The sequence below is a fragment of the Pelmatolapia mariae genome, linkage group LG16_19 (genome assembly GCF_036321145.2).
Source record: "Pelmatolapia mariae isolate MD_Pm_ZW linkage group LG16_19, Pm_UMD_F_2, whole genome shotgun sequence".
NCBI classification, from domain to species: domain Eukaryota; kingdom Metazoa; phylum Chordata; class Actinopteri; order Cichliformes; family Cichlidae; genus Pelmatolapia; species Pelmatolapia mariae.
The window spans coordinates 17,756,526-17,900,704 of NC_086241.1; the positions used below are offsets into that span (position 1 = coordinate 17,756,526).

General features: G+C 38.1%; 3 protein-coding genes across 4 annotated transcripts in view; 2 read left to right on the forward strand and 1 right to left on the reverse strand.

The window, feature by feature from the left end:
* The first annotated feature begins 20,014 nt into the window (after positions 1–20,014).
* On the forward strand, positions 20,015–24,059 carry dct (dopachrome tautomerase). The gene is made up of 8 exons (XM_063498155.1): positions 20,015–20,507; positions 20,817–21,116; positions 21,504–21,604; positions 22,106–22,272; positions 22,407–22,586; positions 22,682–22,817; positions 22,915–23,116; positions 23,670–24,059. The coding sequence occupies exons 1-8, from the start codon at positions 20,222–20,224 to the stop codon at positions 23,843–23,845; spliced, it is 1,548 nt and encodes a 515-aa protein (XP_063354225.1). The 5' UTR covers positions 20,015–20,221; the 3' UTR covers positions 23,846–24,059.
* A 1,127-nt stretch (positions 24,060–25,186) lies between these two features.
* gpc6b (glypican 6b) lies at positions 25,187–104,023 on the reverse strand. 2 transcript variants are annotated; one of them, XM_063498152.1, is made up of 10 exons: positions 103,574–104,023; positions 84,591–84,749; positions 73,285–73,676; positions 68,710–68,875; positions 52,840–52,970; positions 52,030–52,173; positions 51,016–51,045; positions 28,792–28,928; positions 27,598–27,773; positions 25,187–26,754 (listed from the first exon to the last, which is right to left on the reverse strand). In XM_063498152.1, exons 1-10 carry the CDS (start codon positions 103,722–103,724, stop codon positions 26,546–26,548), a joined length of 1,695 nt encoding a protein of 564 aa, XP_063354222.1. In that variant the 5' UTR covers positions 103,725–104,023; the 3' UTR covers positions 25,187–26,545. The 2 variants fall into 2 exon arrangements, with proteins under 2 accessions (XP_063354222.1, XP_063354223.1); XM_063498153.1 differs by lacking the exon at positions 51,016–51,045.
* Positions 104,024–140,197: 36,174 nt separating this feature from the next.
* Positions 140,198–144,179, forward strand: part of LOC134645014 (FAST kinase domain-containing protein 5, mitochondrial) — a 4,038-nt gene continuing 56 nt past the window's right edge. The window contains exons 1-2 of the mRNA XM_063498238.1: positions 140,198–140,303; positions 140,802–144,179. The exon at positions 140,802–144,179 is cut by the window's right edge and continues 56 nt beyond it. Of these exons, the coding sequence (XP_063354308.1) occupies positions 140,814–143,234 (2,421 nt within the window). The 5' untranslated portion in view covers positions 140,198–140,303; positions 140,802–140,813 and the 3' untranslated portion in view covers positions 143,235–144,179. The remainder of the gene's footprint in view (positions 140,304–140,801) is intronic.

Here is a 144,179-nt window from a genome sequence, read left to right on the forward strand (position 1 = left end):
TCTGACTAAGAGGGGAACTCAATGGGAAAGGTGGAGATATAACTATGGAACAAAAGTGGGAGAAAACTTTTTTTCTCCCCCTATAAAATGTTGATTCTCTTGCAGGAAAACCAGGAGAAATAAAATCAGATTCTGGCGATATAATAAATAGTTGGAATGATTTGGGGATGATTAAAAGTCTAAATACTTGGATATATAACCAAGCTAAACTGACAGACTTATTAGGGGTAATTATTCCAGGTTCTCTTGACTTTTGATCCTTATCCTTAGTTTTGTAATTGCAATTAAGAGCGATCCTTTTTTTCAGTAGGTGAACTTTTCTCATTACACTTTTTCTTTGTCTGAAAAAAAAGTTAAATCTGGCCACAGAAAGAGCTGCATGATAAGCATATGATGTAATCAAAATGTAAAAAAATAAAAAACATTTGAAGGTGCTAATCATTGTGAGCAACTGTTAAAAAACACTGGGGGGATTCAAAGGGTTGTTCAGATTAAATAAAGATTAAATAACTCTTTTATCTAAACCGAAAGTAGTGCAGTAGCAGCCCTCCGTCAGGTACAGTGCCTTTTGTTGGAATCAAGGGAGTGAGGCATAGAAAGCATTTATGTCTATTTGATTTATCTGAAGTGTGTACATGAGATAAGGACTTCTCTTTCTAAAGAGCAGGGTGTAAATTAATTTTAGACTTTATTGATGTCTGTTAAACTCTGAGCAAAACTGGCAGTAGGGATCTGACATGAGAAGTGCTTTTAGCTAAAGTGTTATTCATAGAAAATAATAGTCCAATATTCAGAGAACACTCAAAAAATTAATAAAATATTTTAAAGTCAACCAAATTAAAGAGACTTCTTTTTTATTTAAGCTGTGACTAGTTAAAGAATATTTTTAATAGGAAAAAAAATGGCTGAAATTAATGTTTTCACTGAAAAAAAAAATCCAGAGAATACATGCCTTGGTATTTTACTCTAGATATTGACAGTCAATACAAAGGTTTCTACATAAGATTTAAAGCCATGGCTGCCTTGTGTTTTCATAAGCCCCCGCCTGATGCCCTGATATCATTATGTCTTAGTGTTAAACCCTTTATGTGCCTGTAAGACATTTGTAGAAGTGAGATTAGGCAAATTAACATACATATGTATCACCAGTTCAGCCATGTTGACCTTAGAGGGATCTACAATGGTTTCCTCATCTCTAATTCGCCAAGGGCTGCCCCACAAGCAAGTGGATTATCACCTGGCTTCAATGGCCTGAGATGGATCATTTTAGTATTTCTTCTGACATGAATAATACATCAATATCATCTGTTTGAGGATATTTTCTCAATTTGTTTGCAGGAGTGTGCTTCTTGCTCACCTGGTTGTCATAGCATGTGTGTAATGCTGGGAGATATACAGCCAGTGCTGGCTTCTCCGCGAGGAACCTCAAAGAGTCTGATCACTGAGTTCTCCATCTCATTTTAGGCAAATCAAAGTGTGAAAAGTCTCTCCTGAAGCAATATCTCCATCATCAGGCTGGGTCAAGAATGTTTATGGAGGCTGTGTGCCATATTACCTGTAATCTCCAGAGTATGAACTGCTGTATTTCTTACTTCTCTATGCTCCCAGGAGGGGGAAAAAAATGCCAAAATTATCTTGCATTGCACCTTTTCCGCAACACTTCAACATGGCAAATCAAAGCCTCAAAACCATACATGTCACTGTGCCCAAGGTCACCAAGAGAAATGAGAAATCTCTGTGTACTGTACAGTCCATCCCTATAAACATGGCACACAGCCTCTGAAGTCTGACTCTGCCTTTAAGAAGTCCAAGTTTGTTTAATAGTACATAATGCAATAAGTAGATGGACCCGTGCTGGAGTTCAGAGAGGGGATGCTTGAATTAGGTTGGGGGCAAATGGGTGCATGCGGGAGGGGTGCTGGTTGAGGTGATCGTGAGTTTTGCAGGTGAGATGAGTAACCTGCACTTACAGTCTGTACAGTCTTTAGCAGCAAAATCGTAACCCCACTTTATTTATTTCGGTTTGTTGGCATACATTTTAGTGCATCTTTTACATCGGTAAATTTTTATAATTGGAGAATCTTGAAAATAAAACTTGAACGCTTTTCTGTATGAAAACATTCCCGCCTCATATTGACAGAATGAAATAAAATAAAAATTGTGATCCTGCAGATTATTTAACTCTAATATTTCGAGGCTTTGTAACAGCTCAAACAAATTCATTTGCTTAATGCACAAATTTTATATATGAAGAATTTATTTCAGGAAATAAAAAGTTAGTTGTATTCAGGGTCCTCAAATAACTCAAATAATATTGTTTATTGTAAAGGGTTTCCATATGTTCTGTGTCGGCTCTCCTTTTGCACCGCTACTCTTCTCAAACCTTAAATGTGTGTAAATGCAAAAATAGTCCGTGTTATATTTTAATCTTGATTGTATAAGGAGTCTGCCACTGAGTCAAGCATGAGAACATAATAAATGAATTAGAGTAAGTAGATGACTATAGAGGAGCACACTTTTAACAATAAATTGTCAAAACTGTACAAAATTAAAGAAATATTTTAGATGTATTATATCACACAAAGGTAAAAATGTTGTATTGACATTTATTTCTTCATGGCCCATACAACATGTGAATTATTTTACATTTTTTTGTGTAAAACATGTGCTTTAACGCCAATTCTTATTCTGCTGCCTTCATGAAATATGCAGTTTGCGGTACAAGGATGAGTTATCATCTAACACCCTTCTCCAGTTAGCATTTGATTTTTTTTAAATGTGAAAGGAAAGGGAAAAATATATATGGGAAAATTAGATTTTGTCATTTTTTTGAAATATAAAATAAAATATGAAGGATCCAGCATAAAAAAAGCTAAACACAAAGAATACCATGTCTTTTAAGACTGTAAATATAAGAATAAAATAAATGCACAATGAATAGATATTTCCCTCATCCCCTCTACTCCCACCCAGCTACCCAAATCCCTTAATAATTATTAGGTGAAACCTTCATTTTCAAATAGTCTGTAGACAGAGAACTGTGTTGTGCACCAGCTTGTAAAGGCAAACAAGAGTGTCCACTTTATCCGGGGTTAATTCCAAAACAGAGAGAAACATTCAAAGCGAAACAGACCTTCCTCTTAGCATTTTGTCTGACTCTAAAGCTCCCACTGCTGACTAAAGGAACTCATTGCACTAATGACTTTTTAACCATGCTGAGCATGAGGAGGAACATTATTTCAGAAATCATGTTCAGGCATTACATAGGGTGGTATGCAAACATAAAATCTGAGAATACTGTACACAGGTATAAAATTGAGAGAGAGAAAAAAGAATTGCATATGTTTACGTCGATAAAGTAACAATTTTGAGAAGATTTAACTTTATATAAAGATCGTATAGCTTCAAGGTAGTCACTGAAATCATTAAGTTAATAGGCCAAAACATGAGGCATAGGATTATTCTATGAATCCATCAATAAATTAGAATAATGTCAGCGAGCAGCCTTAACAAATGTTCTTTAAACTGACATGACATTTTTTGTTCCATTTCCAAATGACCGCTGGCTGAGATTGCTGGGTCTCGTATTAATTCTCAGGTTTTCAAGGAAAAATATATCTATCTTAAGTAGAAATAATGAAGTTGAAGAGCTGATGCCCCGAGGAGCAGTCACAAAGAATTATATCTTTCTATAACACAGGACACAGGCAAAAGATAAGTACCTGTCAGTTGGCATACTCTCTTCTACATGTGCCTATCAATAAAAGAGATTATTTTTCCCAGTTATTACAACAAAGATCTGGGGGGCTCGAAGATTGCACCTTTAATGAGAAGGAATGATTTCCTCCTGCACACTCACAACCACACTTGAAGTGAGTGAGCTGTAATGCCATCACCCCCCCCCCCCCCCCCCCCCCCCCGATTTTACAAGAACTTATTAAAATGAAATATTGCCAACATTAATGCACAGGGATTATTTATTACATTTTAACAGGATTATGGTGTGCAAAGCTTGATTTGGGATTCATACCCTGCATTGTGATATCATGGTTTAGCAGTCAAATTGTGCAGACTTGTTGTAATTAACAGTGGCAAAATAGATCATTGCCAAATGATATGTCGCTCCGTGAACTAATCTTTGTGTACTGAAATGTCGGGAACCTGAAGAGTGCATTTGCTGGACGAGGACTGGGATTTTGGCTTTTGGCTTATGCTACTTTTCTCCTACTTTTCTCTCAGAAAGACATTGTCCTAAACTCCATTACTCTCATAGCTGTTTATTTTTTGTATTGAATTTTATAGTGTCAGGTGCAGCGCTTTATTTAATAGACTTGACACTGATCTCATGACTGTGGCTGTCAGATTGTTTTTTCCGCACTCAGTTTCACAGCGAGCCATGGTGTAATGCGCTGGAACAACTTTATGGATGCCTTAGTAATGACGATATAAAGAACGCTAGTGTACGCACCTTGATGACAGTAAAGCAATAATTTGTTTGGGCACCTTATCATATTCGGCAGAAAATCCAACACATGCAAAACGCGTCTTTAATCTCGAAAACATGGCCGGTTCATGAAATGTGCTATTAGTTATGCTGATGAAGGAGCATGACTTCATACCTTAATTGTGAAGTAATGTGAAGGTCCTCAGAACAAATCTATTATGTATGGTCCTACCAGACATCACATGCAGGGGTCCTTCAGACATCCCATACTCTTTAGCCACACCATCACGCTGTGCCTAGTCAAATTGTGTTGTGGAAATTTTCTATGTTCTTTGTTACAGCAAAAGGGTTACATTGAAGGTAATGGCTTTTGAACGTAGTATTTATACCGGCTTTGTTTGCTTGTGTGTGGGAAGAAAAGGGATCTATAAAAGGATGTGAATGGGGAAAGCAATCAAAAGTCTGGCCTTCACTTTCGCTGTGCTGCTAACAAAGATGATACAAGGCTAGGAGCTGCTGAAGTACCTGCATATAGAGGGACATCTCTCTCTCTCTTTTGAGCCACTGAGAGGTGCTCCTCTCTAAAGATGTCTCTGTTTTTTTAATCCACATGTAAGATGTATAGAGTTTTACTCAAAGTAAATAGCTCCCTCACCTGCTAATAGCCATTAACATTTTAAAGTAAATACACAGCCAGTCCCACAACATCCATGCAACTCTGCAACTTCCAGCATGCTAATTCAAGCACACTAAAGTTATTTGTATGAAAAATAAAATGGGTCAAGTGGAACAGTGCCCTTTGACAGTCCTTTTCAACATAGAAAGAAGCCTTGGAATTATTCCCTTCCACATATAAACTCTCACAGGAGACACGAATGAACTTGAATGTCTAAAACCAAACCTCTACTTTGATATTGATGCAGACAGGTGTAAAAATATACATAGCGAACACAGAGCAATAATAAGAGATTTATGTATGTAGGGCGCAAAAGAAATGCCGAGCCGATGCCTGGTGCTGTCAGGTTCATTTTCCTGTTGCGTCATTCACCATGCCAGTGCACAGTGAAGCCAAATATGGCAGAATCCTCCACTCCTCGTACCACGTGCCTCAGGATCTCTTGTCAGGCAAACAGATGTCTGAGCAATATGAATTGTTGGATGTTTGTGTGCGCATGTAAGAAATGAGTAAACAAGTTGAAATATTTCCCCCTTAATTTGATGCACAATGCTTCCTGACAGCTAATTCATTTCATGCAGATTCAAGACCCAGTGTCATATGTCAGGTCCTTTCTGCTCAGATAAATATGTGAGCTTGTAGCAAGTAGCTACTAATGCTATATAACAAAATGAGGCAGGCATTGCTGTTTAACCTGTAATATTATCAGTTCATTCTGACCCTATCTAACCTTTTACCTATACAGTCAATACACAGAGAGGTGATAAAAGACCATGGGTGAATGGAGTGTGTGTAATGTTGCAGCCAGCAGCGATTACAGAGGTAACACGAAGACTTGGAAGCAACACTAAGACAAGGCTTTCTACGCGTACTAAATTGCTGGACAGCTCCAGGGCTGACATTTAAAACATAACATCACCAAACAAAAACACATTAAAAGAGAAAAGCTGAGCAGGGGGCTTTGAGGAAAACCTGAAATTCAAGTTTTGGCGAAGGCAACTGACCCAAATTTCCTGGCCCTTCTTTTCCTTAACATGCTTCTGCAAGCCTGGGCCCTGGGGTGACGTATCCCTTACACAGGGATTGCCAGTGCATTTACATAGCATGGTTAATGAGAGATCAACACCAGGAAAGCGCCTTGAATATAAAGCTTTCTTGTAAAAATAATGAGCGAGCGATTGATCCATACTCAAACAAGCCGGTTTGCTGAGTTAATACCAAAGGCAGATTATAGCCAGTGCCAAAAGTGCCCTGGCGTGCGACGCCTTTTGCTTAGAGGGTCCCCAAACTTGTCATCACATTAGCACATGGTCAAGGAGTACATCCTACCACTCTCATAATCTGCTTTCCTGCACAATTAGCCTTCTATAATAAGGCGGCTGTCTGACAGCCAGTAGGGAGAAAAGAGGGAAATCACTGAGTTTTACATAGGACGGATGGATCATTTACAGCCACTGAAATATAGACTCTGAGGTGATTCTCTTTCTAAGTCATCAGTGGTCCTCACACCGAGTCTAAACATTATGGAAACATGGAGGCTTGCTCTTCTTTATTGTGCCAAGCATCTATTACACTTTGATGAAGCCAAACAAAGGAGGGCAAGGGAGGGGGTTGAGAGAAATAAAGAGGGAGTAAGTGAAAGAGAGAGAGAGCACCCGTGGCCAGGGCAGATGTGTTTTAGCCCAAATTCTGAGAGAATCAGATGCTGAAGAGGGTGGAATGGTAGGGAATGGCAAGTTTTCTGAATAAAATAATAGATAATTTCAGTCTGACAAAGGCGAGGAAACTATGGGCAAAAGAACAAAATAGCAGGAAGGGATGGAGAAGGGAAGGGGCTTGAAAAGAATAAGAAGAATTCAGTGCTGCTGCTTGCAAGGGAAAAGAAAAAAAAAACATTGATGACACCCGGTTCCATTCTTCCGCTCTCCCCTTTCTCTGCTCCTCGCCTCGCAGCACGGCGGGCTAAGCTGGGAGCTGTAATGTCATTAAATTGCAAATGCTTTTTTTTCATTTCCGACACACACTGTTTACTTATCTGGCAAAAACATATGTTGGAAGGAATCCGTTAAATTCTGCCCATTGCCTTGGGTGAAAGTGCAATAGAAACGGGCCCACTGAGCTCCTTCTGTCGTCTCCTTTTAGCACTTTGCCTTATCTACAAGGCTGCTTAGCAGCAAACTGGCGAGTTCAATGAAAAATGAAGATACAGAGCAAGATTAGGGAAGAACAGTGAGGGGAGAAATGCTTGGAGAGAGGGTCATCCCATTGCAAATGATTTCACTCCTCTCCATCTGCATAAATGACTATTTTTAAGGCATCTCCAGCGTCTGTATATTTTTCTCACTCTGCCACACATTTAATTTCACGCCCCGTGTTCTGAATATGCTTAAATGCATATCTCTGATGCACCTTTAAGCCAGAGGAAAGAGGATGGGGGGGTGAGTGGGGAGGGTACGAAAGCAAAATTAAAGATAAAATGGTGTGATTTGCACTACAAGTCTATTACTTTATGGCATTTACATATAGTTTACCTCTGCAATTCCAAGATTTTTTTTTCTACCACCTTCCTATCAGTATTTGGGCATGTATAAATATGTATAAATCTTTGTTGAGAAAAAATAGAATTCCTCGAACTGCACTGGAAAGTTTGAAGGGTGCACTTTTTTGCTTTAACTTCTTCTCTTGCTCCCATGAGACTGTCAGCATATCTGCTGGGGGTGTTCTCTACCGGCTTGCCCCAACAAAGGCGCAGGCTTCAAGCACTTTGTGCCCCATGATCCCCAGATACTCCTCCCCTCGGTGAAATGAGTGGGGAGAGCGAGGTTCCAGGGTCAGGACTTGGCCATGGCTTTAGAGCTCGGGCCTGCCAGAGCCGGATGATGTGAGGAGCTGCATCCTTGTCAAACAAGTGGCTGAACAGCTTGGTTAAAGCACAACATCAACTCCCAGTATGTCATGTAGATTGTCATAGATGATATTTCCACACAGTCGCAGACTCCCACACAGGTCTCACATAATGACACAATGAATAGTACCTACATGTGTGCCACTGTTGTGCCATCAAGTGGATGTGTTGTTCTACCACTATGGCTAGGAAGTTTGAGCTGTGAGTAGAAAGCCCACCCCTGACAGCAGAGAAGACGAAGGCTGTGGATTGGCCTGGGAATGAAAAGGAGAGAGAGAGAGGCTATTCAGAGCACGATTCCTTTCCCTCATTGTCTGCCCGCTTAGATTTGAATACGCTCACTCAAAGAAGATGAGAAAAATGCTTCAGCCTCTTGCATTGTTGGCTTTCTCTCTCTTCTTTCTATTTGCAATTAAATGCATTTCAAATGGAACAACTGTACAGAAAGCATTTCTGATAAAAAAGGAATTCCATTGCCTTTAACCTCCTTTGTAATGGCTTTGCAATTTTTTAGTACTCTTATTATGAGAATTGCACAATCAAAAACATATCTTTGAATAGAAAACGCCACACAAGTAGGAAGTATTGCTTCATTGAAAATTAAATTGCATTTAAAAATCATTTTCAGTCTTCTGTGTTCCTCAGTTCTTAAGCCAATCTTAGTGTTTCTGTTTTGCTGCTTTGTGTGTAACATTGTGCCTTGACAGGACCCTTGTGTCCTGTGCAGTATCATACATAGTGGTCCTAAGCATGGGATGAGATCAGTCAATTAGAATTAATGTCATCTGGTCATTTACAGCTAAACACCCTCCGTGTGCATTGTGTTTGCTTTGTGTGCAAAGCATCAACTGCAAAACCAATCTCATCCTCCAGACATGAATTTTTGAAGGATTTGAACGCTGTAAATAACTCCAAACCCTCTCTTACGAGGTTTACCCCTGGAGCACTTTGTAACTTATCAGGGCTGCCTTGTGCCTCCTCTAATGCTTGCATTATGCTCAAATGTAAATCGGTAAGCTGCCAGAGAGGTGGGCGGGAATCACTGAAGAAAGAATCACTGAAGGGTCTAGCCAATATTCTGATTGGGGCATAGCAAAATAAACAGTATAGTTTTGTTTTTTTAGAAGCTATTTGAACAAAAATATATCACACTACTCTCTTATGTTCACAAACAATTGCTCCTCAGTGTTACACACCACCAGAGATTTTAGCTTAAGTAATAAAACGTGAGAGTCGTGTCTTTGACACCACATCGAGCAAAGTTTGGAGAGTTGTAGGCTTTCTTCTGCACAATGCCAACTCCAGGATAAAAGAAAACTCTAATATATTCTGAGTGAATGATGCCCAGGGGTCTGTTTTGTATTTCTAATTTCCATCTCTAATAGTACAAGAGACTGATTAGTAATTAGGACAGACCCATTTAAATGCATGTAATGAGCATTATATATTTCCCATATACTATGCACTTGCTACTGATGAAAATTGAATAGTATCTTCATCAATTTGAACGCATGTTGACCTTTAATGGCAATTAATCTACGACACAGCTCTTCATGCTGCTTGCCCTTGAATTGGCTTTATAATGTAATGAGTATATCACTGGAATCTCCCAAATAATGGACCTGAAGCATGCTTTGAAGCCTAACTATTAATCTTATTTTCCAGTGAATCATTTGATCAGTTTGCTAGAGAAGTGGGTTATACAAGTACAAACTAGTGCAGAGGGGTATGTGGCCCCTAGATATTAATTTGGAGATGGATAGCAGTCTTAAAGAGGATTAAAACTCTATACAGGCTACTCATTTCACATGACTGCATACCTCCCAATCCACTGTATATACTGTCAGTCACTGCTTGGCATGGTTGAGATTTGAAATGGTGACAGTTAAAGTACAAAGATGTCCAATCCTAGACTATTTCATGGCATATTTGGTGGAGCATCCCGAAGAAATGCAAACTGTTAGGACCGGTCGTTCCAGTGATCCAAGGCCACCACATACAGCAACACTGCCCCCATGCTATTGTCTACAGACACTGCATCCACCTCATCTTTTTTTCCCTCATTCTTATATGCACTGTCAGTATGAATATAAAGATGAAATACCACCAAATGCCAGATACCACAAGGGCTGATATTTGCACTGCATCTTTGCAATTTTTAGGCATTTGTGATCAATCGCAGACAAAAAACAAAAAATTGTACTTGAGATAGTAGAAAAAAAATATTATGTGTCGATGATATTCTTTAAGAATGTGAAGATGAAGCTCATAGAAATGTAAAAACAAGATTTTATTTAAAGTAAACATATGTGATTCAGTCATAGGGTGCATTTTTGCCAAATTCTTAAGAACTAAACTTAACATACCAGTACTAAAATGTTATCATAAAAGATAGGAGTTTTATCTCAATATAAGAAAAAAAGAGATATGAGTAAAGATTTAACTTGAAATGAACCTCAGAGAGCATTTCATTTCTTAAGTGACCATAATTTTAATTTAGTTCAGTTTTTGTTTTCATAAGAATTAAATTTGCATTTGTGAAAGAGATGTCTGAGCCACAGCAAGGGTTACATGATTTCTTTTCTGCTCTCTTTGAGTTTTCATGTTTGTGTGCATTTGTACAGAGTGTGGGCTCATTTAAAAGACTAATATGAATATGGAGGAGAAATCCAAAAAGACTGTAGAAAGGGTTGTTGAGAGACGCCTCACGTTACGTAAAGCATAAAACAATAAAAAACTTTGAGTTGTTTTTCACCAGTTTCTAGGAGCCGTCCTCAGGCATCATGGAGTATTAAGCAGACGTTGAACTCGAGAGAAGAGTTGAAACCTGCGTAGGAAAAGACAATTGAGCGTCATTAGGTGCAAATCACTGTTTCTTTCTTGTCATGTTCTCCTCAAAATCTTCTTCTCACAGGATGAATATATCTTGTTGGAGAGCTGATACCTACTGTTGAAGTATCTGAAAACACTGATCAAAGGTTGAGTTTTATTTTGTAAATTATTAAGCTCTGCTGTAATTTGATATAAAATAATCTTAAAAATTTTTGAGCTGAATGTGATTATATGCACTGCCTTGTTTTTCCATGGCTCTCTGGCACCATCCTGTGTTTCAGCAGGAATAATGTATTCCTGTTGATGTACACATTTTTAAGAAGATAAATGATTTCAAAGTAATAACTTGGTCAAAAAACAGGAATATAATATTAAGTTTGCTATAAGAACTCATCACTTTATACATACTTGGGTATCAGAGTTAATTTTAAATCAGGGTTAGTCTGATGGTTGGTTCAGATCAGTATTACTGGAATTTTTCTCATTATGTTATTTTAACCTCATAAGACCTGAACTCTTCCACCGCATGCATTTTTAATTTCTCTTTGATATTTGGGCATATTGGGGCCCAATGAATGTAAAAACAAAGAATTACCAGATTTTTTTTTTTACCTTATTTTTGTTTTTATGAAAAATCAGAGCCACATATGAGGATATTCGTTTAAAATTTTGATAGAACAGTAGCAGTATAATGTCCTCGTAAGTGGATATCAGGCCCTTGTAGAGCAAAATTGAGTATTTTGGTCTAAATAACCCAAAATGTGATGTCCACATATGTGGATGCCAGGTCCTAGGAGGTTAAATATGTGACTGAAATGAAATTATACTATAATGGTCATAGCGCATGTAAGTATCTATGTTCCCTATCACATTGGCATCTCTGTGCAGGGGGGTTTGCTAGTATATATAAATATAATAAATGTGCTAAAAATTAAACAAATAAATCATGTTTTGTTTTTCAAAAATAATTTACTTATGTAATTTATATCTTAGTATAATTTTATCTTGGCTACCTATTTTTGAATTTGCTGGCTGCTGCTTTCTATGTAGAGTCTGCATCTTCTCTATAAGCTTGTATGAGCGCTCTCTGGGCACTCCAGCTTCTTCACACTATTCAAAGACATGTATATTAGGTTGACTGGTTATCCTAAATTATCTGTATGTTAGTATGACTGACTGTCTTTCTGTGTTAGCTTCGTGTTTGACTTGATCAGGGTGTACCCCACGTCTTGTTCCTATGACAGCTGGGTATTACTATGTATTTCTTTAAGTATTTTTTCTGTTATTTTGTGATCTTCATTCCACTACTAATTTTATAATAATAATGTGCCTGATTGTTAGCTTTTATATAAAGTTTTTCCCATCATGTGAATTTCATAAGAATCTCTCAATTAAGAGGGGAGAACAGACTCTTCTTAACCTTAATTATTACATGGACTTTAACTGCCAGCTGTCACATGAAAGGCCACAGCTATAGTGCATTAGGAGTGTGGGTCAGATTTATTTTATATGTTGGTTTCACTCAATATACAGCAGCAGATCTCTGCCTCTAGATAAAGGTACTTTAAAGAAGTTTGGGGGTAGAACACATTAATATGATGTGCGATAATAGTCTGTATTGTGGGAGCATGGTGGCATGGTGGTTATCACTGTTGCCCCACAGCAAAAGGTTGCTGCATTCAAATCCACTTTTTGGCTGAAGCAGACTGGGGTGTTTGTGGATTACTTGTACACAAACACCCCACAGTCCAAAAACATACGGTTGTAGAGTTAGGTCAAGTGATGATTGTAAATTGCTCATGAGTGTGAATGTGAGTGCAAATGATTGTCAGTCTTTCCTTGTTTGCTGTGTAACGGCTGGCAACTAGTCCGTGGTGTACGCTACCTCTCACCCTATGGCAGCTGCGACAGGCTCCAACACTCCCAACAAACTTGAATCAGATATTATTATCATACACTTAAAGCTTTATTTCAGAATTTGAAGAAATTAAGAATGTGATTTGATTAGCTGGCTGAAAGAAGATATGACGATGATATAGATGATACTATGACCTGTATTACCTTAATGCCAGGCTCACACTGTGCGATTTTTTCAGTCGCGCGATTCAGCTCCTGCTCAAACTGTACGATTGACTCGCAGGGGTTAGAAGTTCACAGGTCACGATGCAGGGTCTCACACTATACGGCCCGATGCTCTGATGCGACCTGAGTGCTCACACTGTGCGTCCATAAAATGAAGGTTATAACAGAAAATCTGTCGCTCCCTCTCTGTCTTTCACTCACATAGACACGCACACCACCACCATCAACTTTGCTAAATTGCTAATTAAAAACATTGATCAGGCAGCTGTGATTGAGCAGCAATGTAAATCCAACTATTTTCACGGTTGTTGTGGTCGTGATAATTTTGTGAGGCCACATCGAAAAGGCTCGGGTGAGCTTGCCATAGTTCTACAAGTTGTGCCTCCATCGCTTGTGTCCAGATCACACGCTGCACTCCCGTGCTGCGCCGTCTTTTTCGCTGACATTTGTGTTTGCGCGTGCGCAGTGCGAGAAGCTGCGGTGACACCCTCACGACGGTCGCGAGGATTTCAAACAGGTTTGAAATCCTCACGACCAAGCGATTGATGATCGGGAGCTGGTCGTGAGGTGTTAATCGCCTCTCGTTACCCCACGTATACTACACGATGCACGACGCACGATGAAGGCCAAAATCGGGCCGATCGCCAAAACGGTCGCACGACTCAAAAATCGGCTCAAAATGGGCCAAAAATCGCACAGTGTGAGCCCGGCATAAAGTGAACCCCAGATAGTTTTTCATCTGTAAAACATTGAGTATAATTTTAATTGATTTATAGAAATGTCATATTTGTTAGGTTTCACATCTGAGTCACAGCAAGGGTTACATGATCGTTTATTTTCTGCTCTCTTTGAGTTTTCATGTTTGTGTGCATTTGTACAGAGTGTGGGCTCATTTAAAAGACTGATATGAATATGGAGGAGAAATCCAAAAAGACTGAAGAAAGGGTTGTTGAGAGACGCCTCACGTTACGTAAAACATAAAACAATGAAAAACTTTTGAATGAGTTGTTTTTCACCAGTTTCTAGGATCCTGAGCCGTCCTCTCTGTAAATCTAACTGAAGAGGCCTCAATTTAACATCTAATAGGCCTTCTATTGTGTTGTCAGCACATATTCCTATGACGCATGTCCAAAGTGGCACGGTGATAAGAAAATAGTGCTGGATTTCTGCATCCACATGCTAACAATTAGTTAGTTTCAGCTCCATGTGTAATTATCTTGGATTGATACTTGACAGAATGGATACATTTGTCCTGGTGTGTTTTGAAGATCCATCATGGAGTATTAAGCAGACGTTGAACCTGAGAGAAGAGTTGAAACCTGCGTAGGAAAAGACAATTGAGGGTCATTAGATGCAAATCAGGTTTCCTTTCTTGTCATGTTCTCCTCAAAATCTTCTTCTCACAGGAGGAATATATCTTGTTGGAGTGCTGATACCTACTGTTGAAGTATCTGAAAACACTGATCAAAGGTTGAGTTTTCTTTTGTAAATATCAATTATTAAGCTCCATTCTCATTTGAAATAAAATGTCCGTTCATTCTCAAAATTAGTGCTAGATGGCAATATGGTCACTTGCTTGTTTTTCTCTCTGGCCCCATCCTGTTTTTGCTGTGGGACTAATGTATTTTGTTGATATACACATTTTGAAGAAGGTAAATTATTTTAAATCAAGTAACCAGAAATATAATAATAAGTTTGTTATAAGAACTCAACACTTTGCAAATAATTGGGTATCAGATCAGGGTCAGTCTGACAGCTGGTTCAAATCAGTATTACTGGAATTGGTCTCATCATGTCATTTTAAATAAGTTACTGAAATGAAATTACACCCTAATGCTGGTAGTGTATGTATGTATATAATGCATGCTCCCTATCTCCCACCTTAGCTCAAGCAAACTCTACACACAGCCTTTCTGTATAGAGTTTGCATGTTCTCCCCATGCCTATGAAGGCTCTTTCTGACTACTCTGGCTTCGTCCCATGGTCCAAAGACATGCAGTTAGTGGGGTTAGGCTAAATGGTGATTCCAAATTGCCCATAGAGAGAACAATTCAGAATCAGTGAGTACGAATGGCTTTCTGTCTTTCTGTGTTTGCTCTGTAGTGGACTGCTGACCTGTCCAGTATGTACCCAGCCTCTCACCCTTTGGCAGCTGGGATAGGCTTCAGGCCTCCCACAACATATGATTGGATAAACAGAAGTAAATGCAACACTCTATATTACAAAATATTATATCACATATAAATCTTCAATTCAGTATTTGAAAACTGAAAACATTGCAATTTGTTTGTCATTAGACTTGATAACTGTAATAACATATCATAAGATGTGGAGTTGATAGATGATTATATGGCCTGTATTATTTAAACTTCACCCCCAACTGATCGCTGCAGACAGCTGCCTCTCCATGAGCCTGCTTCTGGAGGAGGTTTCTACCTTTTAAAAGGGAGCTTTTCCTTCCCACTGTTGTCCTGGTGTGTTTTGAAGATCCATCATGGAGTATTAAGCAGACGTTGAACCTGAGAGAAGAGTTGAAACCTGTGTAGGAAAAGACAGTTGAGGGTCATTAGATGCAAATCACTGTTTCTTTCTTGTCACGTTCTCCTCAAAATCTTCTTCTCACAGGATGAATATATCTTGTTGGAGAGCTGATACCTACTGTTGAAGTATCTGAAAACACTGATCAAAGGTTGAGTTTTCTTTTGCACATATCTAATAAGTTTGCTGTAAGAACTCAACACTTTGCAGATAATTGGGTATCAGAGTTCATTTTAAATCAGGGTCAGTTTGATGGCTGGTTTAAATCAATAATGTATTCTATAAACTCTGCACCACTTAAGTTTAAATCAGAATAAAATAAACGAAATAAAATGTCTTAGGACTAGACAATTCACTCATGTCTTTTTAGGTTAACAGGTAACTGTAAATTTGGGAATAGACTACGAATAACTGTCTTTATCTCTGTGTTTTATGTAACCTATTGTGGGAGTGCACCCTGCCTGTCACCCAATGACAGACGGAATAGGCTCCAGCCCCTCTGCCACCATGATTAAATGGTTTAAAAAAGGATTGATGGATGAATGTAATTCATAAAATTCAGTTGGCAGACACTGTAATGTTAATAAGCCACCATTATCTGCTTTTAACTTAGGCCTAAAGCTATTTTCCATAACATATCAGTATGCATAAATGAATAAATCATAATTACATATTGTATAATTTTATAGCTTATAAAATTGTATATTCGATCATTTATATAACTATATATTGACTCTGAAATGTTGAAATTAAAGGAAAAAAATGTACTGTGACTTCAGGCTTTTAAAGCCACGTGTCAACACAATTTTAAACGAATGTTTGAGGGTTTGTGGGTCACCCACTGACAGGGTCCACTGAGACCAAATTAAGTGGATGCTCACCAGCTTTGACAGAAAGGGGGATTTGGTTTAGGTCACTCTGCTTTTCCATTTTTTAAAAAGACAAAGAACCTAAAAACAATCTACCAAATACAAATATTTGTAGCTGATCTTGTTACCAGAAATTAAGCAGTGTCATGCTTTTAAAGGTAATTGCACAAGCTGATGAATGACCTTATTTTAGATTCAATATATGACCTGCACAGACCTACTCACTCAGCGTCTCCATTAGTCGTGCTGTTTGTTGCCCAATGAAGTAATGATTCTAAAACATTGTCTTTATTGTGACTCTCTTTAGCAAACCTCTGTTTTCCTTTATCTGACTTTCTGTGCTTCCAACTCAATCAGCTGACCCAGGTTGTTCATGCTTACAGATAAACCAAACACATTTTGCTACAGCCTCTTCGAGCCATTCATTTCATTGGTGTCAAACTTCAGAACCGTTTCTTTCTCTGTTGCTCTCTGATCGCTGCAAACCAAATCCACGTCTCCACCTCTTTCCCTGAATTGTTATCAGAAGCAGGATGCTTCAACTATGACTCATGAGAAGTCCTGCACCACATCAAATCCATGTGCAGCTATCGCTCTACATCCCTTTACCAACACCCCCACTACCACCACCGAGGGATGTAAAGTCCTTCTAGAGCTCCGCTCCTTATAACATTTATCTTTATACTCCATTATATGGATGATGCCATGTTAGGATTTACTTGCAAAAGACTCCTCCCATAAGTTTTCCTAATTTGCACACTATGTTTAACAAATTAATTAAATACATTTAATTTACTTACTTTTTAAGGATGTTTTATTTTAGTCTTTTCTAACTAAAAGTGATTTGTTTGTGTTCACTTCTGTTTTCCCCCCACGTCTCTAATTTTGTTTGCTTAACCATTACAACATGTTTTTCTTGTTAATGTTTGATTGATCGTATCTTGTCTGTGATGCGATTTACATTTCTTTATTGGTTTGTGTGAGATATCACGCCATTCAGTGGCAACAGATCTCATTTAGTACACATGACAAGCCATGACTGTGATGAACCACAATCAAACGGCCTGTGAGTCTGCATCTGCACAACTAGGTACACTTATTTACTGAAACTGATGTGAAATAATTTAAACAGAGAAATTCCAGGGAGTTCTGCTCCTTAATCCTTTTGACTGCAGTGAACCTCACATGGCCTGTTGCATAAAGAAAGCAGTGGTCACACATGACTTTTCTCATGGAGCCGCGATTACATTTGCTTTATGAATCTTGTGTTTATTTTTACTTTACCTCTGTTAAGCTATTTTCAGTTTTCAGTTCATTTCTATTCATATAGCACTGAATCATAACAACAGCTAAAGTTGTTAAGTTAAATATACTGTGACTTGGATACTTACTGACTTTTCTTTATGAATGTCATCCCATTATGAAAAGGGGGGAATTGTATGACTGAGCTGCACTTAAAACAGGTTTTCTTTGTGTTCAAATTATGGCTATTTGAAATTTTGTGTTGGTTAATGGGTTTTGAGCACAGTCTATTATGTTATGATGAAAAATGCTAATGAAATAAAAGCAAGCACATGTTATTCTTGTTGCATGTAACACAACTGGTACAGACCGTGGGCCTAACATTAAAAAGGCCTGGGTTATAGCACACAGTTTTTATCAATTTCATTTACATTTACTGTTAATGATATCTCATTTTTAACTTTCTTTGTCCTATGTTTGAGTTTTACTATCGGTAAAGGAAGTCTTTCCCAGTAGGGGAAAACTGACTATTCATGACATTAATTAGTACATGTACATAGGCTCTCATCAGCCGCATGGAAGGCCACTGCTGGAAGTAATAGTATGGGTCTGTTAAATGTAAGGATTAGTGGTTTCACTCAGAAAGTTGTTCTAGTTGTTCTGCATTTGAAAACAGGCTGGGTAAAACACATTTATTTCTTAAGGGCAGTGAGAAACAAACTGTATCAAAACTCAAACCCACAAAGAGAAAGAACTCATACTTTTCAGTCACAAGTAAAACCGCGTGTGTGGTTAGTGACAAATTGAATCTTCTTTAAGTGTTGAAAATAAACAAAGTTTATTAGTTTACTATTATTTGTTTTTCATTTGTATCCCAGAAGACGGTGCGACCCATTCTTAAAACTCCAGGAATTTCGTTGCACAATGACAATAAAGGGCTATTCTGTTCTATTTCATTCAGCACTGATTGCTAATAATACAATTTGTTACATGTAATCCAGTGAAATCTAAACAGCATCATTAACACCACTCTTTAAAAGTCTTTTGGACACAGTAGAGTTATTCAGCTATTATCAGAAGGAGTTGTTCTGTCTTCAGAGAGGACTTTCAAGGAACTCTTGAAAGGAAACTTTGACCGCTACTGTTATGATAATATCTTGATCAGATTACCATCCCTGCTGACACAGTACACATCATGTAACTTCTCCAAAAAAAAGTTTTGCCACCGATTAAATAGAGATATGGTGATGATGGTGTGATGGTCTGGGGCTGCTCTAGTGCTTCAGGACTTGGAGGACTCGACTGAATCTTGAAGTTTGCTCTCTATCAGAATATAATGAAGGAGAATGCTCCCAAAGCTTGGGTTGGCCAGCAGAACAATGATCCAAAAGACACCAGCAAGTCCACCTCTGAATGGATAAAAAAAAAACCCAAAATGAATGCTTTGGAGTGGCCTAGTCAAAGTCTGGACTTGAATCAGAATATGATATTTTGGCATGGCCTTAAACAGACCGCTCATACCCAAAAAGCTCCCAGTCTGCCTGAATTAAAACAATTTGGCGAAAAAGAGTGGGACAAAAGTCCTCCACAGCGATGTGAAATATGCATTGCCAGTTATCACAAATACTTGATTGCAGTTGTTACTACTAAGGGTGGCACAACCAGGTATTAAGTTTAGGCAGCAATTAATGTCCCTGCATTTTGATTGTAGGGTTTTCTGCCGTGTGTATTTAAAATATCATAGTTCTTCTGCCACTGGTTATGTGATATCAAACATGCACAAATTTGCAACCCTGCAAAAGGATAAGTGGAAGTGAATGGATGGATGGATGGATATCAAACATTTTCCAGTAGTTTCATACTGACATGTGCCATTATGCTCTTTATTTGTTAGGAATCACACAGACAGTGACACTGTATGAATAGTGTGTGAAAGATAAAAGAGTTCTTTGAAACAACGTCGTAATACTTCTACTGCTGTTCTTCCTGCAAATCACATGGATAACAAAAGACGTCAGCTGAGACCTGGGGTGAAAATGTGGAGAGCAAAAAGCTCAAAACCAACCTGTACTAACAAGCTCCAAAACTTTCAGAAAACGTCTGGCAGGATTAAAGTGATTAGTCTCTTATTTAGATTTACTAGGCATGCAGTCAGGGAACTGATTTGAAAACTATTTTTGTTCTGTTTGGATAGCTGAATATGACTCAACCACAGCTAACAAATAAAAATCACAATGGAGTCCTTTGGCACAAAGTCTCTATACATTGCCTTAATAGTTCCTTCAGGCAGTTCCTTGGTTAATTCATCCGGATCTTAGTGTGGCTCACAGCTCTGCTGTCAGGTGATCATCACAAGACCAGTGGCTTAATCCTCCTCTACAAAAGCAAGAACAGAAATCAGAGCCTTTCTTAATGTGCATGGAGGCAACTGGAACACAACATGATTTAGCTGCAGGAGTTGTTTCTGTAGATATTAAACCTATCACTGAATCTAATTCAAAGATACACAGCAAGGAACCGTAGCAGAGTGAGATTCCACACTCTTCTGGGGTAACTAATTGAGCGTATTACAGCTGAGATTTGATCTACAAACTGATTTGTCACTGCTGACTGAAAGAAACAGGTGATATATCATGATTGCTCTGGGTCTTGGTCTTCTTTGTTTACTCTTTGGCCCTGACCTGTCAGAGGCTCAGTTTCCTCGAGTGTGCTGCACAGTGGAGGGGATTTTGTCCAAGCAGTGCTGCCCTGCTCTGGGCTCAGACCCTGCCAATGTGTGTGGCTCACTGTCGGGAAGAGGAAGCTGCACTGCTGTTCGAGTCGACACCAAACCCTGGGGAGGACCGTACAGACTAAGGAATGTTGATGACAGAGAGAGGTGGCCGACCAAATTCTTCAATCAGACTTGCAGATGTACTGGTGGGTGCTGACCAGCTAATTTAGATAAATAAGAAAAGTTAAATCCATAAATGGTTAAAGTAGACTTAGATTTAACTAGGTAAAGGGTTGTGTTAAACCTCGTCTGTCGTCTGCTTTTTATTTAAGGAGACCTTCTGTTGAGATTCTTAGCAGTAGTAACTGTTTCTATCTTTTGAATTTAAACTGCATTTTTAGGTTTTATTATTTTGTTGTACAGTGTTTTGTGACTACATGTCTGTGAAAAGGACTTTATAAATAAACTTTACTTACTTGCACGATTTGACAATTAATTTGCTCTTTATATTGCAGGTAATTTTGCAGGTTATGATTGCGGCCAGTGCAAGTTTGGCTGGGCCGGACCAAACTGTGACCAGAGGAAAGCTCCCGTCGTGCGGAAGAATATCCACTCCTTGACCCCTGAAGAGCTCCAAGAGTTCCTGGACGTTCTGGAACTGGCCAAGAGCAGCATCCACCCAGACTACGTCATCGCCACGCAGCACTGGCTCGGACTCCTCGGACCAAATGGAACAGAGCCACAGATTGCCAACATCTCCGTTTATGACTTCTTTGTCTGGCAGCATTACTACTCTGTTAGAGACACTCTTCTTGGTAAACCATCATGGTCGTATTTACACAAAACCACTACAACTATTAAATGTGTGGCTTTTTTTTTTCAGGAATATAACAATAATAGAAATATGTGTTAGAATTGATCAAATAAGACAAATACTATACCTACATAGCAGATTCCCCCCCTTTTTTAATGAAGTTTTATGAAGCCTGACAAATTCCAAATATAGACCTTTTTTACTGTAACTACAAACATTCTGTAACATATAAACTGATAAGAGGAATGCTTTTACTTAACTTTTTGTTTTACGTTCTCATATGTTTGTTATAAAATTCATATTTTTAGGCATTAGATATAGTGTTTATTAAGCTCAGAACTGTTGTGATACTAAAGAGGAGCTAATGAAACAATTCATTTTCCTCCAGGTCCAGGTCGTCCCTTCAAAGCCATTGATTTCTCACACAAAGGGCCAGCATTCATTACTTGGCACAGGTATCACCTCCTGAGTTTGGAAAGAGAACTCCAGGTATTTGGAATTTTGTATTATTTTTGTATTTTTTAAACATCTCTTAAAATATTATATTTTCATTTTTTTGTGGTGGAGAGTAGAGGAGTGTATCCTTTGCACAACAATTTGCATTTTTTTTTATTTGGGCTCATCAGATTTTTAAATTGCGTGCACAATTCTTGTTTAAATTCACTGATGAAACATAAATGACCTGTCAAAGAGACATCTGTTTAAAGCTCAGATTAATGCATGTTATATTCAATAAGCTTACTGATGACTAACATTTTGGTGAAAAACTGACAGACAAATCATTCTTACAATATTTCCCAAAGACATTTTAAACTTCTCATGCATTAAAAAAAGACAGACTTAAACAATAAAAAAATGGTATACCTAAAAATTATATATATAAAATATAAACGAGAGAGAGTTGGCCCTATAAAACATTCCTAAAGAGCCATGTTGCTGATTTAGCAATACTTTTTCATACAAACATGAGTGTTTCTTTTTCTTCTGCAGAGACTTACTGGCAATGAGAATTTTGCAATCCCATATTGGAACTTTGCCACAGGGCAGAGTGAGTGTGATGTGTGTACTGACACTCTGCTGGGAGGCAGAAACCCAGACAACCCCTTCCTCATCAGTAACCAGTCCAGGTTCTCCAGATGGGGGGTGGTGTGTAACAGGTTAGCAGAAAATACTGATTGGAGGGAAACAATTGTCAGTAATTGTATTAAAAATGTGTAACCAATTAACGAATGTTAATGGTACATGTTGGTGAAACATTTAAATTCTTTACGTGTATCTAATTTATTTCCAGTCTCGACGACTACAATCGTCTCGTGACCCTTTGTAATGGAACCAGTGAAGGTTTCATACAGAGAGGGATGATCCGGCAAGGCAACAGGACTCTGCCTACAATGACTGACGTCAGAAGCTGTCTTGGAATTCGGGACTTTGACAGCCCTCCCTATTTCACCAACTCCTCCTTTAGCTTTAGGTAAAAGTGGAGTGTTTACCATTGTTAATGATGTTAAATTTATGCCACCTCTTTCACAGAATAAATAAATTAATGCTGCTGTTTGTACTTCACAGAAATGCTCTCGAAGGGTACGACAAACCAGATGGAGAACTGGACGAAACTGTTGACAACCTTCACAATCTTGTCCACTCAATGCTCAATGGAACCAGCTCGTTGGCTCACTCTGCAGCCAATGACCCCATCTTTCTGGTGAAAACCTAATTCAATGGTTTCCTCTGATAAAAAATCTCTGACACACTTTGTTTTCATTTTAATAAAAATGAAATTTGTCATTTGTACCTCGCAGGTGCTCCATGCTTTCACTGATGCCATTTTTGATGAATGGATGAGAAGGTTTGTCCCATCCAATGCCACTTTCCCAGATGAGATGGCCCCCATTGGACACAACAGAGACTACAACATGGTTCCCTTCTTCCCTTCCATTACTAATGAGGAAGTGTATGTTCCATCTGAGCAGCTGGGATATTCTTATGCCATTTCCCTGGATGGTGAGCAAATAGTGAAAGAATAACTTTGATCGGTGGGACAGGTGGACATTTTTGGAAAATTGATGTCATTTCTTACTGGTGAGAGTAAAGATTGATTTCACTCAAGTGTGTACAGTGTGCATGAAGCAAAGAGTTAGCCTGGGTTTGCATGAAGAGTAGACATACCTAACCCATACAATTATTAAAGAAAAAAAATAAACAGAATTTTCTAAATTAGACTACCAACATGATCTGTTCAAGTCTGAAAATGACAGATTATGGTTTTAATGGATAGTTTTTGTGGCAAAATTTCTCAATTAAATATACCCCACAGACACGTGTGGCATTTCAGTGAACACTAATAAAACAGGGCAACATTGCATGTTTCAAAACAAATATCAACTCACTGCTGACCACTTTCAAATCACTGGCGCTGGCTCATGGACATAAAAAAAAAACCCTCTTTTTGTTATGTTGGAACAAATATCTTATTTACAGATTTCATTCATATTCAATGATCCTGCTACTGCAAAGGTTTCAGCAAACATCTCCATCTCCTGTTTCATCTATACAGATGCAGATGGAGGACCGGCTGTTTTTGTGCTGGGCTCCACTCTGGGAGGAATCTTCATCGGTCTCCTGGTGCTTCTCCTTATCTTTGTGCTCTACCTGCGTCAGCGGAGAAACAGAGGCTTTGAACCTCTGATAAAAGCAGATTTCACAAATAGAAAGTACACAGAAGAAGCCTAGATTTCACCTGTTGTTCTGAAATGCGCTTGAGTGCTCAAACATACCTCATAGTAATGGAGCACCCTGTCTGCAGTCACGACTGTGAAGAAGAGCAGAATAATAATCTTGTCTTTGAATAGCATGTTGTGTTTTAGCTGTTACATCTAATTTCATGTTAGCAAATGATTCACACGATTGTTCTACCAAGAACCTCACATTCTTAAATCAGTCTTTAATTAAATGCATTTCTACTTTAACCAGTTTGAGCTTGATTTACCATCTCAATCATCAATATATATAAAACATATATGATTACAAATTATTTTTGGGTTTTTTTTAAATAAGAATTTATTCTCAAGAACAGCAATAAAACAAAAATGCAATCATCTTAATTGCACCAGAAAACAGTAAGGCATATTTGCTCAACTAGTTCTTCACACCTCAGTTTGAAATGATTTTAAAACCCCATAGAAACCTTTCCTCATTAGTTTTGAAATCATACAGCAATGCATTAATTTTGAAAAACAAGCAAAGAGATAACAACATAAAAAACCCAAACTGAGCATTTTTTGGAGTCATAATTTGTCTGACCATACATCCATTTTCAATATTTTATTGCAAAAATATTAAAAGTTCAGTGATACAAAACAATAAAAAGGGCATTTTATGAGATCAAAATTTAGAATAATGGGTCATTTTAAATGAAACTTTGACATATTTCCTCTATATTCTTGAAATAAATGTGGGTTAAAAAAAAGTGACTCGTATGAAATAAAGAAAAAGCTCAACAAATATTCAGTGATATGCTGCAAAGGACTTAATACAGGCTAATTCCTTGGAAATGTAAGCTTAGCAGGCCTGTTGGTTATGAACCTGTCGGGCTCTCAGAGAACAGTGGACGTACATACAGGCTGGTTTTGTCCGCCCCCCTCAGAACGGCCAGGCCTCTCACATTCTCCGTAAGTACGCTCTAGTGAGGCGCTTCACTGAAGCATTCAGCTCTGTCCAGTCTCCACAGATTCTCATTTCACAGGTGACTGTGGTCGGCTTCAAGCCTGTCTGTGCTGCAGACACAACCATTCAAGCTTTCCAGATAAATTTAGAGACCCTTTCTTTACATTTCCAGTAACCACTATGTGCTGTTGCTGCTTCCTCTCCTAATATTTCCATAACCTTTTGCAACTGTGCTGATATACATCTATATATATATATATATATAATTTTCTTTCTTTTTTTTAAATTTGTAATTTCCACTTGTTAATACTGTCACAAAGTACTTTAGTTTTGGTCCTACAGTGTTCATTTACACACAGAATATGCTTTGGTTACTGAACCTTAAAAATAAGAGGAAAAACAACATTTACAGAATTAATGAATCATCTCAAAATCCTGTAAATATTTCTAGAGTATTTTTTGAAAATGCTAAAAGCCCCAATTACTGTAAATTAACATCAAGGTTAGAGCAGCACAAGAACTGATAGCAATCATCTTTGAGTGCAAAATGGTAAATGTCCATTTACACAGTTAAAGAAGATAATCCTGCTTTTCAGTGACTTCACATGGCCTCCTCTGTGCTGTGAGAAGAACACTTGTATGCAGCACTTAAACACCTCTTTTACATTTGTATTTGATTAGTTTTAGGCACTATTCCTTTACTGACAAGTTTGCATTTTTACATTTTAGTGGTTGCATGAGACCCATTGTGGAACCCTTAACTTACTAATTATATTATCACAATATTTGACATGGTATAAATATATTTTATACCAGGACATGCACACCACAACGCTGCAGAGGCAGCATCTACCTTGACAGCATAACCCATATATTAGCGGCACCTTCTCTAAATGTGAGTAACTGCTCCATAATAAATCTGTCCAGGCTATCTACTCTTGAAGCCAAAGAATCCAGTTTGATATGAGAATATTTTTGCACATAATGAATTTGCTGCAAGGCAAATTAGTATATAAAATGTCAATCTTAACCCTAACAGTGACTTTAAGCACAAGGCAGCTGCTGAAAGGTTTTTAAGAGAATAGCTAAAAGCTGTGCAGATGCATAACCAACCCATGACATAGTTTAACTACAATCTTGCCATATGACACAGTTAAAATGATTGAGAAACACAATTTAGAAGCTGCATTTGATCTAAAAATAAACATGACAGCATTATGTTTTGATAAATACTTTTGCTTCTCATCAGAAATGAATAATTGGCACATAAGTTCATGACAATGGAATAAGGTGTCAGTTAAAACCACGTTCCATTCAGATCAAATCAAAGGATCCTTTGCTTTAAAAAAATAATACATGTATAAAATGACCACATTCTCAACATTTTTTCCAACACACAATAAACTATTTTTTTTGCAATAAAAAAAAATCAAAACAATCAAAGTGCGTGTTATATTTTTCCACATTAAGACCTACAATAATACCTTTATTAAAATCTCAGAAGCAGAGTTAGTAGGGGCGGCATCGCTGTTAGATGGTGAAGTGATGCCAAAACATATCAAGTCTAAGGATGGCACTGCACAATCTTTGGGAAAGTGGGAACTCATGATGCTTGACTGCTCTCTTTTTCAGAGCAGACTCCTCTTGCCTTGAAGCTGGCAGTCTGAATGCTGTCTGCTCCAATCTGCCTGAATACAAAAACTGCAAAAAAAGGGAAAAAAAGGAAAAAAAAAACCTGCTGTCCATGTTTAGCCTGTTCCTCTAGCATTATCTCCACTGTCGCTGAAGTGCCAAGGCTGAAAGGGCCAGCATGGTTGGCAGTGCTACAGACGGTGCACAGAGCGGGGCAGAGTTATCCACAGGCCCGCTCCGGTCGGCTCTCACCACGGGGATTTCAGTCGCAGCGGTACCGTCCATGTATGTGGGACATACCTCTGTGCAGCCGCTGCCACTGCCTGAGCCACTGCCTTCATCGCCTGCAATACCGTAACACAAGCCAGAATGAGCACAGCACTGCAATAGCAGTGTAACATTGCTCAAAATCTCCAGCAGACACTGTGGAACTTTCTCATGTATAAATTAAAGGGTTTAAATATCACATGATTATCACCCACCTGGTGGGAAATGTGTCATTCTCTGTTTTCCTTTAGTCTCTTAAATTGTCTTCATTTTATGGCCAGCACGTTGTATCATAAACTCAGTGTTGTTCAGATATGCTAATGTATACACACTACACATATGCTCAACAGTAAATAATAAACAGACACTGCCTGGTTAACACAGTCAAGCATTCAGCTTCAAATATATTTCTCATCAACTTATGGGAGACTTAAAACAATTCTTAAATTAGACTCAATGCTAAACTTTTATTCATTAAGTAGACATTAAGTAAAAATCTGCAAAGATGTTTAAAAAAATGTGTCTGTCTATTTCTACTGCCCCCAAGTGGCTAAAATGAACTTAGCAGTGTGTATTTACTTGTGATTCTTTACTTTTTGTTTATTAGTATAATTGTGTCATTTGTACAGTTAAACAGAACGTGGTTTTGCACACTCAGTGTGACGTCTCAAAATTTCATAAACCTGGCGGAAGATAAGGATTTTTTGTTGTTGTTTTTGTTTATTATCATTATCATCATCATTATTATTATTATTATTATTATTATTATTATTATCATTATACAATTTTTGTTATTTGCACCTTTAGTTCTGCTTGCAGTTTTACTGACGCTGATCACCTTTGCCTTAGGGTTAGGCAGACAGCTTATTAGTAGTGAGTTGTTCTATTTGTGTGTATGACAGAAGTGGCAAATGGCTTACTTGAGTCTTGAAAGTAGATATCATTGCCATTGTAGGCATTTTTCAGCTTGTTAGTCATCACCCTCAGAGCCATGATCTGCTGACGGATGAGTGTGTCTGGGCGTGTGATGTCAACACCCACTTCAGGGTTATTCACCTGGTTGGTAAGGCCATCCTTTTGGACCTCAGGAAAGTACCTTCATGGAAAAAGAAAAGAGAAAAAACAGCTTTCATTCATACTGTTTTTTACTAAACAAAAAAAACCTTTACTTTGTTTAGTTGTTATAGACTGCTTTCTCTGAAATCTCATCAGAAGCATTCACTCAACAAAAACAGAGACAGGCTAAACATGGTCAAATTCCATAAATGTTTTGAGTCATGAGTCCAGTACAGCACTTGGGAATTGCTCTTTGAGGTAACAACAATGTTGGAAAAATGAACATTTGACCCAGTCGTGTAGGGTAATGTTCTGACATTCTTTTGACATATTTCTCTCGGGAAAACGTGTCAGCTGAATGCACTCCTGTTCGATAAATAAGCGGCAGGTCGTCATGTGATGGAATTCCACAGATCATCTGACACAGCAGCATTTGTTCTCCATAAGTCCAGATCACTCTGGAAAATACACACGTCTGAAATTTTGCTAAGGTGAAAGAGGCAACATTTCACTTCTTTAATTGATATTGTTGTTTCTACCACAGAAACTAGCATTGAATGTCAATTAAAACATTTAAAGAAGTTTAAAATATTCAAAATCATATAGTTGATATAATGATTAAAAGCAAAAATCGATTTCTCAGTTAGATCAGTAACAGCCGGGGGATCTGGAGCCCTAATGCAAATGTTAGTTTTTTAAAATGAAACCAAAATAACAGATGGAGCTAGATGCTGGTTGAACATTTAAAAACAAAAGAAGAAGAAGAAAAACACAATTTCACAAATATGCCACCAAATTCAAAAAGCATGGAAGCAAATTATATTTTACACGAGATGAATTAAAACCACATAGAAAAGGTTTTTTTATAATGTTTAAGACAACAGCTTACTTTTAGTTCAAATCAAAACGCATGCTAAGCTCTTGCAGAGCAGGTGAAAGCACATAATCTGATTTTCAATTCTAGGCTTAGACTTCTTAATATGAAGCAGGTTGAACAGACTTTGGACTTCTACCCTTTTGTGTTAGCTGGCATTAGCTTCGGGCTCTGTTGCCCTTACCTGCCCTTGGTGTGTCCGTTCCAGCACTCCTCTTCGCTGGCATTTCCAGCGGTCACTCTGTCTTCTACACACATCGCCTCAGGCAGGTTGGACCAAAATTTCTTGAAGTCCTTTAGTTTCTCTTTTATGTCAACCACCTACACAAGGACAGGGGTCATTGTGAGATAGGAAAAAAGCCTCCTGTATAAGTACATGAAGTCTGATTTCCAATCAAGGATGATACATATCATAAATACAGTTTCAGGGATGTTATTGATGTTTTATATGCTTACAATGTAACATTAATACAGAAAAATCAGTTTCACTTCAGTTCCTCACATCACAGCCCCAAATATCAAACAAAATATGTGTCCAGCAGTACCTACAAGAATAGATGGTCATAAATATTTACTGAATTTTACATTTTATTGCACATTAATATGGAGTTTATTAACAGCTATAAGCTATTTAGTATGTTTCAAAACAGTCTTTTTTGTATCTAAAAACTCTGCACAGTTAATGTAATAAAAAAATAGCAGCTAAAGAGAAAATGTCTACAAAGTCAAACTGATTGAAGTAATTACACAAATTGAAGTGAATAAGGCATCATGTCTCCTAATATATGTATGACATATGAAAAAGACAATGTGTTGTTTTTCTAAAAAGTACATGACAGTTCTCTCAAATGCTCCTATTTCTTATTTCTATAGCATCAAATCATAACAACAATGTTGTTATGATTTATATTGTAGGTAAAGGTGGTTTATATTGTAAGGTAAAGCTCCTATAATATTACCATTACTGACAGTCATGATTAGTCATTAAAAAGCCAAATCACACAGTGTTACTAATGACAGTATGTGGTTGTAAAATCATTTGAGAGAAAATACAAACACTAAATTAAACTAAGACATTTCTGACACACAGTGGATGAGAAATGGCAGGTTGAAAACTTGCATTTGAGTGAAATGAATAAAGCTTACTGTTACTCTGGATGCTCGTGTGAAAAAGGTAGAGAAGCATTTCACTTTTGCTCACTAAGACACCTTAACAAGCTGATTATAAACCTCAGGAAGACATCTTCGCACTTGAACTCGTACCAAACGATTTGGGTTTAATTTTTCCTTCTCTGTTGACTATCAAATGTTTGCATCATGGAAAGTAAGACTATGCAGGCTTGCAGCAATCATTTCAAACTGAATGCCAGACATAAATGCTCCTTTGCATCCCAGCCATGTGACAAAGTCAGATATCGTTTTCTGACTTGAGCCTGTTGAACTCCAATCTTTCATCAAACACACAGAATTTGACATATTTCACTGAAGCTGAGGGAAAGCCTGATAGCAGCAGGTTGGCCCCATTATCTTTTTCCGTCTGACTTGCTGTTGGCTTACGTGAAATTGTAGTGAACCTGAGCAGAACATGAAAGGTGCTGTACTGACTGTGTGACGCTGCTGTAGGCCTTGACACTGCTTTTGATGTGTTAATCCTGTCACACTGATGCCAAAGCACTTGAGCAGCTCTGATACTGCCCAGAGGGTCGAGGCTACACTCAATACAAGAGATTGACTGGCAATGTTTGACTAAACCTCATACATTAAGTTAAGTCTAACAAGTGAGATTCACAGTTTTCCTCAGGATCTGCTGGCAAAAAACAGAACCTGTGGAAAAAGTGGGAACTGAACTAGGAATGACACATTTTTGATATGAAAATATTCGATTAAGTATTGCGTGGCCATTATTTCATGTGGATGCAAGTGAAAAGGTATTGCAAGCAGCAGCTAATTTATTATCCTATTTGAAACAGAATTTAAAAAATCTGCAAGCTTCATGAACTGACCCCCCCCCCCTCCCCCCTCCCCCCGTTAAGCCTGTTAAGTTTGCAAGAGGGAAAGGTTTGCAAACTTAACACAATTATAAACAAGCCTCTGAGAAAAGTCTGCCTCTCGTCTAACTGCACGTTGCCTATGAACAAATACTATCACTCCAACAAATAACCCTCGAATGCAACCAACTGCAAAGGCCACTAGATGGCAGTATGTCTTTGAGATCTGGTGAGATGAAAGTGAGTAGACGAAAAATCCAGGGAGGAAATGAAAGTGACAAAATAACCTTGCAAATTGAAACTAATTATGTTTGCTAATGAAGCTTCTTTAACATCAAAGTTCAGCTCCATGTGGCCAAACATAGATGGAAGACATGACATCCAAACAGATGTCAGCAGAAAGCCTAATGGAAGACAAAATTACACACACAAAAAAACGCACACACAGACACATACACACAAAAGACGTCTACGGTGTAGAAGAAACGCATGTCCCCATGGTATGTGAGGAAGCAGAGCGGAGATATGTGATTCTTTTTATAATCTGCTACCTATTACTGACAGCACTGACATTCTCATTAAAATCACAATGAAGATCACAGACACAGCACCTCCCCGGCGCCTCACATCAGGATATTACATAGCATTTGTTTTCAGTGACATCCTAACAAATGACTATTATCATGCTATGTGATAGCTGCTCCAATTCCTAATGACACTAAAGGTGGCATTAGTGTGAGATATCTACAATCTATAATAAGGGCTGATGAGGGAGTTGATAGAAGCATTTACTCAATAGAAGTGCAAGCTGTATTCATTTTTAGATTATTATTCAGTCCCAGGACTTCAATAACTTCTAAATTTAAGGACCATATAAAACGCCGACAACACAAGGACCTTAAGATATTAGAAGTGCTGCTAAAAAGACTTATCTCCAAACGCTGCTAACTGTACAGATGTTTTCCACTGAATGATCTCTTCTGAATAATTTCTAAATGGTTTAAATATGACAGATCAGCGCAGAAACGTAGCTTTTGATTTTCATTAAAAAATGTTTTAAATAATTATTTAAATAAACAGAGCTAAATGAGCCATTTGAAAACCCAATAAACCATCTTCTCCTACAATGATATATTTGCTATGTATTCTATAATTTTAAATATACAGTGTATATACTGTCTGCACTGAAATAAAAAGTAGTATATATAGATATATAGGCATACATTTCCTATTCTTTATATGCACTATAAAGGTCTTTGAGGCTAATCCTGCAGGGATGTATGTAGCCTTGCTCTTGTCCTGTTTTATGCATCATATCATCTATATTATATATTACTTACAGGTACAGGTATGTTTCTTTAACAACTGTAACAGTTTATTAATTCAAATATTGAATTAAGATAAATCCTTTAACTTTGGCAAAAGAAAAGTAAATGTGAACTATACAGCAGTGTTATTATTAATGTAGTAAAGCTTATTATTATATACCGGTAACAGCTGACATGACAGCTTATATATTTGGAATATATAAATACGTTGTGCATAATAAATGCATAATACATTTAATGCATATTGTTTCTTGTTGATGAATTCCATGAATGGCACAAAACCAAACAGGTGTTACTTGGTCCCTCACTCTCTGAGTACTTCCCAACTTCCCAGCTGTGCATGTGGCATTTATCCTCTCCCCCGCTGGTTACTCAGGAGATGTAAATGCATGTAGTTTAACTTTTAAAAGAGGCTTATGAATTTCTTACAGCAACTGGGCACTGGGAAGTTACAAATGTTTCCCAAGCAGGAGTTTATTTGCTGAGCACAATTTAAAGCGGCTGATTAATCTACGTTTGGTGCACGAACGGGTACTTGCGACCGCAGGATGCAGTATATATACATCCACAACAAATGGGCCCTGTTTATTGCTCTTAAGATACATGTTGCCCAGTGCAATTGTATGGTGAGATAATATGTCTTAATTAAAATAGAAACAAACAAACAAAAAATACAATGGAGCTACATTGCACAAGTGAATAAGCTAAATCAGGATTTGGCTTCAAGATCAATATTCATAACCTTTTTGTAGGTTATGATCTGTTTATGAATATGATGACAATAATAAAGTAAAGAGCATCACCAGGTTTATCTTTTAAACATCTTCTCCTTAGCTTAAACAAAAAAATATATAATTATATTTACCTTGAAGCTTAATCATGTATGCAGCACCACTGCAGCACCACTGTCAACTCTCCACTTCCCTCCTCAGACATATTTTTTTCTTCTTTTACCCCATTGCCCTGTTTCCTGTCATGAACCATATATTTCTTCACTGCGCTGTTCTCTCTCTCTGCCTACTCGCTGTGACTCTGCAAGGTCCCAACTCTTTTTGGTCTTTTTCTGTCTTGCTTTAGTTCTAAATGTAAGGGAAAGTTTCATGGCTAGCTGACCCGTGATCTTACAACAGAGCTCCCATTCAAAGGAGATTTGTGGGTAAAGCCTCTGGTGTCTTCCGACTTTGATATACAGAATAAGCTCAGTCTTCTCTATCCTTTCTGTATTGAATCACTTTATCCAAGCTTTCATTGTAATTATTTTGAATTTTAACGAGCACTGTGTGTGTGTGTGTGTGTGTGTGTGTGTGTGCAATGCAGTTAGATCATGCATTTATTTAATTGTCCAGTTCTTTTTTGTCTCTTTATGGCTCTTATTTCCACAAGAAAAGGTAAGCAGAGATTTTTTTTAACAGCACCAAACCACAGAAAATAAATTCAGCAACAGCAATGGAAAGTAGCCTGTAATGTATTACAGCTCACACAGCTTAGCGTGCTATGATCCAAACATAACCTCACCTTTAAACTTGCCTTTTTCACCTCAGATGAAATCTGGCCAAACAGCCCGGATATGCGATATAGTGTTTACTCGCTGTAAAAAGCTGTTGGCAAGCTCACGTGGACAAACATGAGGAAATGTTTACAGAGAGTAATTATTTCCAAAAATCAGCCATATGAGCATATGAGATTCCGGTGTTAACGGGCTTAAAGTCTTTGTGTTTGCACACACTTAAAGTGTTTCTTACAATATTTATCACCCATGCTGTTTTTCTGTGCACACAGCTGAGTGTGCAGGCAGGCAGATCATAAGTTCTCGTGGCTCTCTAACAGTGTGGCAGCTGTGTGCCATCTTTCAGCTCAGAACAGAAATGTGAGTGAACTATACTTTGACCAGTGGTTTTCAGACGCCCTTGCCTATTCTCAGATCAAAAGCTGACGTGTCGCTGGCTTTGAAGTTGCAGTCACACTCCTAGTGACGGCACAATGTCAGGGCCCTAAGCTCTTATCTGGCCGTGGAATGATGTCTGTACGTGCTATGTGCCTTTCGGTAAAAAAGAAATATGCAGCCAGACTACATAACTTTTGCTCTCAGCACACACACTGCACTTGCAGTGCTCCCCAAGCTGACCTGTGCAGAGTGTGTCCCCTGGCTTTTCAGTCAGCTGGTACATCTCCTTTCCTCTCTCTCTCTCTCTCTGTAACAAGCACCTATCTTGCTTAATTAACAACCAGTCCTTTTTATAAGCACATATCTGGGGTTGTCGTCACTGTTTGACACGGCACATATCCATCTGCTGCAAGTCTGTACTAAATTAGTGCGCGTTCAATCTAATCATAGACTCGACAGCAGGTCTTCCCACTAAACCACAAGGGGCAGACAACTCCTCGATCAACTTATTTTCCCTGGCAACTGCTCCTCCTGTCTGCGTTAAAATAGTTTTTCATTTGATACGAATGCAGTATTCTTCCTGCATCTCAATTACAGGGGTCAGGGAGTCGGTTCTGCTCATACCAAGTCCTTGGCCATGCCACAAGTCTCTTTCCCTGACCAGTGACCAATTTGAGGACGGACCAAATAGTTTCTCACAAGGAGGAAGGCCACAGTAAGAATAACTTTGCGTGTTCATCACAACTGTGATCAAGTTAGATTTTTTACCCAGTCACACTGAGGAACTAATGCAGTCTCTTGCGGTAAGGCTGTTGACAAATCAACCGTCACGGTGTCAAGTCACAGGGGACTGAATCCCTGTGGGTATAAGTCCCTAGACATGACTATTAAATCTGGTGTCCAACATGTCATAAAATCCTCCTCATCAGTTCAAGTCAACTCATAAACAGCAGATTCTTTCAACCAAGGCTTGCCATCTGGCTTTAAAGTACTTTTAGCATATTATTAAAATGATTCAGTAGAAATAACATTGGTTAGCCTAAAGCACATCAAGCAAATGACCTCTGCGATGATGTTTCGAGTACCAGTTGTCTCCACATCGTTGTGTCTGCTTTGTCCTTGTCTGGAAACATTTGCCTCAAAGGTGACTGGCAGTGTTGCTTGGAGCAGGTAACTACCAGACTGCATATAGATGTGGGCTGTTTTCATCCAATCAATATCCATCAACAGAGGGCAAAAGCAAACAATGTTTCCCCTTTGTGACTTCACAATAGATGAGACCAGAAAGACATCACTCCACTGTTTATCTTGCATTGCTAACACGAATGAAAATGGTACACCAAAGCAAATCATGGTTAGAAAGCATCACAACCACTTACAAGCTATGTGGCTTGATATGACATTGGAGTGATGTCATATCATCACCCCACCCCACAGACTGCTGGGCTACATGCCACGGGCTCATGATAAATCCATTTTTTTAGGATCATTCTGTGGGCTGCAGCACTTTCTTTAACTTCCTCCTCGTTTAACTTGATTACAACTGATTATGTCCTTGTAGAAATCTGCCACAGCAGGATTCCAAAACATGATTTGACATGGACAGCCCAAGAAAGCCTCAACCAGAGCAGCACGTCTCCTGGTGACAGCGCTGTCACGCCGTTACTATGCTGCTTCCTTAGAGCGAATGCACGAAGTAAAATAAAACTTGTTACACAAATCTGGCTATTATTTTGCATTTGTTTCGGTTTTGCAGCCTGGCATTCACACAATAGTGTAAATGCTGTGTGATTCATTTTAATTATATACCTGACAGAAATTGTGGGGAAGATATGGGGCAATAAACAAAGCTAATGAATATTTATCACTTATTACTGCGGCCGAAACACCGATTTTAAAACGTCTGCCTTAATTCAATACTGTACATTGCATTGATGCAATCGCATAAGTGCGTCAAACCAGATTTGCTACCACGCTGTCTTACTATGTTGTAAAATTAAGTTTTGAAAGTTGAACTGAATTTGTGCGCTCGCTTCTGCAGCACCCTGGAGGCATAACTTTATTTTCAACATTATACAGACTTCATAAGTGTTGTAGAGGAAACAATTCATCATGCCTTTAATTCAATGTGACAGTGAATCTCTGTGTACCTTGAAAAACTTGTGGAAAAAAAAAAAACCTGTCTCCAAAAATAAACGTGTAAGATGCATAATTACAAACCAACATCTTTAGACTTTTAAGGCTAAATTTATCAGATTTGATCACTTTGTAAAGTGGATTATATTAAATTGTGAATAGCAACAGAAAAAAAGGATGTCTTACAAAATGATGCTGGTATCCCTTGTGATCATAGGGGCATTTGAAGACTTCATTAGTCATAAGTCAATACACAGGTGTTGTTAAAGCCCAACCTTATCTAAGTTTGTGTATACTGGATTCTGCACATAAAGCACACACACACAAAGATCAAGTATTTCCCTTATAAATGACTTTATTGATGTAGCTCATGTTGTACTTACATCCTGTCACTGAACGGGACTGTCATGGCCCATTTTAAGTCTTTTTGCCTCAAACCATTTGCTCAGTCCCATGGTAACTACACAGTTAGGCAATATGGTTTATCATAGTGAGCAAAATGTATCACACAAAGATCCCGTGGTGAGGAAAAAATGACAGAATATTGATGAAGCGGCGTTGAGTTTGTGCATGTGATTCGCCCAAGGCTACGACAGGCGAACTTTGAAAAAGGGAGATGATTAAAGGGAAGCTATGCTCTATGGAAAACAGAGCAATCATTGGCAAGCCTGCTTTCCCCTGCTACCCCTGTTCCCCAGAGATGCAAGCAGCGTACAGTGTAATGGGGCCAGTGCGCCTCATTAATGAATTGACACATATGAAATGTAGCAGAGCCTTTATGGCACCAGCATTAGTCGATGAGGGGGAAAAATGGACAATGTATGGAAGGAATTAAATAAAATCAGTGTTTGTGGAAAAAATACTGTTTTTGGCATTATAGCGGCTGGCTGACCTTTGATTTTAACTTAAAAAAGGGATGAACTGTAAAACAGAGTTATTGGGGCAATTTGATTATCAGCATGATAACATCCAAAAAAGTATATAAAAAAAACCCCCACATGATTTTAGCTCAGTTATTATGCGCCCATTTTTATTATACTATGCATTTTCCAATATCTGCGGTTTTTACTGACTTCCCTTCCTGTGCCTCTCTTCGTTTAATAAACCATGTTTATGGTTTCGTAAATTTCATTTGCAGCTACAAAAAAATTCTACAGCAGATGCAGCCACTGTAACATTCAGCTGTCTGTAACAGCAGAAACTCACGACATATCTATCATTGCAACTATCTTATACCCATCTGGTAGTATAAAGTATGTGATCTTTGTAAGCTAGACCACAAATGTAATGGAATTTGTACATCTCCACGCCAGAGGGTGGGTCATGTTTGGATCTTTGCCATATATAGGTCGATTTGAGACTGCAGGAAAATGGAGCATAATGTGACCTTTTAACTTGTATATACAGCATATACTTGTGGACAAGCTGTGCTTTTGCGTCTGGCCAAGATCCCTAAAACAATTATCCAACTGGATTGCAGATGTAAGGCATTACATGGATCCTTTATATGCTGGTTTTGTGTATTTTCTCAGAAAACCATAATAAGGATATGTGGGATATTAAAAGCATAGTCAGATATAATGGTCACAAAATTGACTTCATAGAAAGTCAAGCAGTTAATAATGGATTGCCGAGACCTGCAAATTATCAGGGGAATCACTTTGGATTGGTTTGGCATTTCGGATTGCAAAAATCTCAGAGGTGGTGAAAAACAAGGTTTGGAGAACTTATTGTGCCAGTATTAATTTCCTCTCTGTATCTACGTTCAAAAATGAAGACTAATATGACAAAATAGGATCACGGTATATCATTTAAAGCTTAGTAAAATGATAAATTATTAAGTGGTCTAAATGTCTTTTTATTGATATTTATATTTTGCCTTTACTCTTAAAAGATGGATGCATCTGGGCCATCGTGGCATGACCAGCAAGCCAAACAGAGTCAGGTCCCACATTTATCAAAATGAATGACTGCACAAGAGGACAGCATGCTGTTTTAAGACGCTCAAAAAGCAAATAAAAAAAATACAATTTTGACTGGAGATTTTCTTGTCACATAAAATGTTCTCATACAACACCGCGGCACTCTGTGGCTTTGGTCAGAATAGCCAACGCAGTATCTTAATACCGTAATACCTATAATCCAGGACAGAGTATTTTTATCTTGCTAGCTGTAATTGCTGCTTTTTGTAAGCTGTTTTCTCTAAATGTCCTTTTGATATTTTTTTAAGTATTGCATGGCAAAAAGAGGACAAACTGGACTAGCACTGATCATGTTTGCATAGTTTCTGTATAGATTTTCTTTGCTCTTCTCATTTTGTATTCTCATTTATATACATATATATATATACATATATATATATATATATATATATACATATATATATATATATACATATATATATATATATACATATATATATACATATATATATATATATACATATATATATATATATATATATATATATATATATATATACATATACATATACATATATATATATATATATATATATACATATACATATACATATATATACATATACATATACATATACATATACATACATATACATATACATATACATACATATACATATACATATACATATATATATATATATATATATATATATATATATATATATATATATATATATATATATATATGTATGTATATAAAAATATAGTTTGTTTATCAAATTATTTATTATTTATGTTTTCTCTTAAGCCGGCTCCTGAAAAACCTTCTAAATTTTACTTTTCTGAACTTTGATAAGCCCCGTACTCACATTATGATACACATCACAGTTTTGTCATTTTGGGAATTTAATTTGAACCACCTCAGGCTTTGGAGAAAGTAAAACAAAAATAAAATATCTATACCTCTTGTCCTACACCCACAGGCACTTACGTATGCAATAAGATTGTTATGAAATTGTCTTGAAGAATAAATCCCTCTGGTGAAACGGCTTCTTCATCTTATATTTTTAGCTTAAAAGTTTTGTTCAACCCAGCTGACAGTGAGACACAGCATTGTTATTCTTTCCACCCTGTTGACAACCTTACTAGTGTTGCCTTGTGAATGACAACAGTAACAAATGGATGATAAGTATTCTATGGTTGTTGCACCTTTTGCCCTGATACAGCATGTGCAATGTCTCTTTTATCACTATAGGATCAAGGTCATAAAGCATTGGATTACTGTCAGCTGCAGTTGCCTGATAACCTGATTGAGATGTGTCACTATGGGAAATGTCTCTGTATGCTCATCTTACATATAATTTAGTCATAGGAAGTGATGGTGATGTGCTCAAACCAGCCTCTACTTCCTACACATTTACATAAACAACTTCCTTTTGTCTCTCAAAAGCTGTATTGTTTGCCCCATGCAATCAGAACCACACTCCCACTCACAACAGTGTCAGATTTTTGCTATTATGAGCAACAAACGTGTTGTTTGTCGTTAAACTTGTGATTTGTGGTTACTGGTCATCTGAAATGTGTCATCTTGACCTAAAATGTGGCATTGAGAGTATACTATGGATGAGGAAAAACTCATTTACAACGTAACACAACCCACACAGACTGGGTTAAAAAAAACCCTTCATATAGATCCAAAAGCACTAAATGCTCTTTTCAAGGAATAAATATGTCCACAGTGGTACCGCAAGCCAGATATCAGCAATGTGTCATTCCTCTCGGCTCTGCCTTCCCACGCAAATTTATATTGTCAGCCTGAGAATCAACCGAGTGACTGAGGGCAAACTAAGTGCTTCATCTTTAAATCAATGAAAGCGCCACAAGCTTCTTCGTTATTTTTTTTCAACATTCACAACTCCTGACAAACAAATTCACATAATTGACAAAGAATATAAATAATGTAAACTCATCCCACAGCTCTACTAAATGTCACTGCTTTCCCCCATGACATTAGCATTAAGATAATGCAGCCGAGTCTCTGAGTTGAAATCTGTTTACTTTTGTAACCCCCTCTTTCTTTCAGAACTACCTTCATTCTTTGTGATATTAGTAACAATGGTTAGTAACAATACACAGGTAGGCTTTGGCGTTGAAACTATGCTCAGCTGTTAGTAAGAGGCACCAAGAAAAAATACCCCACATCATTACAGCACCACCAGCCAGAGCCATTGAAGGCAGGATGGATCCATGCTTTCATGTTTTTTATGCCAAATTTTGACCCTACCATGTAAATGCTGCAAGAGAAGTTGAGACTCATCAGACCACGAAACATTTTCTTAATCTTCTACTCTACAATTTTGGCGAGTCCACGCAGCCTCAGTTTGTCAGCAATCCTTTGAGCAACAGCAGAAGACCACATGGCGTGGTCTGCTGTAACCCATCTGCTTCACGCTTTGATGTATTGTGCATTCAGAGATGCTCGTGCGCATACTTTGGTTGTAACGAGTGGTTATTTGAGTGGCTGTTGCCTTCCCATCATCTCAAAGCAGTTTGGTCATTCTCCCCTAACTTCTAGCATCAACAAACCATTTCCACCAAACTGCTACACACTGGATGTTTTTTCCTTTTTGGACAAATCTCTCTGTAAACTCTAGAGGTGGGAAAATCCCAGTAGATCAGCAGTTTCTGAACAACTCAGACCAGTACCACTCATGCTCAGTTTAAACTTCAGCAAGTCATCTTGTCCATGTCTATAACCTTAATGTGCTGAGGTGATGCCATGTGATTGCCTGATTAGACATTTGGTCTAAGAAGCAGTTAAACATATGTACATAATAAAGTGACCAGTGAGTGCAAATAACATATTGTTCTCTCTTTCTTCTACCGAAATGTTTTTTCTGGGAAAAGGGAGGAGATTTCACTGAAAACAAAAATCACAGGATCTCATAGCAGATCCACCCAAGTTAGTCAGGTTTGGTTGGATCTGCTATGCTTTTTTCTCCTTTGACAACATGCAAAACTAATACCAAGCTTAAAAATTTACTTTTTAGGACTGTGGTTTTACCATATAAGTTAAAAAAAAGTTTGCACAGCATACAGTGCAACGCACATCTACCAGTGGCTCTAAAGGTTTCTGCCCATCGTAAATTTTAGAATATGTCCACGCTGTGCAACTCCACATGTTTACATTTTTGTAAGCTAACCAGAGTCCCATGCTTCTAAATGAAAGTTACATCCTCTTTTAGCTTACCAACTGTAAACACAGCTGTTTCATGAAGAAAGGGTCGACTTGACATGTTGTCTGCTTTGGTTCTTTTTGGTTTGCTCCTTTGTTTTCTAAACAAACAGCCACCACCGCACAGCAACTGTCAACTGTACAGGTAATTAGTTGGAAAAAGGAACTTGTGAACTTGTTAAGGTGGTCTTCCAAAACAGCCATCAAGGAGTCACTAATGAAGCACATTTTCACATAATGAGCGTTACAGTTTGTTAGACCAAATCTGTGTCAGGCAGTGCCGATGTGGTGACTTGGATTTACAAGCTATAGTTTTCATTTGGTGGGCTTTAATTTAAGCACTCAAACATTCATGCACGAGTGCCACCCCTTGCCTAGAAAACTGTTGCGTTTATGGTCAAACAGTGTCCTGAAGTATCATGCCACATATGCACTGCCAGACTATTTATTTTTGTGTGGTCTCGGAGAAAGTATCAGTTATGCTAGAATCTGTGGAATCTACATAATTGCATGGCTTTGGTAAGAGTCAGTAAATAAAACAACTCAGAGAAAGGAGCTGTGGATAGGCCCACTTTACTTCCATTAGGCTGTATCCAAAACAAGAATGTTTCAGTGGCTTGTCATATCCCTGGATGGCAGAAATATAATGCTAGGGTCAAGATTTTTTTAAAAGGAGTGGTTATGTTTTTTTATTTCCCTGACAAGTGACTTCACAAACCACACATGCATGTTACTGAGTGTTTTCCGCTGAACATGGTAAGGAATGCAAAGAACAAAGATAATGCACATGAATACACAGTTTTGCTTTCCAAGTTATTCATGTACTAACTGATCATTTGTCTACATATGAAAGCAAAAAAAGCTAAATCACCATTTCCACTTCACATAAAAGAGATTTAGTATGCAAGTTGGCAGTTCAGACAAATCATCAGAATCTAGCTGAACAGCTGCCTTTTGAATTTTTTATTCAGTCATTCACATTCTTCATATGCTCCTAATTCAAATCATGCAGGGATACAGCCCGTGCATTTTGCTAAATGCACAAAGAAGAGCCCAGACAGATCACTTGTCACACAGCCAACAAACAGAGACAATCACACTGTCACACCTAATAGCTATTTATTGACCTGTATGCTTTAGTGGGAGGAAACTTAAACATCTAAAGTAAACAAAATCACAAGTGCAAAACCTGCTTGCTTCTAGACAGCCATCGATCCACCGTGCTACCATCTTTTCTTTTTGGGAGACCTAACCAAGAATTTAGAAGGATTTTTAACTTGATGTCCTCCCACCTACTGTAAAGCACAGGGGACAAAAAAGAAACAAACTAACGCTGGAGTGAGGGCAGTGTGTTGCTTACTCTCATTTCACTGGAATGTTTGACCTTCACTGTGCAGAACGATTATTTGTCATAGTTCCCTCCTATCTTTCAGGTTTAGACATGGAGGACAGGGGGGGACCCGGACCTAGACCTCTTAGTGAATCATGCCATTTCAATGTTTATGGGTGCTCACCTTAAATTTAAGGTGTGAAATTTAAGTTTATTAAGACATGTATGCATGAACCGCATATGATTTTAAAAACATAGTTAGTCTGAAAGGCAATCAGCATTATACACATTTTATAGATGTAAAAAATTTAAAGCCTTTTACAGACAAGAGTCATTTTTTTCACATCAAAGTAGCCCTTGTTGTCCTATCACTTAACACTGATCAGATAGATTGGTGTCAGTGGTTGTGTTAATCCAGAAATAACAAGAAATCCTAGTGTATAAATGCTAAGTTGGGACGCTGTGTAAAACGTAAATACAATGCAATGATTTGCATGTCTCATAAATACATATTTATTTCACTATAGGCCATAGAAAAACATATCATAAACATAAAGGACTGCACTAAGACAATTCACCATTAAAAACCTGCAATTTTGAATTTGATGGTAAATGTCTAAAAGAAGTTGGTACAGGGCCAATGTGGACCACTGTGTATCATCCCCTCTTGTTTTAACAACAGTCTGTAAACATCTGGGAAGTGAGGAGACAAGTGTTTGGACTTCTGGGACAGGAATGTTGTCCCACTCTTGTCTAATATAGGATTCTAGCTGCTCAACAGTTCTGGGTTGTGTTTGCCATATTTTTCCATTTCATGGTCCACCAAATGTTTTTAAACTGGTCAAAGATCTGGACTGCAGGCAGACCATTTCATTGCTCAGGCTTTTGTAATAGATGCAGTATACACTATGTAGTTTAGTCTTAGTTTGTCTTGCTGAAATATGCAGGATCTTCCCTAGAAAACTATATAAGAGTATATACTGCTGAAAAACCTGTTTAAATCTTTCAGCACTGCGAATGTGGATGGCACAGTGACTTGAGTTCACAGACAGTGATTACTGGAAGTGTTCCTAAGCCCATGCTGAGATTTCCACAATAGAATCACTCCCGGTTTTAATGCAGTGCTGCCTGAGGGCCCAAAGGTCATGGCCATGATATTGATTTTCAGCCTTCCCTCTTGAACACAGAGATTTCTCCCAATTCTCTGAATCTTTTGATGAAATTACATACTCTAGAGGACAGAATTTTCAGAGATTGTTTACTGTCATTATGCAGTCACATAACAAAATTCTGTGTGGTAATTAGCTTAAAACCAGACACGATTAAAAAGACAGAGACACAATGAACAAATATACACAATAGGGAAACAATTATAATGTAGTGTTGCAGTTACAAAGTGCAGTCGTCTAGCACATGTATCGGCCCTTTAAAGCGTGAGGTGTGTATGTGTGTCTGTATGCGGGGTAGGGTGGGGTGATAGAGTTCAGAGCTCCGGGAAAGAAGCTGTCCCTCAGTCTGTTGGTTCTTGTTTTTATGGTCCTATACCTTCTTCCAAAAGGCAGACAGTTTATTACTCGGGTGGGTGGAGTCTGCAGCAATGCAGCTGGCCTTCTTTTGGACACGGTCAGCATACACTGAGTCCATGTCTGTGAGAGGATTTCCCACAATCCCCTGTGCTGTTTTCACTGCCCAAGCCAAGTGCTTTCTGTCTTGTTTCGTGCAGCTGCCATACTATACTGACATACTGAGACAGAGGATGCTTTCTGCTGTGGTTCTGTAGAAGTTTGCAGCAGGCTCAAGGGGAGCCCATCCCATTTATGGCTCCTGAGGAAAAGCAGCCTTTGCTGGACCTTCTTTACCAGGTGACATGTATTCAAGCTGTGACGTGAATGCCCACGAACATAAGCTTGTTTATCTATTCTACCTCCTCCCCGTGTACAAGGAGGGGAGCATGTTATGTGTTATCGACCCCTTGCAGTCACCCCACAATGAGCCTCCTGGTCATGCTGGTGTTCAGGACCAGGTTGTTTGGACATCCTCTCCGTAATGAGCCTCATCATCATCTGATATGAGACCCAGTACAATGGTGTTGTCTGCAAAACTCACAAAGTTATTTGTAGAGTGGGTGGCAGTGTAGTCAATAGTGCCAAAAGGTCTGGGCTGAGTGCACAACTCTGCTGTGCACCTGTAATCAGGGCCAGTGTGGACGATGTACTGTCCCCTATTCTTACTACCTGAGGCTTGTTGGTGAGAAAGTCCTTGATCCAACAGCACAGTGAATAGTAACCAGGCTGTGAAGCTTCAGTGCTAGTTCATCTGTGATTACTGTATTAAATGCAGAGCTGAAGTCAACAAATAGCATCATAAAAATCTGTTAATATACTGCAGGTGAGACAGAGCTCCCCGTATAGGTGGACCGATAACTGTCCAGAACAGTAGTTTAGGATGATCCTCTCAAAGCACATTATAATTACCGGGAGTCAGTCTCAACAATTTTATTTTACCGAACATTATTCTGAATTTGTTTGACACTTTGTGGAGCCTGTTTTTTTTGCAGATTGGTAAACTGCTTCTCTGAGATGCTCTTTTTTATAACCAATCATATTACTGACCTCCTCCAGCTGTTTTGCTTTCCTACCTTTTGCTACCTCCATCCCAATTGTGTTGGATGTGTTGCAGCCATCACTTCAAACGATAGCACATGAGTTAGCAGTTTTCATGAAATAGCAAAATGCCTTTTTAAATATGACATGTTTTCTATAATCTATTGTGAAAAAAATATGGGCTTGTGAGATTTCCAAATCATTGCAATCTGTTTTTACACTTTTTATACTTTACCAAACTTTTGGGGAATTTAGTTTGGAGATTTCAGCTAATCACAGTGAAACCATTATACAACTTATGCAGGAGTATATTTTCGCAGAACCAGAGGCTCACAGCTTGCGGTGTTGCTGCCCACGTGGTATGTTCCCTAACCACTCGGTCATCGGGTCACCTGCCGCAGTTGATTGTTGACTTTGGCTTTTAAAAACATTTGCTCTATGCAGCGGTGGAAAAAGAGGAAAGAAAAAGAGGAGCTATAATTTATTTACAATTATAGCTTTTCCATTTGACGTGTGCACTCATCAAGCTATTTTGTTTGTGTGCAGGGGAAAAAACAAAAAAGTAATTGCTGATTTTGAATATTAAGGAATGTCGAAGAAACAAACATCTTGGTGGAGGCATGATTTTACAAGTGCCATTTGTAATGCAAAAAAGGGAGCGCTCAAGTTCAGAACAGGGTATTTTGTTCCCCCCTTTTTTCTGTCTATTGTTACTCTGCGATTTACTTTCCGTTTGTAAGATTCTTGTGGCAAAATGACCTTGTCTTATGTGAAATGAACCAGCTCAAACAAATCTCAGAGTTGTGGTAAATAAACCGAGTAAATTATGTTTGTGTTTTTAAAATTCAACAAATTCCAGGATGGGAAGGAGGGGGAGGACTTCTTTTGCTAAATTATTTTCATTTATTAATAATCAGTCATTATGTGCATGGATTAAATTTTTTAATATATAAATATAATCTCTAATATTTCCAAAACATCTTCTGAAAGCTATGCAAAAAGAGGGTCCAGTACTATGTGCACAAACTCATGGATCAAAGGCTTTATTTTATTTTTTATTGTTCCCTACTGGCTCTTTCTACAGTCTAGCCTTGTTTGTGCCCTGCACTCATTGTTGTGCTATATTGCCATACATATAAATTGTGAACTATGCATTACACAAGGGGACAAAAAAAGGACCTATAAAACTATACTAAATTGAACCGCACAAAAACTTGTTACAAATGTCAAATTAAAAGCTCCGCTTCTTATCTTTAATGCACCTCTGAGCCTGACAGTGTGTTGTGCCTTTATCCCCTCTTTTGACTTTAAAATCTCCATTTCTCTCAGAGCTTTGAGGGTGTGTGCTCTGACAGAATGTCAGGCAATTAAACAGTCATGGCTCATTGAGCTGGAGGTGGGCCTGCTCCTCCAGGCTCCTCTATAGGCAACAGAAGAAATGAACACAAGCACTCCCTGCCATCCCTTCCTCATTCTTTGACTCGCAAACTTAGCAGTGAATCTAAACAAGAAGTTGTTATCAAAGGACACTTTAAACTGCTGTCAACTTTCACTGGGCTGAGCAGTGTCACTGTCATGGGTAATTATCTCGTGCCAGAATGTAAACGAGAACAGTGTGTGGGACAACAAAGATGTGTTCTCGCAGGGTACCCAGTCATGTCCCTGCTGCGAGATGAACACATAAACGCAGGCACAGTAATGATGGCAGGAGACAGCTGCTAGCTGTACCTTTACACCACTAAGCACTAAGGTAAAAACAAGGCAGCAGTTTCAGTTTATATATACAGTACATACTGTAAAAATCTTGGAGTAAGACCAAAGTGCTTTACAACTCTACCAAGCTACAGAAGGCTGCTATCGTCTGACGTTTGTGCTTGTGTATTCTTTTTTTGCTTTGATGTGAAGAGAATTGTGACCAAACTTTCAGTGAGGAAAAGTTGTACTGTGATACAAACGTATTTTGGTACAGCACTGCAGCATTACAGCATACAGTGTAGGGTAAGAGATTATTTCATAAACACTACTGGACAGTTGATTTTCATAAATCCATTTGCACTAGAACCTACTCAACTCGATGTGATTTTTAGTGTTTTCCATTAGGTAGCAGTGACTGGTACAAGGTACTTTTTTAGTATCTGATTGGCCAGTCATCACTCGATGAGTCATGAGAGCGACTCCTTCACAAAAATCAGACCTTTTCCTTTTCTGAAACCTGGCAATGAGGAAAATGGCTGCACAAAAACCAACACTGCGGTCCCCGAGAGTGACAAAAAGCCACAGACTGAACAGCTAGTTTACCATCGCCTAGACGTCCTCCATTGTTGTGTTGTATTTGTGTCACATAAAAATGACGTCACAGGACTTTTTGCTGTGTTGCTATAATGACCCATGATTCTCAATTGTAATGGAAAACAATAATACCAAGTAGAGTCGAGTTGAGCTGAGTCAAATCGAGTAGGTATTAGTGGAAAAGAGGTTATAAAGAAGTCCTGGTAACTTAAGTTCAATGGACTGTGTTTAACTTTTGTACTATGTGTCCAGTCAAGTTTTCATAATTAACTATTTACATATATTTATAAATTTATTATACCTAACCTCAGCAGTGACACATATCTAACAAACCAGGAATACTGTAACATATACCTACAGGCGGTTACGGTTATAGGCTGTTATCTTAACTGCAGAACTTTGACAGAATCATCAGACTTCTCAGGAGGTAGAAATGTACAAATAAACAAAAACTTTGTCACAGATCCACTCATGCATTTTAGGACAATTTTTTTCACATGGTCTCGCTTGCCGACATTAGATTGCTGGCTGGATGCTAACAACCAATTTTACACAGTTAGAGGTTTGACATCTGGAGGTAAAATGCAGGACTTCACAGCAGATGAATGAGACATCTAAAACACATTCGCTCATCCAAGGTACACCACTGTACACTGAATCAGGTATCAAAAGTATATTGTGTCAATATTGTGTCATTGTCTAAAAGTATTTGGACAATGACACAATATTTGTAGTTTTGCTTATGCACACCTCCTCAGTAGATTTCAAATCCACCAATCAAGATGTCATTTAAGAGCAGACTTTAATCTTTACTACATGGGCTTTAATAAAATTACTGCAACCATGTTTATACATCTTCTGAAATTTTTAAATGCTCAACAGTAATTGAACAAAGACAATTTTAAAGATAAGGACTGTTAGTAATACTTGAACGAAGGTCTAGAGCTCATGGACATCACAAAACATTTTTTCCTTCTTTGAGATGCAAGGACTTTACTGCTTTTACCTTCAGTTTCTGAAAGCTAAAGTTCTAGACTTCAATCAGCTCCTGATATTTAATATACAGCCAGATATTTTTTTTTAAATAACTAATAGATTTTTTTCCCATTGTACTGTAAATAAGCGAACTGCATCAACACACTTTGATTCTGTATGTGAATTTGCTTCCACTTGTTATTTGTCCAGCATTTCTCTTGCTTCATGTTTTCCAAATTGTCTATCAACGTTTTGCCAAAACCAAACAGATTCACAAGACTAAAGATGGGAAAGATCACAACAGCATCAATAGGCTTCTGAGCATAAGGGTATATGGGTACAAAAGAGAGCCATTCTACTAACAACAGTAGGTGCAGTGGCTGTCTTTTGCTTGCTTTTTGTGCAACGCTGCATTGAAAAACTGAAGCAAAACTTCACACAAGGATCTTTCCAGAGAATGTTTTAGTTTAAAATGGAACTATGTATAAATAGCTCCTGACTTCATGTCTGTGCATTTTAAAGTTTTTGCATTTTATTTTGTGACATGAAATGACACATGAAAAAACTGAAAGTTTGGATGTCACTCCTGCTGTGAAAAGACACAAAAGGAAAAAAATTGCAGTGATAATTCCTAAAATGACATTTTAGGAATCTCATATTTTATGAGATCAGACTGCACGGCTGACTGCTCAATATATATGTCTGTGTCCAAGAACAAACAATACCCCAGGAAGAACAAAAAACTGCAAGATGAAATAAGCCTGATGAATAATGGCATCACATTCTAGGTTGGGCAGATTAAAATACATTTCTTTGGATCATTTTTGAACCTGGATGTCTAAAACCAGATCAGGACTACTACAGTGATGACAAAACATGGAAAAAGGAGTATACTGATATGGTGTGCTTGAGTATATACCAAATGAAGACATAATTCTCAGTCTCAAGAAGCATCGCATTCCAGACATAACTCGAAATTCATCATCTATTTTAAAATGGAAAGCAGACCAACACAAGTTAAAAAGAATGATCTTGAATTACTTGGGTTATAGCCCACGCCTTTATAGGCGAATTTTTAGTGTTTTTAGTGAAAACATTGTCTGTCTGGTCAGCATCAAGCATGAGGCAGACAAAGTCTCCTTAAACAACTGACTGAAGCAGCTATGTGGTAAAGAGACAGCTATTCCCAACTGGGAATTAGTGGAGATCTAAAATAAAGCTAAAAGGACAGGATATGCCCATCAAATTGGTTGAATTATGCAAATGTTGCTCGATATCTGCTGGAAGTGTTTGTTAACAAATTCACAATAATATTGAAAATGTCAGAGTTAATTTGAGGGCTTGTTTTGGTTCCCTCAAGTTGCCACGAAAATCTGACCAGCATTTTATTGCACAGTATGAGTCAATATAGCTCAGTAGGCATATTGCATATTATGCACATTTGAATCGGAGGATACCAACAGCAAACATATGGTAAATTGACTGGTTCTTTTATATATATATATAACTTAATACAACACTTTATACAACATATCTTATTCACCCATTCATACAAGCACTATTTTCTAGACTTATGTGCTTTCTATCTAACAGTCATACACTTTCATACTCCAGTGAGCACATTGAGAGTTCAGTTGGCAGACTGGAGCAGCGAGAGATCGAACCACCAAGTTCCTGATTAGTAGATGAGCTACTTTAACTCCTGAGGTAGCGCCCCCACCTCACCCAGCCACACATATCTGTGGGAAGTATAGTTTTGATTTTGAACTGGAACAATGGACATGAGTTGGACAAAACTAAAAGATAAGTCAAGAATCGTTCTTTATTTTTCATAAGTCAAACATCACATGGTACAGCCTATTATAGAAAACCCACAATTTGCAGCATTCTGTGGCCAGATCAGCATGGATTCCTCAGGCATGTTGATAATAGAATTTTCTGCTCATGTAAACTGGTTTAGTAATAGTATGTCAAAAAATAAGCCCTTGCCACTGAGCTCCATTTTGCGAGAAGCTCTAAGGAGGCTTATTGCCTAGTTATTCGGGAGCAGTCTGGTGCCCCCGTATCACTGTACCATTATAGCTGCTGCTGCTCGTAACACTCCCCCACCAAGACTTCACAGCTCTCCCTTCTGTCAGCTGTGACGGAGCAGGTCATTTGCTGACTGGTTGGGATCCTTGTGGAGTTGACTCTATTAGCTACAGCAATGAGAGTTTTGGACTAGGATGTGTCTCGAATAGATGTGGCGGTTGATGAACGTTTATGTTGGATCTCGGAGAGGCATCTTGACTAGCTGAGGACACCGTGGCATGTGTTCAACAATCCCTGCGGTGTTAGCCACTCAACTGTAAAACGCTGTGCTTAACAGCTGATACTTCTGATGCCACGATATACCACATTATCAAGCTTCGAAGAGTTTTTGCATTAGAGCACCTTATAAATCACAGGAAACATTTTAATGAGAGTATTTGACATTGAATCCCTTGTGAGATGAAAATGAGAGTATGACACTTAGCACACCAAGTGCTGCATACCACTGGGATTTACAAGTCCCAATGCTTGCTTGCTAGAAATCTCTAATGCTTTGAATACAGTCCTGTGCATCCCCATCCACACAATATAAAAAAAACATAATTTCTCCTTGCAGTTAATGCATAAAACAGTGCTAGATAACAGTCCCAGCAAAAACATAAGTATAAAATGTTGAACCTTACACTGTGTTGCATCGCATTCCAAACAATCCTCTGGTTTGCAGCATAAAGGCAGGGAAACAGAAAGTCTTAATTAATTCAGCGTAGGTGGGAGAAATCACTGACGGACATATAAGCTTAAAAGCCAACTGCTGTATATAAGACATCAAAAATGCATCGAGAATGAATTAGATAAAGTGCAAAAAACATAATTAGGACTGAATAAAACAAATAGCTCATTTGTTGTTGTGGGATTTCAAGAGCCAGATGGCAAAAAAAGGCTGCTTTTCAAATTATGTACCCATTAACTAAATAACCTATTATTAACCTCACACAGAGAACTAAGACATTCGATTTGGCAGGTTTTAAAAACTATGAGAAATGAGGCTGCCATTCACCAAAACAGACTGAATAATTTTCCCCTTTTCAAGGTTAAATATTGCAAGCATAGCAGATACATTTTGAAAAGATTCAATGCGAAAGACCAGGTATAAGAGAGGAAGGGTAAAAGGAAGTGATGCTGCAGGAGTAATACACAAGCAGAGCTGTCTCTCAGCCAAATTGGACTGCCACCCCCATGTTAACCTTTACCCCGATGCAGCATTTTAGGTCTCAAGGTTCTTTGAGATGGAAATTCATGTATCAAGATCCTATTGAACAAACATACAGATTATCTGACAGAAAATAAAGGTGCGCCTTCAAGAAGGAATTGATATGGTCAGCCTCACAAAAATCTATCCATCTCCCTTCTTCCCCTTCTCTGTTTGCCAAGTGCACGGGGATGAGAAGGGCAGTGAATGCAGTACATCACACCTTCCCATGCCGTCTTTGGGTAAAGCTGTTGATTCGTTAACAAACACAAATCGATAGAAAGGTCTGAATGGAGGACAAGTACAAAGAATTAATTTCCGGCTCCAGGGGCTTACCATGGCAAATCACCAGCTTTAATCAACAGTGTCAAGTAAAAAAGATAAATGATGTTTACACTGAAGCAGTGTCTTGTCTGAAAACAGAAAGCATTGGCTTTTGTCTCCTTACCAGTCTGTCTAGGCTTGTGCCAGCTGCAGTGGTAGGCCGCTCCTCTGGGCTGTAGGGCCTGAAGCGGGCGTTGAACACATCCGAAACACCACGAGCAGACCTAGTGATTCCTGCGGGTTTTGGCTGACCACAGCCTTGAAAAACCTGCAATTACAAGAACATGGATACCCAACTGTCAACAGTTTAAATTACTTGGGATGCAGAAAATAGGTAAAATACACTGTTTGGATAAGGTCTTGTGAATGATTCACCCCTGACTACCGGTGTGACAGTGCTTTACGTCAAGTTGAGGCAACCATGTTGATAGGTGATCCGACTAGGAGCTGTGACCAATGCTATTTAAGTTTGTTGAGTTAAATTTTTACAGGCTTCTGGTAAAACACCACATATACTTAAGCCATAAACAAAACGGCATCTGCTGCATGGGAAAGGCAACTGAGCATTTAGCTTTGAATGGGAACTGGCATCTAATTCAGTGTAGGCAGAAAAATATTCTTCACAACCACCTAGACCTTTTTTTTCTTCCCCTTTCTGTCTACAATTTTGTGGGCAAAGAAAAATGCAGTAAAACACAGGAAACACATTAACTACTGTTAGTTGAACTAAGATTATCTGACCAACTTGAAACATATAATTCAAATACAAGACCTAAATTTGGACATAATTAGAACGTGTTGTAATCCACACCTTAGTCACAGCCCAGTATGACTTCCAGCAAAGCTTATTCCTCATTTTGTGACGAAGTTGGACTTCAACAGCCTGTCTGAAGTGTTACTTTGGTTCTTAGAGAAATGTACCTAATTGACATACCCTGTAGGAGACCTGGGCACTGTTATCTTGCATATTCATGATGGCCTCTGAAATCTTGACATCAATAGGCTCCATGACAGATTCAATGTTGAAAGGTCCCTCTAGCCTCTGTGCCACCAGCAGCATGGCATCTGTTATATAAAAAAAAGGTGTGGTGTTGGAGGAAGAAGAGCAAAGGTGCAAACACACAGTTGGTAAAATGCTCACAGACAAAAATAGCTGTCAGTACAGCAACTATTAAAAAAAATGACTGCACTGCAAGGTCCATCTCAAATTACATAGGCCTGTTTACATGCTTGGTGAAAGCAGCAGTCCAATAATAGTAAAGAACACACTGCAAGAAAAATACTGTATCATTGACACAATGCCAGAAATTCACTGTGAAAACAGAAACCACAATCATCAAGTACAAAGAAAAGTCTCCACTCATGTCCCTGAATTCATTTACATTGCGGTGCTGCTCAATTCAGTGGTGTGCAATTGCAATGGGTCTTTATTTAGGTACCAGCTATAACTGCTCACATTTTGTTTATGTGGGTTTGTGTTTTCCAAACGCAGTGCATAGTTTTATCTAACTGGTAAATTAAAAAAACGTTTTTGAATATTTTTCTCTTTATTTTGAAGCTGCTTTCAGTTGATTGTGTTTTGGGCTCTTTTGGTTTTCACAGAAGGTGAAAAACAACAGAAAAAGTAATAAAATGGTACTAATTGTACTAATGGTGCAATGCTATGCCTACCTCTAATTAATACTGAAACAATTAATTGACTGGAAAAAATATGTTAACCTCCCTAGGAATTGTTAATTCATTATTTATGAAAACAAACAAACACACACACACACACACACACACACTGCCGTTCAGGTTTAAAAGTGCAGATGTGTTTCCTCTCTTTGGCTTACATGTGTGCAAATGAGCAAATAAACAAACATGACAATATTTGCTATATTGTCGTGGAGCTTTTTACAAAAAGGACACAAACAGTTTACAATTTGCAAACTACTGCATCTTCTTTTCTGATTGCTGCACAGTATTGTCATTTACCACCTTCCCATCTCAGTCTGCAAGCACACTTACGGAGCATGAATGCTTCTTGAGGCAAATTCAATTTTTATGTAGATCAACTCAATCAAGTCTACAAAATGCTGTTAGGCTCCATGTAGTGAATAGTGCTGATGAGCAATTGATTTAATAGAACTTTTGAAAGCCAAGCACTTATTTACATTCGCTGTGAAAAAGGTCAATGGCTCATTAATATTGTGTGGACACAAGCCAGAGGGCCTTGTTGAACATGATACACTTAACATATCATCTGCACTTGTTTTCATCATTTTTGATGAACATATTTGCAAGCTTTTCAAAAGGATGTTGCATTCACATGATCTAATATGTACAACTCTGTATGGTTCATATTGCACAGTACCTCAGACTAATTAGGCAAACTGCTGTTGCCCTTTAAAGGCTCACTGAGTAAACTGAAACACTGCTAATGTTGATTTATATTGATGTGCTAGAGTCTGTACAGTGGCAGCTCTGAGCTTGACTGCCGTGCCACAGGTAACTGGACATCACCAAACCACTCATTCATAGCTAAAGGCCCATTTCTGCAGACAGTACAGAACATGCATCTCCATCCACAAACCAGCCTTCTGGTTTGTGGATAAGTACTCCACAATTACTTTGTACCTAAATATAATAATCCTGTCATTTGGAGACTTCAGAAACAATGATGTCTCACTGTACATGCTCCATGACTCCCTTAACAGTTTATTTTATCTGTATCAAAATTCCAAAAGTAGCTTGTTGGTTTTTGAAGAATAAATTATGTATTTCTTTTGGCTTGCTACTCCAACCGCCCCACCCATCATAGGAAAATAAAATAATGTATTCCCAAACTGTGAAGGAATAGATAACATTCCATGGGGAACAGACCAAAAATGGCGACTGAAAAGAAAACATTAAAAAAAATAATTGACCTTACACAAAAAGCCAGCTGCAGACATGAGAAAACATACTGTAGTGCAAATACTGTACATAACCCCCCCGACACACACAAAACAAACAAATGAAAAAAAGAATATCTAAATTACACTTTAGTGCTTTGATAGCAGACCTGTCCAGCTTTTCATTCTTCTGGGACCTTAGATCACTAATGGCAGGGGAAAAAAGCTGAGAAACATTAGCTCAGCTCTGCTTCCATTTCCTTCCCAATTATGTCAAAGTCAGAGCCTTTGAAGAGCCCCTCTGTTTGTTTACACTGTGAATTGCAAATGGCCTGTGATTCTTGCTGAGATCTTAATATACAGATTACATCAGTGCCAAATGGTTTTCTACAGCAGCACTTCAAGTGCACAACTGTGTAACCATATGGTCCAAGTGTAAAAAAAAAACACCTGCAATGGCCAAAGAAAAATATTATTGCTGTTTGTCTATTAGCAGACAAGGCAAACATATTTAGAAAATTATTTTTTAACAGCAAACTGCAGTTTAGTTTGACTGCTTTCTTTTTGTGTCCTTATATTCCTTTAAAAAAATCTGAATGTAGCATTTCCATATTGTTTGTTATTTAATGTGATTATAATGTAAATTCATTCAACTGCCCCAGGTATGTCTGCTCACAAAAACAAACACAGGTAAAAGTATATCTAAATTCAAGCTTAAAAGCTCTCAGTTGCAAATACTGAAAATTTAGGTCAGCAGCGCCAACTGGGAGCAACTTGTATTTCATCACAGGAGAAAAGAAGAGTGCCTCCAGGATCAAAAACGATGGCAATCTTTCCCAGCAGTGGTGACTTATCTGCAACTTATCAGATGGGCTCAACAAACAGAGAGCTAGCCCGGGAACTTTGTCTTTATACACAGCTGAGGGAAAGCAGAGAGTGTCACGGGGGGAGGGAAAGGAGGAAAAGGAGAAAGCCGGAGAATAAGATGTGGTTCTGGGTTGAGTGAGGCTAGGGCTATAGCTGTGTCCTATAGAGAGATGGGCTCCTGCGCTACATGTGAAAAACTCTGCCTACATGGAGAATTAATGACTCTCATTTATGAGGAGAGCAGGAAGTCCAGTCCACTGTGGCACAGCTGCCACTCTGAGCCAAATTTTCCCTGCATCACTTTTGCGCCACTGAGATAGGCTACTGGCCAGCCAGAGGAAATCTTGTTATCAACACGACACAGCCATGCAAATAGACACATCTTGTCCTATTCTGAGCAGGGGTTTTTACAGCTGTGACTTACTGGATAGAGACACAGAAATCTAAAAGACACCATGCCTCGAAACCACAGCATGAGCCAATTATTTTTACTTCAAATTGGAGGTTAATATTTCAGTTTGCGATATGAAACATGCTTATTTGCCCCGCCTTACTCTTGCCTCTGCCTCTTTATCGAGATTGATGTCCACTTAAATTCAGGCTATGTCAGCCAGCAGCAACCTCCAGCAGACAAGGACAAATAAGGAAAGTGAACAAGCCCATCTATGGCTCTTTGCCTGTGAAGAGTTCCACAGGATGAAAAATGGCTCTAGTGTAATTTGGATTCTGTAAAGCATACCTCATCTGTGGTTCAGTCAACCAACTAATAGTGCTATGAAACAGTATAAAAATGGAAAGGAAGAAAAAAAAGGCATATTGTCCCTTGGACACATAGTCGTGATCAAGAAAAGGAGTCCTTGAACATAGACATATGGAAGCCCAGGGTTTAATAGGCATAAAGAAAAAAATATATCAAGTATTATGGTTCATTAATCATTTGATAAATGACTATAAATACACACAAGGCAATATTTAGAAAAGGTAGGGCCTAAATCTTAACCCTAAATAAAAAAATCTTTTACTAGAGATCATCAATCAATTAACACATGTAAACTCTTTTCAGCATGCTAAGACATGAACCAGTTCCAGTTCCTGTAGACTGGACAGGATGAATGCTAATGATTTTTAAATATTCCTTTAAAAGATTCATTTACTTTTCCATTACCACAAATTTCAAGGTTATGGTTCAGATGGAATATCTCTGTTGTTGAAATTTGCTATTCAAGGTACAAAAGATCACCCTTGTGGATGAATATTTCCTCTGCTGCTAACATGAGGCAAAAAAAACCCCAAACCCAATCTTGTACACATCTAGTGCAAGATTGGATAAGACAGTCAAGATTAACAATATCCTGACTTTTTCCTTAGCGTCCTTAGGAGATTGACAACTGTATGCACACAATTTGGAGTAGAATGTAGAGGATGTAAAATTTCGATGCAGGAGGCAGGCAGGATTCACGGAAAGGAAGCCTTTTAATGAGGCTGATTGCAAAAAGTACACAGAAAACAAAACAATATCCAAAAAAGGCGACACAAAATTGAAACCACAAGTCACATGATGAAAGAATCCTGCAGGACAGAATGACAGGCACTGAGACAGAGACCAAAGGTAACGCAGTACTTTTTATCCCCAAAAGGGTAATCAGGAATCGGAAGCAGGAGGCTAACGAGACACAGCTGAAGACAATCAAGACAATGACACAAGTGGGGAGATGTAAGCGAGAAACAGTAACTAAAGCGGGAAACAGATACATGCATGAACTTGACATATTGAGATTGATACATGAGGAACAAAAAGCAAATGGTCTTGTACCCTTTTAATTGATTTTGCACAGTTTTTTCACTCCCCTAAGGATTTAGTTTAATGATTTATTGGTGGTTTTTTTTACACTATAACTAAAAAAAAAGTGAAATTCTTTATCTGAACCTTAACCTTTAGCAGTACTTTGTTTGTTTATTTGGTGATTATAAAAATTTGCCTTTTAACCGCTACAGAAAAGCAGTTAGCAGGCAACACAGAGAACTGCCTTCTAATCTGCAGCATTTTTACCATGCCATTGTGACATATGTTAGCATTTCAGTGTTAGCCCCAGTGGTCTTTTGATCTAAACGCTAACAGAGAGTCACTCAAATAGCTCAGTCTTGTACAAAAACAAAGCCTGAATCATTTAGCATAATTCATGTTCAGTGATGATGGCAGCAATCTAAAACAGTAGGCAAGACTTAAAATGCAAAAGCCAAGAGCAACATTGACAATGTACTGCATGGCTAATCAAACTAAGAGGCACAATCCGATAACGAGCTATTCACAATCAGATCGTGTTACTAATGGGGCTGGAGATATCATGAAATTTTTGTGCATGGTTTGCTGACTGGACTGTTTCTAGTATTTTGCCAACAATTATGTTGAAGACAGCCTTTCCTGTTCTCACTTTGTAGCCTCATGTTGCAGGGTGCATCACAATGCTCAGATGTGATCTGGACAGGCCATGCAGCTCTGAGCAAAGACAATAATAGACCTTGCTGGTTATAAACACACTGGAGAGTATAATTTCTCTCTCTTAACAAAATTCCTGTCTTTCTGCAGGTTTCTAATTGCACAGGTGGGAAGAGAATATGTAATTAGATCCACTCAACCACATCTTCATGTAACTGTGAGTGATTAGACAAGCAAATAATGATAAAACAGAATGTAAATTAATGTCCCTACAGATGCCAGTGCACACAAACCTCCAAATGTTCACCCGGTGCTGCCTTGAGAAAAGCACAGTATGTTCTACATTATTTGACTTCTGCAGACAAATGACACACAAGGGTGGTACAGGCTGTCAATACTCGGTCAGAAGAAAGTCCCGTGTAAGGAAGTTATTATGTAATATAGTGTCTTCAGCTCTTAGTTTTAAAAGTTTCCTCACAGCTAGGTTTCTCCATTTTATACACACACAGACACTAAAATGTCATTTTAGATTGATATTAAAGATAATTGCAATTTCTGGTAAGCTAAAATAAAAATCTATCTTTAGCAACTTTAAATAGGAAAGCAAAGCTATTTCTGTTTAGCTGGTAAATATAAAGAATTATTTAGATTTAATCTGGAAACATGCAATTTTAGAGAAAAGGGTCATAAAGGTTTATTTGTTAAACTTTTTCAAGGCAACTGCTCTATAATTAATTATGTTTAATTTTTTAATCACCTTTTACAGTGATAAGTTGGCAGCGGTACTCAAATAAGCCATTTTTATGTACTTTAACGCTCGGTTACATTGTTATTCCTGAAATGAATAAGTTTGCTTTTTCTGTAAATCTCTGCGCTAACCCTGCAATCTGTATAATGAAGAACTTATTCAATGACCTCCAAGAAAAAAGGAGACAGAAAACTACCTTTTATCCGATGTGTGCCTAATAACACATCTGACTGTGCAATCAGTGCTACTGGTGATTGAAAATCAGAATGTGAAACTCAGCCACGGGTATTTATATTTAGCTGACATTTCAGATCCCGGAGAGCTGAAGTTTAATTGAATATGTAGAGATCTCATATATAACAGGCTATCACTGTCTTCACTTTTCACAAGGCTCATTTTGTAAAAAAAAAAAAAAATTATTATCAGTGCGTCAGATGAGTGGCATGCTCTGGTGCTGTTTTTCCTTCGTCCTGTGTGGTCTTAATTTCCATCCCTGAACAGCAGTGATATAGAACTGCTGTGCCTGAAAGCCATTTACCTACACCTGTGGAGTTAAATGGATGTATAATGGCTGTCTGCTCTGTCTAATCGTTGTGGCTTGTTTTAGCACCCTTTGGCAAAAGGTTAATAAAAGCCCAAAGCTATATGAATTTTCTTTCCATTTGAAAAATGCAGAATACTCTAAGTCTGCAACGATTATTATCACACAAAAAATATTTTCAACTAAAAAGCAAAAGTAACCTGATCATTTATTTAAATGCTTCTAATCACATGTTCTGTAAAGTTCCAGGAAAAATGTAGCTGTTTGCTTTGTTTCCAGTCTTTGAGTTGATAAGCAGTTATGATTTAACAATACATTAAAACATTCATTTTTCTTTACATATACTTTTGCATGGATGGAACCGTTCAAGTGTGGCATAAGTGGAAATACTTTTCCTCAAGTAAAGACTCCTAGTATTAAGATATTATTTCTTGGGAGATTGCAGTCACAGGTTATTTTCTTGGCTGTCATGACCATTCACAGAGTTCCATTTGCAATAGTGCATCCACACATAGACAATTTTCATTACTCGAGATGAGTTTTAGCTTTTTCACTGCAGCTTCTCTTTTACTCGCCCACTCAAACGCTCAGTTTTCTCTTCCTTTGTCACATGAGATGAAGAGTTGCTTCAATCTATTTTTAAAAAAGTAATGCCATTAAATTAAATTCCAATGAGTAACAGAAATATCGAATCACTAAAGGTGACCATGTCTAAAATGCTTTCAATGGGCAAATTCTAGGGCGAGGTCACCAAACCGGGTCGGATTTGTGTATGACCCATTCGGTTTGGCTGCCAACTTGCAACACCCAGTTGGCCTAAAATGGAATAGCTTAATTTTAGTGAAATGGAAGCGTGTGATTTCTATCAGTGTTTCGAATTTCTGCTGGTTAGACCATAAAATTCAAATCTCTTCAGCGTCCTTGTGTGTAGAAACTTTTTGTGTGGTCTGAGTTTCAGCCATGGGCTGTCCACTCTCGGTGTGTACAGATTTTATTTTCCCTTTTCTGTCAATATTTTATTCATGAGGATTTTTTTTTAAACAGCAAGAAAGGGTTTGTTGCTGTCTTGAATTTCAATAAACAGATTGTAGTTGGATACAGTTACCAAGTGAAACAAATCACCTAATTAAAAAGAAATGAGCAGATAGAATCGATGCAGATCACTTCCAATGTGGAGACATTTCTCTCTCAAGAGGGAAAGTGAGCGAGCAACAGAAGCCAGTAAACATCGAGGCAACTAGATTAGGGAAAGAAAAAAATACAGAACGAAAAACAAAAACCTGGCACTGATAACCAGATCACTTTGGACTGACTTTAGTCCAGTGGCAAGTCTCTGTAAGTATCTCAATATGCGGGAGACAAGGTTCCATCACAGGTATAATACAATATGATAATGGCACATATTGCATGATCTAAATCACAGAGCACAATATTTATCTCCAGGGCATGCGATTGTGTGACTGATATTTAAAACATCTGAGAAGTAGGAGACATCAATTTGTGCAGACAGCCTGATTAAAAAATAGTTAAAAACATCCTTATTCAAAACATTATTCAACAAAAAGAATATCTGAAGAGTTAAAAAATGCACAAAGACAAATAAACACTGTCAAAGCAATGCTAAATAGACAATCTATCTAAAAAGCAGCATGATCTATGCATCCTACATGCATCCTGATTGTATTCAGTGCAGTCTTTGATTGCGGTGAACAGCCTGACAGCTGTTCCTCAGTCGCTCCATGCTTCAGCTAATTCGTGTAATTAAAATCTAATCCTACCTTTAATCTCATCAAATTGCTCGCAGACTGCTTTTGAAAAAGGCGTGTTTATTATGATAAATGGTGTATAGAAAGCAACTACAAATTATTTGACAAAATAAACTGTTTTTTCATTACATTTATCATAACAATAAGGTTTTGTGTGGACACAGTAGCTGGCATCTTTTTTTCCATATTGGATGCAGTGAGCAAGTCTTGTCTGTAGGAGTGGAATTGTGAGAAATCAGCAAGGATTTGTTCTCCAGTGGGTACAAACGGATTAGAGACTGGCTACTCAGCAGCAGAGTCCATTTAATCTACTGAATGATTTATTTTGATTTGATTTATTCAGTGTAACATTAAAGAAGAAATAGATATCGCAGCATGGCATTAAAAACTATATTTATTCAAACCATAACTATCCATTTAGTTCCTACATGAAAAATGCTATGTTGTATTTACTGTAGAAGCATGGCTGATTGATTCATATGAATGCTATTGTTCATGTTCTGTCAAGTGAAGTTCTAAGAAAAGCATCTTTCCAAATTAATGTGAAATGACAACATGATACCAACATATTTAAATCTGATATTAGCCTTTGGAGCTTGTGATAAGCTCTTGCCTCTAAATTAAGTCTCCTGGTCAGATTTTAGTTACTTGTCTAATTAATCTCTTGCTTAGGGGCAAACACAGCAAGCACACGTTCAATGCTATTTGTTTAAAGGAGAGAAAACTTCCAAGATCTCCTCACTGGGATGCATCTGCATTCCTCTGTCTCATGAACAGAAATATAAAGGAAAAATATGATTTCGCAGGGCAATTTTTCCTGTCACTTTTTTTTATACTCTAGCAAATAATTGTTTTCAAACAGAACATCAAAGCAAACATCCAAAAGTGAGGAAGTTGAACCAGTTATTTTTTCTCTCTCCTCCTGTGAAAGTGCGGTACAAAAGTAGCGCTTTCTAAACATTTCACATTTCCGAGGAGCAGTGCAGCTGCTCTTCGTACACACATCTGTTTTACTTTGCTTCTGGCGATGCCATAACAGTCACTCTCAGCCTCACACTCATATTGTAGATAAATGGAGGTAAGGCTGTGAACTGGCCTTTTTTTCCACTCTCTCTCTCTCTCAACTTCTGTCACGAGTTTGAATTTATTTAATCAGAGGGTGTTATTTCCTGCAGTGTTGTGAAGAAAATTGTCACTATCAAGGGCACAGCCTCCAGGTGTAAAGGATTTCTCACTCTTTGGTTGGATTAGTTCTCACCTCCCCAGTATCTTGAACATAAAGCTGGTCTGAATAGATGCCACAAGAATCAAGATGAATATCGCAGCTTGAAGTCCGCAACAGTATGTGATAGCAGAAGGTGATCTGAGTTCATTCAAACCAAAGCTTCTTATTTCTAAGTAATAGCATAGTTGTCATCTACATGGGATTACATATTACATTAATTTGTCTGCGTGTGTAGAACATGAAATAACCTTCCTGACAATTTAACACCGAGAGACGAGTCAATACCGTTTTTTGTGGTTAGACTTCAAGCTAATTGAAAATCTTTCATCCCATAATGAGCATGAAATGTCAGAGTCAAAAGATATAGAACTGGTATTTAATCTGCACCAGGGAACAATAACCCAATTGACAAGTGCTCTAATAAAGACAGAATGAACATTGCTACAAAATTAATGGCAGAAATGTAAAATTGTGAAATTTAAGTGGCAACATGTTAGAAATTAATTTCTTTTAGTGAAATAAATGTAGACATTCTATTGGATTTAGGAGTCCAACAGAATTGTTTGTTTTAAGAAAGCAGTCTTACTGGCAACTAACAATAGATAACATTCATGTTGTAATTTATTAGTAAAATTCGATAAACCAGACAGTGCAAATGCAACACAAACATCATTTAAAAAAAATTGGTTATTATTTTTACCATTCTCCCTGTTTTTGGCTGATAAGAAATACAGGTAAAGTGAAATAGTGTCTATATTATCAGTGGGGGTGGGTATATTTATTTGTGAAATCTCTCCATTACACTCCAAGGTTTCATTTTCGCAACTTCCGTCAAACTGAACAGGATGCATGGTTTTGAAAATACACTGATTGAGATTAACAAGAGATTGACAGCTAGGATAAATAATATATGTGGCATTCTGAAATTGTGATGCTGTTACAGCTTGTGATGGTGCCCTGTTCTGTTGACTATAAAATGTGACAGATGTTTCTTACCAAACAATTTCACACGTTACTAAGCTTCAATGGCTGCAGCAACAGCAGGAGCAAAGGTACCAATAGGCAACCTGCAGTGTTTAATTTTTGATCATTCGATATTGGATCCTCAGTCAGCTGTAGGTAAAAGTTATTTTTGTTGCTCGAAAATTGTGAACAATCCTCAGTAAAGTACTATTTAAGATGCAAGTCATGATTCCTAAACAATATTTGAGTTTGAACCTCAAAATAATCAGTTTCGTTATTTTGATTAAGTAAAAGTTTGAAATTATAAATTATTTTTCTATTAGTTGGTAAACAGAATAGTCATTCCAGCTGTGCTTTCAATAACATAAATAAAATTACCGTGTTTTTCGGACAATAAGGTGCACCGGATTATAAGGCACACTGTTGATTATTGAGAAAATTAAAGGATTTTAAGTGCGCCTTATAGTCCAAAAAATACGGTAGTAACTTACATACAAACAGCACCCCATGTAATTTATTCATATACATTAATCGGAGAGTTATTCAGGTGAATCTTGCTTGTACTGTGTCGGACCCCCTTTTGCGTTCAAAACTGCCTTAATTGTTTCAACAAGGTTCTGAAAACCTTCTTTGGAGAATTTCATCCATATTGACATGATAGCATCACTCAGTTGCAGCAGATATATCAGCTACATGTCCATGATGCACATCTCCCATTCAACTCTATTAGACTGAGATCTGGCATCTATGGAGGTCAGTGATTTTATTGTAGTGTCAAGAAACCAGTTTAAGATGATTTTGTGTTTTGTGACATTATCCAAATTCTTTAACCGAAATTATTGATTTCAATGTTTTTCCAATCTCCTATTGTCCAACTTTGGTGAACCAATACAAATCGTAGTCTCAATTTCTAGCTGTAACCCATCAGCTTCAAATTTCAGCCTGTTATGGAATCAGAGATAGCATTTTGCATACTTTGGTTGTAACAAGTGCTCAGCCATGTAATTGGCTGATCAGATATTTGCAATTGACTGAAGAGCTGTACCCAATATCTTAGCTGGTGAATCCATGTTCATAGCATAACTGTTATATGTTCACTATATTTGTAATTTATTTATACATTTATATTTTTATTTCACATAGATGCTATGATATAGCTGATTTTAATAAAAATAAATGTTTTAGTGAATATTGTATGTACACAAGCCAAGAATGCCAACACACACACACAATAGTCATGGCTAAAGATTAACAATTCAGTGCTTAAATTGTGATAATTAAGATACAATTAAGATATGACCAAGTATGAAATCAAGGCATATGTGTTGAATGTTTATAACTAATGTAGTTTTTAGTTCAACTGTTATGAATTCAGTTCAGTAAAGGGAAAACACTCTGGGGGCAAAGCCCAGTCTGTAAAAGTGGAAAGGCTGAGGCATTTTCTCTGAGGCATTTGCCTTTTTACCAAAGGCGATAACAAGTTTCAGCATCTCCACCACCCCCTGTGAAAGGTCACTGGCTTGTTTTTGCAACAAATCAAAAGTGTGGAAGATGCTCAGTCTAGAATCTTCTGCTGACAGATAGTGTAAGCTTTAAAAGATTTAAAAATAAACTAATAATTAAGTCAAAGTTGATCTAAAAAGGTTGGCAAAAATAATGATGTTAAAAAAATCACATTACATACCCATAGGTGCAAGTGTGAATGTGATTTGATGTGGATTTGAAAGTGTTTGGATTGTTTGGTAATTGTAAAACCCATATTGCTGGACACTGCAAGGTGCAAAAAAGTCAATAAATCCAAATTTATTTATTTTTTGCACATGAATGACTGATGCCACCAATGTGCAGTTCAACAGAACATTTTTTTTCATGTGCACTGAGAGATATGATGCAAAAGCATCATATCAGGGACCTCTCAGTCGGAGAAATGCTTTCGTTTATACCCATGAGTGTTATGAGAGTGCTTCCTTGAATTACAGCTATTCTTAAACAGTTCATGCGATACTTTTGTAAAATCCATTGATTTAAAGGTTAAAGTCTGCACTTCAATCACCTCTTATTTTGAATCTACTGTGGTGATTAACAAAGATTTACAAAATAATCCTAATAATCATTGTGGAATCCTTTTGTAGATTAAGCAATTTTTCAACAACATTTAAATTACTGCTAAATTAAACTATCAATACAGTCATCTTCAGTATCTACTGCTTAATATATTTTCTTGAATAAAACGACTTTCTGTAATGTAGCACTAAAGGACTTACTGTGAATCAGCACTGAAGCTTTTACTCGTGCAGCTTTCAGTCTGTTTGAGCTGCTCATTGCTTTGATATGCTGCTCCATACAGTCCCAGTAGATCTCACAAAGACTGGCAAACTTTGTGTAGATAAATCAAGGTCACAACTTAGACCAGATGGTTGTACACTACAATGTCAGTACAATACTTCTAAGTGTCAAGATATGAGGAGCTGCTCACAAGAACTGAAGTGAACCGGAAAAAAACAAAAACTTTTACAAGAATGACCTAAATCTTAGGGCTCAAAATCTGTAATGGATTTATTTATTAGTGCAAAAGGAAAAAAAATATGCTCATGTTTTTTACAAAATATATTGTTCATATATCAATTCATCAATCAGCCCTATCATAAGAGGATTTGATTATTTTCATTTTTTTAAAGCAAGACAATTACCCAAACCTAAAATACAGAGATATTTTTCAGTAAAAACAGAAAGAATATTATTATTTTTAAATATTAATCTAAGGAAATAGATAGGAGTCATGTATAGCATGCACCAAGATGTAAACAGAAGACTTAATAGCTTGTACTAAAAAAAGGCAATACAAACTTCTTAGTAGAAACCGTTAATCCATCTCCTGCTCACAACAGCCTTGTCACATTTTCGCCATCATACTGTAGCTTTTGTTCAGGCCAATGGGCTGAGCCTATCTAGCTGACAGCAGGAACCATCATGCTGGGCATTCTATCAAATACCAAAATAAATATTTAAATATTATATTTCTATTTGTATTCGTTGACTCTGAGTTGAACAATTTTCTATGGAACATAACTTCACAAAACTTGGCACTTCCTGCGGAGCATGTCTGCCCCATTACAAGTCACCATTTAGCCCAGCAGGAGAGCAGAATCCCATGAATAAAATCTTTTCACACAGGAATCATGACAGAAGAATGACAAATAGAGCACTTTCTTATCCAAAGGCCCAGCGAGTGTCAATGAAAGTGATGTTGTCAAAATATGATAATGACACGGCACCAGCTGCAGCCTCTCTTAAAATAGAAAGTCCAATTCTGCAATGCAACACAAGGATTTGTATATCCCCGCATACTGATGCGGTCGGGATTTTGACCTAAGCTGTCTTTCAATATTTTATTTATTAATTAATAATATTTCAATGAAATTATGGTGCTACCTACATCAAGAGTTTAATGCTGTGAAAGCACAGAAAAAACACCAAGACAGAAACATGTAATGTCTAATTTCATTTCAATAACTTTAACTGTGTGGAACTCTAATTCACACACAGTACTATGCAAAAAGTTTTGAGCCATACCTCATTTCTCTGTATTGAGCCAGACTTTGTTGTCATTTTCAAATAGTTCTACAGGCCTTCTAAATGTCTTTCAGACTTTATCTAAAGACGCTGGTATTTTCAGTCCAGCATGTCCACAGCTATCTGTAAAACATGGTGGAGGCTCTATGATGGTTTGGAGCTGCATTGTATCCAGCTGTGTTTAATTCCATCTAAACTGATGGAATTATTAATGCAAGAAATGCACTTTCAGATTAACCTGGCATGTAATACCATCTGGAAAGTGTCTGTTTAGCTTTATTTTTTAGCATGACAATGATAAACGCATTGCCAATGGGCTAAAATCACACCTGAATAGAAGAAATACACAAGGTCAGTCTATGACGTTCAGACATAGACTGACCTCCCCAGAGCCCTGACCTGAACATTGCTGAAGCAGTGTGGGATCATCTTGACAGATAATGGAAAGAAAAGGCAGCCAACATCCAAAGAAGAGCTTTGAATGTCCTTCAAGAAGCCTCAAGAACTATTTCTGTAGACTACTTAAAGAAATTACAAGAAAGGTTGCCTCAGAGAGTTCAGACTGTGTTGAAGAATGAAGGTGGTGATACAAAGCGTTGACTTTCAAGCTCATTAAAACTGTACAAACTTAAACTTATGCGTCATATACTGTATTTTTCTGGATGTTTGCATGTTTCAATATACAGCTGCACCTATTTTCCATTTTCCTAGTAATGAAAAGAAATGATGACTGATTCAAGACTTGTGCAGTACTGTGGATTCAAACATTTTAGCGCTATGAATTTTGTTATATTTAAATATTCAGTGTTGGAAGTGCTCCTTAAAATGGGTCTATTATGCTTATTGCCATATTAATCCGTAGACTCTTGTGGAAAAAAAGTGTTTTGAGCACTCCTCCCTATGCCCACACTTCCTTAAAACTAACTTTCTTCTAATTGGCTGCTCTCTGGAATCAGAAGGTTTGAACAGCAGGTGGACGGGGTTACTCTGCAGAGTAACCCTGCCATTAGTGAGATCCAGTAGCCAAAAGAGCCAAAAAACCTATGTGCAAGCAGTCTAAGCTTTTGGCTTACACTACATACATTGGCCTATACTATACACTATATATTACTTGCATATATGCTGACCTCACTATGTGAAACTTTGGCCATGTTTAATATAAGCATCCACTACCAGGCCACTTCACATAATTCCAATTATTCCGGCCTTTTCCTCTTGCTTCCTGAACACATAGGTCTCACCGTGCCTAAAGCATCTTTGCTTTAAGATTAAGGTGTGAGCAAAACAAAGCAATATTTGTAATATTAACATTTAATCCAGTTACTCTCTGTAATTTAAAAGGTTTACAGCTTTTGCCTACGTCACCCAAAACAACACCCCAGTGTGCAGCTTTCAGCTTACTCTTTTAACTGCTTTCAAAGCACAGTTACAGCTTTCTGGTCTACACCAGGGAGCTTAAAAGATTATTTAACTCATACTATTATCTGTCCAGCTTTAAAGCAATTCGTGTCACTTTTTGGTATGCAATTAAAATATAACCCTGTGTATAGCAGCAAAAAGGAATAGCTAAAAGTGATGGTGTAAGTGAAAATTTCGATCTGCTTTACTGTGAGTGCTCATATGATGTAACATGCTTTCTCTGCTTTTCTCCCACATCCATTAGTTCAATTCAGTCATATTAAAAAAACCATACGCCCAGACATGAATTTATAGCAACACATTTAATTGGTATGTTACTTTGGAAATAATAGAACAGCAGAGCCTAGGTTAAAATAAAAATGGCTGGGGAAGTGGTTGAAAAGACTCACCGATGTACTGGTTCCACTCTGGGTCCAAATCAGCTTGATTGGCCAGGCAGCCCTTCATGACATTCAGGCAGTAATTCTTACAAGGCTTTACTCCTGGCATACTCTGACAAAAGGGGCAATACAGCATCTTTGTCACTGCTCGAATACATGCTGGAGTGCTGCTAACCTGCAAGGACACAGAATGTGACAGCGGTCATTAGTATCTAGTAGCACCTACGAAATATATGGTAATTATAAATCTATTTTATTGAAGTAACTGTGCCAGTTAAAGGATTTTAAGTAATTTATAACAAGAAAACTGTCCAGTAGAAAACTTTTGCAAAGTTTTACCATGATACTATTGTCCTATTGTCAAAAAAAGTTTCAGTTATTAATCAGCAAAGGCCCTAGAGAGAGACCGTTTTTGCTGACTGAAGACTTTTAAAGAACGTTCTTATGCAATCAGTCACTGCCGATGAACACTTCACATAGGATAATTTGGATTGCATTTAAACCACAAGTCTTTAAATGAAGTCAAATATCTATTTCCCCACTCTATGGAATATAATTTCTATTTTAAAATGTAAGGTTATGTCACTAATGAAAAAGTAAAAATCCAAACTAATAAAGAAGACAAAAGTGGCAAAGTAGAAAAAAAAATCTGCTTTCATAGATAACCTGATAAACTGTCTCCATGTATGAAAACACATACAAGCATTGATAGTAATAGGCTAACAGCTGCAGGAAACAGACAATTAAACACCTCTGAAATACATTATGTCACAGTGACTGCATGTATAGATATTAAAGATGATAAGCAGTGAAGTGAGAGATAAGATGCACCTTTGTTTGTTTCAGATTTTCACTACAGTTTGTTTAACATATAACCTATGCAACTCAAAAACAGGGTTATTTTAATAAGTTAATAGGATAAATTATGACATACAACTACTGACCACTTTGTTAGGTACGTCTATTCAGTCGCTTCTTAATGCAAATATCTAATCAGCCAATCACGTGGCAGCAACTTTTTGGTTGTTGTTGGCAGTGTAATGGTGTGGAGGGTTCCTTAGTACAAGCTGAGAATCATTTAAATATCATAGACTCTCTGAGTTCTGTTCTTGATCATGTTTAACCCTTCATGACCACAGTGTACCACACTGCACCAGTGTATCTTCTGATAGCTTCACCAGCAGGATAACTCACAATACCATGGAATGGCATCGTGTTTTTTTTTCCCCAGACAAAACCACACATCCCTGCCAGATGAAGTGAATTCAACCCTTCATTACCACAACCTCTCATGTTCCAAATGTTAATTTGATTTGATTGTAAATTACTAATCCTTCCAGATGCCCATTGGAAGCTGCAGAAGTACCCTCTAGGGTACAAGAACCCCTGGCTGATAATTAACCTTTAGGCTACTTTGACGAACAGCGGGAAGTTAGCTACAATGAAAAATGCTCTCATTCACAAGATCATGAAGTAATACTCACAATAAAAAAAACTACAGAGGACAGCTGACCATCAGCTGCTATATTCTATTCAAGTCATTTATCAGACTTTGGGAGTACCAAAGTGCAAAATGCTATTAGTGTGTGTTTTTTAAATCATAGTGAGGAAATAGATCTGATAGCAAATACAAACTCCACTATGCGATCTGCTAAAAAACATTTGATGACATTATTTCTAATATGGAGCATTATTATTCCTACTCTCAGTATGCAGTTACTTGCACTCTGGAGCCCTGTTAAGATGTTTAAAATTAAATGAGCTATTTTCATGAACTAACAAGACTCTTAAATCTTAAACACCTTTTATTCTGGAAAAAGTGCCTTTTTACACTACACTCTAACACTTATTGTCTCACTGCATTAAAAATACAAGAAAAGCAGCTATAATGCAGCATCACAGCTCTTTTTGTTTAAAAAAAAAAACGATGCACAAAGACGTCTTCACCAAAATTAGCTCTTGTTTTGTGTAAAATGAGTGCACTTATTGTAAATTGATTTGGACAAAAGCCTGTGCTAAGAACATGAAAGGATTGTGAAGTGAAGGCGTTCATACCACAATAGTACCTTATGTTTTATGTAACAAGAAGATTTGACAACATAAGCAACATGCCAGCGACAAACTGAGAATTTAGAACTACTGTACTAAAAAGTCCACGGCAAATGATTTCAAGCAAAAAGTAAGGCTTCTGAGGAACTGGCAGATCAGAGGTGTAAGCAGGACCCTGACAAAAAATATCTTAAAAATTAAGGTTTACCCATTCATTTTCTTTTTCATATATATTTTTTATTATTTACTTTTTTTTGTGAAGACAGCTAAGTGCAGTGAATCAAAAATTGGTATTTGTGGTCAGCTCTCTTGCAATTTTGCCATTTTGCCTTTGAACATTCACTCAAGCCAAGTAAGTACAAGTCAAGCCTGGACTAGACAAAAAAACATGGCTGACCTTTTCAAAGTCTACAAATTAGAGAAGCTCTAATCTCAGTGATATGTCTTAACAACTGATGTGCTTCAAAGCCCTGCTTCTTTCATACCCCCTTCTTTCACAGCGCAGTGCTAAGAATCACCAAGAGAGGAAGGCACGTAAGAAAAACACGTTATACATAGACATACTTGCCCTCACTAGCAGACAACCCCCACACATCAACTCGCAGACAACTGGCGTCAAATACAAAACTTGACACTGAATATTCTAAAAATGCTTCTGCCAGCATCCGTATCACCTGACACAGGTGTAAGGCAGCAGCTCAGGGCAGTCAACAAAAGTTTCTTGTAGATCACAAGGCCGTGAGGAGAAATAATCACTGTTAGTACTGTTTGAATTAGCAGTATTTATAGGTGCTTACTTATTCATTTCATTGAAAAAAACATTTTAAAAGTTAAATTTTTCACAATTTCAGAAAAATACAGTGGTGCCTCATCGTTCCACAAATTTAGATTTGGAGCAATTAAGAGAAAGGTGCATTTTCTCTTTCTCTATAACCATTAAACAATTCATGCAGAAATCGCCTCAATATTGCTTTGAATGACAATCAAAATATTGTTGTTAATCAAATAATACATATTCAGTATGCACACATCCTTACACTTTGCTGTGTATAAGAGTTCCAACATGACTCCCTTTAACAATAACTAAAATATTGTGACTGATTAAAATAAAAACACAGAGATCATTTTATTTTTTATTTTTTTGTTGTTTTCCAGAACAAAAGAGCAAATTGTTTCTGTAGAGTTTATTACTACAGAGACTGTTTTCAGACAATGGAAGTATTCATTTTAGTTACCTGCATTTTAGATATTCTAAAAACTGTCAACTAGGAAAATGATTATTAAATTGTATTCACTACAAATAGTACAAGCGCATGCCGTGTCTAGCCTAAGTCTGAGCTGTGCTGATGAGCTCTAGACACAAGTTTGCGCTTCCTCAAAGCTGTGAAAAGCAATAAAATGCTACATCACCTACTTTAATTCAATATATTGTATATCCCAGGAGCAATAAGCATGGATGTCACATCTTAGCAGCGCTGAGAAACAGACACCTCTGGCAGGGTGTCTGTTTTTATTATGCTTACACCCAATCTCTCGTGATGACTTTATACCCTGGGGATCAAAGGGCTGCAGTCGCAGACAGATGACCTGGATCTCAGGTCCCACTGAAATGTCAAGAGGTGAAGCTAGGACACGCTGGGCTCTAAGAACTGCAGGGTACAACTCAGTAAATGCATACTAACAACACATCTTCTGTGGCTAAATGCTCCTCACTGCCACTACTGTTAGGGAGGGTGGGACCTCAGGGGAAAGGAAGGGAATCTGGTTAATGTTCAAGTATGGTGGGGATTAACAGACCAAATGAATGGTGGATTTATAAGAGTACAGCAGTGTCTTCTCCATTTGCCCTCTGTTTCTCATTATTCAAGGCTCCTATATTTTCATTAGCTTTTAGTTATATAGCCTACTGGGAAGTGGCTCTATAAATATTCATAATAGACATAATAATCAAATCTAGCTGATAGACTGTATTGAAAAAACAAAAAGCAAAGAAGCCAAAGAGGATGGCTGTGGATTCGCAATGTTGTGAATCAGTGCTTCTCTGAACCCAAATGACAGTGTAGAAACAACATTGTTGTTAAGCGTGACTAAATCCAAGGCTTAGCCTTTTGCTTTCCCTTTAATCTCACTTTGTACATGATCAGCCCTACATACACTCCCAGGGCAGTATGGTATCGCAGGAACTGCATACAGATTGCTTTGCATCAAACTGAATACACAGGCAACAGTGTGATTAATGACTTCTATATACTGGATGAACAAATATAAGGCAAGAGAGCAATAAACAGCGATAGCAGACATTTCTTTTCTCGCCTTTTTTGTTGTCTGGGAATTTCTCCTGAGCAATCCACATACCCTTCAACACTGTTTTCTAGACAGCTCCATGAACGAGCCACCTTGAGGACGAAATTTTCTGAAGACATACCCTGAGAGAATCCGAATTACTCTGAAAGTATATCTGGGATAAACTTGATCATGTGAAAACTAGGGCAAATGTGTGCTTTTTAAAGAATTTAAAGGGTTAAGAACATTTACCTTAGACACTCTCTGGGCTACCTCCCGGCCAACGGAGAGCCCCTGGACAAATGTGCGTGCAGCGATGAATGCGCGGGTAACCTGAGCCTTGAGCTTCCTGGGCACGTCTCCAAAGGGCTTCAGCTGGTCGGTGTACTTACTGATACACTCCAGATAGTCCTCAGTGATGACATACTGGGAGTTGAGCAGCGTGAACATACGCTCCAGCAGCCGTGACCAAAAGTCATTAAGCATTTCCTCTAGGTTAACATTCCCTCCAGTGTAATAGCGCTTAAGTTCAGCAAACAGGTTCTCAAAGACCTCTGCATTCTGCATGTAAGGCTTGCCGTAAGTCCTCATAAACATGTCATTCAGGGACCTCTCCGTGTTCTCCAGCAGCTCCAGGAAAAATTCTGGATTAGAAGAAAACAGAAAAAGCCTTTATTACTGTCCAATTTTATTTCATGTGTGACGGTGGTGTCAGTTTATTCTGTACATGTCATACATAGACATGGTTTGACAAGATGCACTGGGAACCTTCACTGCATTTACAATTAAACAGAAACACAGTAAAATGACATTAAATGTGTCTGATTGCAATCTAGAACGCTGCTTAAAAAGGAAGCCTGCTTGATTGCAATGCAAATATGACAACAGCCAGAAAACACTAAAATAAAACAAACAAAGAAATCAATTATAGCGTTTGATGCTGTTTTCATTTTGAACTGAGATCACAGCTCTGTTGACTTTTATTTGCAGTAAACTAGTTTTTTGATGACAAAGGGAAGTTCCCCTATATATTTCTGGAAAATAATAAACTCTGCATTTGCTTTATTGTCCATATCACTCATGTAAACCCGAAACACCTTCCTGTACTGTTCATTGACAGAAAGAATCTACAGTTGAGATAAAACACTTTGCATATATGAATATTTCTCTATATGGTGAAAAGCATACCACTGTGAAATGCAATAAATTTTCCATCATCATGATTATGACAGCACAATGCAGTTCAACTGCAGCATTTGCAGGAGTCTGCACTCTCCTTCTTAGACTCCACTTGTTGTTTGTCTCATGACCTCTGTGACATGCCAGCAAGTGGGATTAGTTGATATTTCTGACCATCTGCTATCAATAACAATAAAGTTGTCATAGAAGGGCCAGAATTTAAATAACCTGTACATTTAACTGCAAAGAGAGTCAAAAGAGGATTCAGTACAGACTCCAATTCAATAAAACTGAAAGCTTTTTATATTCCTAAGTGGGCTTTATGGGTACAGCCCAAAGCTTTAAAGAAGCGTGAACTCTTAAGTGTATCAATTGATATATTTTGCTCCTTGGAGGCAGCAGAAAGAGCTGTATGAACAATATTACCATATTATCACCAAGTTATAACATGGCAAAATGTGAGCAACGAGTCTTACAGACTTTGATTTCTTTGGAGCCATGTGCCAGACAAAATGCATAACTCTACTGGTAGGCTGTATACTGTCTTATATGGTACTTTTGTGATTTGTCAGTGAAAGTAGCAGCTGCATCCTGCATCTGGAGTAGGGTTGATGAGAGGACAGACTGAATCAAAATGTAAAATAAAAAACAGACAAAACAAGATTGTGTGACTGGAAGACTTGGAAGCCCATGATTTTTAATCATATAAAAATACTGATTAAAAGTACTTTTAGAACTTAGATTTTAGATGGTAGGAAGCGAGGTGTGGACAAAGCCAACAGCAAAACTACACAGTTGGGATACTTCAGGGTAAAGAAAGAAAATAATGTTGTCCTAATATCGTCACACCAGCTATTGATTCCAAGAAATTTTACTATTTGTGCTTTATTTTAAACAGTATTGTGGACTATTATGATCATGTAGACTACTAGATCTGTATGTTCTCGAGCTATTCATAAAAGCTAGGTTACACCTCTCCCCCCAAGCCATGCACATTAGAGTCACTTATCACAATGGCCCAGACAAAAGCGTAATGGATTTGAAGTGGTCATTAGCTCCCAGCAATGCAGGTAAAATTACAGATTACAGCAGCAGAGAAACCAAATGACCCGACTCTCCATAATGCCACACCAAGTCACATCTGATTAGTTACATCAAGAGGTACCCGAGATGCACACTGACAGAAAGTAAAATATGGAAAACACGCCTCATTTGCAAGGTTTTTTGAAAATAAAATGTTATTTTATGATATTATAACATCATTTAAAGACTAATGTATGGCAGCTTAAAAAGGCAAGGTTTTGGTGTGTATGATTTGAACTTGAAGAGCAAAGGTTGTTTGTTTTTTTTATCTAACATTAATGTATTCACCAAAAAACTGGCTTTCATTTAGTGCATGCTCACAAAATCACAAAATACTTGCTTTCTTTATTCTCATCAGATTTAATTATTGTTCATTAGCACATCTTATGAGGTACCTTTGAGTGTTAACTGTCATACTCCCCCTGGGATCTGACAACATTAGCTTACTTTCACACACGTTTGGTGCCTAAGGAGATATAATTTTTTTATTTACTTAACACATCTTATATTAGAACTTACAGTAGGCAGGACTCATGACATTAGCCAAAGTCTGGTTATTTTTCAGCATACTTGAGAATATGTAATAAATGTCCACAGTTAGCAGTCATTTAAATATGGTAATCTTTAAGCATGATTTTTGCTTCAGTAATGTGTTTGTGGTAATGAGAACAGTCAGTGATGCTGAGCGATGTGCACATAGATTAATGACGGTGCCAAAACAAATTCTACTTAAAATCATGAAAATGAGAAAAACAAACCTTTATACAGCCATGTTCTGCTGAGAGACTAATTAAACATAACCAATTTAATTAAAACAGTGTTTCTAATCAATATGACATTATATTTGATATAATTCTCTGCAATGCTCTGCAATGGAGTGATTACGATGAATAATTTCATTATGAATGGCCTTGGTATAAATCACCAGCAGAAATATTAGGCTAAAAAAGACATCATAATGTAATTAGTGAAAACTCTTGAGGGGATCTATATTTCATGACAGAAAATGAAAACCATAGTGAAATGTCAAAGAGTAAAAATTACCTGGAGAATTTACATAAATCCTAAACATGTATTACTAACTAAGACGTCTGTCCAAATAATCATTTGCATTAGCTGCAAACAGAGAATAATGATGCTGAAATGCTGGACAGCAGTGATTCAAATACTCCCAGCTTACACAGAGTTCATTACATTTCGCTGATAAAGCTCCATTTGGCTCCAGCTCCTCAGTATATGCACAGAGCTGTGCAGAGGTTACACACAGCCATTCTCTTTGTGATAAAAAGAAAGCCTCTGTTTCTGTGCTTCTGCAGAAACCTACTGATGGATGGCCTCCTAGATGTCAGCAGTCTATTTCAGCAATCTTGAAACACAGCATCCCTGTTTCAGATTTCTGAACTAGATGGTGGAAAAGGCAAGTTTTGTGAATTTTATTTCTAAGCAGACCACAGCTTTTTGGAGACAACAGAGACTCTGAAGTCGACTTCATTTGGTCTTTACACATAACCAAAGGAGTTTGCTGTGGATGGGATGACATCTACTGTGAGAACCCTCAGGGGAAGTGGCCTGCAGAATTAATTACTACAGTCTTCTGAACTGTGACCAGCCAGCTGAGGAGGAAAAAGGGGTTGGCTTTCCAAAACATTTCAGCCTTCTTCAATTGGGTACATGCAATATATTGTATTGGAGTCTACATACATAAACCAACTTTTTATTTTTTAACTGGGCCACATCCAGCGTCGGTTCATGTTATTTTGAGCACAATAACTTTAACCAAAAGTAATTGGGATGTAACTGATATGTTAAATTATATAAACCAGTACACATCCATGCTACACTAATGTTTGGCCTGTTTGTGCTGTTGGCAAAAGTGAAATAAACAAATGAATAAATAAATAAATATCAATGATAAAAAAAGATTTTGCTTACATGCTAAAAATGGGTCATTTTAACCTGTTGCTAAGTGGTTGCTAGGCATGTATAATTCAAATTTTGTGGAAAATTAAATTAGTTGTTACTATCGTGAAATAAAAATGACATAATGCTTTTATAAGGTCTTATAGGTACAAAAAGGAACGAAAAAAGACTTATTTTGGCGCATTGCTAGGTGGTTACAATGCATGGTTAATTAAATTTTTGTGGCTATAAATTAGATGTTATTGTTGTAACTAAAATGATGTGGTCCTTTCATAATGTGTTACAGGTGCATAAAGCCAAAAAAAGGGTCATTTTAGTCTGTTGCTAAGTGGTTGCCAGTCAATCTGATGCTGTCATAATATATCATGCACAAATCTTTTTGGAATTCAGTTAAATATTATTGGTGTGAAATAAAACAATGTGATGCTTATAGGTGTTACAGGTGCATAAATGCTGAAAAAAGTCTTTTTAGCCCATTGGTAGGTAGTTGCTAGGAAACATGACGACATGGTAACATCTGATATAGATAAGAACCTTCAGGGGCCTAAGATTTACCTGCATGGTGTAACTGCAGTGTTATGGCAGACAAGTTTAATACTTTTTTACCACAGTGATTCTAACTGGTTTTGTGCTTTTTGAGAATCTGGGAAGTATATCTCAAAATGTGGACTCATCTGTCATCTGTCAAAAAGAAATTAGAGATATTTGGACATAATTAGATAAAGGCATAAACAAGGTCTCAGAGTAGAGTGCAATTTAAGATGGATGGTTTTTTTTTGTTTTTGTTTTTCCCCCACTCAGAATTTTGTAATTTCAACAGAAAAACCACAACCACTCACAAAAAACACTTTCTGCAGAGAACATGTGGAGCTGCTTAAAATTATATGGAAATTACAAGATTTTATAAATGCATTCACTCTGGCAAGCCAGGAATTGAATAAACACTAAACAATACAGTGGGGCATTGGCTTTCAAAGTCACATACCAATAAAAAAGAAAGCAAGAAAGAAATTAGCTACATCACTTTAGAACTGGGAATATTTTCTGATTGTCACATTACTGCAAGCAACACTTTGCCACAACTCTATGTCATTTTTTAGCAAAGATACACACTATAAACTACACAAATATACACGATTTCTTGACCCTCACACAGCAGGGCAAATAGCTGTTATCTCCCACAGTTCACCTAGCATCTTTCACAGCAATATAGTTAGTCAGAGAAGGAGCCCAGTTCTTACTTTGTGATTGTTGAAACAGCATAATATAACACAAGCAGTATGATATTCAGTCTCCTCGAGCTCAAATGCCCGTACACGAAACTAGCAATTTTGCTGCATTTCAGATTCTCCATGTCTGTCAAAAGCTGGGTCATTGATCTGCCTGACAGGAAGTGCCAGTCTATAGAGCGCTGCTCTTCGTGCTATGCTGCTGTAGAGAACATGACAGGTTGATCGTTTATGTCTCCATTTCTCTGCGTTAATTTTTATGGCCAGTCTTTTATGGCCACCCTGTGCTCTTATCAATAAAATAGGAAAAAGGTAAATGATAACCCAAGTCAAGACAAATATATCATCTAAGGTCTAATGTTATTAAATGTCAGGGGATTATTCTTCTTTTTTTAAGTTACTGTATCAAACCCTTCAGTTAGCGTGCTAGCTCGTAGATGTTAACAGGGATTTAACATATGGACTCTAACATAAGGTCATATAAAATGTTGCATGATTTAAATGCATTAAAGAGCAATTTCTTTTTTTTTCTTTTTTTTGTATTTCTAAATTGACTAGAAACTTTGCTGAGCAGAACTGCACTTGAAGACATTTCCATGTAAAAGATGTATTTTCTTGCCTGACAAAACAGAGACATCTGAATTCAGATGCCAAAAGCAAACACCAAGGGATGACTTTAAATTATGACAAAGTCAAAGGGTCTAAAGACTTGTAAATCTAACAGAGGATCAGCATAGCTTTTCTCAAATATACTTACCAGCTACCCTAGGCACAGTATTGTCTTTCAATTTTAACCTTCACCCAAAAAGCATTAGGTTGAAGGTTAAATTGTCTTTAATAATAGTAAACATAAGGAGTATACTTAATGCTTGATTGGGAGGGACATCACATGGGGGGTGGGGGTGGGGGAGTTGTCTAGCTGGCAAAAATGGATGATGTCATAGAAGCATCCACAACAGAATATCAGTAATGAACACATTATTGAGCAATTTCCTACAAAGAAGTATCCTAAGTTTAATGTCAATACCAAAAAAGTTTGCCAGGCAGAGAATGGACTATTGATGCTTTAAAATATTAGTGTCTGGAGTACTAGGAGCCCTGGGGTTGTGGTGTGTATTGAGTTTTTAAAGCTTAGTTAAAGGTGCGCTATTAAAAAAAAGGGCTACTAAAAAGCTGTATGGGGTTAGAATAACAATTTTTATTTATTTATTTTTATAACCTAAAATAAGAAATACTCATCACTTAGACACCAGAAACTTTGACCCAGAGATAGTACTTTCAGAAGATAGATACGTCATAACTTAAGAAGCAGACATACTGCAGTATTTTCATGTTATTTTATTTTATTTATATAGTGCCAGTTCAGAGTTCATCTGTACACTCATGTCATGTCATCTATACTCTTTGTACTGTATAGTAGGACCCTACAATAGAGAAATGAGATCAAAAATTCCCTATGAGTTGAGGAAAAAGAAATAAACAGAAAGAGGCGTCTGGCAGAATCTCAGGTACAGAGAAGCTCTAGTCATCTAGTCACATACCCACACCTGTTTGCTGCCCACACAGTACTGTTTTATATGGTTGGCACTTTCTCAGGAGTATTTTGGGGTTAAGTGCTTTGGTCAAAGGCACCTCAACATTGACTGCATAAAAATACAGTTTACATTTTTAGATACAACGGTAAAAATTTAGCAACGCTGTGACAATACAACTGATATCAATGGGTACCACACACAATGTGTGAGGCCGTTCGTATTGGATAAATTGCAGAGGATGGACCACATTAATATTCTGCTAGGATGCTCAGCACCATGGTGTTTGTGGTCAGCAGGGCCAAGAATTGATTAACAATTACAAACCCTGACGTTGGACTTTAATGAGTGAGATAAAAAAGAATTCTCTGTGCTAGCATTTGCTTGTCTGGTTTCTTAGACCAGTTATTTTCTCTGGTCTTATTTTATGGATTATAGTGAATATTATAATAATGGCATTTATTACTAAATTACAGGAATTCTGCTGCACGTTTGGCACCGATGATATTGTTTCTCTTTTAGATACAAGTGTACCGTGCCCCTGAGCTGTTGCAGACATTTCAGAGTGGATGAGTCTTGGCATAGTTGAGACCGTACCCTCTTATTGTGACACATAGGCTGTGGTGTCAGGAATGTGTGGGCTGCCCAACTACTATCTGCTACAGTAACAGTCATCACAGTCTGCATAAAATGAAAAAAATATTCAAATACACCGACTCTCTGTAGGCGGAAACCTAAAGCCAGGCTCTGAAAAGATAGAAAAAGGGCATTCAAGTGAACTAAAAGCTCTTTATTGTTTGGATCTTTAACTATATTCTTTGGTTCAGTATCTTGTTATTTAGGTAATACTGCTTCATAATGAATAAGCGCACCTCTGGGAACACGGAGAAATTATACGATCGTTATATAACAAGTTTTTTTTATGTGCCTGAGCAGCTGATCTGCTAGTTAAATCATCTAGTTAAATTGATTACATAAACAAACAGTAAGAGACAAATTTTAATTTAGCAAACAATATCTCAGATTTCCTAAACGGTTTATCAGTAAAGACCCTCATCCGACACACAGTCTCCTTCAAAAACCTGCATACAGCATTTGCTTTGACTATAATGAAATTATGGAGAGTGGCCGCAAACCCCACGAGAACAAGGGGTGCCCGGAGTCATGCATCTAAGTGCTGCTGGACAAACCCCATTTCCTTTCCTCATGATATTCACCATCTTGACAGGGGATGATCAAAATAACACTTATTTATTTATGCATGCTTCCAGGAATCACATGTGGGCTCAAGAAATGTATTCCTGGAAAAAAATAAATAAATAAACAGACATCATTGTGACATTGAGTTTCTGGGCACCAGTGGAATCATCTGAGAGTAGCATGCTGTAACCCAATAGCATTAGTTTCATATAATATGTTGAATATTTTGAATAGAATGAAGACAGAACGACATGACATTGACTGCTGAATATTAAATTGCACACATAAATCACTCAACCAATATCCATTGTTGACTTTGAATACACTCCAATTGCAAAATATTAAAATGCATGCTTTCAATCTTTACTTGAATAAACTTTTTTAGATAATCACTCTCTCTCTTTTGAGAAATTAGGCTTTACCCATGTTGTAATTTACATGCATTTAGTGGACATTAGCATATTATACAGCAAGTAATTAATAGTGATGTCGGTGACTTTAGCATATATTTTAAGACTATTAGGATGCATAGTTGTTAAAATTGTCCTTATTATCAGTGTTGTGCTTAGTCTGTTTTCTAGCTGTTTCCTGTGCATCTATGGCAGGCATGACAACAAACACAAGTTGTGTAGCATCAGTTCAATGGCTGCACTCATGGTAGTAAAATAAATACTCAATAACAATTTTCAATTCTGAGACTAATTCTGACTTTGTGATCACCTGGACATTCAAATTTCAAAGAGACTGTTGCTTTACAGTTAAATTCATATATTAAGACAAATAGTCAAGTAGTGCTGTCAAGAACAGAGGAACGCACCTAAAAAATGCTCGACCTGAACATAAAACTCAAAATTAACTTGGAGTTTTGCCATTTACGTTGGAGACCCAGGACCTGTGCATGTAGTCCTACATGCACGGTAGCAGATCATTTATGTCAAAGTTATTTAAGAGGCATACTGAATGGGCTTTTACTAAAGATTGCTTAAGCCTTAATTTGTTATGCCTTTAATGGCAAAAAAATATTATTTGTATATATTTATTTTTTGTTATTTTTATATTATTATTTTGCACCTTTTAGTTTCTGCATTTCTTTTAAGTCTCTTTTTATGCAGTTTTTACCCCTACACTGGGGAAGTTTGCTTGTACTACTACCAAAGACACTTCCTTTATTTTAGTCAAGGTTGCCAGACGTGGCTGCAAGCAGCTTTAATTATTCTTCACAGTTACAGACACAATATATTAACATCGTTAACTGCAACAAGAATCATCTGGTGTTTTAGATACAGTGGTGTAAAACAAACGTGAAACAAATGATTCAATGGAGTATCACTGGAGCACTAAGTGGTTACACTCCACATGATGAGAAGAGTTAACTGTGGATGGAAAATACTGTGGTGGTTAGATTTTTTAGTTTTATTATGTTACAATGTTGTGCACACTTCTGTACTTGCTGGAAAAGAAGGATAAAAAGGTAATGCCTGCAGGCATCAGTCACATATTTTTAGTATTTATTTTCTCTGCATATCATCATAAATATCATTATTTCTTTAAATATCTTGAAATCATTTTAAGGCTATGTCGCCCACTCCTATTTGGGGATGTAGACATGATCAAGACTGTTGAATTTCAAATAAGCATCAGAATGAGGTGGAAAGGTGAATCAATTCAATTCAATTTCTCAACAGTGCTATTCACAAATAGTGCCAAATCACAACAGTTATATCGTAAGGTAAAGACCCTACAATAATACAAAGAAAACAGAGAAAACCCCAACAATCAATGACCCCCTTTGAGCACTGAGTGAGTGACAGTGGGAAGGAGAAACTCCCTAAACCCAAAAACTATTCTCAAGGAAGGGCGTCATCTGCCGCCACCAGCTGGGGTCACAGATAGCACCTTAAAGCAAATGGGGTACAGCAGCAGAAGACCACACCGGGTGACAGTACTGTCAACTAAGAAAAGGACAATGAAGCTAATACCCATTAGCTCATTAAAATTGGTCAATAAAAGAAAATGCTGCCTTGTCCAATGACTCTAGATCAGAACATGAAGCCAATAGCATGAAAACCTGGATCCATCCTGCCCTGTATCAATGGATCAGGCTAATGGCGGTGGTGTAATGGTGTGGTTAATGCCATTTTGGTACACTTTGGGCCATTTATTACCAACTTAGCATCATTTAAACACCACAGCCTGCCTGAGTATTGTTGCCGACCATGTCTATCCCTTTTGGACCACAGTACATTTTCTGGTGCCTACTTTCAGCAGGACAACACATAATGTCACAAAGTTCAAGATCATCTCAAAATGGTTTCTTAAACATGACAATGAGTTCACTGTACTGTGTTGGATTGGAAGCACAACCAACAAATCTGCAGCAACTGAGTGATGTAATTATGTCAAAATGAACCAAAAACTCTGAGGATCGTTTCCAGCACCTTGTTGGCAGTTCTGAAGATAAACGGAGGTCAAGCCCAGTACTGACAAAGTGTACCTAATAAAATGTTTTTGCATAAAGTTTGAGCATATACTGTATTTGCTAAGGTTTAAGTACTACCAATAACCATTACAATCCAATATTCTTAGATATTCTTTAATCAACTTTTATACATGGAAAGTTTTGGCCCATCGATTCTTTGGAGATAAAAAGAATTCAAAGTCTTTAATCTTTAAAGATATCTATGTAATGAAAGGCATTATGTTGGATTTCTAAATAATAATAAAAATAATAACTATTTTACTAATATTGGTATTTTGATTATTATTATTATTATTTTAATGACAGTGTTGACAGGTGGCTACACTTGACAGTTCTCCACCTCTTCTACCTGTCACCATTGTCCACAGTGATAAGCTGTTGCTAACCACATGGTCTTCTGAGAGTTGGAAGGATTATTATTTCTCATTAAATTGTAACTAGAAGGAGCTGACCCCATAGAGAAGAACACCAACAGGGACAAGTAGAGAGGCAGAGTGAGGCTTGGTTCAGTAATGAGCACATCTCCTCCCACACAAAAACTCATTAAACGTGTAGTGGTCAAGAAAGTCACAATGGGACTAGGACAAGATCACATACAGCACAAGACCACCAAACAACCTTAATAATGCAGAAGCTGGCTTTGTGCTGCTGTTGAAGCTGTCAGTCTTCAGCGCAAGTAGCCATGTTTGTCTAATCCAGCAAGAGGTTTCTCCACTCCAAGGCATATTAATGAGATTTTCACATCTCGTCTCCTCTTCAGGGAGGAGAGCTAAAGAACTTGAGTAAACCCTTTCAAATTAACACGTACAGTCACAAGCCTTTGGTTTTCCTTTTCGCAGCATTTTGTTCTCTAGTGACTGACCATTAAAACAATTTTTAAAAGAAAAAAAATAAGAAAAAATAATTACCTTAAAGCATTAAGCAAAGAGGACTTACCATCAAATCTTTTATGTCTCGAAACAAAGGTGCTTCTCAGTGTGTGACTCATTTCATCAATCAGATTCTCAAAGTCTTGTTTACTCTGTTGGCCAAATCTGTCCTCCATTTCTTCGGTGCAACATGTGTTTCCCTGAAGACATACACGAAGATGTGTCCCTGCAAAAAACGACACACAAAAAGCTATATTTTTCTCTCCAAACCAAAACTTAGGCTACGTATAGGCACTGTAAACCAATGTAATGACCAAAGCTTAAACCTTTAAAGCCTGAACCATGAAATAATTGCCTGCAAATTATTATTATTATTATTATTATTATTATTATTATTTGTATTTTGTAAATATTGTTATTTTGTTTTTTTGTTTTTGTTTTTTTGAAATTTATTGCTTAAAAATGTATTGTGCAATTTAGTTAGTTGGGTTTTTTTGGGAGGAGGGTAAAAAAAAATCACATTGATGCTGTAGAAGTCTGAGAAATTCAAGAAAACACATGTATCACATATGATAAACTAGGTGTTACTAGGTTAAATAATGTTGGAGCATTTTTTTAAACTACTTTATCTTCCGATGCCATATTTTTAAAAACTCAATGACCAAAACATCATTGGCTTAGTTAAATTTTAAAAACAGGACAACTGGGAGTCTATAGCTATTTAAGGCGATATTGTTGTGATAGTGATATGTTCCAATGGTAGCACATAAATAAAAAATCATGGTGGTTGAAACAATGTTGCACTCTAACATGTTACAGCTTACCCCTAAAAATCAGATGAGGAGCTACAGTTTTTGAGGCAAAGGTGTGGTTTGAGGCCACACCTTTGCCTCAAAAACTATTAAGTAAAAAGAAGCTTTTTTGGTTACCAGAGTGACAAGTCCCATCCAATTAAAAGGACCAACAATGAGAAAAGTTTAGACTTCACATGCTCTACTGCAAAATTCCCCCTGCTTAAACATTAGTTGTTTTTTAACCTATTTAAAGGATAAACCAGTACTATTGTTACTATGTTTTTGTCATTGCTGGCGAGGTCTGACTGGTTGGTTATGGGGTTTCTCATTTGTCTGAGAGACACTAAGTGCTTTAATTGACAAGGGCTTATTAAAATTAAATCAGATACTCCATAGTTTTAAAATATTCCTTTGCACATTACATAATTGTAAAAATTCTGAGTGAAATATAACGTTAATGACCTACATCACTTCATTTCCCCAAGCAGCCATATTAAGACAGACACAGATAATAAAAGATTCAGTCTAGAACAGAACGTGTTTCATAGAAACATTCATAACTAGGATTTTTAATACTTTTAATGCCATTAGAATACCAACAAGAATGTGCTGTGTAGCCTTTACAGCTCAAACCAGATCAAGTAATACCTGCAGAAAGGTGACGACTGGGGCTGTGCCACATTATATTGTCTGTGATAATATGATATGGCACATATTCATAATATATAAGTGTCATACCATGATGTCAAATATATAGCAATACCATGCGTATATGTTCCCTATATGTTCACAACAAACAGCAAAGACCAGATATGTCTGACAGCAAGAGCTTTGTCTCAGCCTCCAACCACGATTAAGTAAAAAGGCCATTTCAGCAACTTCCATCAAAGTGCAATACTTTACAAACTATGCAGGAAAATTATTCCCATTAAAGGTGAAAACAACATTTAGCTTCACCATCATTAAACCTGGCCAAAGATACATTCCAGGGATAAAATAATCTTCTGTAAATATACCATCTCACTACTATTATGCTATAATGCTGCTATGCCGCTGCTATGCCGTTGGGGTTTTAATAAATTCCCACTTCAAATTAGGAAGTGTTTCATTAGCTTATCTGACATTAGCTCATTGGAAAAGAAGGATTGAAAAGGGTATTCATTTTGTTTGCACTTGTATCGATACAAGGGACAGCAGGTATTGTATCTATTTTATCAAATAAACTAAAATACTTGGGGAACACTACAAACAAGAGGACAACATTAGAGACACTTAGCTTGACAAAGCTACTTCCCAATTCGGAACTTTTACTTGTGTGGCTCAGTCACATCAGTAAAATTACGACAGAACCTCCTTTCATCAAAAAGACAAAAAAGAAAAGAAAAAAGAATTGGTGGCTTCTGGTGTTTGTCCAACAATGTTGTCACCATTCACATTAAAGAATATAATAATGTAAACCGGTCATGATTCAATAATGAAACATCACGACCACAGGTTATCCCAAATTTCCTTAAAAGATTGTGATATAATTTTAAGGCCCGCTCCCGCACCTAGTGAGAACAGAGTCTGACAAAGAAAGAATCAACAAAAGCTGCATTTTTCTGGTGCTTTCACAGCGTTTCACAGCCACTATTTTTGAAAGTAGATACAGTATTATTACAGTGTAATTCACTGTAGCTGCTATCACAACAGAGGCAGTTTATTTTTAAAGCATACAAATGGAGATGTAGTTACAAGCTGTATATATTGCTACACATATGATCTCAGGGTTAAGAATAAACATCCATGCTCAAGAAACCAACATTACTTTACTTAGTTTGTATGAAATAGCCACACAAGGAACAAAATGGTATAGTGTGAAGAGAAACTATCTACAGAAGAATTCACTTTTAAGTGTTTCATTGGTTTCACCATGGGTGTGTGTTTATTTGTGGGCATGTATTTGCTAAAGCAAGGAGTAGCTTTTTAACCTCCCAGAACTCAGCTCCCACGTAAAATATAACCACCACGCTGAATATTTCACTTCCATGTAATTATTATATCAGCAACTGAATTGCTCCATTTTAAGATAATTTTATTTTATGGTACTGATAAAAAAAAGAACACGATGTGAACATGTTGTGAAAACAACAGAACAGCACAGATAAATGCCAGAATGTAAATATTTGAACACAGTATAATCAAACAACAGTCTAAGAGCTGCAAGGAAAGAGACTTATGCAATCACTTACTTGTGAAATTCATTCTTAGCATTGCATGCCTCACTCACTTTACTTGTTTCATTCAGTTGTCAGGCCTGTATTGACTAAATAGCAGGTGATATCAACAAACAAACAAAAACATGGATCAAAAGTCTTCATTACTACACAACATTGTTAAAAAGAACCTGCAAGATAGATGTTAATAGCATCATACAACCGAGTCCTGTGTTTCCAGTGCAGCCTTCTTATCAAGATATGTCAAGAAGAGGGAAAAAATACATCTTGACACGACAACCCTACTGTGTGCTCCAGCAGTCTCAACAGAGTGAAACATCACTTAAAAATAAACCTGTCGTACATCAACATATGGGAAGGAGCTTTCAAGGGACTTCACCACTCAGCAAAGTGCCATGACCTTCCTAGTCAAGGTTAAAACAGCCCTGTAGCTTCACAGATAATCTATCTACAGGAGCACAGACCACACACACATTAGCCACACAAAGGATGGAGTATGGGCCAGACAGTTCTTTTACAACAGAAAAAAAACCCACTCTTGTGTGATGTAAAGATGCGTCATTATTTTTTAAGATACGTTGTCAACAGCATCAAAATACTTAAACCATCAGCTCGATTTCCACATTAAATTTACCAATACAGCAGTTTTTTTTTCTCCATTCCTTCCCCAAATCAAATAAAAGGGCCAGTTAGCAGAACACAGCTATCACTGTGAACACAAATACCAGAGATTATTGTAAGAATTCAGTTCCAGTGCCTAGTGGTTAGATTTTCATTTGAGCCCATTATCCATTTTATATCTGCAAACTCAAAAAGTTTTAGGCACTGCAGCTAAAATGAGGATGCTTTCCAAAATAATATACAAAATACTGTTTCTTTTTTAAATCAACTTTATTCCATCTGCAGTGAACAAAACAGGATAAAATAAAAATTTCAGCATCACAAGATCTTTACAAAGAAAGATGTCCCCTTCACATAGTTGATTGACATTGTAATTGGATTTCACTATGCTCTGCTGCACTTTTAAAATCTGTGTTTAAAGAAAAAAAAGGTGTTAACTTAATATCTTGTTAGATTCTAGCAGATGTGTTGGTCTCTGGTTAGAAAAATCCAATCCTGTCCTCAGCTGAAATCATTACAGTAGATGTGAGTTGACAGTTCTGTCTTTCAGACAGTGGCATGTACAGTAAACTTACTGCAATATTACTTTGAATGGTAATTTGCATTAATGTGTGAAAAATCACTCAGCTTTTTTCAAATAGCTGAGCTCCTCTTGCAGTCACAACCATTTCTCCAAGACACACTACAAATGAATAAATGTTACGAAGTAACTGTTATTGGGAAAATATTTTTTTTCTTTGTCACCCATCAAAATCAGATCAGTCAGAAACTTATATCATGCATGCCAGTGACTCTTATGTCGTGTTACAGATGAGGCGTGTGCTGGTCTGCAGTCTGCTGCGAGACATTAATTGACTAAATGAAGCAAATTTTATCCAGTTAAAATGTTAATGGGAAATTACATTGTATTGCATTTTATATTAGCCTTTCTATTCACATTATGATAACAGAACTTGATGTTATATTTACTGCATTACAGGAACTGAAATTTGAAATAAAACATTTAGGTTTTGTTCTCTTTTGAGTTTTCTGTGCCAACCTTTGCCCCGTGTTTCTGTTACACTGTGTACAACTGCGTCATTTACTTTGTGCTGCTAACATAACAGACTTTTGAATCTTGAGGTACTACTTGCTGTCCTTTCAGTTTCACTTGTAAATGCATTTTAAGGCATACTTCCCTTATTTCACTTTAGGTGACACAAAATAACCTACTTAAAACTGCTTGCATTAACTATGGATTATAAAAAATTAAGTATTTATAAAACCTCTATTAACACATTTACACAATTAAGCATACTTTAACCAATACATATTTATAAATGTAAAATAGTGTCATTAAACATGTTCTATGTGAACTTATAAATCAAGACTGAAACATTCTTATCTGTGTTTATGAATTACATGCTAATGTCTATTAATATAGGATTTATCCTTTATAAGTGATGAATTAACACTTTACTAATGTAAATGTTTACTAATATTATATGGTGTTACTAGTATGAGGTGGTGAGGTGGAAGCCACTCACTGACTTCGTGTTGTTATATTTTGTGTTAAATCTATGGTTCTCCGAGTCCCTCACACACACATACAGAAACATGCAGAAACTTGCCATTAAATTCATTTTTGTAACATCGCTGTCCTTCAGATTTAGATGTGTGCTGTAATGGAGTTTCAGCTTCTTTGTCCGCTTTTCTATCAATCCTTGTCCCTTATTTCACAGAGAAAAATAGAATATTATTGTGACCCATGAGGGCTGTTTTTGGAAACAGTTGTGAAAATGAAAATGTTCTTCCAGTAAACATGTTAGCACAGCTTCGGGGGGGTGGGGGTGGGGGTGGGGGTGGGGGGGGGGTTGGGGCGGTTTGTTTACTTTTGGCTGGTAAGGTAACAAGTATGAATTCCAATAAAGCTGTGTACAATTTTGAAGAAGCCATACTTTAGCAGCTGAAGGAGAATTATTTCCCTCTAATAGCCAAAGCTGGTCTTTGGCAAGTCAGTTAATATTAAGTGGACAGGGTGGGTGAACCAAAGAGGCTTGTCCCTGACTAACCTCGTTGTACAAGCTCAACACCTATCCTCTGTTTTTCTGGGGCTAACGGGAGGATGCAGTACTTCACTTTGCATCTAGCCATGGGACCAGACTGTATTTAACATGCAGACAAGAAGAACAATTGTTGCTAATTAACAAGAAGCAGATCCTAATCACACGGACATAAGAACAGCAGAAAATACAAGACATACATACAGTGCCATGAAAAAGTATTTCCCCATTCCTGATTTCTCACTTCTATGCATATTTATTTTAGTTTAAGACTCCAGTGAACCACGCTGAGAGCCATTATACACAAATGGAGAATATTTGGAACAGTTGTGGCTCGCCTACAGAAATCACTCCAATTAATACAAGAGCGCAATGGCAACTCATCCAGGAGATAACAAAAAAAAACTCAAACACCACCCAAGGGAATGCAGGCCTCACTTATCTTACTTAAGGTCAGCATCCCCCCCAACCCCAATTTGTATTCTATTTTTATCCTATTGTATATTTTATTCTATTTTATTCTACTGTATATAGTATTCTATTTTTATTCTATTCTGTACAGTTGTGTACTGTATTTATTCTTATTTTATTTTATTCTAATTGTCCTTCATAACTTTTGCACTGTCCACTTCCTGCTGTGACACAACAAATTTCCCACGTGTGGGACTAATAAAGGTCATCTTATCTTATCTTATCTTAACCCCTCCCCCAAACGGCTCATCTCACATTTCCCAAAAAACATCTCCAGGACTTTTGGAGAAATATTCTGAGACTAATGAGACAAGTGAGACAATGACAAAGGTTGAACTTTTTGGAAGGTTTGAGTCTCGTTACACCATATAAAAAGGCATAAAACTAACACAGTATTTCATTAAAAGAACATCACACCAGCAGTCGAACATGTTGGTGGTAGTGTGATGGTCTGGGGCTGCTTTGGTGTTTCGAGACCTGGACGACCAGACCGAATTGATGAATCCATGAATTCTGCTTTCTACCAGAAAAACCCATAGGAGAATGTCCCACCACCAATTTCTAACCTGAAGCTCAAGCACACTCTAGCTATGTGGCAGGACAATGATTGAACATGGCAGTAAGTCCACCTCTGAATGGCTAAATAAATAAAATAAAATAATAATTTAAGTTTTTGGAGTGGACTAGTCAAAGTCCAGTATCAAACAAGATTGTGTTGCTTTGGTATAACCTTAAAAAGGCTGTTTATTCTCAAAAACCCTCCAATATGGCAAAGATAGTGCACCAAAATTCCTCCACACTGATGTGAAAGACTCATTGTCAGCTATTGCAAATGCTTGATTGATTATTAGGTTTAGGGGAGGAGTACTGAATTTACATAGGTAAGTTTGAATTGTTTTTAGTCCTTAAAGATGTAATCATCAAAAATGGCATTTTGTATTTATTCAGGTTATCTTTGTCTAATATTAAAATCCACTTGATGATCTGAGACATTTAAGATGAACAAATACTGAAAAAGTAAGTTATCAGAAAGGGGGCAAATCTTTTTCACAGCACTGTACATGGCTGTCAGTTGTGCTGCGCCACGCATCAAACCTGGTAAAAATATACAGCTGAGTTATAATGAGATAGGTTTATTCATGCACACAGATTTATTAACACCTACTCAAGCTGTCATCATAAGTCATAATTATATCATGTCACTCAGTGTCTGTAATCAAATGGGGTGTCAGTCAATTTAGCTACCTTATTATCAGTGCTAATGAAGCTCTATGAAGATATTCAAATTCTACATTCGTCCTGCTGAGATGGGTTTCCATTTTACAAAACTTCTCTGCCAGGCACGTACAACATGTTTATGATATATTTTGCAGTCTTTAGCAGGTTTAATGTGTGATAATCCTACATGACAGAAGTGCAGTTGTTTATCTAAATCTGTTTTACATATTTGCACGTTGTATGCTTACTTACTTTCTACTGGTAAGCAAAGCGATACCTTAAGGCACCTGTTGTCCTTGTTTACTGTTCAGAACACCTCCACAGGTGCCTGTCAAAACCCATCATTGCTGCTCAAGTCACACCTACGTATGTAGTGTTCAGATCAAAAATCCAAAATGATTCCCCATGCAATGACTAGTGATGCAGCAAATTATCATTTTAATACATTACTCTTCATACTGAAGATCTGTTTCAACTCACTTCAACCTTGTACCAAATATAGCTCACTAGCATATCACACAATTAAACTTTGCCTGCAAATATTTAGGGTTTTTTTCCTTGTACAAACATATACAATGACATTGTTTACTTCCTTTATAACTTGTTTAAGAAGGGCACAGGCAAGAGAAGATATAAAGAAGATGCAATTATCACACAATTACACTTTGACGTGGCTTTAAGCAAAACAAGAGCATGCTTTAAGAAAGGTTAGACATCACAAACTGAAATGCCGCAATTCAATGTATGACTCATGTTGTTTTAAAGTGTCTAAGTTCCCGTTATACAAGCAAAGGTAGGCCAACTCTCTGAAGTATTCCTTAGTGTACCTGGCCAAAGAGACCCAGAGCATATGTGCTCTGCCATCTGCTGTGTCCCATGGTTCCCCCTGACAAACTTTTAATGGATTCACACTCAAAGACACGCTCAGCCCTAATGAGATCAGGAATGCTTGTGTCACTGCAACTTCTTCTTCTTTGTCAAATCAAAACATCCAACAGGAATTAAGAGTTAAAACAAGTTTGAATTTCTGGCAAGTTATCTTTAAATGTTTAGTTCTTTTAAAACAATTGTTGCTAACATAAAATCCTATATGATATTTGCTATTCCCCCATGTTAAGCAAGTTATTTAAAAAAAAAAAAAAAAGAGTTAATATACTTCGTTATTGCAGATACAGGACACAGCAGCTAATCTGGCTCACAGTCCATCATAATTCACAGGTTAGTTTAATGACTGAAATACAGAGAGAAGCAATACATATTCTTGTCATTTATTGGATGTTTTGCAAAGTGTGAATTAAAATCCACTGAGAAGTTAAGGAGGCTTATATATCCACTGCAAATTAATCTTGTTCATCAATGAAACTGCTTGAGTTCACGAGTATATGATCAGTAGCAGCCACAGCCATTAGACAAATGAAATTCTGTATGTCACACCATTGACCAGATGATAGCATAATAGTGAAATGACGTCCACATTTCAGATGTGGGACCAACAAAGTGGTGACGATCATGACCAGTAAGATAATGATCATCTCCATCTAACAGAATACAAGTGATATGCAGCATATGTGGCAGAGCAAAATCACATTGATTCCATCATTTGGTATTTAACAAAGTTTTTCATCATTTTGTGCAAAATTTATCAACACTGAGAATCCTATGTTAACAATTTTGCCAAACAATTAAATATTGTTTAATACACCAGAAATTATATTTTGTAAAACTGCAAATTGTGGCCATGAGTTTATGTTAAAAAAAACAAAACAGTTATGGTGAAAAGGCTTTTGGTGAACATTGCTTGCAAGATTAGCTGAAATCTGACCAATGCTCTGAGAGTAACGATTTTTATGAAAACAGAAAAAATGTCAGTAAAACAACAAATATGACCTCGATCACCATTTGGGTAAAAACCCATTAGGTGATCATTGTGTGAAAGTTTGATTAAATTCTGGCCAATACAACCCACCATGGCATAAGACAAATGGAATAAAGCAAATTCTTTTCAATTTCATAAATTTCTGCTCCACTTACTGTGATCTGCCATTTCTTTAGGTGGTTTAATCCAAGCAAAAATCCATCCAAGACTGGAAGAGCTGTCAACCATTCAATTCTGCACTAAAATATTGAAGACATTTTAAATCCCAAATCTCTCCTAATCTAAATAAACTGCTTCTTCACACCTTCGAGCCTAAGCAATTCTGTTTTATCTGAGATATCTTTTTGCAAATTTAGACCAAAGATTTTGACTGCCTATGTGGTCATTTTTTATTACAATTATATTAAGTGCAAAGTACAAACTCAATGCACAAGATGCTGCAAATGAATAACCCTGATTACTGTGATGTCTCAGGAGGTATGAATCAACAATGAGTTAAAAAAAAAGAATAAAAAGAAAAAAGTAAGTGAGTAGGTGGATAACATATAAATAAATGAATGTGATATGTTATCTTCTTGTCTCATGAGCATCATATATGGAAGAGATATGTTGTAAGGGGCTCATTAGATGTGATCCCAACCAAATCTAGTTAGCTCACTTGTTTCACCTTCTTATTAAAAGTAAATCAATAGGTTAGACTTAAAGGTTGCTGTAAATCACCATTCTAACAATGAAGCAGAAACCAAATGCCTGTTACACTCAAACTATGTATGTTAAGTGCCTTGGATGTCTGAAAGAATAGGACATTAGCTAAATGTCAGCAAATGTTAGCTGATGGCCTATGCTTCTAGACACCCAAGGCATGCATACTGGTAATTTCAATGTAATATGCATTCTGCTTCATCCCACTTTCTCTACAGCACACCGAAACAGGCCCCTTAACCAATGGGTAATCAGACTTTGACAAGACAAGATCATATCGTCAGGAACTATATAACAAGAGATATTCATTGAATATGAACATCATCATGGATCTTTAAATCGCTGTATTCCACACACCTTCACACTTTTAATAACATCTCTAGAGGGTTTTGTGTACAGAATAGCCAAGTTTCTTGCTCAAGTTGGAACTTGCATCAATCAAAAATTGAATGAAATTATTCCTATCACATTTTGGGTCATGTCAGAAGTTATTATGAAAGGCATGTTCATGTTTTAAATAACTGGGGGATGCTGATACAGAGGGGTATATGTCCTTGGGTGAATGAGGACAGGTTCAAGAGGAAATGAATTCTCACTGACATAAAACAGTCTACAATAAAAGCAGCACAGTACAATGGTATGATGGTATTCTTCATCCTCAGGAGAGTCAGCGTGAAGGGAAAAAGGACAGGAATAAAGATGTTGGAGCGGTTTCATACTCCTAGCAAATGTGTCAGTATATATATATTTTTTTTTGAATATGTCAAACTATTCCTCTGCAACATGCCATGTGCAAGGCTGCGTGCATGATAAAACAGCCAAACGTTGACTCAAAGGTATAGCTTTTCATATTGAAATGTTTTTAAATGTACTATAAAAAATATTTTTCAGGAAAGAAATATAAAAATATAAGAGGAGTGGAGAAAAAACAACCTGTTTTTTTAAGGCTTTGGAAAACTTGTGAAGAGATGGGTTTTCCACATTTATATAAATATTTTTTTCTAACAGATTGTTTGTGAAACTGGGCTATAACCTATAACATTTTAACATAAAACTCGTGCTCATCTGGTTTCTGGGAAGATTGGAGATGACTACAGTTTCAGATTAACAATTGAACTGTTGCCTACTAGATTTTTTTCAGTAAATTTTAGTGAATGAAGCAAAAGTGCCTCCAGCTTTTTAGACATGAGAGTTTCTCAAATATAATTTAAAACTGTACCCACTTTTCAGTGGGGAATGTAGTGTGCATTTTTTAACCACTTTATGACATTTTACAAAATGATAATAATTTTAAAAAACAAAAAAACCACAAGCTTTAATAAGGAAATTCGATACAAGTAAATCATGACAAGGACTAGACTCATCCTTACAAAAATCTTTGACAAGAATACATATATTACTATACATCTGCAATAAAAAAAATATGTTTGACCTTGAGGGTAATAGCTGGGGGATATTTATGTGCCATATACCCTTCAGCAAAGTACACCAATATCATTACAGTTAAGATTAATGTATGGATTTCCCTAATACCGTGTACAGCACATTTAGGAATGACAAGTGCAGCATAATCAGCATATGTAGCACTATGTCTAGCTTTGACATTTATTGAGAAGTGCATAATAAAAAGCCTAGTGGAGGCCTGAGGAATCCAGTGTGGATATTCGATCTATGCATGCCTAGAAGCCCCTGAGAATGAGAAGTGAGGAGGCAAGCCTCTCTCGTCTGCATCAGTTTGCTAAGTGGAGCATGGCACACAAACACACTACAGGTAGCAGCTGGTGGCTGTTTAGAGACCCTCAAGGCCCTGAGACCTGCACTGATCGTTACCTTTCACTCAGTTTACAGTTTAGAATACAGGCACCGGTCATTATACCTTGTTACAGTGTAAGTGTCCTCTAGCCAGTGGCCTGGTTACCTGAGAGGGAAAGGACACAGCTCTGCTGCACAAATACATAGCTTCCATTGGTGGCTGGCTACACACCACACTGAACTATCCTCAAGAGCAGTGTAAAGGCAAGTATAGACTCCAGTTACGCATCATGTCTAGTCAGACGCTGTCAACAAGACAGAAGCGACAGAAGTTGCTAAAGATAGATCCAACAGCAGCAACAAGGCATTCGAGTTAGCTTTGTTTCATGATGGCTAAGTTTTGACAGTTAGATGTGATGTTGGGAAAAAGTATTGGCTATACGCCACAGTCCAACGCCAGAATTTTGATACTAATGTCAGTGAAAAACACACTGATCCAGAGGATTGTTTTCAGAAAGTGATCTGTGAATGTCTTAAAAAAAGAGACAATGAAATATTGTCAACTACAGGAAACAGTGTAAACAGCTCTCCAAAATGGTAGTCTATAATGGTCAAAAAGAAGAAAAAAAACAGCATGAGTGACAAGCGAAAATGTGTTTATGCCAGTTTCTTAAAACAGAAATGAAAAGGCTCTTTCATTGTGGCTCCAGGTTAGAATTTAATTGGACAGTTGTTGACAGGAACTAATAGATCAAAATAACATCCATTCATTTCTTGCAGGAGAACTCATTTGTCCACATTTCAAATGATTCTGAAACCATTAAATAATGATTGCAATGCCATTTCACAAGAATCTGTGTATTGTTTTTCACATATTTATTTCAAATAAGTTTAGAAAATGTTAATTCCCCGAGGCAGCAGCATATTCCTTTAGTAATGCATACGACAACAGCTGTGTGTCAGCAATATAAACCAGGCATGCCAGCCTTACAGCATTTGGACAAGCTTCAATAACCCAGTACATTTTACTAAAACTACATTTTTGCAACAACAAAAAAAAAAAAGCAAATGGAAAAAAAACGAACAGGTTTCTGCTACATAGTAATAAAAAGTGACATGTACCTGGAAATATCTCAATTATTTACTTATTCAAATAATATGGACTGTGAATTTGTCAAACAAACAGCATTGTTAATAACTGCCACCTGAACCCCGTTTGGTTTTTAAATGTGTAGGGTGTATTAAAATTTCAACAACTGGAGTTATGAGCAGCAGAAAGTTGGACATAAACCCTGCTGGAGGCCACAAACAAAATAAACAGAAAGTTTGGGTCACAAACAGGATTAGGGTTTAGAAATATTATCCAAAGAGTACTTTTGGTGTTAAAAAAAATATCAGTAACCCTGAAGACATCAGTTCCCCTCCTTCCTGAAGAAACACAAACACATCAAAATTCATCAAAATCTGAGAGGAGTGCATTGTTGCATAAACTGTAGGTTCCAGACAGGCAGAATAAAATAACTTGGTCTTGGACTGCTGGTCAGATACAATAAACTCAGTGCATGGCTTTATGAGGGTGATTGTGCAAGCAGCCCTCTTGAATAGTGCATATGAAGAAAAAAAATGGCTTGCACACAACTAAATAAATATTGTGTATATCAGATGATGATGGTGCTAAAACAAAGACTATATGCATGAAAACAAAACTGTTCAATAAAAAATGCAGTACCAATTTAAATCCAAATAGTTCCATTTAAATAAGCAATACACAAATAGATAAACTCACACAAGCACAAACAAACAATCCTTATCAATTTTACAAGACATAAGCTACAAGAACACTCAACAAAAGCATATACAGAAATGTGCTATAAATACTCACAAGACAAGCAAACAGAGAAACATGTGACAAGAAGCACAGACACCAAAGGATTTTTTTTCAATGGGACACCTGGTTGGGACTTGCTTGTGCACATGCAAGAAACAAGTCTTTCTGCCAGAAGTTCCTTCTCATATCCGACTGAAATGATTTATGAAATTTAGGCAAACCTGTGAAAGTATCTGTTTAACTAATAAAATAGTATTGCCCTAAATTCAACTAAGTTAGCTCTTGGAGAATAAAATTGAGAACAAAAATCAGTCCATCAAGTTTCTTAGTATAAATGCATTGGGGGATGCATCAGGAAGGACATCCAGTGTAAAAATCTGCGAAATCAAATATGCAGAGTTGCCCAGTGTGGCAACCCCTTGTGAATAAGGAAGCAGCTGAAAGTAGCTTCTTAATGGCTTATCCAAATTCATTTTGTGGAGGGGCTGAAACTTATCCCAGCTGTCATGGGACAAGCGACAGTATGCAACCTGGACAGCACACACGTCTAGTCCATGATGGTAAACTAAAACAACCAAGGTTAAAATCGATAGGTCAGTGTTGATTTATGAGTGATCATTCCAGGTTAGATTGGGGCCTCATAATGGAGAGACTCCACCTGTCAGTTAGCTTGGAAACAACTTAATGTGTCTCTGGAAGAGCTGAAGGAAGTGGCTGAAAGTTCTGGGTGACTCTGTTTAGGCTACTGCTCTCACAGTCTGGACCCAAATAAGCAACAGAAATGGATGGATGGATGGATGGATGGGGACACAAACCCTTTTAAATAAAAGTCCTTTTTTGACCACAGCAACCTCAGCCTCATAACTGGTATGGTCATCTGACATTTCTGAGTATTTCTCCTAGAAATCTTTTCCGGCAGAAAATGTTGAAGTAATTTTTTGCGCTACTTGCGGTTCTTCAGTGGTTTATGAATTTTGAAGTTGCTGTTGAAAATGAGCGGTAACATTTTTAGTCTACTGAAACATTGCTCATCACTTTTTTTGCCTCCCCGATGAGCGATCCTTTGCCATCTTTGTAACTTTCAGCACATTTGTGTAACCAATTGAGTTGCACTTGAAGTACGTTTTGTCTGTTTTAAGTGTTAAGCTTATAAAGTATTAAAACTTATGTATAAGGCTAACACTTAAAAAACCCCAAAAAAACCTAAAACTGTGTGTTAATCCACTTAAGGGCCAGGAGTTCGTACTTTTGTGCATTCTGCATAAAAAACTTTTAGAAATTTCCATTTCTTAAATTTATTTTGTTGTACTTTGATTCTGGTGGTGTTATGCTTTTAGTGTTGCAACCCTAAAAGACTTGCAGGACACAGTGTTTCCTGCAGCTCTCACAGGAAACACCCGCAGAGAGAGCCCATCATGAGGCCATTTTGGCATCCATAAGTATGATTGATGACATAGGGATGCAGACAGCGAGAATTCCCCTCTGCCATGAGAAAAATGATGATTGTTGGATTTTTTTTATTTATTTTTTTGCCTGTTAGTGCCCCCCTCTGCTTCTCAGTGGGACACATTTACATTAGATTAGCAACATATACACTCAAAGACTGGGGCTACCATATACAAACAAAACAACTCCCGTGGATCTCAAAAGTCCATTTATTCACAATTTTTATCACAAATACTTCGATGTTTGTAGAGTAAAATGTAAAAAAGGTAAAACATGCCATCGGAAGCCATTATCCCTTTCAGGACCTCACCCCCAGATCTATTTCAACATGTGTGACTGGCAGGAAGGTCACAATAATTTCACAATACATCACAGCAACAGTGGAGTGTGCTGCAGGGGCTAACAAAGTCACCTGGCCATTCCCTTTGCAGGCACTGCCATTTAGCCCTTTTTAATCCCCTCCATCCCATTACATGACAGTAGAAGACCTGTGCACATTACATGCTTCAGTAGAGATCATTTGCCTCGCGCAGGCAGCCAAAGATCACATAAAATATTACCACCCGTTATTTCTGTCCCACCTCCATCTCCTGACTGGCAGTAAACAGAGCTGGACGTCAAATGATAGCATAGAATATGACATCCTAAGAAGTTCCATTGAATCCCGCAGTCTGCCATATGACTCACTCTCCACGTCTCAGACATTGGGTAATCGACTGAGTGGAAACTGAGACAGCAGATAAGACTGAGTGCAGGTCTTAACTTTAACAAGCAATAAAAAAGTGGATTTCAGAGGCAAAATATAATTAATTTGCTTACAATTAAATTAAACAGATATAATTAAAGTCTTCTGAGAGGGTGATTCATATTTTAAGATGTGCAAACACTCCAAAGACTTTTAGAGCAATTCATAAGTTCATTCCTATTTTAAATGTCTTCACAGTATACTAGCTTCCAGCCCGGTCTGGTCAGCAGAAAGAATCATCGGTTAAGTCTTGTGGAATTACTGTACTCGCTGAGCCTTCAGGCTTTGGATCATAACAACATTTTTGTCAATAACACCATCTCCAGTGCTGTCATTCCCCCTGACCTGGTTCCTCTATTGAGCCCAAACACAAACACACACATACAAAAACACACACACAGAAAATCTGGGGTACTAAGCTTTTCATTTCAACTCCAGGAGAAGACGTGGTAGTTATTTCAACATTTTAAGTAGTGCAGAAATACTCTCACAATAGCACCCTGATGTTTCACGGTTATTATTTTCACTCTATTATATTTGCAGTGGTTGCAGTGAATTACTCATATTGACCAATCTTATAGAAAAAGTTTGGGTAATATAAAAAAGTAATAGATATATATTTCAATAGTATTCTAATTTGATTAATTTAAATGTAAGTACAATCTAATTGAATGAAAAACATAACTTTACAAATACAGTGTTTTCCAAATATGTTTTCCAGTCTCTAACGGCATCACATCAAAATCAGCAAAATCACACACACATCCATCTGTCACAGACTTCAAGAAAACAAACCGCCAAGTGAGACCATTCAACAAAAAATGCACAGCATGCAGCAGCAGTGAAAGCACCATTTGTGGAGGTGGACCAGTAATATGAAGTTTGAGATTTCCCTTAAATATTCAGTGATTTAAATAGAGTGTGATGGCAGTTGTGAGACTGGCACAAACAGCAAAACAGGAAGCTTTTGAAGCTCTAAAGTAAGTAAAGTAAGTCGTCCGTCCTAAACAGCTCTTCAAGTCATCGCAAACTGCATGAAAAAAGTGTTTAAGTTCGCATTAATCTGTGAATTGGTGTTAATGTCATTTGCAATCTGTCTGTAAACTCCACAAATCATAAAATGTGAACAGTAACGTGCCCTTGACACACTCATTGACTACACCACTACCTCTACATCATGTGTGTAATATAAATGAATGATATTTCAGTGAAAAAACTAAATAACTAAAAAGGGCCGAAGCTAAAAGCAGATAATGCTGCATTATTAACAACATCTGCCAAGTGAATTTCATAAAAATATATCCATCCATCCATTTTCTTAACCCCAGGGAAGCTGGGATCTATCCCAGCTGTCATTAGAGCAAAAGGAAGGGTACACCCTGGACAGATAGCTAGTCTGTCGTGAGGCTGACACGCGGGGAGACAGAAAACCATTAACGCTCATATTCATGGAGTGCGAGAGGAAGCCAGAGTTCCCGGAGACAGCCCATACATAGGCAGGGAGAACATGCAACCTTCCCAAAGAAAAGTCTCAGCCAGCTTGTGGATTCAAACCCAGTACACCCTAGATGTGAGGCAACAGTGCACAGCACCACAGAACTGTCTATAATGTTAAAAAAATACACATATTTTAATAAGTTATATTACGCAATTATAGTCCAAATGATCTAATTTATCCCCAAATCAGCTATTAAACCAAAGGCTCTATTTTCAGGAAATTAAGTAAAATAGTGCAAACAAGTCGTGTGCCAGCCATGAGATTAAATTTTAAATCAGTTCAGACTAATATAAATCTACATAGCGAAAAAGAAAGCTCTCTGCATTTACTACATTTCATTTATTTATTTATTGATAGGACAATGTTACGATTTTAATCAACTTTTAATCAAAAGGAATTTGCAAATTTATTTTAGGCAAGATCTGGCTTAGCTTGAAAGTTGTTTGCATGAGTAAGAGGCAATGAGCTGTGAGCCCAGAGGACATGTCTATCACTGTGCGAATTTGCTGAGTTGTTGATAAAGCGTTTCTCCCGAAGACATGTAAGGTTGTGACTCATTCAAAGAGAAGATCAAAAGACTTTTATTCAGGGTGACATCATTCAGGAAAGAGACAGATTGGATTTTTTCCACTCATTCCAGAGATTAGTTGTGATGTCAGAGACACAGATCCAAAGGATTTAATCAGTTAGTTATTCAACCCGTCTCTGAACAGGTGTGCCTGTTATCAAATATGCAGCCTTTTACTTGTGCCAGATTCCCTGATTTATAGAAAGAATAATTGGCCTTGAAGCATAACAATGACGACCTGGAGAGACAATTCAATGAAAGAGGCGGAAAGGGGAGACTGCCTCTCATCCATACTCCTGTCTGATGACATAATGATATTTATCCAAACTATGCTTGAAAAACAGATTGATTTAATTTAAGTATCGCTGCAGTGAAACACTGACGCTGTAACCTTAAGTCATTTTTTTAAATCATGTGCAAGACTCACATAATGTGTAATCAAGCCCAGGAAAACCAAGAGAGATTTCAACAAAACATCATTAAATCTGCAGTTTTACATGCCAGTAGGGGTGCATCAGGCCTGCCTTATTTCGCACAAGGTATATTTAAGATAATTACTCATTAGGCTTGTGGCAGAAACCATGCAATACCAAATGAAGTTGTGGTCTACTGCTTGAGCATTGCATGAGCTTCATTTTATCTAATCACCTAATTTTCACAGGACAGGAGTTAATCTGCACAGCTGTCCACTCACTGGGCTCCCTCTATTTGGTTTCACCGTCAGAGACCTCTACTGGAGACATGCAGACACATTTCACACTCGGCATTGATAGGGCAGGATAGCCGGTATGACATATATATATATATATATAACTAAATAAGCCTGTAGTTATGCGTTCAGACAGTTTACATGCGTGGGTTCCCGATTAGAGCAGATCTCTCCAAACAGCTTTGAGAAGCTCACTACCACCAGGTAGTCAGTCAGAAGCGTTTTGGAAATCAAGTAGCTCACATCATTTGTATAAAGTTAACTTCAGTGAGTGAAAATCACAGCAGGTACTTTGTGAGTGACAGGTGGTTGAAAAGCTGGAACCGATTAGTTGGACGTGGTGCAGTCGCAGTAGCGTACCCCTGCAGCATTAAAACGATTTGGCGTCTTAAATGAGTTGCAATAGGACTGCTGAGTATTTTTAACTTTTCCTCTCAGATATAAACACTTAACAGAGACGCGTTTACTATTTTTATTTTATTTTGTAAAAGTCGCTGCATATTCCCGATCATTTCGGATGCTGTAACCGGCAGGTCGTGAGCCAGTAACTCAGTCCACCCTTACCTGGGATCTCCTGATGGGGAACATGTGAGAAGCCGAAGCCTTTCGCGATGCAAGCCTCCCTCACCTCGCTGCAATTCCTCGCTTTAAATTCGGCTCTTGTCACAACAGACAGCACAGAAAAAGTGCAAATGATGGTCTCCAGTCTGAGCATCGTTCACTTCTGTACAGATCCCTCACTGTTTAGGTACTCTGCAGTGTCCCGCTTGCTGGCAAAACTCCCCCCTCCTGCAGCAGATTCGCAGGTAGACTACTTAATGACTGGTCGTTTTTTTAGTGGTTGAAACTCAACTATAGTCTATTAACACATCCCCCAAAGCACAACGGGTTTGTATCGCCACCGAATTCAGTTGAAAGTCCCTCGGCGCAGTAGAAAAGAAAGCTGTGAGCGTAAAGGTGCCACATGAATCCAAGGAGCGCGTTTCCCAGCTTGTTGACTCAACTTCGCTCAGCAAAGAAAGCCCATTGTAGCTGCGTTGAAGTGGAAATGCTCTGTGGAGGAGAGCGCTGTGTGTTCAGATGCACCGGCAGGGCAAAAGCGGGACACAAAACGTGGAGTGGAATCGAGCCTCATCCAGTGTAGCAGGTCGGCACCTGCATTTGAGATACAACCTGGTAGAAAGTAACAAATACATAAAACATCCTGTAGGTGCTATTGGATTAAAAATGGGAAGATATGGAGCCGACTTTAAAATTGAATCGCTGCCATAAATGCCTGTGGGTATATCCCATTGTTTTTCGTGAGTGTGAATTATAAAATGCAGTCTGTTACACTTGGATTTTCTTTTCTAATATCTGTAACTTAACTAACCTTCACTTGGCCGGCACGTTTGTGCTCCACTGGGGAGGTGGCGATTCTGCTGAGCTTAGAAAATGCAAATGTTGATATTTTTTCACTACATTCATCTGATACAGAAGCAAATTATCAGGTTCTGTAGTATCAAACTGTATAAGTCACGGATGTAAAGGATTTGATTAAGACCAGAAGGCAAGCTTTCACAGCTTTATTGATTTTGGAAGAGCTTGATCCCTGGGTAGATCAACTGTGGATTAACATGGCTCCCATCACTATGCAAAGGATTCCAGTGGGATGGGTTGCCACATTTTGAAAGTTCTTTAAAAGTGACACCGGCTTGTTTCAGATGGTAGCACTGGAAGATCTTCAATTAAATATCCAAATCCAAGGGGTTCAGGTTTAAGGGCAACACTGAGGCATGTTCTGCTTTACTGATTAAAGTGCCTGTACTCTGGCTTTATGAGGCCACATTCAGTTCCCCACATGAAAGACGGTCATTATTTTTAGAATTCTTAATGTATGTTCATGTCAATCATGTCCTTTGAGAGGTTCGGAGAAGTTGCATAATGAAAACACTGCTAATCACAGCACCAAATACACTTGTACTCCCTTTTATGTTTGCAACTGGTTAAACACTATTCCCCAAAAACAAATGTAGTCCCCCTGTTTTGACATTCAGTAAAGGGATGATAGAATTAGTCGTTAGTCTCTTCATCCTTTAGTGGTTCCTTTCATGAATTCTGTGCTCTACTTTTATAGTGAGACATTTTGACCTGGACATGTCACACTTTAATGTATCCAACTTTGAAACCCAGGGGATGATTTCATTCAGATGAATAATTTTATTACAATAAAGAATTAATCACAGCCAAGATGGCTTTCAAGTTTCCTAACTACATAGTAATATGCTGCTCTAACTTACCACAGTTGTTCTGGGATTTCAAGGCATTCCCAAACCAGCCAGTGATGTAGAGTAGTAAACATGATGTCATAGAAGCATTAAAATTTGGACCCAAAAGCTTGGACATGGGACGAGGCAGACTGCAAGTGAAAAGTGAGCCATTTATTCTGGCTAATCAGAGTTCATACGTAAAAGCAAAACTGAAACACTGTCTGGGGAAACAACAAAACATAAAGTTAGCCAAAGTTCTGCTTTAAATAGAAACATGAGGTAATCCAGGATATGGGAAACACCCAGGTACAGAACTGAAACTAATCAGACATTATCAAGACAAGGGAAGCAAAAGTAAATACAAGGCACATGGGACAAGAGCTACCAAAACAAACAGGAAGTAACAACATAGAAAAACGCCTACCACAGAGACTAAGACTTGATAACAGTAAACGGGGACACAGGAGAGGTCAAATAAACTGAAAACTCATGGACATGGACTCATGGAAAAAAAACCCCCCACAAAAGATAACCTAAAATACAAAATTCAAAGATATACAAACTTTAAAAAACTCCAAACACTAGGTCAGAGAACATGAAGTGCAGTAACATTTAACTTTATTATCTTGTCAAAATCACAGAACCTACTTGTCGAAACAATAAACACTTCAGCCGTCAAGGTGACTAAAGTATAACTTTGGCATACTGTCACACTAACGGTTCAGAACAAAACAAACATAACTTAATAGAAGAGAAACACTGAGTGCTGTGACACCGACAGTGCTTATTATGAGAACATTAGAAGGTGAAGAAAGGCACAGTAACAACCTCTTACGTCTCGCAACCAAGAGACAAAAACACACATCGCACATACACAGATGAGTTCAGTGTTTGAACTGCAGCTAAGATGTTGTCTCATAAGCTGCTGCTAATAAGTAACACTAACACCTGGTGCAAGCTAAAGTGAGAGGCTTAGACATTTTCTCTGCCTCTGACAGCTGCATGTACAGCACCTTGGAGAGCACCACATATTCACCTCTTACCTTGGCCATCACATCTGTTTTCCTTTTAATATGGCGATTACACAACATTATTACAGGACTTTTCATCGTTTCCTACATCCCACCTCCAAATTAAAGCTTTTATTTAAAAGCATTAAATTTTATTTATTTATTTATTTTAAGGCAGCGTTCATAAACAATTAACAAATGAAGAGATTGTGCACCTGTCTCCATCTGTTCCACCAGTACACATTCATTCTAACCTGCACAGTGTGAATCAACTGATGATCATTTTTTCAGTTAAAATGGTAAGTAATAAAGATGCTCTTGTAACCAGTGGGGACTGGCTGGGATGATGATGGTTTATGTGAGTTTGTGTATTGTTTAATTATGTTTTGTGTACTTTTCTGTTCACTTTATGGTAGCTGGGATAGTATTGTTAAGACCTGTGAATTGACTTTTTATTTTCATTTGCTACAATCTTTAATTAGCTCTGTCAGTACTGCACAGTTTCTAAGATAAGAAAACTGAAATAAATCAACACCATTAGGTAAAGAAGATAAGCTAAGGTAAGATTGAAACAAAAAGGGTCTGACTGTAATAAAAGTCTAGAAACTGACAAGTGATTTTTTTCCCCTAGAGAAGCACTGAGGGGTTTATGTTTTTGAATGGAAATTGATATGGAGAATGCAGATAAACTATCAAATGCACATTAGATAATATTTGACCTACCTGCAAGTCATGACAACAACAAAAAAAAGTATTTTAATATGAGTTAAATTGTTCTACCTGCCCTACATCCTAATGCACTCTGATTTCTCCCCAATATCGACTCAGGCTCTGTTCACATTCCTCATACAGATGAGAAAATTCATGTTCATTCTCTGTTAAAAAATACAAAAAAAACAAGGCGGTACAATAAGAAGTGCAGGGATCTCAGAGCTGATGCCTTGAATCAAAACAGCCTGACTGTTGTTTTTGGCTGTGTCCACAAATTTTCACAAACGTGAAAGGGGGTAAGGAACAGCTTATATGGATTTGATATCAAATATGTGGCAAGCACAGCGAACGCTTCACTTAATCTCAGGAAGATGAATGCAGATTTCTGTCAATGTGTCGGACTAAATGACTCATTGGCACGACCACAATATACAAGCTAGATGTACATCTTCTCCAAATCCTCAACACATGAGGAAAAGGAACAATATCTCTATGATCCCTCAATTATTCTAGTTCGATAAAAACACTGCATTGTGCTGAAATTTGCTGTCACTTCCAAGGTTCAACCAATATAAATCTTCTTTCATGCACGTTTAGTGTAGGCTTTCCTGATAGGCTGTGTAGTGTAATTCAGAAACCTTTTTTTATTCTGGCAATATAAAGACTTTGTTCCAAAATCATCTCAAAACACAGCAAAGAAATATGTTAATTGCTACATCCCTAAAATCTCTGGTACAGGATTTTGTGTCATAAATAAATGTGTTTATGTTTTAAAATTCTGGGACAAATATCAACAAATTACATAACAGCAAGAAGTCACTTTACAACATAATGCAATCAGGAAATATGAAATGTACGTTCAAGGATTTCAGAACTATTCACCATCCTTCTGTTTGATGTGAATAAGCTTACAATCAGTTTCTGTAGAAGACCTAAAAATATGGCCTCAGATTTCAATCAAACACAAAGTACATAACTACCAGACAAAGCTTTTAAAAATACAATCGTGTGTATAATCATCAGATTCTCAAGCACTGTCTCATCTGTCCTTATTCTGAAAAGAGTATACTCAAACATTTGTTTAAATTATGTAATTTAAATTTCCATCAGTGGTAGAAAGTCTAAAAATAGTTAAGAAATATTAAGGTACAGGATCATGATTCAGTTGTCTGAAGTTGTAGAAGCACTTTTAGCTTCACTAACAAGAAGCAATCGTTTTCTGTATGACTGCATTAGTCTCTCAGCTTTACAATGTTGCTTCAGTTTGTGCATATTCATTTATGTGCAGCACTCCTTAGGTCTTGCCACAGCATTTCAGTTGGATTGAGGTCTGGACTTGGTCATCTGGACCATTCAGGTGTGAGTTAACACAGTGCCATAATCTTCCGATCAGAGGGCATCCCAGCAAATTCACCTCAAGGTCAGAACATGCAGTGCTGAGAGAAACTGCAAAAACCGCCAAGAGCTACATCTCAGACTATACAGGCCTCAGTTAGCATGTTAAATGTTTAAGTTCATGACATTCTGAAACAATGTTCACTGGAAAGTGCCTTGCCAGAGTGCCTTGTTTGAGTTGGGCTTTTGGACTGGGCTACTTCGACACCTTAATTCTTTGCTTTTTTAATCATTCCCTTTCGATTTGCGGGGGTGCTTGGGATCATTGTCATGATGTAGCTCTTAGGTTTCTTGCAGTCTCTCTGATGTTTGCATGTTCTCACCTTGAAGTGAAATTGCTGGGATGTCCTCTGACTAATATTGTGGCACTGTGTTAACATATACCTGAATACTCCAGATGACCAAACTGCAAAACCTCCACCACCTGATGATCAGTTAATGATGTGCATTTGATTAGCAGCATGTGGCTGCTACTTTTTCACATGACTTGATAGTTAGGTCACATTTTCCACAATTTTGTGTACAAGGAGTGTATTTCAAACTTTAAAAAAAAATGCATAGTGGCTAAAATGAATATTTTCTCTCTTTCTTTCAGTACCACTGTTGATATGAACACGGACTGAATTAAAATAGTAAGCATTACACTGGTGACAATTTGCCACAAGGCATTTTCTATGAAAATTTAAAAGAAAGGCCAGAAATTGCTAATTAAATAATAATGCTGTCATGGGTTAATACCAAATAGGCAACTAATTATACTCTTTTCTACATGTCATTTACCAGAGAAAAAACATAATCAGAAACAGCAGTCAAAGCAAAGTCAAACTCGCGATGTTTGTACAGGTTACATAAACGACTGTTCACGCTATAATGCATAGCATGGTTAGTGGCTGACAACTCTCATTCACATTTCAAACTCAGAGTTTCTGTTCAGCATTCAGTTTAATATAATCATAGTGCCATGTGGCTGCTATAGCAGCATAATCATCCTGTAGCTAATACAGTGCAAATATTGAGATAAATTGCTCTTATCATACACAACAGACAATAGAGCATAAACAGAGATGGTTTCCAGAGAAATATTTACAGCTTGGTTGCGTAGCCAAGACATGAAGCTTAATTGTAGCCTATAATAACTAAAACCAAACAAGCAAACAAACAAAAAAAACCAACTAAGGAAAACAAATACCAGTATAATTTTTGGTACATTTCTGATTAGCAGACACTAGTAGCACAATATGTCCTGCAGTAATACTGAAATAAAGGGCTGTGTTTCATAGCTGAATTTCAGCCTTTTGACATTTTATCAGTGAATCACAATGGCATTGTGAAATTGCTATTACTTTAAAAGTTTGTTTAATATTGATTTATCACACTGACATTCCTGCTATTCATTAATTCTCTCTTTTTTTTAGTATATTGAAGGTCGTATACTCATTGATGTCATTTTAACTCATTAAGTGAATTGACCTCTCACACAATGGTGTGAAAAGGATGGGTTATGAATTATTTTCTTTAAAAAAAAAACTGTCTTGCACATTCTTTTACTCCATTTCCTGGCATTTTTCATACCAGACTAAATTCTGAACTGAAAAATGGACTTTCACACAATGCATCCATCCGTGGTCTAATACAGATAAGATAAATCTCTTTTCTCAATGCTCTCATCATATCAAGAATTCAAACAGCACACCTTTTTAGAGTCATATGATAAACGCAATTATTACAAATATGTGGTTTCTTTAGATCAAGACATAATGTAGCTAATGAGACATTTTCATCACTGAGAGATGATTATTAAGTGACAACAAAGCAATGCAACTGTCGGAATGACGTGTTAAAAACTGTCATTCTTTATCTTACAATAAACTTTATATGCTCTTTTGGAGGACAGTAAACAGTAAATTTCAAAATCTATTTTTTTCTTCACAGTGACAGAAAAAAATCACAAGCAAAACCCAATTTTCAAACTGAGTGCCTCTGAAGAGTCAGTTATAAACCACCTTCTTTCAAGTATTTCCTGCAGTGAACTTCTCAACCTTCCAAACCACTCCACACTCCTTACTGGGACAACCTACAGGGAAATAAGTGCATATGAGAAAGCAAAGTGTTTTGGGCATTTCCTCTTGTGTCTATCTCCCAGCTGCGTGTTTTTTTAAACACTGAAAATGTGGAATGTTTTATAGGATAAGCAGTCTGGAAATCTCTGTGCCTTCAACCATTGTGTCCCTATTCATATTTCTCAGAGATGTGAATATGGTCTCTTGCATGAATTGTCTGGAGCTATGGGGAGACATGGCATCTCCTGCTGCACTGAACAGATGCTCAGAAGACAGAAACTTTTAATCCACTCCCAGTGAAACAAGCTGCCGTGTTTGGGTAAGTGGGGTTGCTAGGACACCCGCTGAGAGAAAGATAAACAAATGCTGGCTGCTTCACAGCTAAATTAGCATTTGAAATAATTAGACAGTTCATCTAGGTCTACCTCTTCAGCACATGACTCTCGATTCTCCGCTGGAATCGGGCACAATTCCAGGTGAGATTGATTCAGTTTTATCACTCACAGAGCTCTTTGTAAATTGCTTTTGCTTGGACATTCACTGAAGAATACTACACTCTGGGCATTCTTATTGGGACATAAAGCTCAGGGTTACTGAGATTTAGGAATAACTTACAAATTGTTAAAACTTTAATAACTAAGATAAATATTTGAATTGCCTAATTAAACTACTAAGCTAGTATATCTATTTGAATTCTTTGTTTGTATTACTATTTGATTGAACAATTAAATCTTCTGCAGGTTTCCATATATTTCCTCAGGTGTGTCACTGGAGATTAGCCTGAAAAAATGCAAGGCAGCAAAATAAAAGTTGTTTTCTACAATAACACTGCACATCCCCCCAAAAAAACATTTTGGACAACTAATATTTTCATTAGATTCAAGCTAATATTTAATTAATTTCCTATTTTTAAAACAAATTCTTGTTACATTTATGTTTAACTGACAAACAGAGATCACATGTAGTTTATGATTTTGTTCATTTTCCAATTTGTGAAAAATCTTTAATGAAAATTAAAATACATGATCTTAGATGTCTTTCTTACTAACTCTAGCAGATCACACTGACTTTTCTTCTGCTTGGATTATGTAACTCCTTTACATACAACTAGGTAGTTAGATGAGAAGATAAGTAGCTATAGTTAATACATTTACTCTCCAACAGTGGAGGCTATTGAAGTCAACTGAACCATCCACCATAATAAAGCTACAATTTCAGGTATAATGTACAATGACGGGAAAGTGTGTGTGTCAAAAAATTCTAACCCACTTGTGAGTTTAATCAGAAAAATCCAGAGTCATCTGTGCAACTCACAGCTCCTGACATTTTACAGTGGACACATAAAACATGTGAAATCATATGACAGCTTAAGGTACAGTCAAAATACAGATCCTAAATAAAGCTCAGCGAGCAGCTGAAATGATGTGATGAAAGGAGTTTCACTGTAAGCACTGAATCAAGGTGAAGTGTGTAAGTGAAGCATTTATCTTGTCAATTGAAAAGTAAGAGATGAAAGCAGCAGTACTTTAAAAATACATGTAAGTGATACGTAAAGAACATTAAGTCTGTGCAGAAGAATGAAAAGCAGTTCAAGTGCAACTGACATTTAAGATGTAAATGCAGCGTAAGTGTCAGACAAATACATCAAAGACTAAATCTAAGCTTGCTAAGATTTTTATTTAAAATGAAAGTTATATAAACAGTTAAATGTTACTGAGCAGGAAATATTCAGCTGGAAATGCATTAAACCAAAGGGTAGAACAATGTGTCCTAATGGGAGACAATGGTAGATATAAACTATTTAGTCCTCATTTAGGCCACACTCATCAAACACCATCTACATTTTGATCCAACTGCAACTGAGACTGATGTTTATGAAAGGTATTGTGGTGTTACAGTAAAGCACCTCTCTTGTAGTACGTGCTGAAGAAGGTTATCTCCAGGACCACATTTTGCTATGATGACACTCATACAGACAGACAGAATCACCTGGGGAAATAATGACAGTCACACTAATAACAGTAAGCACGCTGTCACAACTGATAACAAAGTTAGAAATACCTACAAATCTCACAAATACTGTGAAATTGAGAAAATTGCTGTATATTTTCACCCGTTGTGGATTTGTAGAACCAGAAAACACAACCTAGAAACTAACTACTAAATGCTGTAGCATGGCTGGAATGACATTATATATATATTTTACATTATTCATTATATGAAGACATCCTTGACTGTGGTGGCTTGCAACTGATTCTACATACTTGTACATTGTATTTGCATATTTGCATCTACAACTAAGGATTCCAATGTAAAGTTTATGTCCACAGAAGCCCTGTGTATTTTTTTTAACAAGCCTGGGGCACAGAAAGACTCAAACCACAAGCAAATTTTCATCATTCATTCTTGTTCACCTTGCCATGTTCACTGCAATAGAAACAAAGATGTCTCTGGGCCATGTGCTTTGTTGACTATGAGAAATGAATCCACTATATAACGAAGAATTATAAACAGTTAAAGAACAAAAAACCCCAGCAGAAAACAAATCTTGTGTCTGCTACAACTGACAACAGTATAACTATGTACCAAATGTGGTATACTATGAAAACCTCTTAAGCAAAAATGCCAACATTTTTAAATTATCATCAATTACAAAATCCTGTCCAGATCTGTAAAAAGCAAAGAGCAAATGACTTTGTCCTTGGGGCTGCAGACTTAGAAAATTAATTGACATTCTTGTATCACTGGATTGCAGTCTAATCTTTATCTGGACTGCCGCCTTACAGAACCTGAAAACACTAGCAGACAGCATGAGTAAAGCGATCAAGCTGGGTAGTTTTGCACATATATAGGTGCACAGTCTAGTGCTGACTATTTTAATGAGTTGTCTTTACATGATCACCTTGGGTGCTCTAGCCATTGCATAGCTGACCTCTTTAATGGGAGTAGTGTTAGAAGGACTGTGGTTGGATTCAAGTAAAAACACATATGGCCACGCTTAACAACACTGCTGTGTTGTTGTATGAGAAATTTTAAAAGATTCATTACTAACACATGCGCTAATATTTAAATTTAATGATGTGTAACTAATTTTGTTATGCTCAAACTGAATTAGGGACTGCAGAGAGACAAGGACAGGTGTGTCATAAAACTGCACATAGTAAGTTACAGTGCATTAACTTGTTTTTTATCTTCTTTTATCTTCTGTATTCTACCATTTATTCCCAGGTTTGCATGGAACTTAAACACCATTGTTTTCAGCGGTGATTTTATATCTGCATTTTGAACTTCGTGGGATACCTTCATTCTACTGAGGTTCACCAAAATAAATTTAATATGCTGTACAATCCTTCAAGCTTTGCCCCTTCCTGCTCCATGGGCATTTAATGCAGCATAATGAATCAGTAGCAGATAGTCCTCGATGAAGGCTGTGTCAGTGTCAATGGTATGGATCTACCATTTTAACAAATAATCCAAAGTGTGTAGCACATTTATGTAATTTAAGTTTTCCTGGAGTGAATGTCTTAGAAATTTTGAAAACATGCACCGTGCTGACTTATTATCTAATGAAAATTTCTCAGAGCAACTAAAAGAAATGTGCAATAAAAATTGGGGTTGTACAACTCTGTAGCTGTGCACCAATGTCAGAATAATACAGCAGCAAACCAACCAACTTTTGTAAAAGAGCAGAATATAAAGCGCTGTCTGTTAAAATTAATACACTTGGTTATGTTAATGTTCCCTTAGATAGAACTCTTTAATCTCCTCATCAATGATTTCAATCTGTTGCAAATAGATTTGTATTTCAGAGGCAAGTAGAAAAAAAATCTGCTAGGAATAAATATTTGTCAGATTTGGCAATATAACAAATATTTACATCCTCCCCCCACATTTTTGTTTAAATTACTGTTATAACTATTAGAAAATGTTGCTTGAAAATGTGGTAACATAATTTTAATAATTAACCTTTTTCTTCTGATGCAAGGCACATTTCTCAAGAACATTCATAGAAGAATAGCTTAAGATTTATTATACAACAACAAGACTGATATGGACCCCGAGAAGTTTGAAACCTTGCAACAAGTTTTACAAAAAACTTTAAAGCAGACTGGTAATGATGTCTTTTCTGCCACTTATGTTTGATTCTTCTCTGTCTAGAACTTGGCACCGCACATCAGACAACCCAGCTGAACTCAAAGCTGGTTAGTCCAGTTTTTCATTCAGCACAGCAGACTGACATTCATCATGACTGTGCCATCATGGGCAGGCGCTGGATGGATCAATACAACCCAATTAGCAGCACAGTATCTCTAAGATCAAAGGCTCACTCTGATCTTAGGAATCTGACTACTAGACAATACGTTAATAAAGAACCCTGTTGTTCCAGTGACAGCAGTACCCCAATCCTCTGACACTCTTCCACTGCTACTGCCAGAATACCAAAGGCTTTTCTTTGTTATAGCCCTTATGCAATCAATTTCAATCTAAGGCTAGTGGTCAATCATTCTCCAAAGGCGGACACATTGAGCCTGCAGATGAGTATGAGGGAGACAGGCTTGACAAAACTCCTGGACACCAACACCTCTCTGATGTCTGTTGGGCTGTCTTTAAGTAGACTATAGCACAGGAGGTTGTAAACAACGCAGCTGGGACAAGCAAACCAAATCCCGACACTCCTTGGCTCCTCTCTGGTTTAATCCTTTGTTAGCTCTGTATCTGCCAGAAACCATAATGATTTGGCCTATTCTGGGTGCCTGGAAGATGTTCTGAAAATATACTGAGATATAGTGAGAGTCCAATTACTTGTGGGAATTTGTAGGGCACAACACACCTGATGGCTTAGACTTTCAGATAAGACAAGATGATTGAAACCAAAGAAAGACCAAGATCCAAACCGTGATCATAAAATGTCCAACTTAGCACACTGATTGCGTGTGCTTTATTTTGAATTGTGACAGAGACAGGAACAAGTGGAAAACAGCATGTGGGCTTGTAAATAAAAAATAAAAAAGTGGGTGGGATTGTTTTTGCCTCCAAAGTTTCAAGAAGCAAAATTCAAAAAAGAAGAAAAAGAATCGCTGCACTTAAAAATCATGTATTTTACGCTAAAGCAGCCCAGCAATCAATGTCAGCCTGACACAGGCTTTTCTCTACTGCTGTTATTGCAGCCTGGTCTCACACAAAGTCACGAAACCAGGAGGAAATGCGATCTTTTTTTAATGTGCATGGACATAAAATGTCTTTTTTTTGTCAGCAGGACTTTGAAACTAATGTATTTTAATTGGAAGTATGTTTCATGCCGGCACCATGTTTTTGGGGGTGTTTTTTTTCCCATCACCCAGGCAACCTAAAAAGATGAGCTTTAAAGTAATAGCTGTGTTTTTACCCAAATCATGATCCTTTTCCTAAACTAACCAAGTGGTGCCTGCCCCTAACCAAGAGGTATGTGAAAAAAGTAAGGAAACAGCAAATGAGCAAAAATAACACCAAAGAAAAGTGTGTCAAAAGTGTGTCTCTGAAGTGAATGAGCAGTGCACATTGAATGGATAGGTTTCTTGCATGAACAAGAAACACATTTGGAGAATTTGTGCCAATGAGCATAAATATATAACTGAACTTTGAGACTATATGAAAAATTGCTGTTGGACTGTGTTTTTTTTTTTTCATTAATTTATTTTTGTCCCTCCTGCAAAACTTGATTAGCAGACAGGTTCTCATTTATCCACATAAAAAACAATAGACAATTATAAGGCATAGTCCTCCACAGAAAAAAAAATCACAAAAATTTGTGAAAACACTGCAATCGTACAAGGTGATGTACAAATATCACATTAACCGATTTAAGAACGCTACTGCACGGTTAGTGCCATTGGGTTTCTATAATCCAAACCTGACAGTAACCACCGTGGTCTCTGGAAAAAGCAAAACAAAACAAAACAACAACTACAAAATCAACAAAAAATAAACCTTGACAATAATTATTATCAATTTATCTTTGGCTTTATCCACTTTAGAGTTGATGCAGTTGATACTAGGCATACCCTAGAAGACCCTGAAGATGTTGCCAGTCTGTCACAGGGTGAACAAAGAGAGACGAGCAATCATCCATGCACATATATTAACAACTACAACTGGAATCACCTAATAGCCTAACTTGAATGTCTTTGAACTCTAGGCAGAATACAGAAAACCTGCAGGGAGAACAACCTCGACCAGGAGGGCCCCAAACTGGCCAGCAGGTTCAAACCTTGAAACTTTTTGTGGTGATGTGACAGTTCTAAATGCTGCACCACCCTCCTTGAAGACAAGGATGGAGCAGCACAGCAAAGGTATTACATAATAAACTGTAAAGCTTTTGCCTAGTATTTGCTTCTGGTCAAATTCAATAATTCATTCCAATCAGCCTGTTCTGTAACTTTGCTTTTAGTGCCAAAGTGCAAACTGTCATTGTGATCATATTATCATCATATTTGGGTTTTTTGGGTTTTTGTTTTTTAACTTTGATGTTGAATCATGTGATTTAATATCAGAGGCAAATTCACTTGGTTGAATGTGATTACTCTTTTGAATCTTTCTCCCTAGGAGTATTTTCACTGTATGACCATGTCCCTTTTCATTGAATGAGGTCAGAAAAGGAAAAACAGCAACATATAATTGCCTGGCTTTTCTGGTTCATCAAAGACCAGCTTAGAAAACTTGGTGACATATGCTGCAGCTGTACTAAAAAGACAATTTAGCTTCCAATCCAGGCAATGGCCTGAATTTTTCTGAAACTTTTTTAAAAATACAAACAAAATTTAAACTAGACATTTCCAGTCACCTGTGTGCTAGTATTTGGTGTTGCCAAATATGTCCATAAAAATGGTTCTCCATTAACTGTGTTATCATACATTTATTATTATTATGTCAGACACTGATTGTGTACATCTGCCTTTAATTTATATTTCCTTTTTTTTTAATTCTCCCTTTTCTTGCAATCATAATTTGGCATTTCTGTTATAAAGTAGGCGCATGTTGCATCAAAATATGTCTACATCACTTTTGGGCCTATCAGCTCCATCTTTTGGTTTGTTTGATTTTTCAGTAATATACGTTTCTTCGGCCTGCTTGAGATTACTGACTGGTCAGATATGTTTCTCATTCATACATTTCTTAGTTTCAAGTAAAAAAAAAATGCTTTCTGGCATGCCCTGAAAACAAATCTAGAAGCTGTGAACAAGTCCAGTGGGGCTGTGAATCTTCTTCTGATTAAAGTGAATTTCCATCAAGGAAGTGACACGCTCAGAGAATTCAACACTGCCAGCATGCAAGGGTCCAGGCACCTTAGGGACTCCAAGTCTAATTTGCTTCAAACCTAAAAGGCAGATAATAGTGCTGATCTGACAGCCAGCCAATTCCCAGCTTCCCTCATCAAGAATACATTCAATTTCAAACATCAAACTGCTTGCAACAAAAATGAAAAACCCTTTCAATGAATGAAAGTTGAATGGGTGGGGGTTTGGGTGGGGGGGATTGATCCTTGATACACTTGACAAGTTTGAAGCACTATCAGCTCAATGTTATGAGTTTTAGTGTGGTCCAAAATTTTTATCAAATTAGAGCTTATGCTAGAGACACAAACATATTCTTACTTTAAATACAAGACAAATAACTTTGCATAATGATCTTTTTTATGCTGTCATAATCACTGCACTCACAGGAAACATGGGTATACCCTTAAATAAACAGCTTTAAACTTGCCACTGGGTAAATGAGTATGTTGTTGTGTGTGACATTTGCTTTTATACAGTACATAAACTCAGCTGTAATTTTCTTCTAGCTGTTTTGTTTGATTTTTACTTTTTTCAGAGAGTGATACTACTGTCAGTAATCATACTAACATTTACTTAAGTTTCATTCATTCATTTAAGGAAAAAAAATGCTTAAAAAGTAAACAGACAAAAAGGGTTCAATCCTCCCATGCTGAGTGGATCTCTGAATCTTTGGTTGTTATATTCAAGTTCCTGGTATTTTCTGGTGATTCTTGTATCTATAGTGGTAGTAGTCTTGAGTATTCGTTTTTGTATTTGTATTTGTAGTCGCTGTTAAGTATTTATCCAGTTCTGGGGGCAACTGTGACTCAGGTGGTAGGGTGGATTGTCTACCAATAAGAAGGTCGATAGATTGATCCTGGCTCTTCCAATCCACATGTCAAAGTGTCCTTGGGCAAGATACTGAACCAGTAGTTAGCTCTGATGCAGCCATCAATGTGTGTGAGTGAATGTCAGAAAAAGTGCTATATGGGTGAGTAAGACTTAGCAGAAAGTGCTTTGAGTGCTCAAATTGAGTAGAAAGGTGCTACATGAGTCCCAATCCATTTCCTGATATTCCTTAGTGAATTTGACACTGCATTTTTTGGAATCTTTGGTTTCTGCTTGATTCCAGTCTATTGAAGACTTTCAGTTATGTACTACCTTGAGTTTTCTTTTTTGTTTTGAATTAACCATTCTAGTATGCCCTGGTTTCCTTTGCATCAAGTTAAAGTGTGTTTCCGTGTGTCTGCATTTAGTTGGTTCCCTTTCAGTTGATTCACTCGGTACAACACATAAGTATGGGATATCACGCCCTCGCGTGTCCTGGCTGAAGAAACCTTTATTCACGCCTTTAAGGCAGATGACGTGTGATGACACGCGCACGGCCCCGCCTGCACATATAGCCGCTGTCATCACAGTCATCCCTCAGTTCTTACGCTCTTCACCTCGCTGAGAACACCTCTGCTGAGTTGGGCTAGCTAGCTGCTGCTAGTTAGCTCCGTTGTCTGCCGACTTGAACTTAGCTTAACTGCCCCTGTTGGTGTTAGCCTCCACCGCGCTGTTGGTGTGTAGGCTGCCCGCGGAGCGCTAATTTCAAGTTTTCCTGTGCAGCGTTTCGCTTTGCGTTTTGGAATGGACTCCAAACCGAAGCGAGCAAAGCAGAAATCTTCTGTTCGCCCCTGTCCTCAGGGATGCGGTTTCTCTTTGCACGACAGCGACCAGCACGATGCCTGCCCTGTCTGCCTGGGGATCGTCCACGCTAGGAGAGCGTTGACGGAGCCCGAAGCCTGTGCGTTTTGCCGCCAGCTCCGGCGCTCGACCCTGGAAAGACGGGTGACGTTTGTGGAAAAAGTGCTGGGACGCTCGGCTGTCGCACGGCATGACCCTCTCCTTTCCGAGTCTGGAGCCCCGGCTTCGTCCGAGTCCGAAGACGAGGATTTTCCGGTCGATGTCCCCGCAATTAGCTGGGCTGACCACATGGAATATGTTGACGGGTTAGCCGATGACGAGCCGGAACCATGCAGGAGCGCTGGCGGGCTTCAGCCTGGGTTGAAGCCCGCCAGCGCTCCCCAGGAAGACGATGACGTGCTGGACATCGGCCTGGACATCCATGGTTTGTCGGAGGATGAACAGGAGAGCTCATTGTCGGCCCAATGTGCCGCCGCTGCTGCGCCGGTCGGCCACGATGACACCTCTCTTTTCTCCCTGTTTCGCCGTGCTGCTGAGAAGCTGCAGGTGGACTGGCCCTCTCCTCCGCCAGCTCAGAAGCCGTCGCGGTTCGTGGGTTTTTTCCTCCCACCGGAGCCCGCAACGGCCAAAAACTGCCTTCCCATGTTCCCAGACTTTGTCTGCGAGCTAACAGCATCATGGGACAAACCTCTGTCTACCCGCGTCACTGTGCCCGGCTATGGACAGTACATGGAGTTGGACGGCTGGCTTAGCTAACCCACCCCCTATGGAGCCGTCTCTGGCTGCTTATCTGGCCCCGTCCCATAACCATGGTGTCGGCGGCCCCGCAACTCTGCCGTCCAAGCACTGCAGATTCTCTGCTTCGCAGCTGGAGAAGATTTATCGGGCTCAGGCCGGCACTGCTCGCGCCATGAGCTCCGTCACCATGCTCCAGACGTACCAGGCAATGTGCCTGGCGGAGCTCGGATCGCTGGTTCCTGATGACAGCCCGCTGGCACCTCTTCTTAACGAGGTCAGAGTCGCCACAGATCACATCCTCCGTGCGTCTCGCTGTGCAGCGCTCTCCCTGGGCAGAGGGATGGCTTCGACAGTAGTGGCGCAGAGGCACCTGTGGCTGACCCTCTCTGACGTCCCGGATAGGGACAGAGCTGTATATCTGGACGCACCAGTGTCTGCGGCTGGGTTATTCGGACATTCACTTGAAGCCATTCAGGCTAGATTCGATCTGAGGAAGAAGCAGACAGAAGCTCTGCGCGACATCATCCCCAGACGTCAGCCGAAACCCAAGCCCGCAGCTAGCTCTCACAGGCACGCCGCTCCTCTGCCGACTGGCAAGAGATCGGCGCCCACTGCTGAAGTGGGTGTGCCGCCAGCGAGAGCACATCCTCCGGCCCGAGCTCCACGCCAGTCGGCCTGGAGCAAAGGCCCACCCTCGGGCCCCCAGCGGGACCCGACGCCCAGGAGGAAGAAGCCTCAGCCCTCCTAGCTGTGGTTTCGAGTGGAGAAGGGGTCCAGCAGCAGGGAGATGCTGCTTTTACCCCTCTGTTGCCGCACAAGAGGTGCCGCTTAAGTTCTGTTCAGGTTGTCAGCCCCAGAAGGCGCTGCACTTTCCTAACACTGTCTCCCAAGCACAAAACCCCTGCACACAAAATGCCTCAGGTAACTCCCTGTTCAGGTGTGTTAAATGTTCAGGTGACCACATCGAGTGTTCCCGCTGTTTTTCATTGTTGTGCCCCAGAAAAGGTGCCTCCAACAAACTGTGTGAATGTACATGTTCCCATGTTACAATCAATAAAGAGTGTTGTTTATTCTCAAACAATCACAAATGCTCAGCCTGCGGGCAGAATGAGGCAGGTCAGGCAGGTGATGCAGTCCCCTGCAGACACACTGGGGGGCGACAACGCCCTGCCGACGGTGCTGCAGGTCAGCCGGCTGGCTGCTCACTTCCCTCAGTGGCGCGCTTGCGCCCCCTCTCCGTGGGTGCTGCGAACCGTTGCCATGGGTTACCGGTTGCAGTTCCGGGTCAATTCGCCTCGTTTCCAAGGAGTCGTAAACACGACTGTCAACACCGAGGCGGCCATGATACTCAGAGAGGAAATAAAGGCGCTATTGCAGAAAAGAGCAATACGAGTGGTCCCCGCTTCGGAGACAGACAAAGGTTGGTACAGCCGCTATTTTGTTGTTCCGAAAAGAGGGGGAGGGCTTCGTCCCATCCTCGACCTGCGAGTCTTGAACACGTATCTACGTACGTACAGGTTAAAGATGCTAACACTCAGACAGCTCTTGAATGCAGTCGGCCCGGGAGATTGGTTTGCGACAATCGATCTAACAGATGCTTATTTTCATGTGGCTATACACCCGAAACACAGGCAGTTTCTGAGGTTTGCATTCGAGGCCGTAGTCTACGAATACCTAGTGCTGCCGTTCGGGCTGTCGCTCGCTCCTCGCACCTTTACGAAATGTGCCGAGGCAGCGCTAGCGCCCCTCAGAGAGAGAGGCATCCGCATCTTAGCCTACCTGGACGACTGGGCTCTCGCAGCTTGTTCCAGAGAGCAGGCGGAGACACAGCTGTCACTGGTTCTGTCACACTTTCAAAAGAGCTCGCTAATCCCGAGTCAGCAGATTTCTTTCCTCGGTTTGGAAATATGCTCGCTTTCCAGCCGCGCAAGTTTGTCGGAGCACAGAGTGGCCGCGTTTCATCGCTGCCTCGCTCAGTTTCAGCTGGGACGCAGACTGCGTTTCCAGACGATATTACGCTTGTTGGGCATGATGGCATCTATGATCGTCGTACTGCCACTTGGACTGTTAAAAATGAGAGCGTTTCAACGCTGGACTCTCTCTCACCGCCTGTGTGCATCGCGTCATCCCCGGAGGAGGCTGCCGCTAACCGCGTCTTGCATGCTAGCTCTCCGTCCTTGGAGGGAGCCCAGGCTGCTGCATCAGGGCTCTCGGATTGGGAGGGTGTTGTTTCGCAAGGTGGTGTCCACAGATGCTTCCCTAAGAGGGTGGGGAGCGCTGTGCAAGGGTGCATCAGTGAGAGGGATCTGGTCTGCAGCTCAGCGCCAGCTGCACATCAACCACTTAGAGCTGTTAGCAGCGTTCTTAGCTCTAAAGCATTTCCGTCCAGTCCTGGAGGGCCAGCATGTCTTAGTCAGGACGGACAATTCAACAGTGGTGTCTTACATAAACAGGCAGGGAGGAACACGCTCTCTTCCCCTGTTGAGGCTGTCTCGCTCTCTGCTGTTATGGTGCAGTGTTCATTTTCTGTCTCTGAGAGCCACCCATGTCCCGGGCCACCTGAACCTGGGGCCAGACCTTCTCTCCAGGGGGGGTCCTCTGGTGAGAGAATGGAGGTTACACCCTTTAATAATCAGCCTGCTAGCAGCGAGTTCTTGGCAGCTTCCTCTCCGCAGGGATCTCCTCTCTCAGGCGGGAGGAGAAGTGTTTCATCCGCGCCCAGATCTGTGGCGCCTTCATGCTTACCTGCTGAGAGGCTAAACTTGATTGCTAAGGGTTTGCCACCTAGTGTGATAGCGACAATTCAGAGCGCTAGGGCCTCATCTACTAGAGGCTTGTACGCTTACAAATGGCGAGCCTTCGAGCAATGGTGCCAGGACCGCCACACTCTCCCATTTCAGTGCTCTATTGTGGATGTTTTGTCATTCCTGCAGGAGCTGCTGGATAAGGGCCTTTCATTTTCGACAATTAAGGTTTATTTAGCAGCTATATCTGCTTGTCATATTGGCTTTGACGGGGTGACACCAGGTGCACATCCCCTCGCCATACGTTTTCTGAAAGGAGTTCGCCGGCTGAGACCCGTGCTTAAGTCCAGTGTCCCTGCTTGGGACTTGTCTTTGGTGCTGGAGGCCCTTTGTAGCCCCCCGTTTGAACCTATTGAGTCTGTGGATATGAAATTTCTTTCATATAAGACTGCATTACTTCTCGCTTTGGCTTCGGCAAAGCGAGTGGGTGACCTTCATGCGCTGTCTGTGCATCCCGCCTGCACACAGTTTTCTCCTGATGGCCACAAGGTCGTATTGCGTCTAAATGCTGCCTATTTTCCCAAGATCATGCCTGCATCTTATAGCTCAATGGAGTTTGAGTTGCTGAGCTTTTGCTCCCCTCCTTTTGCATCTGAGGAGCAGAGGAGGATGCATTCTCTTTGTCCAGTGCGTGTGCTACGCACCTACATTGAGCGCACTCAGAATGTGCGTTTATGTGACCAGCTGTTTGTCTGCTTCGCCAATCCAAATAGAGGTAGATCTCTGTCCAAACAGAGGCTGTCCCACTGGATTATAGAAGCTATCTCACTGGCATACAGCACCAGAGGTCTTGCTTTGCCCCACGGGGTGAGGGCTCATTCCACCAGGGGGATGGCAACCTCATGGGCTCTTTTTAAAGGGGTGCCTGTAGCTGATATTTGTGCGGCAGCTAGTTGGGCATCACCGCACACTTTTGTGCAGTTTTATCGGTTGGACGTTACAGCCCCTTCGGTGGCTCATACTGTCCTTTCTGCTGGGTCTACCACTCACTAAGGAAGTAGTGGCCCAATTCCGGTTCGGTGGCTGCTCTGTGGGGCGTGTATATATGTCCCATACTTATGTGTTGTACCGAGTGAATCGACTGAAAGGGAACGAATAGTTATGTCTATAACTTCTGTTCCCTGAAGGAGAGGAACGAGGTACAACACAAGGTGGCCCCACTGAGCAGTTTGGCTCGGTGAAGAGCGGCTATCGAACTGAGGGATGACTGTGATGACAGCGGCTATATGTGCAGGCGGGGCCGTGCGCGTGTCATCACACGTCATCTGCCTTAAAGGCGTGAATAAAGGTTTCTTCAGCCAGGACACGCGAGGGCGTGATATCCCATACTTATGTGTTGTACCTCGTTCCTCTCCTTCAGGGAACAGAAGTTATAGACATAACTATTCGTTTTCTTGGTATTTCTTGTTTTCTCTGTTAGTTAGTGCTCCTTGTGTCATGTTTTGAGTTTTACTTAGTATCTGTTGATTGTCTTGATTGTGTTTAGTTTTGTCCTATAGCCACCCAGTGTCTTATGTTAAATTTTCTGCCCTGTGGAATTCAATTTTTAAACCACTGTTCCTTTATGATATTTTTGATACTCTGTTGGATTTTATGTTTGATTGCCTTTTGGACTTTGTTTGGGATTTTATTTTAGTTTGTGGATTTTGAATTAGCCAAAATAAAATGGCCCATATTTTCTTTTAAGTTTTACTTCCTGTATCTTGCACTTTGTGGATTGTGGAGTAAATGTAAACCAAAGGCTAGATCATGAAAAGATGAAACCCATGTTTGTGTGTTCAAAGAAAAGAATGTAACTCAGTGAGAGGAAAATAATAGAATTAAGACGTAAAACATCCATTAATTGACTTCCATTTGTAGCTAAGATTGGGTATTATCAATATTTCTGGAAGTTTGTTGTTGACAGTAATTGAAATGAATAAGCCAGTTAGTAAACTAGCTAATTAAGGAAGCAAATCAATGCATCTGAGCAGACATCTACTGAGGAAGTCATGTACATCCTAATGAAAATTTCTTACAATATTGTGCTTGGTAGTGTTTTAAAGTGAGGTTTAAAGCAATATGGTAGATATTATTGCTTATTAAGATCATTTTAGGTTAGGAGGCAGAAATAATCTTAACTTTTAACTATTACTTTGAGATTGCAAATGAAGCTGTTGTATAAAATAAAGGGTTCTCAAAAGCATGGCATAGAAATAAAAATATCTGGTAACTTAAATCCTCACTTAGACAAACAAACAAATGACTGTGAATTTAAAAGCAACACTATAATATGAAGTTATCATTATTTGTAATTTTAGGGCTCGCTAATAGTATTATTTTTTATTACATTAATAACTGATTTTGTTACCACTGTAAAAAACAACCCTTTCAAATAAAGCAATCAACAGTGCAACAATGGAATGCATGTAATGCAGAGGCTTCTTGTAGCTTTATGAGCCAGTGTGTTACAAACTGATCTGGTTTCTTTGGTTTTTTGCTTTGTTACACTGAGACAATGTGAAAGCTCTCTGTCCACACTCCATTACCAAGATGACACTGCTGTAGTTGTTCCAGCTCATTAATTCAAAGCCAGTTTAACCTATACTGGGATGCTGGAGGCTAATATAGGGACTCTATTTGCAGAACTTCAGAAAAAAAAAAGATTTCTTTTTTCAAATGTGAAAAAAAAATATTGATATTGGTATTTGTGATTGTACACTAATGTGATGCTCATCTGTTGAATGGGCAGCTATTATTAGGGACAACAATCCTCCTTAATAGTAATAACATATTTTGTTGTTTAATTTGAACTCAGCCACCCAAAACAGATAATTGTTGATGCACTGCTGGTTTAGATATGCCTGCAATCCACCCACTAATTCACCAATAGTACCTCCATACCTCTGTTTTTGTGTAATCCCACACACTCCTTTCTGATTTCCTCTGTTCTTTCATTACAATGAAATGCATGAGACAAATTCAATTATTTACAGTGATGCATCATTACAGGGTAGCGGTCTTTGTATAACAATGTACTGCATTTTCATATGTTGTGCAAAGAGCACTGTGCCAGACGCGATCAACTTTCCTAAAATCGCAATTTCTGTGTAAATGAATTTTGATGGTTATCTCAGTAGTGATATATCCTCTCAGAATTCAGTCTGGCAACATTGCCAGTTTCTTATTAAAGCTGTCAAGAAGCTCTAAATCTCTTGCACACTCTTTGTAGAACATTAGCGAGAAGACTGGTTCTTACATCTAGGACAAAGGGCATGCCAGTACCCTGGTTGTCCTCCTGCGCACCACAGGAGGTCTTTCATACCTAGCATAGATTCAGCACTGCCTTGCAGCAAATATGAAATGTAGTGGAGCAGGGAGCTTTTGCTGAAAGGAAATATTAGTTTATTTCTGACAAATGGAACATCTTTAGCAGTAGTCAGTGATGTGTGTCATCCTGAGTTAGCCCCAGCTGTCTCATTTGACATTGCCTGCAGGAGTACGAGTGTCAAGTGTGATTTTTGTACAAGCAGGGTCAAACAGTCAATTCTCCTGACTGAAGATGGTGACAGATAATTGCTTGCAGCTTTACTTTGTAAACTTTCAGACGATAGAAGTGAAATATTATGCAAATTCAGACTGAGTAATTAGGAGACGTAGTAATCTAATACTAGCTCAGAGGGGAATCACTCAGTGATGACAAATTATATGATTCATTGGCCACAGCGGAACTGTAAATGTATCTTTTCAGTGCAAGTGAAGTGGGAGGATTACTGGAAATGATCAAACCTGTCTTCAGCAATATGCATTTACATGTAGAAATCACATCAGTGACAGTTTTAGGTTACATTTAAATGTCTGTAAGTTACTGTTGTTTACACGATGAGATGAACCAGTGCACAGTTAGAAGTATACCGCATAATACCAAATATAGAAATTCACTTTTTTGATCACTTCTATAAAAGACTGGAAATAAACTAAAAACCCATTATCCTTATACTAAAACTAATACTAATAGAACTAATACCAAACACTTCGTTCTTTATCCATGGTCCTGGCAAGAGTACAAGATGAAGTGTTACCATTTCTCCTTCTGCTATCGACCACTTCTCATCCTCCTTGACATCACTTGTTAATTAATGAGACACTGCTAAGAAGACAGAGGAAGAAAAAAAGCAATATGTCTTCTGAGCCGCACAAAAAAAAAAAAAAAAAAAGGCCCTAACAACAACCAAAAAACAAGACACTTCTTAGACCAAAAGGTTGTATTTCCTAGATATCTCTGTATCAAAGATTTTATATAGCATGCATAAACACAAAGAAAAATGTCAGTAGATAAGACATCATGGCAAATCAACACGCAGAACACACAAGATTGGGGCATATGTGTCAAAGAGCTTTAAAGAACAAATGGTTGTGTACCTTAATCGAGACGCTGTGTTTCATGTTTTTGTTATACAAGATAGCAATAGGCCGAAATGACTTAACTGCATCCTTTTAATATTCTTTGACTGAAAATAGATTTTAAAAAATAAATTAAAATGTATGTCTCTAGGCACAGTTGTCTGAGCCACCAGGTGTTCTGCCTTTTATATCAGTGCTGTTGGCCAAAAGTAGTGGTGTAGATTAGAACAAATAGTATGCTAAAATATTATAAATCCATGAGACACCCTGCACAAGGATGTGCAAGCCTAGTGTTATTTGTCTCTAAAAGAGGAATATGCTTATGGCTCATGCGGTAAACAGAAAACAGAACAGAAAATGTGATTTACTCCTGTGTAATCCTGTGCTAATAAATCTAATGTTTCAATCACAAATAAACATATGACAGTGTTTTAGGTTGCTTCAATCTCATCAGTGGAATAGAGCGATAAATGTAAAACTGCATTTGCCATTAAACAATTTTGTTTTAGTTATAATTAGAATTTTTACTTCAGAGTTCATAGAAGAAAAACACTGAATGGATTTCTCTGTTAGCTTTCACTCGATGCACCATATGCCATTGAGAAACCTTCCAAAAGCAATTGCTGTATTTGTTCAGGAAAACAGTCTGCTTCCTGTTTCGTGTCATACAATCATTCACCACACTTCCCCACATAAAACCCAGTCTGTTTACAAAATACTATAAAAATCTTGAACCAGACTGTCTAAATGTCACTGTAAGGGCTCCGATCTGTAACTGCTAAACCACCACCCGTCTTCCTTTTCTTGCTCTCTTGTGGAAAATGAAATTTCAGGACTACTTATAATAACTACCTACAGTGTAGGAAAGTATTCACAGCACTTCACTTGTTCCATATTTTGTCATGTTATAGCCTTATTCCAAAATGGACTGAATTCATTTTTCAACTCAAAATTCTACACACCATATACTCCATAATGACAAAGTGAAAAAGGTTTGCTTGCAAATTTATATATGTATAAATGTATGCATTTATGGATGATACGTTTACGGATGGTGGAGGCCACTGTGCTCATTGGGATCTTCATTCTACTGTGAAAAATTTTATATACATCCCCAGATCTGTGCCTTGATAAAATACAGTCTCAGATATCTAAGTATATCACTCTCATTCATCCTGCTAATACTAATGTACAACCTTTAGCTAAATAAATACATAAAAATTAGAAAATACCAAACACATATTTGCTATAAGAATGCATAATGTTCTTAGTGAAGTCAAACAGTATTTGTATGTGGATATTTCCCACCAAACTCTGTGGTTCTCCTTAATTCAGTGCTGTTTTTTAGTGTTGCTTAGCTCAGTGTCTTAGGTTTACAACCCACAGTGTTACTGTTAAGTCTCACTGCTTTCATCAATCTCTTTCCAAACGCAGCAAGCAGTTGTTTAGAATCAAAAAAGCTCCAGCCTGCAAAAAACAAAACTGCTAATAGGCTTTGCGAACACAAAAATTAAAGTTTTATACTAATAAATAACACTGAACATCAGACAGTTGGTATAGATGGACTATTTGGGACTGACCACACCATTTCTCCCTTTATGACCAAAACCGAAGCTTCACTTTATTTGTTCTTTAGTTTAGTTTAGCCTCTTTAAATACATAATAATAAAATAATCCTGACAAGATAAAGCTCCCACACTGCATTGGCACCATAAAAAGCATCTTTAAATTTTTTGATTTTCATTTGTATTCATAAACACATAAAAACATTACATCATTTGATGTAATTTCAGATTTTGTGTGTCCACGGAGATGTACATATGAAATACAGTAAAACAGACTACCGCTGTCACTTCACTAATAACCCTGAAATTGCCTCTCACACTTCGGGGCCAGAAAACTGTGGAGCAGTTGGTGTTTTTACATCTGCAGCACTGAAACCTCTGCCAGTTCATCTTACTGGCTGACCTACTGGAAATTAGTTGGGCAGATGAAAAAAGATTGGAGAGGCTTTCAAGCCAAAGGGAACTTTGACTCCCTAAGGACAGGAAATGAGAGACAGGTGACAGCAAGAGTGAGTGAAAATAGGTCAGAGATTGGTAGCACGAAAGCAGTTTGGTTAAAGACATTTTGTGTGCTTTAGCAATTCACCGAATAGCCACAGTTATGCTCTCTCTTGCACACACTGCCTTCTTTGCCCTCTACTTTACACACAGCTTCCCATATTCATCCTTAAACCGGCCTGTATGTGTTCTTGAATTAAATAAAATCCATATGTTTCAAATCATTTTCATTGCTCCAAATATTCATGATTGGTCATAAAAGGACAATTAAAGTAAAACATAATATTAACTTTATATTAAAGGTTTTTATGATTATGTCTTTACTTTTAAACACAAAGCAATAGACCAAGCAGTGTCTGTAAAACACAATACTGTTGGACCTACGTCTGTTTGTTTTCAGCGCTAAATAACATATCTATAATATGTCCGCAAATAAGCTAAGATCGTTTCAGGTCTAAAAATAAACATTACAGTATATCAAGCACGCTAGATATTGTTTTGCAATCTTAAAAAGACACTGAATTCAGTCGATGTCTCACTTCACAAGCCACATAGTCAGCAAGTGTTCCAGCACTAAAGATTGTGATCAAGCTCCTTGTGAACACTCCTCCTCAACCTGCTCAGAAAATTAATTGTTTTTCATGGCTGATTCAAAAGCGCATTAGCATAAATTGACAGCTGTGGTGTGCAATATGCATGCGTAAAATTAGAGTTCATACTCCGGTCGGGCATGATCCTTGAGATAGAGCCATAGTTAACAGGCAGAGGTCAGCTAAAGGAACAGACCCCGACTGGAGTGAATGTCAGCAGTGAACTGCAGCCTCAGCAGCATGGCTCACACTGGCTTTTTTGTGTCTGTTAGCAGAATTAAACAATCCCCGGAGACATAACATCAACACACACACACACACACAGGGTCCCTTCTGAATATTCAATTAGCCCTATAGGTACTAAGAGGAGCCAGCTAGGTTTCTCTAAAATAATTCAGACTGATAACCATGAAAGCAGTACCTCTACAGACCTGTTCAGGTTAGGATTTAGACATAAATCACATTGGTATCTGCTAAATTGTGGCCTTCATGAGAGCCACACATGGCTCCGGGTTAGGAACTGCTATCAGGACAAGAGTTTGTGCTCAGGATAGTGAGCTGGGGGGTATTAAACGCTGATAAAAAATAAAAATAAAAAAAGAAGGGAAAAAACCAACCTCCATGAAAAATGACTCATACTCAAGTGCTCACATTCTCTTTGTCTGTTATCCTTGACAAATTTACTACAATAATTTCACCAGGGAACTAAAATAATTTAAGTGGGTACAAAAAGGCTCCCATCCCATTTTGACCCTCAAGGAAGCATGGCATATTGAATTTTTAATTATTATCATTATTATTTTTTGTCTTGTCTTCAATTTAATTTGGCATTCAAGCACAAGGAGGGCATAATGGAAGAGTGAATGAATGTCTTCCTGAGTATTGTGTTCTGTATCATCTCTACTCATGCAGCGGACAGTGAGGGCAAGACTGTTCACAATAAAATGCAATAAACCTGGACTGAAAAATACCTCTTTAATGGGTTAAGGGGATAGTAAAAGATTCTATCATTTCTTTCCATAAATGAGGTGATAGGGAAAGAAAGAGGGGCTGAACTCTGAATACAGATTAAGAAGGTCTACAAGATGAACAACGCAATCAAGCAAGAAGACAAAAAGCCTGGTATATCCAGGAGAGAGAGCTTTTGTACTGCGGGGATTAGGTGCAAACTGCAAAGCGACATGTTAATTTCCCATTGCTATATTTCACAAACAGCAGGTATTCACTCATTTCCCATTCTAATAGTAACAACATTTGATAACTTGAATGCCATCCTTGAATAATCAAATCATGCTATTGCCATACTATAACTATGTCATACTATATTAAAATCACATTTGCATTTGTAGAAATAAGGAAATTTCCTTTCCAGGCACAATGCGAATTAGCAGAAGTCCTTTGGAATCAGAGTTTTACAATTAAGTTAAAAAATGGTTATTAATGGTTACCAAAGAAAACCACAAGTGCCATTTTTCATCCAAGTTTCTGACAAGTTGTGCAAATTTCAAAGTTATAAAACCTGTGATAGCATTCAAAGGAAGAGTCAAAACCCGCCAAGGTCATGGGATTCATCCTCTGGAAATGGCTACTGTCAAAATTTATTAACATCTTGTAATTTTTAGGCTAGATATTTCAGTCTGTACAAGGAACAAGCCAACATGCTTGTATGGCAAAAAGAAAAAAAAATAGTTATACGACTTTATTGCGAGTACTCTTTCTGGTGTTGTATTTTAATTTCCATAGCTATAGTTGGATCTCAAAGTCTGGACAAAAACTTAAATGCACTGGTTGCTTTTTACCCGACAGTCCACAGTCACGCAGCATTCTGTGTCTAATAAAGGTATAGGATTTTCTCGACATCAACTTAAATAGAGGTTGCTAGAGCAATCTGCACGGACTGACAAGCAGAAATGCATCTTTGAGTTCATGTCCTCTCTGGATGCTTCCCATTTATCTTGTCTGTCAAGTAGAGAGGACATGATAATGAAAGATGAACACTCCAGTGAATGGCTCCCTCTGCCAGCCTACCATACAATGCCAAATAATGGAAACTCTGCTCAATGACCAGAAGTCTGCTAGATCTTGGAACCGTAGGACAAGTGGAGCGCTCACTCAGTTGATATCAGTTAACACAGTACTTATTTATAGCAATGGGGTTTAGGTAAAAGAAAACAGTGCAGAACAAGACACCAAAAAATAAATAAAACCCAATATCGTCTTAATTTTGAGAAAACTAATAACATTAAGGGGCGCATGCTTCTTCAGATTTGGAGTCATTAATTTGCATGTCTCCAGTTTAAATGTGTTAAATTTGTATACTACTGTGTTCCATTTGTACAGTACGGGGCCACTTACACTGGCCAGCAAACACTTAAATGCACAGCTACCTCCCTCTGCTGGAGGATGGTAAAATTGCAAACTCTACTTGAACTCCCCCAAATAAAAAAAATACAACAAATATCAAAAATCAAAACACTATGAAGGCAGACACCACTTCCATGTTAAGACTCTCAGTAAAACGAGGAACATTATTTAAAAGTTGTAAAGTTTGTCTCTTAGGTGTCCAATTTTTATTAAAGAGGTTACTGGTTTCATCTAGTTTTCATTTAATAAGGTAGATATAACTACTCTGGATTTGCATTAACCCTTAAAAGCCTGAACCATGAAATAATTGCCAGAATTGCATTTTTTTCCTTTTTATTGAGAAACTGGAGTGTTTGTTGAAGCTTCTGGTAATTATAAGTATACATACTTCTGCTGCATGGCATGTTCGCAATTACTCAAGACTTTTTTTTTAAAAAAAAACAATTTCTAACTTAAAAATCTCAAGAACGCAAGCATGATAAACATGTCATTACAGGGCTAACTTGATTGTTTTACATGAAGTAAAACAGATTGCATAAAGACCACAAATCAGTGGGCAGAGGACAAATATTAAGCTCAAGTTTTGGGAAATTTGTAAGGCAATTTACATATTTGTCCAAAAAAAAAAAAAAAAAACAAAAAACAAAAAAAAAACAAGTACACATCTAAAACTACTCAGTGTGTACCCCTCTGTATGCATGGTAAGTATACATATAGTCAAACTTGCTCCATGCTTTTGCAAGCTTGTCTGGAGTTAATGCAGCTGCTCCTTCTGTTATACAACCTACTGGCAACTGCGTGAAACACATGAAACCCCTTTTTCTGACAGGGTGTGTTGCGATCATTACCGGAGGACCCCTGTGGTATATCACTTTGAAATTGGTACACCCTGTAGTTAAGATGTGCCATAAAGCAAAAACTCATTTCGAAAGTAAATTTTCAAACTAACACTGAATTACATATTTGAAGAAAAACTTGAACAAAGGAGTCATTTAAGTATTTATTCATAAAGTATTGTATTTATATTGCATAGAGTAAATATTTCCTTAGATATATGACAAAGTGCTCTAAGCAAGAAATTTCCTCAACTCTCAAGTGACCTATGTTTAAAAGCTTGTTAGGAATAGGTGCACATCAAAAAGACAGATGATAATCAAATTCCGATTTTAAAAAAAGTATCCTGGGAGAACTTGCAGAACAATTCCCAGTGTCCTCAACAGGCCGGGACAAGTGCAATACCACACAAGCACAGAGCATTGCCACCTCTCCCAACCTGCACAGAAAGGGATCACTTCTGATAGATTATTTTCAGTTCTATGATCAGTTTTGCATGGATTTGCACAGCAGTACATTTTAAAGCTGAAAGCAAACCAGCAAAACTAACCAGAGACCCACGTGCATAAGCTACCCCTGCAGTTTTCCCAAGACGACGTAGTCTAGGAGTACTTGAAGTGCTCACATTGCAGTAGAATTTAAACAGTAAGAAGACTACCTGCACTATAAGCACTTTAATACTACTGAAACCTGTCTTTACATTATTGACAGAGGTGCACTGGAAACCGGACTGACTGTTCTTTCATAGACGATGCGCAAAGAGGATTTGGATGGAAACGCAGGCCACCATCAGTTTTGCATAGATTTGCACAACTTATTTCTTCTTGCAGCGCAACTATGCAAAACTAACAGAGGACAGCCACAATTAAGATTAAGAGTGTCCATGCAAATATACTTAAAAAACCCAAACTCTCACTCTCACATGTATGCATACAGAGATGCATGGCAGATGAGAGTCCCAGCCCCTTATGCCAGAAGGAGCACTTAGGGCAGTAGGTGCTAGTCTACTTCACTATCTGCACTAGATGCACCTTAGCATAAGTACTAGTAGTAGTCACATTTTGCCAGGTAACAATTTTTTTAAGACTCCTCATACATAAAGCAAAATAAAAATACAAAAACAAATCAGCAGCTGCTCCAATTCTGTGCACTGCTGAAATGTCATTTTTTCACAGTGACAGGATATACAACATCTAACCACCATTTAGCATGTTTGCTTCTTACACAGCTGCTTTGCTCCAGAACATCAGGGGGCTGAGCCTCACAGCAAGACGACAAGGTCTTGCCAGATGTCTATTAACAAGTGTATGTGGATTCAGTCTACTTAGGACTTGCAACATACAGGCTGTGTTTGTGAACAAGTCAGCTTCCTCCAGTTAATATTATCAGAAGAGTGCTGAAAGTGCCTTCACTGCAGTAGAATTGAACAAAACTACCTGCACTGTAAGCACTTTGGCACTACAGTGACTGTAAACTGCTCGTGTGACGTTCTCCTCACAGACTGCATTACTGTGCCTTTAAAGCCACAGTGACGACTGCCCAGGAGACAGATGTGAATGGGGTTCTGTAGGGATAAATAAGATGTAGCATTAACAGTAGGAACAACAAAAAAGATATACAAAGACATTGCACAAGAAGGTTTATACCCAACTCAAGCCTGACATTTATCAGTTTGTGGTTTACCAAATGTTAGAGGTTAGCTGCAGTTTGACAAGTTTTGAAGTAGGTAATTTTCTCTAATAAAAATTCAAAAGATCAAACTCCGTATACAGTAACGATCTCATACATCTGCAGAGTCTTGACAAAGTTGAACGGGCAAAGAGTACTGTGATTAGTGTGGTGTATGAACTCCCTCAGAAAAGACCATTTCCCTCCCAACTAGAATGATCCTTGGAAGGCTAAAACTTCATGACGATTTTTAAGTGGTCAAGATATTATAAACCTTTATAGGCATGAAGTCTTTTGTTGCTGGAGAAATCATTAATTTATTTACACAAATACATGCATTTATTGAGCGCTTAAATTGTCCTTGTAAATCCTGGACAATTATTCACCATCTCTGCACATATTTTGAGGTTCCATGAAAGACTTTTCCCCTCTGTATGCACACCCCACTCAATTTCGATCGTTGCATTAACATAACTTTCAGGACATTCTCCAAAAACTGTTATTCAAGAGTAGCTGTACACCATGCGTCCGTTCCCCCCCCCCCCAAACCCAAAACTCTGTTCCAATTAATCTCAAGCAGCCAGGCTTCCCGCATGGCAATCGAGATGATAGCGTCACGGAGACGCCAATAACTTCGAACACCTTAAAGCTAAACGATAAATCAGGAGCCTGAACCGGGACTGTTCATGGATACCAACACTTGTACTCCAGCCACATTTCTGTACCCCTCCCCCACCCGCTAACATGGCGCCCAGGAGTCCACAGTTTAAAAAAAAAAAAAAAAAAAAAAAAAAAAAAATCTAATAGCCACTGCAAGAACACAGCACATGGGACTACATCGACGATGTTACAATGTCCGTGCACACACACGCAGCTAAAACTGGCCGCACGTGAGGCGTTCGCTTATAATGACTAGTCTGTGGACCACGCGTGAAACCGCAACTGCTCCAAACTTAAACGCAGAATCCAGCACACAAGCTAGTAGTTACGCGAGGGCTCCATCAAAACAGTCTGCTGTAAGCATGCGCTAGCCAAACAGGCTAACGCGTGCAGCTTGCTACAGTGTGTTTAGTTGTTTAGATAATTATCCAATTAAAGTTTGTTCATCTATCAGTATTCCTCAAAGACAACACTTAATCCAATACCCTAGTAATCTCACGAAGTATGCTGGTAATGTTTGGATATTCGCTTCCACTCCCCGTCCACTTCTAAGCATTGTATTGCCCCTTGTCTTAGCCAACTTAGTTCTTTCAGTATGGCTAACTCACACATGCTAATTAGAGATCAGTACACGTGCTCCCAGGTGCTTGTAAACGCCGACAGCGGCGTTTGAATAAACGTAAGAGAGCCCACAAAGCTAGTGACAATTATGTTATTATTTTGAATACACAATTTTTTTGTTGGCATATTAGCGTTAGCCGCTAACTCAGCAGCTCGCGGATAGCAAAGGCGCGCGGCCTGCTAGAACCCCATGTGCTGCTGCTGCTTTGTTCTGGAGGCACTTTTAAATGTACACCACCGCAACCCGAAAGGACTGAAAACTTAAAATTTCTACAAACAGACGGCTGACAGCGCGGGCACGTGAGTCTACAACTTGGGGCTTCTGCCAAAATTTGTAGCGGTTATTTAATTTTATCTTTTTACGAGTGTGGACCACTTCCCCGAGGTACCGACAAGAGGTGCAACAGCAGCAGTAACACATGCTTTTCAAATCTCCCTCATTCTCCTGCCATGGAGGAGAGGTTGCCATGCGCTCCTACAACATTTGTTTTTAAAAATGCGGAAACTTGACTATTAAAACGCTTTCTTCTCCCCTCCTCGCATATACGTTAGAGCGCACACACGTACCGAAGTCAACCCAGCGCATTTCACTTTCCCGACGTTTACCGCATCTCCCAAAAAAGGCTAACAACAGGTTTCTTGCCAACAACACGCGCCTTATAAGACACTAAAAAATCCACCATCTTCACTCACTTGTTCAGACTTACCGTTTACCCAGTTTCTTGGACATCTGCAAAATTTAAAAAAAGAACACAGACTTCACAGATTAAACATCGGCTAAGACGTGTAACCCCCTCCAAAAAAGTGCACAACCATGTGCTACTATTATGATTTGCTAGGATTTTGGGAATCGTAGTAAGATTGCGAAAGTGGCGCGAGTAGACTCTCCTTTTAACCATGTGGTGAATGAAGGGCGGTTCCCAGCCAGCGTAGCGGAGCCTCAACTCCTTCATTAGCATAAATCCTCTACTTCCTCTCCAAGTGGGACTCTGAAGTTTCCCCACTTAATTCATATATTGTAGCTATACATACAAAGGTGGTCACATAGATAAGCCGTTTCAATAGGGGAAAAATATATCAAATTGCCTCCCATTATAATCACTGGACGGGACGCCTTAAGGCTCTCTAATTTGATTTTGGTGATGTTTACACGTGGAATAAAAATGTTTTATGAGATTTAATACATTCTTAAAATAATTCGATCTAACGAAAAATAAATGTACTCTATTTGTTTAAACTGGATGATAGTATACGTCTGTGTGCTAAATCTGTTTACTACATAAAACGTATTATTTTGGGAATTTTCTGGGATGGCTTTTCAGATTTGTAGCTGACCAGAATTTGAAGCAGTGTAACCAAAACAGAACCTTAGAAATGAAACGAATAATAATGATGATAAAATTTTTCGACTTTCTATGTTTTAGTTTTTTTTCGTTTTGTTTTTTATTTGACATTATTTACAATATTAGATAAATTAAAAAAAATTATAATAGATTTTTATCTTTAGTTTTAATGGAAGACTTTACCACCATGCTTCCGTGTACAATTGAACTGTAACATTTAGTAACATAAAAATATTCATTAATGTCAGCAAAGAGTTTTACAAAGGGAATCCAAAGGCCACCTACATGGCTCAGTGTCTTTTGCTGGGGCTATACCTTCTCAAAGGACATAAGAAGTGTTGCCAGCAGAAATAAGAGAATTGTCTTGCATATAGCCATAGGTCAGTGTAGTTCACCTCTAACCCCTGGATTCATTCATGCGTGAAGTCACACAATGGAGGCACAGATTTTGAAGTTGCCTTTTCTGCTCAAACAGAAGAGAAATGCAAATGTAAATTTCAGTGACAGAAAGCATTGCATTGAAAACATATGAACGATTATGATGTTGAACTTTAATGAAAAATAAAACAACAAATAAAATCGATACAATAACTATTTCAAAGAGGTGTAAGTCTCACTTCAACTGTTATTTCTGTGACATATTTAACATTTCCTAAAATTCACTTTGAGGATTCAAAAAACAAACAAGCAAACAAAAACATGGGGATGGCAACATTACAAATCATCTTTTATTTTGCTAATAGTGTTTTTTTGCAGGCACAGAATGTATACAGCATATAGTGGAAATCTTCAAAAACTAACAACAGCAACAACTGTTGTTTAAAATCGAGGTGTTTGAAGAGAATATGTAGAATTTCATGTGGTAAAAAAGTGACAGCGAACTTGCCTAAGTGTGATAAAACTAAAACACTTACTTAGAATTTACTCACCACAATTTTATAATTAAACTGAATCTTAGGCAGTTTTAGTGTTAGGAATGAATCTTTCACAGAAACAAGTTCTGTTGCATTTAAGAGAAAGAAAAACAACAAAACCAGATATTTTTCTAGTCAACCAACTTTTATGTTTTTTTTTTTTTTAAATCAAATTGATTAGATTGGTCATTTTCATTATCTGTAAAAACAAACAATTCAAGTTCAGTTAACTGAACTTGAATTGTTTGCTTTTTTTTAAAAGAAATTAACAGATTTATTAATAAAAGAATACAAATTTGAAACAACAGCAAGGAGGAGCAAGACAGGATCTATAGAGTGAAAAAACTTAAAGACTTAAAATGGCAGCAAGTGTCTGGGCCCTTACATATCTTCTGATATACAACTTGTTTTAGACTTGGGCAGTACATTTTGGAATTAATAAATTATTATGTGTAGAAATATTAGAATAAACACACTTGAATAAAATATGGAACATCTAAACAGGACAATACTAATTAATGTGGCTCATACCTAAATAATCAGAAAGGGAAAAAGAAAAGAAAAAAAAAGATAGATTTTAAAAATAAAACGTGTTTTACAGTATAACCTAGTTTGATAGCTCAGCTTCTCACACAACAAATACAAAAAAGAGTTACCCCCTTTTTCTTAATATTTTGCTTCCAGTGAATTAAATGCCAGGTTTTCTGAAGATATGCTAAAGTTTTTCTTTGAACATTAGATGGTTTTATTCATTTTCAGTTCCGTCCTGAATCATTCCAACATAAAAAAGTTACCAAACTCTAAAGCTGAAGCAGTTTTGTATCTACAAAAAACAGACAACTTAGCAAAGAACCTTTAAATTGTTTTTCTGCCTCTTCTTTACTAGAAGCCTGTCAAAAAAACACATAATGTGTTCCCAATTTTTGTTGAATTATAAATATGAAAAAAATCTATAAATAATATCTGCCATATAAAAACATAAAATATAAAATAGTATTTTTGCACTAACAAGTTGACTCCCAAAGAGCTTGGAACACAAAAGAAGAAGTGGGAAGCCTTAAAAATGTTAGCGCAGATGAACAGTACATGAAAGTTATGTAATTAACAAATAAGAAAAAAAAATAGTCCAAGTTGTGTTGAAGCATAAAGTTGGTCTTACCAAATACTGACTTTCAAGCTCTTTCCCATTTCCTAGCAACGAATTAAAAAACATGGTAGCTCAAGACTTTTGCACAGTACTGTAACCATTGAATCAACATAAAATATAAAAGTAATTATCACAAAAATTGTTGTATATCTATATTGTTTCTTAGTTCCAGAATCACATTTATTTATGTACTACTGGGTACTGATGTAAAATGAGATTTAAATAAGAATCGTTTTTATGGTATGCGAACATCTTAGGTCAGGTAGGGTGTTTTTTTTGTTTTGATCAAATGTAATAATTATTATTAATTAGTTTCAGTTAGCACAACTTGTGTTATTGTTGATGTGTTCTCACTGCGGCTCGTTGAATGAGTATTTTTGAACCTACCCAGCTGCCATAGGTCACACGCTGCTCTCCACGGAAGTTAGATCAACCTGCCATAATAATATCATACAGTCAGACACGGTACTTTTACAGGCAATTATTATTAAATCTAAGGATTAAATTAAAATTGCGGCGTGCTAATACAGTGCTCTATATTTCAAATTGATGTATTAATTTGTTTTAGAATATGTATGCGTATAACAATGTAGCTGATAATATAAGGTTTATTTTATTTTGAAAATCAAATTCACGAGTTCCGGTGGGGTTGCCGTAGGTCTGTCAGAGGAGTCGTTCTAACAGACTAATGCTGTGTGTTCTTGCCATGATTTCATGAGGTTTCTCACCGTTGCACGTGTTGCTTTTGGATCGTAAAAGGTCAGTTCAACGATCTGGTTAAAATACATACAGATTTGTGCACTTTTAGTTTAGTGTAGTTTAAATTAACATCGTGTTTCCTGCTGTCTCATTCTAAAACGTGTCTGACCTCTGTTGGTTTACAGATGGACAGACTACTTTAACATGTAAATCTCTAAATAATTTAGGTTTATCGTTTAGTTTAAACTGTAATTTTAAGAGAGAAATATCATGTATTGTAGGCAGTCTCGGAAAGAGCTACAAAGTGCATTATTATAGCGACCATAACAAAAAAAATAGTGTATGGTCACGATTGACAAGCAGCTTTATGTTTGTGTCTAAAGTTTCAACATTTAAAAATGAACAAGGAAGCTCATCTGTATGCATCTGTATCTTTTTAACTGTGGTTTTAATACAAACAATGTATAATTTATTCATTTGTAAGATATGTTTTTGCTTGGCACATTACTTGACTTGGCACATGACTTTTGTTTTGCTGTATTTTGCTATGTTTTCTAGTGTGGTACACCCATGGCTGCCTGTGTGGTGTGTCGCTGGATGCCCAGGCTACGCCACCTCCCAGGCCTGAGAAAAGGCTTTGCCAGGGCTCAGCATGTGCATATCAAACCAGAGGATGAGGCTGATGATCTGGAGGAAAAGAGAAGCTTGTCGCAGCACAATGAAGTATGTTTAGAAGGATACATGCTCCATTACAGCCCCTCTTCATATCATCACTCTGCATTGAACTCTGCAGCCTCCCATAGCCAAACAGACAACGATGAAGATGAGCAGTGTCTACCCACTCTCGCACCTTCTTTCTGGCAACGGAGCAATCGCTACAGTGTGAGTTGCTCACGACACCTCTCCAGCTCAAAGAACACTCTTCTGGACTTGGCTTTCAATAAAGGCTCCGAACCAGAGATCCCCTCAGTGTCCTCTTACCAGAGAAAACCTGTACTACCAGATGTTAAAGTAGACACGCGTGCCTTCCACAAATGCAGACCAGAGTATGCCTCAATGAGCCTAGACCTTAACCAGAGACCTCACTCACTCAAATGGGAAGAGGCAATGCAGCTGCTCCAAAAAGTGGCTGTTTTAAAGGGCAGCATGAAAGCATCTGATGTGTCTCAGTTTCTTATGGAGCTCAGTCGATTGCACCCAGACAAGATGCCGTTAGTGAGGAGTGACCAGCGCTTCATCATGCTCCTCCGATATTCCGTGGAACACCTTTGCCACTTTACTCAACTTCAGCTGCTAGAGGTGCTGCAGTCGTTTGTGTGGCTGGGCATGCTCTCTGCCCACACTGTACTTGAACTGTATGAGACTGAGCTGAGTCGCCGGTCCAGTCAGATGACTTTGCATCAGTTGATTTTAGCTGCTGATTTGTGGCGCTGTATAGGGAAGCAGGCACCTCAATTCCTACTGCACCTCTATGACTCCGTTCGTCTGCATCTGGGACAATTGGGCGTGCCCGAGCTGGTCCAACTGTTGTATATATTGGGAGAGGGTAGGCAGTGTCCAAAAGACTTGATCCGTCCTCTGGAGCAGCTTCTCATGCATCATTTGCCACAATTGCGACCTGAGGAAGTTGGTGTTATATGCTTAGGACTTTTTAAATCCCAAACTTCAATATCTGAGAGCGCAGTGACTCGCATTGTCGATAAGGCACTCTCTTTTGTGGAGGAGATGAGCGACTTTGCCATGGTGAATGTGTTGAAGTACCTGCGTTTCAGTTATTTATATCACAGGGCATGGCTGGAGGCCATGGCAGAGGAAGTTCCTCAGCGTGCCCACAGAATGGGTGTCAAGGGGCTAATGCACGTGGCACTGACCTGTTCTGCTCTTCATTACAGTAATGACAGTATCCTTACTGCTGTCGCTGACAGAGTACCCTTGCTACTGCCACACTGCAGAAGTAAAGACTCATGCAAACTCTTGTGGGCTTATGGCACATTAGGGTTTCTCCCATTACGGAGTCCAAGCTTCTATCCAAGTCTTACAGAATCCCTGAGGCAAAGGAAAGCTGAATTTCAACGATACCCAGAGCATCTGCTCACTGGTCTTTTAGGCTTGGCCTTTGTCTCACAGTTCCCAGAGGACCTAATTGCATTAGCCTTGAGCCCTGATTTTGTCAACTTAGCACTGAAATGCACACAGCTTGAGCTGAAGAAGGATTTGTTCACTTTAGATGGAGTTGTAGCTTTGGAGTTGCCTCAGTGGACTGGCCCTCGACTGAGCAGTGAACTTCGGGATGAGGTTACAGAAATGCTGTGGAAGTTTGCTCAGTCAGATGTGTGCCAGAAACCTGAGGTTCAGGAGGCAGAATCTGCTCTGAAAGATCTGCTTGGTGGAGAGGAGTTTGTATGTAAAAGAATGATCCTTCCCCATACTCGCTCCATTGACCTGGAAGTGCACCTCAACTCCACTGGGCAGCCTGTACCTGTGAACCAAGCATCTCTAGAACAAAGCTCATCCACATTTCCTTCTAATCAGGGTTGGGGGAAATTAAATGTAGGAGTTACAATAACTGATGAACTTTTAGCACAGTTGATAAATAAAAACAACAACACAAAAGCGCCTTTGGCTCAATCACCTAAAGTGAAGACTACATCTCTTCAAAGATTACAGCCCGATGAAAGTGGGAGACTCTTTGACACAGTGCTAGACTTGACCACTGATATTATAGAAACTCTGACCAAACCCAGTCACCTTGGGTCTTCTCGCAAGGACTCCAGTGAGATAGTCAAAATTGCCGTACAGGTCTCGAACAGGAACCACTTCTGCTCCCAGTCACAGCAGCTCCTGGGACTTCATGCCATGAAGAGAAGGCAGTTAAAGATAGCAGGCTATAGGGTTGTAGAGCTTAGTTATCAAGAGTGGTTTCCATTGCTGAGGAAAAGCAGAGCCGAGAAGCTGGCATATCTGCACTGCAAACTCTACGACAATCTATAATGATTCTCAGACCTATAAGAGCCACAGTAAAGTGGAGAAAATGTGGAGTCCGTTGCAAACTATATAACCATCAGGCTTCTGGAAAATCTTTACAGTGTGCAAAATGTCTGCACATTGCAGAATAAAAGATGTTTTGTATTGCAAAAATGTTTTTCGTTAAGATTTTTGTAAAAATATATTTTTAAATTTACATTTCAAGACTGTAAAAACTGTTGATATGAAAACTAAAACATCAGCTTTTCAGTGCCAGGCTATAGTATAAAATACATTTGACATTTGTATGTTCTTGTGTGTTTACTTAAATGTAAAGCTTTTCCTGATTCAAATCAGTGATGATAGTCTTTTCAGAGGTCAGTTCTCCTGTCTCAAGTGTGAACCTGCCTAGTTTGCACAATACGGAATTAAAGGCGATGCTTGTTTAGGAATCTGTATTACGACACCTGGAAAGCCAAAACCTGTTATATAACTTAGTAAAGACAGGATTAAAATGGCATGCCTCAACCTTTTAGCAAATGAAAACCAAAAATAACAGCGTTTTACATTTTGTGTCTAACATGTTTTTTCAAATTCAAACATGAATCTGGGTCTTCTTTCATTTCCACAGCAAAACTGTTCTGCTCATGCAAGCAGCTTATTTATTCAAGACCATTGTGACAGTGAATTAAAAAGTGTTCAAGGATTCAAGGGTTTTTATTGTCATTTCAACACATCTGTTCACATGAGGTCAAACAGAATTTTAGGTCCCATTTAAAGCCAACAAGAATAAGTACACAACAGGAGAAATACATACAAAAACAAGTGCTAAAAACATTTACAGTGTAAATTAAGTGGAAACAAAAACATAACAGTAGGAAATTCAGCTATGATTCATTCATCATGTGGGCGATGTAATTATCTTTTGCATCTTTGGTGAGTGTTTTTAAAGAACGCCTCATGTTGGATATA

Bases quoted from the DNA above. Each gene is read 5' to 3' on its own strand.
- dct (XM_063498155.1), top strand. From the start codon at position 20,222: ATGATTGCTCTGGGTCTTGGTCTTCTTTGTTTACTCTTTGGCCCTGAC. The intron at 20,508-20,816 runs GTGGGTGCTGAC...TTTATATTGCAG, and splicing joins TCAGACTTGCAGATGTACTG to GTAATTTTGCAGGTTATGAT. The intron at 22,273-22,406 runs GTTAGCAGAAAA...ATTTATTTCCAG, and splicing joins TGGGGGGTGGTGTGTAACAG to TCTCGACGACTACAATCGTC.
- gpc6b (XM_063498152.1), bottom strand. From the start codon at position 103,724: ATGCTCAGACTGGAGACCATCATTTGCACTTTTTCTGTGCTGTCTGTT. The intron at 52,971-68,709 runs GTGAGTCTTTTC...TTTATATAACAG, and splicing joins AGAGTGGAACCAGTACATCG to ATGCCATGCTGCTGGTGGCA. The intron at 28,929-51,015 runs GTAAGGTTCAAC...GTCCTTGTGTAG, and splicing joins GGAATGCGATGCAACACAGT to GTGGTTGACATAAAAGAGAA.